General features: G+C 50.2%; 3 protein-coding genes across 9 annotated transcripts in view; 2 read left to right on the top strand and 1 right to left on the bottom strand.

Annotated features, from left to right (window-relative positions):
* PLS1 (plastin 1) overlaps positions 1–11,939 on the top strand; it is an 82,302-nt gene extending 70,363 nt beyond the window's left edge. For 5 of the 6 annotated variants that reach the window (XM_055127379.1, XM_055127376.1, XM_055127380.1 and 2 more), the window contains 4 exons: positions 4,427–4,560; positions 5,056–5,179; positions 11,104–11,228; positions 11,466–11,939. In XM_055127379.1, coding sequence (XP_054983354.1) covers positions 4,427–4,560; positions 5,056–5,179; positions 11,104–11,228; positions 11,466–11,601 — 519 coding nt within the window. In that variant the 3' untranslated portion in view covers positions 11,602–11,939. Of the gene's footprint in view, positions 1–4,426; positions 4,561–5,055; positions 5,180–5,499; positions 5,604–11,103; positions 11,229–11,465 lie in introns of those variants that run through there. The other variant, XM_055127381.1, reaches the window with a different exon arrangement.
* A 7,630-nt stretch (positions 11,940–19,569) lies between these two features.
* Positions 19,570–70,038, top strand: TRPC1 (transient receptor potential cation channel subfamily C member 1). Of its 2 annotated transcripts, XM_055126371.1 has the most exons (13): positions 19,570–19,867; positions 28,958–29,112; positions 35,264–35,365; positions 39,816–40,018; positions 45,135–45,266; positions 48,177–48,372; positions 51,098–51,434; positions 57,157–57,296; positions 59,949–60,092; positions 63,110–63,285; positions 65,081–65,282; positions 66,712–66,906; positions 68,238–70,038. In XM_055126371.1, the coding sequence occupies exons 1-13, from the start codon at positions 19,693–19,695 to the stop codon at positions 68,463–68,465; spliced, it is 2,385 nt and encodes a 794-aa protein (XP_054982346.1). In that variant the 5' UTR covers positions 19,570–19,692; the 3' UTR covers positions 68,466–70,038. The 2 variants fall into 2 exon arrangements, with proteins under 2 accessions (XP_054982346.1, XP_054982347.1); XM_055126372.1 differs by lacking the exons at positions 19,570–19,867; positions 28,958–29,112; positions 35,264–35,365; ... (2 more) ...; positions 48,177–48,372; positions 57,157–57,296 and having other exon boundaries at positions 51,314–51,434.
* An 882-nt stretch (positions 70,039–70,920) lies between these two features.
* PCOLCE2 (procollagen C-endopeptidase enhancer 2) lies at positions 70,921–110,169 on the bottom strand. Its single transcript, XM_055127823.1, has 9 exons — positions 110,010–110,169; positions 108,172–108,280; positions 87,338–87,593; positions 81,510–81,634; positions 78,437–78,573; positions 77,532–77,686; positions 74,118–74,201; positions 72,106–72,273; positions 70,921–71,362 (listed from the first exon to the last, which is right to left on the bottom strand). Exons 1-9 carry the CDS (start codon positions 110,078–110,080, stop codon positions 71,226–71,228), a joined length of 1,242 nt encoding a protein of 413 aa, XP_054983798.1. The 5' UTR covers positions 110,081–110,169; the 3' UTR covers positions 70,921–71,225.
* Between the last annotated feature and the right edge of the window lie 26,179 nt (positions 110,170–136,348).

The raw sequence follows: 136,348 nt of genomic DNA on the forward strand, positions 1-136,348 counted from the left end.
TGGGAATCGAACCTGGGCCGGCCGAGTGCAAGGCAAACGCCCTCCCCGCTGTGCTATCGCTCCAGCCCCTGAATCTCTGTTTTAATATTCCATCACTGTTTGGTTCGGTTTTCCTTTATCGTTTTTCTCCTCAAAATCATCAGCTTTGGGGGCTAGAGGGATACAATGAGGAGGGTTAGGCATTTGTCTTGTATGTGACTGACCTGGGTTTGATCCCTGGCATCTCCCATGGTCCCCCGAGCCTGCCAGCCCTGAGCACCTGTGTGTGACTGCCCCCCCAACCCGCACACACATACCAAAAATAATGATTTGTTTTCTGGAGCAAAAGTATGTAGAACTTGTGAACATTTTTTAAAAAATTTAACTGTATCTTTTGATTTTAAATGATGGAAGTATTTTAAGTTCAATATGAATTAATGGTGGGGGGTTGGAGAGGTAGGATAGGGTTAAGGTTCTTGCCTTGCGTGCGGACAACCCAGTTCAGTTCCTGGAACCACAGATGGTCCCCGGAGCACTGCCAGGATAGTTCCTGATAAAACAGCTAGAAATAGCCTAGGGAGCACTGCTGGCTGTCCCCAAACAACAAATCTCTCCCTCTCTCTCTCTCTTTTTTTTTTTTTTTTGCTTTTTGGGTCATTACTGGTGATGCTCAGGGATTACTCCTGGCTCTGCACTCAGGAATTACTCCTGGCAGTGGTTGGGGGACCCTATGGGATGCTGGGGATTAAACCCAGGTTGGCCGAGTGCAAGGCAAATGCCCTCCCCACTGTGCTATTGCTCCAGCCCCCATATATTTATACATATATAGATACACGCATATATAAATTAATGGACTGTGCCATGGGGCTAGCTCAAGGTCGAGAGCTGAGCGCATGCTTCGCCAGATTCCGTCCCTGGCACCTCCCCAAGAGTGATCCCCTGAGCACAGAGTAGAAGTAACCCATGGTCACTTGCAGGTATGGCCCATCCCACCCTCCTGGTATAGAGTATTAGATGTCTCACTGCCACAAATGCGGCCGCGGGCTCCAGGAATTCTAGAATATTAAATACAGTTATACAGCTGAGGTTAATTTAATTGTTTTCAACTGGATGGTGACTTTGGCATATCACTGTGTTGCTCTCTTCCAAGAGATTTCTTTGTGGTGGATGCCAGTGTTGTCCACAGCATTTGGTGTCCATGATGAGCCTTCTCTCTCCTCGGGGATGCATTCTGAGCGTGTGTGCTCTTTCAGCCCCTTGAGTCTGAGAATTTCCCAGACTCAGTTCTTCACCCCAGTACTGTTAACTTTCTGTTATTCCCAGCTCCTCCCATTTCCAGAATTTCATTTATTTGTTTTTTGGGCCACAGCTGGTGGTGCTCAGGGCTTGCTCCCGGCTCTGCACTCAGGGATCACTCCTGATAGGGTTTGGGGAACCACGTGGGGTGCCGAGCTTTTTCAGTCAGCCACAGACAGAGCAACTGTCCTACTTGCTGTGCTCTAACTCTGCCCCCAAATTCCAGAATTTTAAGTACAACTCTAGACAGGGCTCACCTCCAGGAAGCCAAATTCATATTCTTTCTCTAGGACTTCTCCAGCTCTTAGAGGCGTCAAATGTGCTATTACGTGTCGCCAGACAAGAGGACCTATCTTTGCCCTTCCCTTTGCTCTTTTATTGCTGGCTGTGTCACCCCAGGCCTCTACACTTAGACACCCCGAATTTCTTTCTTACCATCAATCCCCGCAGGACTTTTGGCCAAACTGTAAGACAGATAGAAAATGTAGCGATGTTTGCAATTTCTAAGAAAATCCTCCCATTGCAGTGCATGTGGGAAGCACCTGGCGTTTCTCTCTCCTGTGCACACTCGCTTCATCAGAGCTCCAGGCTCTCCCCATTGGTGGGGAATTGGCTCCATTGTTTCAATTCTGCATTCTTCTGTTAACATTGTTTCTTACAATATTATTCATACCACACCTGTAACATAATATCACTACTAGGAAAAAGAATTTGAGAATAGCAGGTTTCTGCATTTTAAAAGGGGGAGAATCTATAGGGGCTGGAGCAATAGTATAGCGGGCACGGTGCTTTCTGGCACAGGGCAGACCCAGGTTCTATTCCAGAACCCCACGTGGTCCCCCAGATCCAGCAAGAGTGATCCCTGAAAGCAGAAGCAGGAGGGAGCCCTGAGCACTGCCAGATAATGGCCTCAAAACGAAACAAAACCAAAAAATCAAGGGGAAAAAAGGAGTATCTGTCAATGATTTTCTTTAACCTAAAAGAGCCAGGCAAGTTTGAAGAATCTTTTTTGTCATTGTTATTTGACCAATGTTTGAGAATGCGGATTCTCTTTTTTTAAAGAATAATCTGAGTGCACAAATTTTGTTTCTGTGTGGTTTCTTTCTTACCTTTCTTGGAAGTAATTTCTTGTTCTTGGAGGGAAAGTGTATCTGTGCCCTTCGAGCTGATTTGTTGTGTATTAATGAGGTCTTAACTAAGCAGCGGGAGGGGCACAAGAGGGAAATTATCTTTTTTTTTTAATGAATGTTTATTCCCTAAGAACTTTTTCTTAACTATCCCCTAAAACATTTAGTAAGACTTTTTACTACAGATGATAGTATAAGATAATGAGAACTTCCATTTCATTGGAGTAAAAGGCCCAGTTGTCTAAGAATACATGTATACACCAATCTTTGATTAAAAAATATAAGGGCTGGAGAGATAATGTAGGATTCCGAACACCATGTAGGGTCCCCGGAGCCTCACCAGGAGTGATCCCTGAGTTAGTTTGAGCAGAAGTAAGCTCTGAGCACTGCCCACTGTGTCCCCAAAAAAACCCAAAAAGGCAGGGAGACAAGGAGGCAGGGAGGGAAGAAGGGAGGGAGGGAAGGAGGGAGGGAGGGATGGGAGAAAGGAAGGAAGGAAGGAAGGGAGGAAGGAAGGGAGGGAGGGAGGGAGGGAGGGAGGGAGGGAGGAAGGGAGGGAGGAAGGGAGGGAGGAAGGAAGGAAGGAAGGAAGGAAGGAAGGAAGGAAGGAAGGAAGGAAGGAAGGAAGGAAGGAAGGAAGGAAGGAGGGAGGAAGGGAGGGAGGGAGGAAGGAAGGAAGGAAGGAAGGAAGGAAGGAAGGAAGGAAGGAAGGAAGGAAGGAAGGAAGGAAGGAAGGAAGGAGGGAGAAGGAAGGAAGGAAGGAAGGAAGGAAGGAAGGAAGGAAGGAAGGAGGGAGGGAGGGAGGGAGGGAGGGAGGGAGGGAGGGGAGGGAGGGAGGGAGGGAGGGAGGGAGGGAGGGAGGGAGGGAGGAAGGAAGGGAGGAAGGGAGGGAGGGAGGAAGGAAGGGAGGGAGGGTGGAAGGAAGGAAGGAAGGAAGGAAGGGTGGAAGGAAGGAAGGAAGGAAGGAAGGAAGGAAGGAAGGAAGGAAGGAAGGAAGGAAGGAAGGAAGGAAGGAAGGAAGGAAGGAAGGAAGGAAGGAAGGAAGGAAATAGTACTGGGTGGTTGGAGATAATAAGTCTCTGCAGAGACCAGGACCGATATAAACTCTGACCAGAGAAAGAGCAGGAGGGACTGAGGTGGCTGGGAAGAAGGCATTCGTTAGCAGGCAAGCGATTTCCGTGGATTCTTATGAACACCAGGCACTTGGCTGAGGTGCGGGGGGGGGGGGTCTGAGAGGGGGAGTATGATATTGACTTGTTTATGTCATGGTTCAGCTTCTTCCAAAAGAGCTTATTCTATCATTGGCGAAATAAATAGACAGAATGCTAAGGACACAGTCCACAAGCGCTACCGAGCCAGGCCATGCGCATGGTCCAGAGTGAAGCCGCGTTAAAGGAAGGGGCTAAAAGTTCAATTTCAGGGGATGAGTAGGAGCTAGAGGGAAAAACTGGGACGGAAGTTAAATCCTTGGTGAGACAATTTCATAGCACCATTATCTCATGATGGGATGAAGGGAATAGGTTTTCCGTCACCAGTTTCCACTAGTCACATGGCACCTTGGACGGGCAGCAGGACTTTCCTAGTCAGAAGAGACCAGACACTGCCCAGCTGGGCGCTGCTGAGGGGACCTGTCTGCTCGGCCGTCTGCAGCTAGGACAACAGGCAGAGTCGTCCCCTTCATCTTCCTGGGGCCATGGGATGACCTGGAAATGGGGAGGGGTCATCGTCACCATTTTTCACTGTCACCATTCGGTCATTTTTCAGGTGACCGAATGAGATGCAGTCAAGAGACACTTCTTTTAAAAAATCTTTTTCGGGGCTGGAGTAATAGCACAGCGGGTAGGGCATTTGCCTTGCATGTGGCCGACCCGGGTTCGATTCCCAGCATCCCTTATGGTCCCTCGAGCACCACCAGGAATAATTCCTGAGTGCAGAGCCAGGGGTAACCCCTGAGCATCGCAAAAACAAAAACAAAACAAAAAAACCCACCTTTTTCTACCCAAACTCTGACTTTCTGTTTGTAGATTGAAAACTGCAACTATGCTGTGGAGCTCGGGAAGAACAAGGCCAAATTCTCGCTGGTCGGCATCGCGGGGCAGGACCTGAATGAAGGGAACGCGACCCTGACTCTGGCGCTGGTGTGGCAGCTGATGAGGAGGTGACCAGGGCTCGTGGGCTAGCACAGCACTGAGGTGCATCCCTAGGCGCTCGGAAGATTCTAGCAACTCTGAGAGGGTGGGACTTTGTCGCTTCCCGTGAGTCACGGGGAAGGAGCAGAAACATGCCAAGCAAAACTTGAACTTTTAGATACTCTGAATATCTATTTTGCATCCTGTGCTTTCTTGGACCAGTGGGCTGATTCGAGCAAGATGGTGACTGTCATTAATTCATGCCTTTGGAAGGCTGCTTTTGGAAGTTGTTTTAATTTTGAAAAATTTAATTTTTGAAAAACTACACAGCTGTTTTTGTTTCTGATTACTAAGCCTAATGACTTTGGAATGTAACCAGGTGTAAAGATCAGAGTGAAATTAGCAATATCGGAAGGAAATATTTCAGTATTTAATCTAAATACTTGATATAAATAATGGGAACGCAGACTTCCTCCACCCCTGCCTGCACCCCCCAGTCTCAAATATAATCTTTTCCATTACAGGTACACATTGAATGTGTTATCAGATCTTGGAGAAGGTGAAAAAGTAAATGATGAAATTATCATTAAATGGGTCAATCAGACTCTTAAAGATGCAAACAAAAAGTCTTTCATTACCAGCTTCAAGGTAATTAAATTATACTTAATCTATTTTTGGTAAAAAATAAAAAGAAGGAACTTGTACTGGGAAATAGCACAAGTGTTTAAAATGACAAGAGGTTCTATGTGAGAAATGTGACTTATGAGCTTAGGCATACTAATTATTTGGCATGTATAAACCAGAACACAATTGAGTTTGATTTGGTTACTTTCCATCGGTTGTGTTACTGAATATAAACACAGGTTTGGATGACCAGCCTTCAGTTACCGAAGCTTAAATGAAAAAATTAGATAGAGCCAAAAATTCCAATTGTCAAGTGAAAAAGACCAAAAGCTGTTGTTTTCTAGGACTATACTGTTTTGTGCCCCCAGCAGCAGTCTGAGCCTAGTGGCACCATTTCCAAGCCTAACAGAGGCAGCCAACCCAATTCGAGTCGGAATTGAGAAAACTGGTAGGAAAAAAAAAAAAAACACTTGTCATCTCTCTTCATCCTGGCACTAACACTCACTTCTCCGAGCATCGGTGGGTGGTCCATAGAGTTCTCAACCCATAATCCGCACACACATCCCCATTAATTGCCGTGCATCGCCAGCCATCGTGTGTCGTTTCTGCATGCAAGTTGATGGCAGCTCAGAGCATGTCTGTTTGTCCACATCCATCCGGTGAACTCTGTGCTCATGGCTTGCTGACATGTTTGAGATCCGCCCGGGCCTGTGTGTTGTAGGAAGGTAGAGGGCAGGCAAATGGCGGATGCCCGCCTTGCCCCGCCCTGAGCTTGCCGACCCATCTTCATTCTCTCGCCTTTGCTCTTTACATTTTACAGCATTGGAGAGCGGGGGTGGGTGGGGGGAAGGTTTTGTTTTTTTTAAAGGAAAAATGTGATCTCTTCGTCTTCACCAAAAAACAGGCCCCAAAGTAGTTTTCATAAGAAGGTGTTCATTCAGGTGTGTCTTCTCCTGTTTCATTTGGGGCAGGGGGAGGGGGACAATTGATGAGCCTGGGTTTTATTGTTGCTCATTTATTTAAAATAGAAGTGATTTCAGCCCGTGATTTGTGTATGTATTTTAGGCAGAAAACGTCACATAAGCATGGAAAACAGGAAAGGGGACACACAAAATGATTTGACAATGACTTTTAAAAAATGTTTGACAGAGGTGCTGGGGACATATTACGAGTGCTAGGTAGGGCACATGCAAGGCTGCTGAGGACCCCAGTCCCATCCCTGGCACCATGTGGTTCCCTGGGCAGTGCCAGAAATGCCACTGCTGGGGGTGATGGTCCCAAACCGAGACCTGGTTGACCAAGTATCACTTTGAGCAGCTCCTGGGACCCCCAGGTGCCACTTGAGGGGACCCCAAAAATGCCATATTGAGATTGTAGGCATATGTATGCTTCTTAATGCACAGCCACCAGCAAGTGTAGAGTCTAAATCAAATGGAATGACAGTATCCAGCGCCGGATGGGTATTTACTGAGTGAAGTCCTGGGTAAGATTCCTAGGGGTAGAAAGAACATAAGAAACTAGGCGGCCCTCAGAACACTCATCTTTTTATTTGAAAGACAAAATGTGTGTATAGCCGAGAAGGCGTCACTGCTACTCAAAAAAAAAAAAAAGATGATAAAATTCAAATGTATAATCACCTCGGCATATGAATGAGAAGGCTGAAGAAGGACTTCCACCCAAATAGTCAGTGAAGAGCAGACGGAGAGAGTGGGGCGCGTGGAGCTACACAGGAGGAAGAAAGCTTTGAGTTCTGAAGGACAAGACGGAGAGAACAAGGTAGAATCCAGGCCCCTCCGAGGGCTGGAGAGAGTTGGCTAGAGAGGTGGATGCCGAGAGCTGGTCAGCCCCAGGGGGACAGGGATGGAGTGAGGGTGCTGTGGAGGGTTGAGGAAAAAGGAAGAGGAAAAGAAGTGTGGGGTCAGGAGGCTGACAGCTGGGGGCTGACACAATAGTTCCACACGTGTAACATTTATTGCTTAGAACCAGCAGTCTCCAGAACACTCTCTGGCCACCTGACTGCCTCTCGCATCTCTCCGGCTAAGCTATCACGCGTGTGTCAGGATGAGGATCTTTACAACGAGCTTGTCCCAAGGGCTGGTTCCTCTGGGAAGAGGAGCTGGAGCCGTCACAGGGCACTGGGGTTCCTGTTCCCTGACATAGCGCCTTTCTGCTCATACTGTCCTAACCTGGTGCCCACGGCCTCAGAGACGCCACGGTCCAGGCCAGCTGCAGAGTTCGGGATGCAGGTGGCACAGGGACGCCAGTTAGACAAAGGCTTTGTTCGGACAAAGCTCTCGGAGCCTGATGAGGAAGAAGGATCATACAAGGCACAGTTTGGAGGCTGAGCCCGGGAGGGGACGGGCGCCCGTGGTGAAGCTCCTGCCTTGAGCGTGCCCAGCCCCGAGTGCCGCTACTGGCACTGAGCCCCCATGCCAGCACCACCACAACATGTGTCTCTGGAGTGCCACAGTGTGGCCCCCACGACAACTGGGACCAAACGGAGGATGTGAGGAAGACCTGTAGGGTTGGGATGTACTGGAGAGAGAGAGAAGAAGAGAGAGAGGGGAAGAGAGAGAAGAGAGAGAGAGGGAGGAGAGAGAGAACACACACACACACACACACACACACACACACACACACACACACACGGAGATGCGGTGAGAGTGTAGGATTGGCCCCGGGGGGGCGGGGCGGGGAAGTCCCAGAGAGGAGGGAAGGAGGCTGTGCTCCCAGGGGTCTGAGTCCGGCCTTTGGAAACCTGGAGCTGCGAAAGGGCTGCAGCCTCCGGGAAGCAGCGATGCGTTTCCTGCATCTGCGGTGACTCGGGCATCGAGGAGCTGGGTGGGAAGAGAGCGAAGATGAGTCCTGGGGACATCAGTGGAGGGTCGTGGGCACCAGTGAGGCAAAGGGTGTTGGAACAGTGGACGCCTCAAGCCCAATCATAAATATCTTTGTAACTCTGTACTTCATGGTGATTCAAAAAAAAAAAAAAAAGATTTCTAGAAACTTCGAGCCAGCTGGTCTGGAGCTTGGCTCGAGTTCTAAGAGGAAGCCTGGCCCCGTCTCTTCCTAAATTGATACGTATCACAGCTGGGATTGCACCGCAGCCCTTTATTCTCTTGGTCAATGCTTTAAAATAAAAGGAAGCGGTGCCGGGACTGCCAGAGCCCCCCACAGCCAACTGAACCTCGCCTCGGAGGTGCCCTTGAGCCCAGGGTTGGCACCGGAGCCGGGCAGACAGGGCCTCGCCGGTGCCAGGTGACACGTTTATCGATTCATTTTAGTTTGCCAGTAAACGCACTGGGCAGAAATGAATAGCCCCGTTTGAAGATGTAAAGCAGAGAAATGAATCACTCGCCCCTGGCCACGTGGATGCCAGAGGGGGAAGGCGAAGTCCCGCTTGATTCATCCAGAGACACCGCCCAGCTGTCCGCCTGGCCCTCCCTGGGTTCTAGACAACCTGGACCCTTCCGTGTCACCCAGACGTGATCCCCCTCCTGCGGGGGTCCTTCCACATAACCCCCCTTCCTCCCCACTGCTGAGGTCCAGCAGTGCTCACCCCCGGGCCACGACTCCTTCCTCCTCTCAGCTGAGCACTTTGCAGGGGCAGCTGTGGCTCTTTCTGGAATGAATGAGCAGCTGGTCACCGAGCTGCAGAGAAGCCAAAGGGCCGGGCCACTCCACCCCTGGGCTGTCACAGCACTTGGAGTCCTCTGGAAGGGGCCGCAGCTGCTCTGCCGAGCGGGGGCACGGCTCGGGCAAGCGCTTTCACTCCTCAGCCCTCACCGCTTTGTATGAAACGACTTGCCAAGTGCTTGGCGCGGCGCAAGGCAGGACTTGGGGGTGGGGGTGGGGAAGTGACTCGGGTTATTATTGGGTCTTTTGGATGATTTTTTCTCCTAACACTTTTGTTAACCTACATTTGGTTAATAGCAGTATCAGATGCTTTCGCTTCTTTTTCTCCTGAGCCCCGTGCAGGTCAGTGACCAGAAAGGGGAGCTGAGGCTTCCGTATCAGTTCAGCCTTGAACTGCAGGGAAAGGCACAGAACTAGGTCAGAAATGCAGAGTTCAGGGTTGGCAGCGCCCACAGTGGAGTTGGTCACAGCACAGGCTTTTGCCCGGCTCTGCTTTGTTACATCAGCTGCCACCTTCAGCCTTGAACTGGTTCTCATCATGGTGACAGGACCCCGGCGGGCTGGGACAGAGAATTTATCCCCTCCCTCACTCCCAGGAGGACAGAGCCCCCCATCCCCCATCTCTTCTGCCCTAGGAAGCACCCCACAGGCCCAGCACAGTAGCACGCACGGGGGGGTGGGGGGGAAGCACTTTCCTGGCCTGCTGCAGACCCGGGTTCAACCCGACCACTACATACGGTTCCTGGAGGGCCACCAGGAATGATCCCTGAGCACAGGGCTGGGAGTAGCCCCACCTAATCCCCATCCCCCCAAATGAAGGTATTTCTGGGACTATTCACTGAGTTTAGGCTACTATTTTCCAACGTCTTTTTCATTTTTGTTTCCTGAAGGAGTCTTTTTTTGACCTTGTCCCCCCAAAAAAACTCCTCCCTGGCATATCTTAGTGCCATCGCCAGTCTTGGGGGTCTGAGCCCCGCATCGGGATTATAAAAAAGACTGTGTTTATCGCCTCATGCCCGGGAAGAACCGATGGTGCTTTGGGATCACCCTTGGAGTTGAGAACAGTGTGCGCTCCTTAAAGATGTGTGCAGGCGAAGGAGGTGGAGAGATGGAGCGAGAACGTGGGTTCTGCTCGGCCGAGGGAAGCAGTAAAGAATGAATTCTTGTCAGCGAGCAAGCACTAGTGACCAGTGCTCATGCTGAGAGACAGAATAATTTGTCCATGGCCTTGGAAATGGACAAGCATTAGGTCAGGATTCCTGACTTCAACCGCAGTGCTGTCGACTCAAATGTAGTTGTTTGTTTTTAGTTTGCTTTGTAGGTAGTTTGGAAGATGGTGATAGTCTGGGGAATTGGCGTCAGTTGTGGGCTCAGATACCCATTCTGTACTTACTGGGCACGCGAACGAGTCATTTGAGCTCTAGGAACTGCATGTGTTTCATCTTTAAGAGAAAGGTTTATATATATATATGTGTGTGTGTGTGTGTGTGTGTGTATGTTTTATACACACACACACACACACACACACACACACACATATATATATATCAGGTTGTTAATAGGGTTTTAAACAACTAAGGTATGTAAGACAAGAATGTTTTGGAGGGGCTGGAGCAATAGCACAGTGGGTAGGGCGTTTGCCTTGCATGCAGCCGACCTGGGTTCGATTCCCAGCATCCCATATGGTCCCCTGAGCACCGCCAGGGGTAATTCCTGAGTGCAGAGCCAGGAGTAACCCCTGTGCATCGCCGGGTGTGATCAAAAAAGCAAAAAAAAAAAAAGAATGTTTTGGAAATGTTAGTTCCTTCCCACTATTATTTTAATTTTCCTTTCAAGAATTCTTGAGGGCTAGAGGGAGAACCAGTGGCTGAGCACAGGGCCCTACACTAAGGGCTGGCTCAGTTCTCAGGCCAGGCCAGCCCCTCAGCATGCCAGCTATGGCCCCCAAATCAAAAATAGGACTAAGTGAAGGCATAGGTCTAAGAAATAGTCATATTATAATTTTTTAATTATTTGTCTAAAATTTATCTCCTATTCCCTTTCAAAAAGTGTTTACTTTTTTCCAGCCTGTCTATTCTTACATACTTTAGGGATTGTCACATCTACACACCTTATTCAGATACGATGACAGCTCCGCACTGCGGTCTCTCGACTAAAGGAAAGGTGTATTTTCAGCGGTTTATGATGTGTACTCATTGCAGATGAAAGAGACGAAAGAAAACATTTTCGTTTTATGGTTATGCTCAGGAGAGTCTGACACTTACAAAAAACTAAAACATGCTCAAGGATGCTCATTATTCTTTATTCTCTAGGACAAATCTATTAGCACGAGTTTACCCGTCCTGGATTTAATAGATGCCATTGCACCAAATGCGATTCGTCCAGAGATGGTCACACGAGAAAACTTTTCCGACAAGGACAAACTGAACAATGCTAAGTAAGCCTCTACAGGAGAGCACAGTGTCTCACTCATTCTTTTAAATTCTCACAAGATTATTGTGTCCTTAAGGGTCATCATTTAAAGATCAACTTATACGGAGAATATGATTTAAAGACTCTGAAATTTAACCTTGTAAAGTTAACCTATCAAAGTACTTTATCCTTCTGCTAAAATATAAGAAGTGAAGACTCAGTAAGTATCAAACCACCAAGATGTTTTTCTTCTCTTTTCAAGGTATGCCATTTCAGTTGCTCGAAAGATCGGTGCCCGGATTTATGCTTTACCTGATGACCTTGTGGAAGTGAATCCAAAGATGGTTATGACGGTGTTTGCGTGCTTGATGGGAAAAGGACTGAACAGACTAAAATAAGGAAACAGTGAACATGATTTTTCTGCCACATTAAACACACTGAATGCCTCAGTTTACAAAAATTCTGAAATGTAGTCAGTGTAAAAACCAGAGATGATTTGTATGCCTAAAATCGTCTCATAATTGATGAATGAATTCAACATCCTGTTCATATTAGTTAGGATTTCTCAACCCTGCTGGATATTACGATTCGATCCTGGTACAATCAACTACATTAGAATTTCTTCACTGTCAAACTGATATTTCATCATTAAATTATTTTCATTTTCTTATCTTCAGTAGGACAAGATCATTCCTTTTTTCATCATTCAAAAAAATCAATACAAGATTTTTTTTCACTTCCTGCTGTGAAATGTGTTTTGATTTTGTGTGTCTGTTAATTTCAGCCACAGTCATCATCAATTCATAATTCAGGTTTATCCTTTTATTCCTCCGATGATGTGAAGTGTTCTAAAGCTTTAACTTTTCTGTAAATTTCTATATTGTCTATGCTTTGTAAGTGACAAATATTGTTCATTAAGATGAAACTTTTTACATGAAGACTAACTTTTAAATAAACCCCAAACTTATTCTCTTATATAAGTTGCAGTTCTTTCACTTAACACTGACCATTTAATAATGCTCTTTTACATATATGCTAGTTTGGTAACACCTCTTTAACTATGCAACATATATATGTATGTATATGTTGGTAGGATAATATCAGAAAAATGTGTGTGTATTTTTGCACCTGGTTTACTCAAGTTTTCTTAAATGGTACATATAACAGGCAGACATCCATTAAGTATTTGTTGTAATTTATTGTATCCCAGTATGCTGTAACATTTTTCAGTTTGTAGATATCTCGCACATCAAGATTTTGTTTTTGTTTTTCAGAAAAAATCATTTTGAGGGTAGAGAGATAGTACAGCTACGAGGTGCTTGACTTGCACATGACCACACTGGGTTTGATGCCTGGAATCCCATGTGGTCCCCCTTGCCCACCAGGAGTAATCCCTAAACACAGAACTAGCAGTAAACCCTGAGCACAGCTGGGTGTGACCCAGAAAAACATCAACATTCATTTTGGATATCATTTAGATACTATCCACCAGCCTTTCCAGGTACTCCTAGTCACACGTCAGCTGCAGCCTTGGAGGGCCGGCTGGTACAACGCTATTGACTTTCTGTCACACACGGGCATTTTGATCTGTACTGAAGCTTTAAAGAATTTAAACTAGGCCCACTAAATATCTTTAGCAGCAAGCTGCACGAAGCTACTGTTCAACAGAAACTGTTTTCACGTGTCACTTTCCACGGCAGCCTACAAATGAGTAATGTTTGGTTAATGCTTATGTTACTTGGTAATAGCAAAAGCTTCAGACCTATTTTTGTCTGCACATTTAGCCACAGACCAATTCTGCTGCAAACACTTGGATTCAGAAATGTTTCCTGTCTCCCACTGTAAATGCCGCTACTCTGCAACAAAAATACTTGTCACCTCAACTCAGTGTGAGTAAGTGGCCTAAAAGCCCTTCCTACCACTTATGACACATATGTGTTGGCAGGAGTGAGACTGCCCATGTGTTTATCAAGAGCCCTGGGTCCTTCCCAGCAGTTCTCAGACGCCATGCCAGGGGTCACCTGGGTCACCACCACCATTCCTCTGGGGCCTCCAGAGCTGCGGTGGCAAAGCTGAGGGGATCCCCTGGTACCGGGTTGAATGGGGGTCGGCTGCACACACAGCGCACACCTTAGCCCCCCTCTCCCCCCGCCCCCCCCCCCGTTGTCTCTCCAGTTCCTGTGTTTAAGTTTTTGAAATGAAATCAGCAAGTGAACTTTGTTGATTCATTTAAGCCAAGTTCACTTTGGTTTGAAAGTGAGCTTTGTTGAGATGCTGGATTCCCTTTCCTCTCCTATCTTGCCAGCAGGTTTCTTTTCCCTTTGGAGGAGGGCCCTCCCCAGCGGTGTACAGAGACTAGGGGCCCCTCCTGGCAACGTCAACCAGTGGTGCCGGTGGGTTACCCAGGCCGGCCCACAGCAAGGTGCCCAGGGGCTCTGCAGAGCCACACCTGACAGTGCTCTCGAGCCCATGTGATGCCAGGGATGGCCCTGAAGTCAGCCGCAGGCACAGCATGTGCCTTGGCCCCACACTATTTTAGGCACCACGCCCACATATTATTTTTACTTTATTCAAACACCCTGGTTCACCACGTTGCCCATAATCCACTTGCTATGGGCTTTCCATGTTCCAACATCACCTTCCAGATCTTCCCACCACCACTGTCCCCTCTTTCCTAACCACCCAGGCCTGCTCCCTGAGCAGACACACAATAATTTGTTTTTATATTGCTTGTTACAACTAAATGGCGAAAGGAATTATCACAAATATTTTAGTGAAAGAAAATCTGTAAAAGTGATTGTGTCTCACCATGGGGTCACCAAGTCTTTGAGGATTTATGCCACTGCTCCTTGCCAATCGAGTCTCTGGGTTATTGTTTTGTTTTTTGAGTTTAGTTGGCTGTGATGTTACCTTCTCATCTGTTTTGGTTGACTTCTACTGGAGTATCAGTACTGTAGAATTCAGAGGTGTAGTGCAGCTACATATGTGGCTATGTGACCCAGGACCTTTTTTTTTTTTTATGTCAGAATCAAGACAGTCCCTCTTCTTGGGGAGATTATTTAAATCATTTTCCTCCCTTTCTTTTCTCCATTTTATTGACTCAGTTATCTGTTATATATGAAATTTGATATATATGAGATTTAGGACCTTAGAGTGTTTCTTTTTCTCACAGAGTATAATTTAAAAATCTGTAAGTGCAAATGTGCCATTATTTATTTCATTTAAAAATAGACATCCTGGTACACATCTTTATTATTCTTGGGTGTAAATCTCGCATTCTGTTACTTTATATTCCACAGATGAGTGCAGTATTTCTATGTCCGTCCCTCTCTTTCTTTTTTTTTAAATAATTTTATTTTATTGAATCACCCTGTGGAAAATTACAATGCTTTCAGGCTTAAGTCTCAGTTATACAATGCTGAAACAACCATCCCTTCACCAGTGCCCATATCCCCACAAAAAAAAAAAAACCAAAACACAGTACACCTCCCATCCCGGCCCCCCCCGCACCCCCCCCACCTTGTAACTGATAAATTTCACTTTACTTTTTATTTACTTTGGTTACATTCAGTATTTCAACACAAACCTCACTATTATTGTTAGGAGTTCCCCACTAGAGTCAGACCTGTTGTGAAGAGATATGAGGTCTCTCTAACGCGGCCACGCGGTTTGGATTTCTGTACTTTAGCAACTAAGTCCAGGGAGATTTCTTCCAGATATTGGATCATTGTAAGCGTGTGAACCCCATCTGTGGTCATAATATGGCGGTCACCACGCCCTTCACCCCCGACAAGGAAGAGGCGAGAGAGAGAAATACCTTTCCTCTCCTAGGCGGGCATGGGGCCGAGGCTTAGTTCTCAGTCTGGAGACATTCTGCGAGGAGCTGCCCATGCCAAAAAAATTTAGCTGGTGTCTGGAGTCACGCTTGTGCAGCTGCAGAGAGGCTGCACACACGTGCGGCCCCCAGGATCACATCTTGGCGGCCCGTCCCTCTCTTTCTGACTCATTTCACTTGACATGATACTCAGCATATAAGTTGATCCACTTATATGTGGGGGGGAAAAGGCAGCTCAGATAGAGAAGAGACCACCAAGTAAAGGGTGCTTGGAGCGCCCACTCGGGATGGGAGATGCAAGCTAAAAGTAGACTATAGACCGAACATGATGGCCACTCAATACCTATATTGCAAGCCACAACACCCAAAAGGAGAGAGAGAGCAAAAGAGAATGCGCTGCCACAGAGGCAGGGTAGGGTTGAGGAAGGGGTGGGGGTGGTGGGAGGGATACTGGGATCATTGGTGGTGGAGAGTGGGCACTGGTGGAGGGATGGGTACTCGATCATTGTATGACTGAAATGTAAGCATGAAAGTTTCTAAGTCTGTAACTATCTCATGGTGATTCATGTAAAAATTTTTAAAAAATTGAAAAGGAATGACAAAAAAAAAATATATATATATACATCATTGAAAGTTAATCTACTGTAAACTTATTTTCCAGAAAAGGGTATACTGTTTACGTATTTATTTGTATGGTGCTAGGGTATGGACAAGAGAATAATTCTTTTAAAACAATTTTTAGACTAATCTGGGGAATGAAGGTGGCTCTTTCATTCTTTCATAGAAAGAATTTTAATAAGAACCAACCACTTGGTTACTACATATTTAGTACTAAATTGATTCAAGTGAATCAATTGATTCACTTGAATCAATCACTTCATAAATTTGTCTATCAGTTATGATGTTAAATACTGAGAATTCCACTGGGAAATATACAGACAAACTTTCCTGGCCTCATGAACTTCATATCCTCATAGATAGAGGCTATAAATCAATAGGAACTTGAAATAGTGATCAATGCAGCAGAGGAAATCAGAAGGGTAAAGTGAGAGAGATGGAGTGTTTGGTCAGGGATGCTTTAAGATGTGATATTTGCACTGAGGATGAATGACGAGAAGCTGGGTGATAAGTGTACACAGAGGGGACAGGTGGAAAGACTAAGGCATGAAGCATTTTCTAAGCATCTCAGAAGGGGAGAAAGGCAAAGGTCGAGCGATGCTGAGTTTGGGGATGTTGGTAGGATCTAGTCTGCTCCAGGAGTTCAATCTGCGTTTATCTTCTCCAACCTGCGCTGTGACGTTGTGATCGCTCTTCTCGTGTCTGAGAGCTGCTTTGAGTCACACGCTGCTTCCGAATCTTGCTTGCCAGCATTCATCATTATCTTACCCTGCGCCTCCTTTCACGGCTGCAAAAGAAACAGACACATCCCAAATGTATGTGGGATTGAGAATGCGCCATAGGGGAAAGAGACGGCTCTGCAGCTGAGGTGAGTGGAAATGCCTTCTGAAGAGAGGAGGAGACAGCTGTGCATGGCCTTCCTCAGAAGGAGGGGAAGGAAAATTCCTCTAATACTTCCAGGTACCTCCTCGGGCAAATGTCAGCTGGAATTCTTGTGAATGGAAGCAGTTAACTGAGATCCTGCGAAAGTTTTGTGGGTGAGTAAATACCCAGACCCAGAAGGTCTATGGATTAATGTGGCTGTGGGCTTTCCCGCCCATCTGAGAGTCCATGCCCTCAAACAGGAGGATTTGTGGATTGGTCAAGGGTCAGATTCATTCTGCTATTAGCACCATTCATTCTGCTGGAGCACAAAGAATAAGCATGTAGAAAAGCACCCCACAAATATCTTTCCCGCAGCTGCTGCCATGTAGACTCACCCACCTGCTCTACCGATTCCCGACTAAATCTCCCAGGAGATGCACACCAAGCAGCTCAAATTTATGGAAATATCTGTCCCCACGGCTGAAAACTCCAGGCTTCCCTAGGAGGCTGGCAGACTGAATACCCCCCAACTGAAGCCCAAGGAGCCACAACCCACACCCTACTACTGCAGCCACACCAAAACACTCGATTCCACCGCTTCACGGACATTCTCTGCAGAGATGCCAAACTGCGGATGACTTCAGGTACCCCGATGCCCAGGCTGAGAACTCTAGTGTCTTCTTGGAGTTGGGGTGGGCAGGTTCCCCCCACCCCCATATTTCCTCAAACCCTGGCAGCCACGCCCACCTCCCCTAGCCATGGCATCTCAGTGGCCCAGACCATAGATCCTGAAGTCTCTGGACAGCTCCTGATTCCTCAATACTGAAATTCCAGTAGGAGCACAGCAAACTAGATGGGAAAGTTATGTAGAAGCCAACTAAACTCAACAAGAACAATAACAGATGACTCAACTAGCAACAAACAACTTAGTAAATTCTTAGACAAGGATTTAACCCCATGATCAGACATAACAACTTTCATATAAAATTGACTTTTTAATTCTTATTGTTTTAATATTGGAGCTTTGTTATCTAATCATTTTTCCACTCTAGAACTGTATCAATATTTGTGGCTTTTGTCTACGTTGAAGCAAACTTTTTAAAAACGCACAAATATGGGTCATTGTGTCCGATGGCCACAGATGCACAATTGTCCTGAAGTCACAAACTTAGAATTATATCAAACTTTATAAAATGCAGGTGATGTTGGATCTGCTACAGAGAAGAACTAAAATGTTTTAGAAATATATGAAAATGTTCTGAAAGCTCTATTAGAGAACTAAAAAGGACTCGTATGAGAAAAGACAGATTTAGAAAACGTGGGAATCTAAAGGCAAGGATTGGAGCGCCAGAGTAGGAAGCAACAGATACTACAGGAGGTATCAGTGTATCACTGTCATCCCCTTGATCATCAATTTACTCAAACGGGTGCCAGTAACGTCTCCATTCATCCCAGCCCTGAGATTTTAGCAACTTCTCTTTGCTCATCCTTCCCAACAATTGGAGGCTTCTTTCAGGGTCAGGGGAAGGAGACCTGCTATTGTTACTGCACTTGGCATATCAAATACGCCACAGGGAGCTTGCCAGGCTCTTCCGTGATGTAGATCTTTAATGGGAACATATGTCTGGATGTACAAACACACACTGGAACCCTGTCTCCTATGACTTTAATAAGATGAAAGTTAGGGCCAGGGAGCTAAGTTGCTTAATTTGGAGGTACCATTCCTAATTTCTGTCACCTCGCTTTCAGAAGTATGGGAATTTCTATTTAAATTAAACTTTGATTGAACAACGACAGAAAGGATCCAAGGAAGAGTGCAGTGAATTTCTGCAGAATAAATGCCCCAAATTGGGTCGTGACAGATTTACATCACAAACGGGCTGCAAGTAGTCCAGGCTTTGGAATGGAGGATATGGGCATCTGGGGGTGCTGCAAGGTCCCCTTTGGCCAGTTGCATGGGAAAATAGACAATTCCACGGGCGGGGCGGGGCGGGGGGAGGAAATTAGACAATTCCCCCGCTGAGGCAGGGGGCGGGGATGTTCGAGTAGATGCTAAGGTTCCGATGTTCATTTGCCACCCTGCTCTTTACACATTTCAGGAGGGGCCAGAGCAATAGTCCAGCGGGGAGGTTGCTTGCTAGGCACAGGTCAGACCGGGTTCCATCTCGAGCACCCCATACTCTGAGCCTGGGCAGAAGAATCCCTGAGCCCCGCCAGCTGTGTTCCCCCAAACAGTAACAGAATGAAGTGCTACGGGAGGCTATGAGGATAACGCGCGCCCGCCAGCATCTGGGAGCAGAGAAGGCCAGATTGGGACATCAGCCTCCTGTGCACAGCGAGGACCAGGAGGCGGGGCCCCTACAGACCCCGCCCTACAGCGGCAGGCCCCGCCCCGCCTGCGGCAGACCCTGCCCCACCCACGTCAGGCTCCGCCCTTTCTCCGCCCCGCCAGCGGCCGACCCCCGTCCTGCCCGTCACAGGCCCCGCCCTTTCCCCCGCCCCTCCCACTGCAGGCCCCGCCTAGACGCAGGCCCCACCCTGAATACCACAGGCCCCGCCCCTGCCCGCCCCGGTTGCAGTAGACTTCGCTCTTCTGGCCACAGGCTCCACCCCCGCCCCGCCCCACACGCCGCAGGCCCCGCCCCGCCGCAGGCCCCGCCCCGCCGCAGGCCCCGCCCCGCCGCAGGCCCCGCCCCGGCGGCGTCGCGCCCGCCGAGCGGAAGATGACGTGAGGGGACTCGGGCGCTTTCGGGGAGCCGCGCCGCCAGCGGGTCCCGCAGCCGCCCCGAGCCCGACGTGCGCGCCGCGTCCCCCGGGGCCCGCCGCCCGCCGGCCGCGCTCCCTCCCGGCCGGGCCGCCCCCCGCGCGGCCCCCGCGGCTCCCTGGCACGGCCCCGCGCTCGGCCGCCGCCCTGGCGCGCTCCAGCCTGGCGTCCCCGGACGGCCGCGGCCCGGGCCGGCCCGGGCGCCGGCGGCTGGGCAGGGGGCGCTGGCCGCGGGGCCGCGCCTGCAGCGCCGCCCCCCGCGCGCCGGCCGCCGAGGGCGAGTGCTGGCTGCGCCCCGGCGCCAACGGGCCGCGCGCCGACGCGGCCGGGCCCACCACGCACCCCTTCGCCGGGCCCGCGGCCGCCGCGCCGCCCCCGTCCCCCGGCCTGCCCCCCGCCTGGGCCGCGATGATGGCCGCGCTGTACCCCAGCACCGACCTCTCGGGCGCCTCCTCCTCCTCCCCGCCGTCCTCGCCCTGCTCCTCGCCGTCGCCCCACGAGGTGATGGCGCTCAAGGATGTGCGGGAGGTGAAGGAGGAGAACAGCCTCAATGAGAAGCTTTTCTTGCTGGCGTGCGACAAGGGTGAGAGCGACGCCCCTGCCCCGGCACCCCGCGTGTCCACTCCTACACCCCGGCACCCCGCGTGCCCACCCTTGCGCCCTGGCATCCCGCGTGTCCACCTCTACACCCCGGCACCCCGCGTGCCCACCCCTGCGCCCCGGCACCCCGCGTGTCCACTCCTGCACCCCGCGTGCCCACCCCTGCGCCCCGGCACCCCGCGTGCCCACCTCTACACCCCGGCACCCCGCGTGCCCACCCTTGCGCCCTGGCACCCCGCGTGTCCACCTCTGCACCCCGGCATCCTGCGTGTCCACCCCCCCATCCCTCGGCATCCCGCGTGTCCACTCCTACAGCCCCCCGCATCTGTGTGTCCACTCCTACACCCCAGCATTCCGCGTGTCCGCCCCCCAGATCCCCTGGCATCCCGCGTGTCCACTCCTACAGCCCCCGGCATCCCGTGTGTCCACTCCTACAGCCCCCCGCATCCTGCGTGTCCACCCCTACACCCTGGCATCCCGCGTGCCCACCCCTACACCCCGGCATCCCGCGTGTCCACCTCCACACACTCCCCGGCATCCCGCGTGTCCACCCACACCCCACTCGGGGGTCCAGCGCGCTCCGCCCCGCCGGCGGCTCCGGTCGCGGGGGTCGGGGGTGGGTCCGGTGCTGGGAGCAGCGGGGACCCTGCGCGCTGGAATTCTGCTTCCCGGCCACGTGGATGGCCTGTCCCCAGCGCTGGGGCAACCCGGCGGGGCTTTGCACCCCCGAAGACTGCACGACCCGCGTCCTTTCCTGCGCCCTCGAAAGCCGGGCAGGTGGTCAGCAGGGCTCGAGCGCCGCTGCTGGGGTGAGGGGCCGCCGGCTGGCCCGCTCCCGGGTGGACAGGCGGCGGCACTTGCCCCGGGCGTGCGGCGTGACTTGGGGCCTGGGGGCTTCGGGTCCGCCCAGAGGCCTGATGCTCCGAGCGCGCGGGGCGCGGAGGGGAGGGCGCAGGTGCGCGCCCTGCGGCCCCCGGAGAATCCCGCGGGGGCCTAGGTCCGGGCTCGGCGTCAGCGCGGTGTTTCCCTGGGACGGTTTTCCCCCACGTTACAAAGAACGTGCTGCGGAACCTACCCCGCGCGCGCACGCCGCGGACTGGCCAGAGGATGCCCGTTTGTTGGTGTGCATCTTTAATTAAGGGGGGGCCGCCTCTTATCTCTGCCTGGAAGCCGCTTTTCTTTGCCCCGACTCGCACCAGGGGAAATAAGTTAGACTTTTTCTTTTTTCTTTTCTTTTTTTTTTTTTTTGCCTTTGATGCCTGCAGGCCAAATGCCCTAGGGCTGAGCTCATTTAGGACCCCCTACAAACTTTCTGTAAACACATTAACTTAGAGACAAAGACCCACGCCCTACCTTCCTGGCCCTACCTTCCTGCTCTCCTGTACCGTTACTTTCTGGTGTAATTGCATTTTAAGTCCACCTTGGACAGACCTTTGACTAAAAATTGTAGAGAAACCCTGGGGCGATTATGTAACCTCACAAAAATCAGCCGCGGATTATGCAAAAGTGTGAGTGTGACTGCTGTGGGTTGTTTGATTTCTTTCTTAAAAAAGTTTCCGATGGAAAGGAATTTGTGTTCTACCAGAGTAAGAGTCTCCTTCGCCCCACCTCCCTAAGCGCTGCTTATTTTAAAACCAAGTTTGTCAAGAAAGGATACTCGGTACTGTCAGACTGAGAGCAGAGGAATGCCAGGATGAAATATAGCTAGTGAGCTTCTGTGTGGCTGTGTATTTTAGGTTTATTGCAGGAGACATAATCAAAAGAGAGTTCGAATATAGGACAGTTCCATTCAGTAGTATCCGTTGAATTAGTTTAAGATTTTCTGCCATTTCCCATTAAGATTCTTGGAGAGATTTGGTTTATAAGGATGGAATGTTTATACCTCCCCTCAAAGCTTGGATATGAGTGACATTAATAGGTATTTCAGGTTTTAGGGATGTTGAGTTCTTGGGCTACATTAGGAAAAGCGAATAGGAGTTTTGCTGCTACCGGTTCTCCACCTAAAAATAGAAAGCTCTTTTTGGTATGATCTGATAAGTTACTCTCTGGGTCTGAGAATCTATTACCATTAATTCACAAGGATTTTTTTTTCTTAAGTGTTTCTAGGCCTCAAAATAACCTACCAAATTATACCAAACAGGGAAGTCTATTTTTGGATAATAGTGGAAACTTGTATTCCACTGGAACTTTATCAAGCTAAAGGGCAGCCCTTGACGAAAACAGTTACTAGGAAGGGCACATACTTTTCATCCTAATAACCCAGTAAGCCACATTTGTTCCCATTTTACAAACAAGGGAACTGAGGGTATTTTAAAAGGGGGAGGAAGACCAACCAGACTAGAGAAAAAAACTTTGCCCCGGCACTGAGCCTGCTCTTAACCACTATTGTATCCATCTCGCTGTAGATGAATGGGTAAACGTTATTTGTGTTAATAAAGACATTCACTTGTGGGCTTTTTGAGGATTGAACTTGCTCTCTATGAAGATTCAATAAACCCCGATTTCTGTGAGTTTTATCTACTTAATAAAAGCAAACAGCAAGTATGATATTTTAATGTCACCAAGTCATACCTACTCTAGAACTTCTGTGTATCTCGTGCTGATTTTCATTTATTTTGCCCTACATGGCCAAGATGTTCATAATCCATGCACCTAGCAGGAACTCCTGAAGGACAGTCGGGGGTGGGCAGATGATAGTGCAGGTGAAGGCTCTGTTCTTGCTCTCCACTTGTCCGTCCCCTGGACCCTCGGCACTGCATATGGTTTAGCGCTGAGGGCATGGCCCAGCTGCCCACCCCGTGAAAAAGCTTTGATAGTCTGTAAAGAACTGAGTTTTGTCTTTTTGTTTATTTTTGTAAATGAGTTCTATACCTCCTGGCAAGTGCTGATTTAGAAAATGGGCACTAAATAATAGTCATTACTAATCTTGAAAGTGGGTCAGAAGCATCCCAGAGGAACACTCTTCTTTGTATAAAATGTAGAAGAAAAAGTGAATGGGCTGGAGCAATAGCACAGCGGGGAGGGTGTTTGCCTTGTACGCGGCTGACCCGGGTTCGATTCCCAGCATCCCATATGGTCCCCTGAGCACCACCAGGAGTAATTCCTGAATGTACAGCCAGGAGTAACTCTGTGCATCGCCGAGTGTGACCCAAAAAGCAAAAAAAAGAAGAAAAAAGTGAATTGTTCCTATGCCAGTATAGAAAGTTAAGTGTGAGAGCCTCTTGTAAAATCTTCAGCAAGTTTACTTAAAAGAGGCAACAAAGTGATCCAGAATGAAAGCTGGCCATGACATGTTGAACAGTAATTCTTGCCACCTGTGTCTTTTTCCTCATTGTGAGTTATGGTGGAAATAACCCACTTTCATCTGTGGGATCCTGTGGTTTGCCTAATGCTTGCTGGCTGGTGAAAGGTGAAATAAGCTAAATATACTTCTTGTAAATATATTTTATTACCAATATCATAGACTGATTAGTTGGCAAATTAGCACAGACACTTTAATTTGCTGATGATCCGAATTATTTCTTGTGCAGAAGGAAATATTATAAGAATTATGTCAAAATCGCCCTTGCCAGCTTTACTGAGAGCGTTTTCAGGATATTCCGTTTGCAACTAAGGCCTTAGAAAGTCCTTAAAGCTTCAGCATGGGGTGGGGTGGGGTAGGGTGGGAGAAAGTGATATTACACCCTTATCCGGTGCTCAGTCTCCATTTACAGGCTTGTGTTACTTTTATTGTAACATCAGCTACATTGTATGACTGGATGCTTTGCTGCTGGCATTGCTACATAAAGCAGGAGCAGTGGACTAAGATGCTTTCAAAATAGGCAACATTCCTGGGAGAAGTAACATTTAGTTGCTACTCTTTTTCCGGTTCCCTTTTAGGGGAGAAGATGGTCAGGGATGAACAGGTGGTGCTCAGGGCTTCCCCTGGGCTCCCAACCATTGTGTGTGGATTCCGCCCAGGTCGGCCCTACTGTCTCTCCAGCTCTTAAATTGCTATTTTTAGCAGCGCCATAACATTTTTCAGTAGCACTTCTTAAAAACCAAAACCAAACCCTATTTGAGAACAGGTTGTAAATGTGTGGCTGTGAGAATGGCGGCGGGGAGAAAAGCACAGGGAACGTTGCTGAACGTTTGTTGACAAGGGGCGGCTAATGTCACAGGATGTGAGGGAAAACTTGCAGAAAGGAGATGAGGCACTAAAGACGGTGTCAAGGGGCATCGCAGTGTCCCTGGGCATAGTGTTTTTAGCGTTTGGGTGGACACTGATTTGGACCACACCTCCCAGTGCTCACGGGCTCCTCTGGGCTCTGTGGCCAAAAGTAACCCCGTAGTGGTGCTCAGGGACCACATTGGCACTGGGCAGGGAGCAGCAGCCTGGGCGGGCAGGTGCCTTCTTACCCCCCTTCATGTCTGCCGGCCCCTCCCCACCTGGGAGCATTTTCCAGCCAGCAGTGCTGCTGTGCGTTATGCGGCCTCCCTGTGGGTTTGATCTCGTGTGCTAGGGTCTACCCCTAAACAGACATGGCTCCCTCTTGCCCTAAGATCAGGAACCTGCCGCTTAGAATTGTGCCCAGAATTGTGCCCGTAGTATCTTCTCGTTTAGGTAAAAGAGCCGGCTTGACCTTGCTGGTCTTTTCTTGATCCCCTGGCTGAGGAGGCACGTGATTCCCTCCAGTTGGCCCTGAGGGCCAGGTACCGCCTGGGCTGGCCAGGTGGTCCTACCACTGTTGGACCCGCTCACCTGGTTGGCTGAGAATTGCTGGTCCACGAACCTCCTGAGCACTGCTTTGGAGTCCCGTATCCCATCCTGCCCCCTGCAGAGAAATAGAGTGGCATGGATGGTTCTGTCTAGCCTGTTTCTGAGCATTTCATTCACAGCAATAGACAAGTAGACAGCTCTGCGGGCCAGGGCTGCGGCAGTCTTGCCCTTGGGAACTTGCCTTTGAAGCCACCTTCCCTGCCCACACCCTGCATGTGCTCATTCATTGTCTTTACACCTTCCTGCACACCAGTGGGAAGTGCCCTGGAGACTTAACGGCCTGTTTATGGGCCAGATTTATATGTTCAAGGGCAATTGAATTTGATCATGATTTTGGGTTTTTTTTGACTTATTCTCTTTAAATAATAAAGATTGTTTTAAGTGTCTTTGGCAATCAGAATATTGCAATTGCCACCCTCAAAAGTCTACTGTCGAAACTATGATGTGAAAAGTCTCAGGTTTCCCCCCCACCCCCTACCCTCAGACTTCAGAACTCACTGAAAATTTGTTAGTTTGAAAGATGGAATCAGATATCAGACGTTCTTATTCTTATTTTTCTCCAAACTCTCATGGGCAGAGCACCACGACCCAGAGAGAATTTGATGCCAAGGACCCACGCTTTTTAAAAACTGTTAGTTAGGACATACTATTTTGTGGGTCTTTTTCTTTGCAGTGGAGGGGGTGTGTGTTTTGGTTTAGCTTTGGGGCCACAACAACAGTGCTCGGGGCTTAATCCTGGCTCTGTGTTTAGGAGTCACTTGGTGGCCCTTGCGAGACCCTGTGTGGTGCCAGGATGGGACCCAGATTGGCCCCATGCAGGACACCCAGCCCTGCCCACTGTACTCTCTCCAGTCCCGAGACATACCCTTTGCCTTCCTGACCGTTGGCGGGTTGCGGTCCAGCATGGAAGGACCCTGCTGCACGGGAAGGTCCCAGGGGTGCTGGAGGACTGTCCCAGTCAGTTCCGAGTGGCGGCGGGGCCCAGGCCCCAGGGTGCAGTCACAGTTTTGCTGCTGTTTTAAGTGCGGAAGAGAATCCGGAGGAGTCCAAGCTTGGCGTGAGTTGCCTTTAAGAAGATCACTCAGCCGACAGGGTAGGGAGCACTAGTGGGCAGGGCTGGACCCGGGAGGACAGACTGGGGCCACGTGTCCCAGTGAGTCCCCTCTGCTAAGGATGGTGTGAGCACTGAGCCTTCCCAGTGCCTGGGGAGAAGTCAGGAAAACACGGCACAGCGTGGAAATGATGCCCGGTTCAGACTTCTGAGTCGATGAGGTTTGATCGAAACCCACTTTTATTGGAACCATTTGGGCCTCCTCTGCCGGCTTGTTGCCCGCAGCTGTGCTGCGAGGGCGTGGACGGCTTGTGACCGGGCTGGGTGGGGCTGCAGGCTCTGAGACGGAGATTCTCTGTCTAGCGCTTGGGGGAGCAGCTTGCTGGCCCCTGCAGCGGGGGGCGGGCGGCCCTGTCAGCAAGAGCTGACCGCAGGGGCCGGGAGAGAGAGACGGTTGCGGGCGGGCGGGGGTAGCAACGAGCCTGCAAACGAGTGGGGAGCTTGGAAGTTTGCCCGGCAAGGCCAGCTCCTGAATTGGCGCACTGGTGAGGTGGAAATGTGCCTTCCCCTCTCAGAGAAAATAAAACTCTAGCCCCAAATTTAAGATCATGGTGCTCTTCCGTTTATGGGTTTCTTGTTGGTTTGACTGGGTTCGGGTGCTCAGGGTTTGCTCCTGGCTCAGGGATCACTCTGGAAGGTGCTTGGGGTTCAGACCAGGGGTGGCTGGGTGCAGAGCAGTGACTTGGCCCCCTCTGCTGTCTCTCGGGCCTCTAGCTATGTGTTTTATTTATTTATTTATATTTTGGAGTGGCTCTTTGGGTCCCATCCGGTGATGCTCAGGAGTTACTCCTGGCTCTGCACTCAGGAATGACTCCTGCAGTGCTCAGGGGAACATATGGGATGCTGAGGATCAAACCCAGGTTGGCTGCATACAAGGCAAACGCCCTCCCCGCTGTGCTATCGCTCCAGCCCTTATTTTTAAAAAAATGTACCTAACTCTTGAAAGCAAGTTCATTCCGACATGAAAAAGCATTTCTTTATTTGGCATAAGAAGCTGCTTTGAATTGTAATTCTTGCTCTGCCACTAGCTTCTTGCAATGTATTTCAAGTGTCTCTTTCTATATGTAAATTCATCCTAAGCGTTGAGAGCATTCTGAACCTGTCTGCTTCCAAGAACACACCAAGGCGGAATCCTTAGGACCCTGTGCAGGTTTCAGATACTTTCTGTGACTAAAATTTTTCATTTGCATAAGTCAGTTAGGTGGAACAAAGGGTGAGACCTTTTAGTATTTTTAGGACTAAAACTGAATTAAATATTTTGAAGTAAAATAGTTGTATTTAGAAATAGGAGAGGGAGGGAGGGAGGGAGAGAGTAAAGGAGAGAATAAGAAGAGAGAAGAGAAGGAGGGAGAGAAGAGAGAAGGAGGGAGGGAGGGAGAGGGAGAGTAAAGGAGAGAATAAGGGAGAGAGGAGAGAAGGAGAGAGGGAGGGAGAGGGAGAGTAAAGGAGAGAATAAGGGAGAGAGAGGAGAGAGGGAGAGAGAGGAGGAAGGGAGAGAGAGGAAGACAGTAAGGGAGAGAGCAAAAGAGAGGAGAGAGGGAGGGGGAGGAGGGAGGGGGAGGGGAGTAGAGAGAAAGTATGCACCCCACACTGGGCTGTCATGACTGGGGCAGAGGGTCATTTGAGGACTGAACTGGATGGTCCAAAAGCCAACAAAACAATAATAGGATTAAAAATCTCTTACGTTAGACAAAAAGAGATCTTGCATTTGTTTTTGTTCTATTTGGGGGCAGTTTCAGGGCCACTCCCAGATGGCTGCAGGACCACAGTGCCCAGACTGACCCGGGGCCTCCACGCAGGGCCCGGGCTGCAGGCCTTCGGGTCACCTGGCCTCACCTGGCCCTGGGAGACCCCCGGGACGCACCTGTAGGAATGTTTTATGTTTCAGTCCATGGAACTTCAGATGGACTTCATATGGAGACTACGGCACCGTCATCTTTAAAATGACTCAAAGCTGTGACATATGGAAATGAAATTATAAGAAAGTAAATGAAAATATTATAAGGAAAATAATTCTTTTTTTGACAAGTTTTGTTGAGTTATTTTAGGAATTTATTATCCTGAAAACCAACATTCAGCTTTTTCCATATACTGCACAGGGGCTTTAATTAGTTAAAAAATAATGGCGAAGTTTGTACAAGGTTTTTTTTCAAAGTCTGTTACCTTTTACATTCACTCATTTAGACTAGTGTTATTAGTGTTTTACCCTTCTGTATCATGAAATCAAGTTTCTTTTCCCTCCCACTCTGTTGTTCTCCTGTTTCTTACTCATAGACTTCTAAGGAATATTTGCAAGTCACTTAAAATATTCATTTACATTTCCTTCACTGCACAAACTGGTTAGCAGACAAATATGGTAGGCGCTCGTACAAATGATTAACTCCAATATTATTCTCCTTTTCTTCGCATGGGTCATTAGTTTTGATGTGAGCAAAAGTTAGGCATGAAGTCAAGTATAAAAAAGATCCTGACAGCTCAAATTTCACTTGGAAGTATTCAGACTTTCAGCGCTAATCCTAGGGCTTAACGTTTTTATGAGCTTTATGTTCCCTGGTTCTTTAATTAAATAGCTTCATTAGTAACATAAGGGTATGTGAGTGTGTGTGTGTGTGTGTGTGTGTGTGTGTGTGTTGGGAGAATAAATGGGAAAGAGAAGGAATTTTTAGCTATACCCACCAATTTTACACATATATCATACTGTTTTTTCCAAAGTATGGTTCCCTCTGTCAAAATTTTATAATACCTTTTACTTGTTCCTAAGTCTCATTTTCAATGTTATAATATGTAAGTAAATGTGTGTAGGTAGTTCAAATATAAACTTAAGTCCTTTAAATGTCTACTGCCCTTATTTCTAGCTGTTTTTAATAGAATAATACTTCCGTATTTTTCTATACTTTTTGAACATTTAATGCTTTAAATATCTCTCTGAAGTTTCCTTATAGTTACGATTATTAAGCTAACGACTTTTATTTCAAACTGCACGTTTTAAACTTAGCTTCTTCTTGTGTTTGCATATGGTATACATTTTACTTTCATCAGGATATAAGTCCTCAGGAAGGAAGTGTTCATGTTTTCTTTGCATGGCTTCATATAGAGATAAGAGTTTAGGGCTTTGAATCTTTTAAGTCAATGCACTTTTTATTTAAGTCATTCTTATTTAATATGTCATGGATATTAAATTATGTTTGTATATTATTATTTAGGTGACTATTATATGGTTAAAAAGATTTTGGAGGAAAACAGTTCAGGTGACTTGAACATAAATTGCGTAGATGTGCTGGGGAGAAATGCTGTTACCATAACTATTGAGAACGAAAACTTGGATATCCTGCAGCTTCTTTTGGACCACGGTTGTCAGGTACAAGGCTGGCTGATTTTATCCGGTAGCTTCTAAGAACTGTTAGATATTCCGTGTTTCTTCCCTGTTTCCGTTCCCTTTGTCTCTCCCTCCTCCCCTCCCTCTCTCTCTTTCCTTCTCTCTTTCACTTTTTAACTGTGAGCAACTAACAGTTTAACAGAGAAACAACACCAAGAAAGCCTTTTGATTAGCCTTTTTGATTCAGTTTTTTCCATCCCAACATCCCCCTTTGTATCTTTTACATCTGACAAAAGAAAATGCTTCTGGCTTTAAAAGATGACTTTGTCATGTCCACGTTATTAGTATTTATATGTGCAAAAGACGCAGTCCCAGCGCCCAGGGGGTGTGGGGACAGGTTTTCCTGCAACCTCTGTTACTTCTGGGCACAAGAGCCACAGGCTCCTCACTCACATACCACTTTTTCGATTTGCAATTTGAAAATTTGAAAATTTGGATCTAGAATTTCTCCTGTTTTACTAAATTCTCTTTCATAGTCGGAGAGGTAACGGGTGCTTGTAATTAAACGTAGATGATTTTCTTTTACACTGGAAGGCACTGGGGTGGGGGACTGTGCAGTGGGTTAAGTCCCCAGCACCACATATGGTCCCCTGAACCCGCCAGGGGTGATTCCAGAAGGCAGAGCCCGGAGTGAGCCCTGAGTGCCGCCTGGCAGAAAAAGCCAAAACAGAAAAGAAAAAAAAAATTAAAATCAGAAGCGTTCACCGCTGTTTGTCCTCAACTCAGGTAGAGAAACGGGGATGTGTCTGAGTTCTGAGAATTCAGTCTAGAGATTCTGAAAGAATTCAATAATTTGCTTCTTTTTTAGTTTGCTTATAATGGGACTTAATGTATGAAGAAACTGTTCTTACTTTTCTCCTTTCAAATATATGATTGTGTGCATAGTTGTGGCTTTTGATTCATGAGGTTTTTATTTTGAATGGCGACAGGAAACCCTCACAGAGGTTTAGAAAATATAAGTAGGTTAATTCTTTGTGTGTGTATATGTAAATATATGTATATATGTATATATGTAAAATACACATGTAAATATATGTGTAAATAATAAATATAAATATATATGTAAATATATATGTATACACATTACAAATTGTGGTACTCTCTGTACATATTTTAAAGAAATTGCTTGTCAGTAATCTGAGCTATCTGGAACCCCAAGAATCACAAAGTAAGTTCAAAAGTTTTTTGATGCCTGAAACCCCATCATTAGGAGTACTGTAAATCACGGTATCACAAATAAAAATTTATAAATTACATCTTTTGAGCAGTTTCTTCACTTCAGCCACAGGGGTACTTCTGGAGCTGCAGTCTGCCTTTTCTCTTAGAATGCACTTTAGCAAACTTAATTAGTTATCCAATCCTTAGAGAACTGGGGTAACAGAAGGGGCCTGAGGACTGTCGTGAATGTAGAAGGGCAGTTCCCATGACTAACGAAGGCTTGAGAGTTTCACATATCCCATCACCCCTGGGAACGTGTCATAGCTCATCGTCACTGCCTTGTGGAAAGGCAGGTAAGGGTTCTTTCAACAGTGACCCAAGTCAGTAGGGGAAAGTTAAATTATATTCAGTTCTTACTATTTTAAAGAAAAGAATAAACATGTAGTATTTCTCAAAGCAGAAAACTTGCAAACAGTTGAAATGTCAGCATTAACCACTTAAAGGTATAAGCTTCAGTTCCCTGGAAAACAAAGTTATAAAGAAACTCACTCCCTGATAATCCTGGAGAAAAGAGTTCTAATGGTGTGATCATCACTTTTTGTCATTCTCTATATCCCATCTGTAATAATTCCACAATATACATGTTTCTGTTGCATAACCAAGCACATTTGAACATCACAGCCAGCCAATATAGATGTTGCATTCTATGGGATTGAAAAACTGGGGCTCATAAACTTGAATGAACTGCCGTAAGTTCTCAATTACTTGAGGCAGAGCTAACATTGGAACCTGATCTTTTGCCTGCAAGTCCCATGCTCTTTCCAGGTCTCCGGGTTCCGACTCAGGTTACCTGTGTCTTACCATCAGCGAACAAATGTTCAAGGTCTTTGGTTGAATGTGATTGTAGAAATGAATAAGTAAAACTTCAAGTTCTGCACTAGAACACGAAGACTAACTGGACAATGAAGCTACATTAGCTTAAAAATCAAACATCACACACACACAAAAAATAATGTATTTGCTAATGTTCCGTGGTGATACTTGGCCCTGGTGTCATGCTTTGAGGTTTCAAAGTGCTTCCGTGTGTTTTGTCTGAGGCCAGCGGCTTCTGCTGCCAGCTCTGCCCCACTAGACCGATTTCCGGAGACCTTTTCAGTTTCCCAGCTGAGGGGAGGTTCCAGCTGCTGTGTGACTGGGTGCAGCTCGCTTGGAACTCACGGGCCACTCCTGCTCACACAAAGCAACGCCTGGGGTGTGTGCATAGTCCCCGAGGTCTCTGTTGAGAAGCCGTGTCTTAGGGTGACTTACAGTGCGGCATCTCCTGGGTTTGCGCTGCCCAAGGTTTCCGAGCTCCGTCCTGGATGCTAACTGTGGCGTGTATGTAGTGCCTCCATGTGTGAGGAATTAAACAGTAAATGCACCTGTCCGTCCTCAGAGCAGCCTGTGAGACGAGGGCTTTCTTTATCGCCACTTCCTAGAGGAAGCCAAGGCACGGAGCCATTTTGTAACTTCTCCACACATGAGACTGGAATTTGAAGCCAGCTTCTGGGAACAGGATTCATTCTCTGGCCCAGGACTAATTCCACTCTCAAAAATGCACAGAAAGGTAAACGGAGGGCAGCAAAGGCTCGGGCCCTGTGTATCCTTAGAAGCTCTCAATTGAAAGTTTTTTTGACCAAAATGTTCAGGCTGGAGAGGCATGGAAAAAAGTTGGAGAAACAAGTAAAAACTGATTAAAAAGGGGGGAAGGGTTCTAAATAGGTTAAGAAATAATGAGTTTTATTTGATAGATAGCAGGGTTCGCTGCATGACTGGTGAGAAAGGTGTGTGCAGTGGTGTTGGGGGCAGGCTGGGCCCAGTGGCTGCCTGGGATAGGACGGGACGTGGGCGGCAGAGTCAGCAGGCGCCAGAGCCGTGGGTCCGGAGGAGGACGCCTGCATTGGGACCCCTCAGCCCTGTATCCCGGGCTCAGAGCGGTGCTTCGAGAGCTGCTGCTCTGGGAACGTGGCCTGGCCGTAGCCACCAGGGTGACTGTGCACACAGAGCTTCTGTCGTATTAGGGAGGAGTAGGGAGAGGCGACTTAAAGCCTGGGGGATGGGCAGAGGTTACAGAGAGGGCCCTGCCACTCCTATAAATACTGGAGCATCTTGTAAATCAGAGTTTCTGGGAGGACTCTGGGACCACGCAGGACCCCTCGGGCTGATCAGTGACCTTTGAGAATAGGTGGGCGCGCGGCAGGTCTAAGGGATGTTCTAGGAGAATCGACGAAACTTGCCGAGTATCCAGTGGAATCCAGGATGATTTGGGATGTTAGAAATGGGAGACTGGGAGAAAGAAGGGTGGAAGGACAGAAGGCTGAGGTGGGAAGCTTAGGACTTGGGCAGTCTCAAGGGGACAGTGAGAAGTGAAGGTTCCGCCTCGGGCAGCGGAGGGAGGGCGGCTGCGCCAACGCTCTCTGAGAAGCAGGTTCCACTTCTTCCTGAGCATCAGTGCAGGACGCTAGACGCCAGGGGTTGTCTCATTACACCAGGGGGCTGCTGCGATGCTGTGAAAATAAGTTTTTAATGTATTAATCAAACACCAAGGAAAATACAGAGGGAGGAAAGATATTTTTTGGAATAGCATTTAAAACTCTTCTATCAGTAGAATCCGAGAAAATTATCCACATTGATTTGAGAAACTTGAGAGTGAGAAAAAGAAATTTTGAATGGCAAGTGAAAGATAGGATCAATTCAAGGTTGCAGAGAGAGTGGAGGGGTTATTTTCTGAGGGGACCTGGGGCCTCAGGCTGATATTTTTCAGAGGGAAGAACCCAGGTCCATTCATAGGGGAACTTTAACTGGAATATCAAGGTGGGAATTTTACCTTTAGAAAAGAAACGACTTCATATTTCAAACTTAGAGGAAAGAGTATGGGAATTGTTCAAAAGACAAATTCTGGAATGTAGTGGAAGCTACAAACTTCATAAATATACAATAAGTACATTTACTGAACAGATTTCAATAAGGAATGGCAAATATCTGTGAGAAATCCTGATACAAAATTAATGAGGGTATTTTGTTTGCCTGTGGGTATTAAAAATATAATTCAGAATGTATTCTCTCCCAAAACTGCCTTTGGTTTATCAAGTAGCATTTATAAATTTGTATAGAAAATGTCAACGCTATCTCCTTATTTACATGGTCTTTTTTCTGTCAGTAATACTTTCTATACCTGAAGCTTATCCTTTAAGCACTGAAAGATTTGACATAAATCTCACTTTATTCTTTACTAAATAGTGTATCTGAATATAATTTAACTTTTGCCATCGTGAATGGGACTCACTGAAGACAGAATCATTTTTGCTTGGCTTCCTGTCCTGGGAAACAGCTTATTCTGCTGTGGAGTGCTCTTGCTCCCCCGACCTCTTACCTTTTCATCGGTGAGCTTTGGGTGATGTTTGCTCTCTTTCTCCGGAGTGCCTTTTGGTGCAGCCAGCCCTTCTGCACCCCTGATCCAGGGCGCCGGGAAGTGCATCTCTGCCCAGCTTGCAGGTGACCCAGGTGACAGGGCCAGTTCCTTGGCCACTTCCTGCCGGGACGCCCCTGTGGCTGGCTGGTGGGGGTCCAGAAGGGAGTGTTCAGACATGAGCAGCCTGTCAGGTGGCTGAAACTGCCTGCCGGCAGCATCGAGTTAGAGGTTAAAATTAAAATTCATCAATGAAGTGTTTCAGGGTAATGGGCATATTCTTCTTTTTTGCTTGTTTCACCTGATCAAATATCATTAAAACAAAACGAAACCGGAGACCATTTTGCAATGCATGCTGAGAAAGAATAACGCTGGACTCAATAATAAGCTCACAGCACAATGAAGGCTAAAGTTTTAAGGAAAAAAATGATCAAGATTTCCCGCAGTTTTTTTTTAATCTATGTGGGAATACACAAGCTCTTTTTGATTGTTGAGTGTGACCGTCTGTCTGTTGGTGTGACACAGCCCCTTTTTCAAACACCAGGATGAAGTTTTCCGTTTGTTGGTTAGTTTTTGAGTTCAGATAAAATGGAGGAGAGCATTATTCTTCTCCATTCAAAGAATATTAAAGCTCGATAGTTTTGTTTTTTGAAGTGTGAGCAATAAATATTAAATATCTGATAGTTTCATTTTTCAGAAGTATGAGTAATAAACAATATTAGATATCAAATAGTTTTATTTTTAGGAATATGAGCATTCTGGATTATAACAGTTTGAAAATGCAAAGATAGAAAATCGGGCATTTTACTAGATTAAATCATTATCCCAGTGTTTCCCAAGTACCTTCATGGTTTTCTTTTTATAAAGAAAAGAAAGACGCTCAGGAAATGATGCTGAGGTTGCCAGATGTGGTCCCCGGGCTGTGGGCTTTGTTAGAGACCTGCCGAGTGCCTGGCAGAGTTGGTGCCTCAGAATGAGCAAGTCGTTCTCCCTCCTGTCCCAGAAGGTACTGGCGCTTCGCACCTGTCAGACTGTCGGTGTCAGTGGCGAGTGTGTCCTGTCTCAGTGAGGGTGTCTGCTTTGGAGACCTACACCCACGCGTCCTTTCTGCGTCCTTCCTGTTTACATTTTTCTCATTGTTGCCAGCCCCATGGTTGCTCTGAGCATTTAACCAGATGACACTCACCCCTAACCTGTAGGGATCCGTCTGGGTCATGTCTTTAGAAGTTTGGGATGTCCCAAAGTGCAGTTCTGGGGGGGAGGAGGAATCAGGGGGTGCTCCGTGGGCCCACCCGCAGCCCCGCTGCCACCCCTCATCACTGGCCAGCCCCTGGCTTGGCTCCAGGCTGGCAGGTGTGGGGCCTGGCCCGGGACCGCTAATGCAAGGGAGGTGCTAGCTGGAGCATCTTCTGATAAAATACAGGATCGCTGTGCACAGTACAGTTCAGTTCTGGTTGCAATTTGGGACACATAGTTAACTTTTTTTCTCCTCCATTTTAATTTTTAACTTGTTTTTTTTTTTTAAAGTCTGCAGATGCACTTTTGGTGGCAATCGACTCCGAAGTAGTGGGAGCTGTTGATATCCTACTCAACCACCGGCCAAAGCGGGCGTCCAGACCGACCATAGTAGTCAGTACTCTTAAATACTTGTTAATTTGGATTTTTTAACCAAAATAGACCACCTTCCCCATTGTCAGCTTTTTTTTTTCTTCCCCTCAAATTATTTTGTTTTTTGAAATAAATTTCCTTCTGTAAAACACTGCTGGAAGTAAGTAGACATTTGCAAGAATAATTAGTATTGCTTTCAGAACATTTTTTTTAAATATTAGTGATAATTCCATACTTCCAGTATGAACCAGTGTATTTAGTTTGGGAGATTCTATAGGTTGTTGAAATTATGGGTTAGTTTCCAGATGGATTTTAAGAATTAAATATAATTATTTCAAAACTGATAGTAGATGAATATCTGACTTGGAGTGGAAGGACTCGCTAGTGTAAAAGCGGTGGACAAAAATAGCACGTGCCTACCCCTTTCACTTGCAGAGTTAAATTTCTGAAATTCAGGCAGGCAAAATTTGAAAAGCAGATGAAAAACTGATAAAAAAACATTTTTTTTAGCATGCTCAAGTCTGTAATCTTAGTGTTAGATGAACTGATGAAAAATACAAATTAGACAAGGACATAAAAATATCAGAAAAGAAAACACCAGGTATTAAATAAAAATATCAGATAAAAATATCAGAAAAGAAAACACCTTATTTACTGTCAAATACAGTACTAAGTTTTGCTTATTAAGCAAAATTTAAAAAGTGATAATTGTGTAGCTGTAATAGTCTCCTGCCACAGTGATTGGGGAGGGCATTTGGGAAAGCAGAAAAATGTCATAAATAAGAACGATGTTCAGGTTCTTTGGCTTAGGATATCATCACGCTTCTCAGGAAAGTGACCAGAAATGTGACAAAATGTTAGTTGCAAACTTATTTGTGGCAATGAGAAAGCCATGTGTCACATCTACGTATCCCAAAATAAAAGCTTGGAAATAGTATTTGAAAGAAATAGTTAAGACCGAAGTAAAGTAGGAGAGTAGTAAATTGTATATATAATGTGACCAAAGGTCAAACCTGAGTAAATGGAAACTGCATGGAAATATAGCAAAATGTTATTTAACAGCAATTATCTCTTAATACCAAGTTAAGGAGATAAACATTTTTCTTTATTGCTTTTATAATTGGTAAGATAGCTGCTAATAATATTCTAACTTAAAAATATCACTATCACTGTCATCCTGTTGTTCATCGATTTGCTTGAGCGGGCACCAGTAACATCTCCATTGTGAGACTTGTTGTTACTGTGTTTGGTATATCTAATACGCCACAGGTAGCTTGCCAAGCTTTGCCGTGCGGGCAGGATACTCTCGGTAGCTTGCTGGGCTCTCTGAGAGGGGCAGAGGAATTGAACCTGGGTCGGCTGTGTGCAAGGCAAACGCCCTACCTGCTATGCTATTGCTCTAGCCCAACTTTAAAATATATTTACTATATATCAAAATTCAATAATTATGACATTCATTATTGGTGATGATATAGTGGAATAAGCAACTTAAATAACACCTGGAAAAAATAATTTGATTATATTCAGAATGAAACTATTATCCCCAAGGATTAGAAGTTAGTTTTATATTACTGCCATTATCGGAGAAGTGTGAGACACTAAGTTGTACACTCTACCCTATTTGAACTGCAATACTCTCATTCAGATTATTTAAAAAACTGTGTGTGACTATTCTCAGAGGAGGTATCACCTAGTTTATGAGAGTAACTAGAATAGAGAAAAACAGGCCAAGGATACAGTTTCTGTCCGAAGGATCAGACATACCTAGAATTTGACACAGTTTTCTGGAATCTCTTCTGCAGTTGTAACTTTGGTGTGCATATTCCGCCTTCGAGCGGATTCCACCTTGAGCCTTTAGACGGGTTACTTTCTTTCGGGAGCTCAGAGAGATCATACTGTACGGGAGGATTGGAGTCAATCATTTCAATGCCGTGGGCATTGCCAGTTAGCTCTTCAAAGTTATGTCTTCCCTGCTGAGTGCAGGAGTTTTCTGCTCGTCTCTGGTGAAAAAAGATTCTGCGTCTGTCACAGAGATACGTCCAGCGATATCAGCACCTCATTTAAGTGACCTTGTTATTTTGAAGCAAGCAGTGCCGTGTATTTTTATATGCTTGCTTTTACCATTTCAGTGAATCCATTCGATATTTTTGGATGATCAACTGTCTTTGATAAGTTTTGACTTTCAAGTATAAGTTGTCTTTTGATATTATCTAGGTTATATTATGAATATTAAAATTATAGTCTTAGGCATAATCTTATGAGAGAATAATTTTTTCTTTATAATCAGTAATAAAGGAGAAGGCTTAAATTTTTTTTTTTTTCCGCGCCACCAAGTTCGTACCTTCTCAACGGACCCACAAAATGTCGGACACCACGCCTTCTCCCGGAGGGGAGAGAGACCAAGAAGGAAGGTTCTTTCCTCCGTTAGCCGGCGTGGGACAAAGGCTTAATTCACAGTCTCCATACATGGGTGCAGGCACTTGCTGGAACCCCAATTCCTAAAGCTGTCTCTGGTTCCCGCTTGTTCCACATCCACCGGCTCTGCAGGGGCATGGGCGCCCGGGCCGAAAACCCGGCAGGCCGGAGCCGAGCACGGGCCCGACTCAGAAGGCTTAAATTTTAAGATTTTTCTGTAAACTTTAAATAAATGAAACAATTTAAAGCATTCAGTACATGGGAAATATATTAATTTGTAAAAGGGAAATAAGTATGTTGAAATTCTAAAATTGATTGATAGAAGAAAAACAAACTATTAAAAGGATTTTATATGAATACAAATTTCACCTCTTTGGCATTTATATACATATATGTATATACAAATATATAGGAGAGTGAGTGAGAGAGAGAACTCTGTAAAACTGCTCATGGCAAGCGAGAGAGTCCAGTGAGCAGGACGCCGGCCTTGCACACAGCCCACCTGATTCACTCCCTGACACCCATATGGTCTTCCAGCATCCTTGGGGTGGGCCCTGAGCACAGAGCCAGGAGTAAGGCCCGAGCACAGCTGGGTGTAACCCAAAAACCAAAGAGAAAAAGGAAAGAGACTCCTTAGAGTCTTTGGACCTATAATTTCACTCAAGTGTTTCTATGTTTTTGAGGCAGGGTTAAAGTTTTTAGAATTCAATTCATAAAGACATCTGTGGTCATGTTACTTAATTCAGTAAAATAAAATATCTTGAATATAGAGTGAGCTTCTTTAAATGGAATGCAAACTTTTATACATAAAGTTTCCCCCTGATGGCTCTGGGCTATAGTCAGCCTAGTGAGATTTTTTTTTTAGAAAGGAATCTGGGTCTTCAGAATACCAAGGACCCCTTTTCCCGTCCCCTAAGTAATTAGTGCAAAATCACTCATGCCAAAGATGTCCCCAAAAAGGGGTATGGTAGAGAGAGGACTAGAGGGACATTATGGAAGATACTCTTTGAGTAGTGTCAGCACAGGCATTTTCATTTTTTCTGCTTTTCTATGCGTTCAGATCTTTTAGAGTGTGAGCACATTACTTTTAAAACGTCACTAAGCTTAACCAGTAGAACATGAGCTTGGTGAGCTGATGCAGTGGAGTCGAGCAGCTTTCAGGAGCAGCTCTAAATGAGAGAAGTACGGGAAAGAATGTGTCAGTCATAAAGGGCTGAAGCTTTTCCACTTCACCCTGACCTTTAGCTCCTGCTGTTCCCGTCCCCCACCGAGCCCTGGGCATGCAGGGAGTGTGGCTCAGGCTCCCTGGAACGCACACCTGCTTCTCCACACACTTTGCCTTCTGCCTGTGTATCTCGGGGCTTTATTTCCTCTGAGCCTCAGTTTTTTCATGGGATTGCAATGCTCAGATTTTCAGGAATTTGGGGGTATTTAAGATGATTTAAGTGGGAGGGGCCCTGTAGACCCCACATTTACTCAGCAGCAGCAGGGATGTCATTGTTTTTGTCATCTGCAATAGGTAGGAGTCTAGATAATTGTTAGAAATACAGAATGGAGAGTACTTCCTATTTAATTACCTCTTTTAAGTTGGGTGAATGTTACTGATTTGACAAAATTTGCCAAAGAGGTGAAATTTAAAAATATTATTCTCATACATTTGTCACATTCCCTAATTCTAGAATTTCTGGTTTACTATTATTTTCTTTTCTTAAATTCTTGTTCTTATTTCTGTCATGCTTTTTTCTATAATCCTGTGAAAATTAATCCCTAAAGCGTTTCTCTAGATATTCTCACTTTGTTAGTAAAATGGAATTCTAGTCTTATAAATGTTTCCTAATAAAGGTTCTGTCTTTCATAATGATACTGAGTTTATTAATTAAAAAGAGTTGAGGTTTTAAAAAAATTCAGTCCTGGTAAAATATTTATTGTAGTCTTTAAAATAATTCTTACATTCTTTGTGACATCTTTTTTTTTTCCATTTTACTCTTCGATAAATGGGGTTATTTTTGAAATCAGAAGTAATTAACTTTAGGACATTTATATAAATATTTTTCAGAAGCTAATGGAGAGAATTCAAAATCCCGAATACTCAACAACTATGGACGTGGCTCCAGTCATTTTAGCTGCTCATCGGAACAACTACGAGATCCTGACGATGCTCTTGAAGCAGGATGTGTCTCTGCCCAAACCCCATGCCGTGGGCTGCGAGTGCACATTGTGCTCTGCAAAAAACAAAAAGGACAGCCTTCGACACTCCAGGTGAGAACATGAGGATCTTGATCACTAACGTGTGATGCAGTGGAGGGTCTCTGCAGCCGTGGCATCTGCCCGTTCTCTCTGGGTAACTGCAGAAGTGCTGATGCTTCCAGCTCAGGAGAGACACACTCTGGCTCTTCGGCCTGTGAGTTCTTCTCTCTCAGTTATTCCTCTCTTGCTTATTCTTGTGGGCCTTCCCTGGGGGAGTTGTGCACTCTCTCAGCAAACTGCATCCCTAATTCGGCCTTGTTTGTTTCGTTGGTTAGTTTTGGGCCACACAGGGGACCATATGGTGCCGGGACCCATCGGGTTCTCTCTATGGACCCAATTTTATATTTTAAAAGAGGTATTTACTAAATTATGAGTACCCAGGAAAAGCCTTCAAATTATGAATAAGGCCTATGCCCTATTCCCACTGGTAGGGAATGTGGAGTACTGTTTGCTTTTTTAGAAGAAATTTATTAACCTATGGAATTTCCTAAGAATTTTCTAAGAGGCAGAGATACCATTTCCTATCTTATTTTGAATAAAAATTAGAAACATAGCAATAGTAAAGCAGGTGGGGCACTTGCCTTGCAAGCGGCAGAACCAAGTTTGGTCCCTGTCACACATATGGTACTCCACATATGGTACCCCCAACATTCCAGGAATAAGCTCTGAGTAGCGCCAGGTACTCAGGGACGCTGTCTCGTTTGCCAAGACATCAAAAATCAGATGGGCCGGAAATGTAATGCGATTCAGAGACGACCGCTGGACTAGAGCAGTTACTGACTGGATTCCACAAGATGTCAAAAGACCACATCGCCGCCCACCTACAAGTTGGTCAGACTTATTCGTCAAAACCCTGAATGAACGGTTTGAGGCTCTTCCTGTTCCTGGAGCAAGCAGATATCATTAGGCTACACTAGCACGCAACAGGGACAGATGGAGACATTACTGGCGCCCACTCGAGCAAATTGAAGATCAATGGGAAGACAAGTGATACCACCGGGTTGGTCCAAAAACCAAAGGAATAGTAATAAAAATTTTTTTCAACCTATCTAAATAGTCGACTGGATACACTTCTTCTTTCACACAGTATCAAAAGTTTATATTGATATAATAATTGGTTTTTAAATTTTAAAGATAGTGCCAGGTCCAGATGATAAGGTCTGTCACTGCCACTGTCATCTCGTTGCTCATCGGTTTGCCCAAGCGGGCACCAGTAACGTCTCCATTGTGAGACTTGTTGTTACTGTTCTTGGCATGTCCAGTATGCCACAGGGAGCTTGCCAGGCTTTGCAGTGTGAACAAGATACTCTCGGTAGCTTGCCAGGCTCTCTTAGAGGGGCGGAGGAATCGAACCTGGGTCGGCCACGTGAAAGGCGAACTCCATACCCGATGTGCTATCGCTCCAGCCCCTATGATAAGGTCTAGAAAATACTTTTTAGTGGTGTAGAAAGAATAGTGAACCATTGAGGCTTAGGAAAACCCTTACATTAAATGTTACTGTTGAATTGAAAGAAGGAAAGATGCCATCTCTTTTGTGTAGATTCTGGATGTTTCTGTGGTTAGTCTTTGTTTCTTCAGCTTTTTGTACAAGACCATTTAGTGCATCTTGCAGTATTGCTTTAATGACCAAAAACTTTGTTAGCTGGGTTTGACAGCGAGGTCTTTGCACTGCACCATCAAATGTGAATGATGACCCAGCTGGAAGAGCGTTTCTCTTGGCTGTCTGTCCCGCTGAGTGTTGGCTGCAGCCTACTGTCCCGTTCTAGCCCAGAGGCTCGCACTGGAAGGGCCTGCTGTGGCAATACTCGGCTCCCTTGTGGGCTGTTTCTGGATTTGCTCTTACTGGCCTTCGTGTTTTCCTCTTTGAGTTTATTCGAATTGGGACTGGTTGCATTTCATGGATCTGGGAGACCAAGTTGATCTTCCCTTTGGGCGAGTTTTCAGCTCTTGATTTTTCTTAGCATGATGTCTTCCCAGTCTTTCCTGTGCTCCTGGCCCCCTGTGGCTCGTGCTATTTCTCTCGGTGGTTTCATAGCCCATTTGATGTATTGTTTTTCTTTTTGGGTGTCTTTATGCTAACATGCTTATTTGTTTCTCTGCTTTCGTTGTTCCGTTGCTTTTCCCCGTGTGATGCCTTGCTGTTCTTCTGGGGTCTTCAGCAGTTTCTGGTTGCAGTTTCCTCAGACTTTCTCTCTCCTGTTGGAATTCTCCTTTATTGTTTCTGCCTATTGGTGTCCTTGTTGTACCGAATCCCTCGTTGTTCCGTCCTTTGCCTTGTTGTACTGAATCCCGCATCCTGGACACAGGAAAGGTCCCTGTTTCCTGTGCTGGGGCCACCCAGGCTTTTGTCACTGCCTGTCGTGCGTGAGAACCTGCCCTCATGCCTGGCTCTCCCTGCAGCTGCCCGGACTCCCTGAGAGTCTCGCCTCAGAGTTTTATTTTGTATTTTTTGATCGAGACCTAGGTGCACAATGGCTGCGTCATTCTCCTATGGTATTCCTATTTCTGAAAAATGATCATTTATTTTTAAATTTTATGAGAACACTCTACGTTGTTTTCCGTAGAGACCAAATCAGTTTGTTTCTGCCAAAGTGAACGAACACTTGTATTTTTGAGAGTTACTGGTTTAAATCAATTTGGGAGAATTGCAGTTTTAAGACTATGACTTTTGTAAGCCAAGAACATGGGTTATCTGTTTATTTTCTTAATATCAAAAATAGTTTGTAATATTTTTTTTCTTTTTTGGTGGAGGTAGCGGCTATACCCAGCAGTACTCCTGGCTGACTCCTGGCTCTGTGCTCAGGGAGCACTCCTGGCAGGCTTGGGGACCCTCTGGGGTACTGGGCATCAAACCCAGGTCAGCTGCAACCCAGGCAAGCACTTACCTGTTGTAATTATCTCTCTGGCGCTGTTTTGCAGTCTGTAGTGAAAGGCCTTTTACTTCGTTTTTATGATTAATTCCCAAGTAATTTGTTCTTTTAAAAAAAACAAAACACTTTCCCGTCCTTTGTTGGTTGTTACAAGGACTGAGGGTTGCAGTACTCAGGCGTGGGGGCTGCAGAGAGCTCGCACACGTGCTTGTGGGGGGCCGTCCTTTAGTTGCTCACACAGCTGGCTGAGCCCTGGAGGTTGCACAGAGCCTGGGGGCGACATTGCAGCCAGCAAGGAGACCCCCCACCCCGGGGGCTCTCCTGAGTACCACTTGGAAGAGGCGAACAGTCTGCTCTGTGGAACAAGCTTGCATATTTATTTTTATTATTATTATTTTTTGCACATTTATTTTTGAAATAAACGAAGATGTGGGGGGAAATGAGCTCTCTTGTTGCTGCTGCTTTAGAAGCATCTCTCCGAGGCTGGAGCGATAGCACAGTGGGCAGGACACGTGCCTTGCAAGCACCCACCCTGGGCTCCAGCCCTAGCGTCCATATGGTCCCCCGGCCCGCCAGGAGTGATCCCTGAGTGCAGAAACATTGACCAGAATGTAAAACACATGTGTCGTGTTATCTGGCTCTTTTAACTCTGCAGCACTTACGTGAACTCAAGAATATTCACCACTGCATTATTTGTGCAAGGAAGAAATCAGAAGCACCGCGCTGCTGGAGAAGACACTAGTTCTAGGAAATAATGAAGTAGCCAAGTGTGCAGTGACAGAGAAAGCAGACTGGCTACTTGACACGTTCTCTGTGTGTGTGTGTGTGTGTGTGTGTGTGTGTGATGTATAGGAAGTACTGGGAGCAGTGACAGAGAAAGCAGACTGGCTACTTGACACGTTCTGTGTGTGTGTGTGTGTGTGTGTGTGTGTGTGTGTGTGTGTGTGATGAATAGGAAGTACTGGGAGCAGAGTCACAGACCTGGGATGAGATTCGCCTCGCAGAGGCCTTTGGCACGTGGCGCTGGTGGGGGACCCTGGGGGAACGCCTTGCTTCTCAGCTGCTGTTCTTGGAGTCTGACCCCTGGCCCCCCTGGGAAGCACAGCGCAGGGATCACCAGCCCACCCGGCAGCGCCATGTTGGTGCTGCTCCAGGCCCAGGAGGTGCTGGGACTCAAACCCAGGTCCCCAGCCTTCAGGGACCATGCCCTAATCCCGGGCTGTCTGTCTCCTCAGCTCTGAGCTGTGATATTGAAAAAATAATAGGCAGGGCTGGAGCGATAGCACAGCAGGTAGGGCGTTTGCCTTGCACTCGGCCGACCTGGATTCGATTCCCAGTATCCCATATGGTCCCCTGAGTACTGCCAGGAGTAATTCATGAGTGCAGAGCCAGGAGTAACCCCTGAGCATCGCCGGGTGTGACCCAAAAAGAAAAAAAAATAGGTGTGTAATAAGTTCAGGTTTTAAAATACCCATTATGTAATAGCTGCTGAATAAGTGAAGAATTATACATTTGAAAGTGGAATAAATGTAACCAAAATGCTTTGGTTTGGGACCAGAGCAATGGCAGCACAGCGGGTGGGGCTTCTGCCACGCACGGGACAGCTGGGTGTGACCCCAGCCAGAGCCTGAGTAAGCCCCGAGCACTGCCGGGTGGCCCCAAAACAACCAAAGCTTGGGCTTAGATTATGAAATACAAACATTAATTCTAAGGGTTTTTTTATTTGCAGAAGATTATGCATAAACAAATTATTTCTCTCTTAAAACTTGAAACATATGTCACAAATAACCTGGCTGAAAGAGAGTCATGTGCTGTATCTATATGTGTGATTACCCATGTCTTTGCCTATTTCAGCATCTGTATCTATACAGATCCACCCTCATTTTAGAGTGCTCTTATATTGTGAAGAAAAAGGTAATTTTTCATATACCTCTCAAATATATTCAATTATACTTTATTAAAAATAATATTGAGTTTGTAATATAGTTTTTAAAATTGATTGGACCACGCGATAAAGAGTTTTGAATATGTGAAAGAAATACTAAACAATCTTCTTTTTAGGACCATAACATTTTTTTCAATACTTGTAGAAAAATACTTAGTTTTTATACAAGTTATCTTCTAATAAGTTCTACATTATACTCCTGCCTTCTTGAAATTTTTTGTTTCTGTTCAAATTTATGAGAACTGTAGGTTAAAATACTAGCTATAAATGTATAAATTTTTTTTTTACATTACGGAATCAAATTCTATCACAGGTTTCGTCTTGATATTTATCGCTGCTTGGCCAGTCCCGCCCTGATAATGCTGACGGAGGAGGACCCAATTCTCAGAGCGTTTGAACTCAGTGCTGATTTAAAAGAACTAAGCCTTGTGGAGGTGGAATTCAGGTGGGAGTGAACGGAAATTGTGAATCATATTTTCTTCCAGTTTGTTTGGTGTGAGTGTTTTTCATAGGCGAAACAACACTCTATATTCATCTCCATGTGTTTTTGTTCTTGTTTGACGCCACACCTTGCAGCCGCCAGCTTGGGATTTCCCATCTCCCCAGATACAATAGCCACTTAGATCCCTCCGTGCCGTCTGCTCCCCTTGGTCCACCTGGGCTCCCGCCCTGGGCCAGCGTTCTCAGAGGCCTTGCCGGGCAGTGTGAGGGGGCCGGAGTGCTGGCCTTCAGCGAGGGAGCCAACGGGGGCCGCCTCCCTCCTCCCTGAGACCATCCCTGCAGCCCTGTCCTAGCAGGCAAAACGCTCCTGCGTGTCACGGCCTTGCCACGCCTCAGACACGACCCTTCCTCTGCTGGCTGAGGTGCGTGTTAGAAACGCACCAGTGCCTTCCGAGTTTCTGCCATGGAGAGCGAAGTCTAGTTCTGGAACTTTGTACCCCCAGAAAGTCCCTGTTATTGTTTAATCTTCGAGTCTTAGAGATTAAAGTTACGGGGAAGAGCTTCCAACAAAACCCACTGAACTACTGCCTCAAACGGATTTTAAAAATCCCGAGAACACGACATTGAGTAGGCGAGGTAAAGCTGTCTGTCACATCTGAGGGTCCCCAGTGCCCTCTGCAGCAAGACTTGGCCCTGCAGGGTTTTCCAGGGGAGACACCCCCCACCCCCAGCCCGCCTGTCCTGCCCCGCCAGCAGCTGTTGGAACCCAGCCTCTTGTCTGACTCTCCTGCATTCACAGCACAAGGGGGGAAGTTTGACTCCATCTCACTAGCAGGACCGTAAGAACTTTGCAGTTTCCTTCAGCCCTCGTGCGTACAGGGTGTTCTTGGTGGCTCTGAGTTCTAGAAACTCCAAATAACAGCAACACGTACTGCTGCTCCTAAGGGTTCCAGTTTGAAACTGCTGTGTTCTAATTTGTCTAAACTAAAACTTCCTTAAACTCAGTAAGATGTAAAGTAGGAAGGATGCGTAGATGGTCTAGATACAGTTTCTTGCTGCTTTTAACTTTATTAACACAGGAGTCAGATCATAAATTACTCTAAATATAAAGAATTTTCTATTATAGTCTCCATGAAAAGTTCTGGTTACCATAAAAAATCCATTCAACTTCTCCTAAAAAGAATTTGAAATAGGCTATTTTCCCCCTCTCTCGAGAAGTCTGTTCTCTCTTGAACGTGTACCCCTCTCCCTTTCTCTCTTCTCACATTTTTCTGAGTAAATTTCTATAAATAAAACTACTTCATACTAGGAAAAAAGAAAGAACTGGAAACAATGGCTGTAGTGTAACAAATAATAATACGATAATAAAGTTAGATACTTTAAGTGATCATCGTAGAATAGTTTACTTCAATTCCCCTGTTTTCCATAGACAGGGGTAAATGATTTAAGTAGATTGGTGATTCACTGTCATCAGCATCTACTTAGGAACAGAGTTGACCTGGAAACAGGAGCAGAAGCATCGTGTGAGCAGACCCTGAGCTCCGGGCCAGTTTGGGAGCCAAGGCCCCAGGCTAATGAGGCACCCTGGCCAGGAGGCTCTTGCAACTGTTGCCGCTCGACAGCTACTTTTTAATCTCCCAGCAATCTTTTAAAAAAACATTAGATTATGAAACGAGTTAAATTTACCTCTGAATCTAATATTCTGTCAGTGTTTTTCTATAAATTAATATATCTGTGTATTAATGCACATTTGATGAATGTTCATATCTGCAGTCAGGTGCCTTGAAGAAGCCGCAGGTGATGACTTGTGAAGAGACCCAAAGTTTATCCTTTAGGTCGTTTTAATATTAAAGCTAAAGAATGGATAAGGGAAATGTTAGTTTCTAAATAAAAGAAGTTTATAATTCTTTACCTTATGGTTTTATGCAAGCCAGTTCCTGGATATAGATTCCCAGTATATAAATAGTTCATTGTTACCATTTTCCCTTCGTCTAGGAAAAAGAAAGGTGGCTTCTGAAGCCCAACCCCAAATCCCTCGTATTTTTTCCTAGCGTTACTAAACTCAGATGTGACTTGATGTCGTTGATATTTTGCCGCCCCCTGGTTCCTTTTCCTTAGTTCGTCCTTAGTCCATGCTTCGTTGGTCCTTTTTCCTGTTTGCATGAGAAGGTTTCTTAATAAATAGCTGGAAGAAGAATCTCCGGGTTGCGTGTTCTCTTACAGCTGGTGCTCAATGATGCTTACAGTGCTCAATGATGCTTCTGGCTTGGAGCAGCCCCATGGGTGCTCGGGGGCCCAGTGCTCTCAGGGCTCAGACCTGGCTCACCACTCGAACACAGTTTCAGCCTGGAGCCATCTCCCCAGCCCTGCCTTTGATGTTTTTTTCAAATTATCTATGAAAATATCTTAGTTTCTTGCCAACTTGTTTAGGTCTCCCTTTACCGTTCAGTTTCAAGCAACGCGGGTTCGGAAAGCATTGTTCACTAAGCACCAGAGGTAGCACAGGCAGAGACGCTGAGTCTCCAGTTAGAGTTATTTAGTGATATTAATGGGGAAGCATCGCTATTGCTTCTTTAAATTAGTTATACAGTGAAATAACATGCAGTGAAGTTTCCTGCCAAACTCAGACTATGAAGTAATGAGTTCACTGGAAAACTGGCTGACACAGTGTCGAAGACTTTGGAGCTAGTGCCTCTAAGGGACACTGGGTTCCGCCAGGCTGTCAGCCAGCACAGGGACAGACCGGTGACACTGTCCCCTGATGGAGGGAACTGAAGCACTGGACGGTTCCTCAGAACCCCAGCACAGGCCGACGTCCATTCGTAGGCAGCCCCCTGGGGACCTTTCCTGGGGACACTGCAGACCCTCTGGGAGGGAGGAGTGACCCTCTCACAGCGGCCGGTGTGTCTTGCAGGAGCGACTATGAGGAGCTAGCCCGGCAGTGCAAGATGTTTGCCAAAGACCTGCTTGCCCAAGCCCGGAACTCCCGCGAGCTGGAAGTGATCCTGAACCACACGTCGAGCGACGAGCCCCTGGACAAGCGGGGCCTGCTGGAGGAGAGGATGAACTTGAGTCGGCTGAAGCTCGCCATCAAGTACAACCAGAAGGAGGTAAGTGACAGGCTGACGTGCCTCCCGCCACAGAGGCCCGGGGTTCTGAGAACAGCGTTCGGAGCAATGAGTAGGGTAAGAGCCTGACCCTACTCAGAAAACCCTCTGTCTTTGGGCAGGGGTGGCCCCTCCGCCACACCTGGGCCACACCTTGCCGGGCTCGGGGATTACTCCTAGCTCTGTGCTCATGGATCACTCCCGGCGGTGTTCAAGGGACTCACATTGGCCACAGAGAATGCTGCTCCTTGTGCCAGCTCTCTGACCAATCGCTGCTGTTTGTAATAATTAATGCTAATGATACAATGACATGAACGCTCATTAATGTTTAGCTAAATAGTAGTTAGACAGGCACGGTCTTACGTAGTAAATGCCGTGCTAATGACATTCTTGATTTTTGCCTGTCAAAAATTGGATTTATTGATCTGGTTCTAAATAGCTTTTCCTACCGTAAGAGTGCTAGTGCCTTTCTGGTTTTGCCTTTCCTGGCAGTGCTCAGGGGTTCTTCCTGGCTCTGTGCTCAGGGGCCACTCCCGGTGGGGTTTCAGGGATCATGTTGGTGCTGGAGCCAGAGGCCAGGTCAGCGGCGAGCAAGGTGAGCACCTTACCTGCTCCCTGAACTCTCCAAACCCAGCGACTTTCTGCTGGACCAGAAAGCATTAGAAACAGTGGTCTCTGATTTTCCTTCCTTCCATGAGACCCAAAGGTGGGGCAGCAGAGCTGAGCCCAATCTGGTTCTTCTGACTGGGCTCATTCCTCATGAGGGAAAGAAGGACCTGTTTCCACTTCCATACAGGGACGGACCCTTGGTTCAGGAACCTGAGTATCTGTGCATGTCAGGTTTCATTCTTAAGATGATCTACTAAGCACGAGTACTCACACACTGATCTAACCGCTTGGAGACTCGCCTCCCCCTTCCTCTTGAGGGCACCCCAGAGCTTTCAGCCAGGACGCCCGTGTGTCCATGCATTGCAGCTGCGTGGCTTGCCTCTCTTCGAATATTTAGTTCATGTATTTGTAAACATAGAATATTTATGGACTTGAGCGATAGCACAATAGGTAGGGTCTTTGCCATGCACACAGCCAACCCGGGTTCGATTCCTCCATCCCTCTCAGAGAGCCCGGCAAGCTACCAAGAGTATCCCACCCGCACGGCAAAGCCTGGCAAGCTACCTGTGGCATATTCGATATGCTAAGAACAGTAACAACAAGTCTCACAATGGAGACGTTACTGGTGCCCACTCGAGCAAATCGATGAACAATGGCATGACTGTGCTGCAGTGCAGTGCAGAATATTTTTAGGGAAAAATTTAAGTGCAAGAATTTGGATCACTGTAGCTCTAGAATCTTTCATTCCTGTGTTATCTGAAATGGAAATAGAATGCCAGTGAGGAGAAGGAGAGAGCAGAGGAGCCCTAAGAGGACAGAGAGAGTGGTCATCTCTCTCTCTCGTTACCATGGACATTTTGACTAGATTGTATTTACAGCTGTATTCCACCATCTGAAATGCACCTGAAATGCTAGTAAATGACGAAGAGATAGCAGGATATAAAACTGACTTCGTTGATTAGAAAAAGAACTTCAAAGAGGGGTTGAAAGAACCATAGGAAGCAAATTATCCTGATTAGTATGGGAAAGTAGTTTTCTAATTATCCTATATCTTTATTCATTTATACTTATTTGTTCATCTACATGGTATCACAGGATAACTAGGTGTTTCTTCTTAAAGAAGATGAGAGAAAAGAAAAAGCAAAGTAATAATAGTATTTTAGTTTAAATAGGCAATCTGTAATTTTGAGGATGAAAGAGTATGAAATCATTTTTCACTGGATTTCTAAATGCAGTGGAAGGGTCATTGAGAGTTCCCAGGTAGTCGGTGGGCTTTATTCAGTGTATCCATCCTGAATGACAAGCTGCCACAAAGCTTAATGACCATAAACAACATTTCATGGTCATTTTATGATAATTTCATAATGATCATATTACACTCTTGGATTTGGATCCTGTAGTTCTGAGTCAGACAGCATCAACATTAGATTGCCAAGCATTTGCTTCTAAAATAGCTAAGAAATGCTGTAAACTCTGATAAAGTAATTTCTGCACTTGAACTAGAATTTTCCTCTTCCTGATATTTTTCCTTTTTTCAAACAGTTCAGTTTTGAGCAGATTAATTTCTGTCTATTCTAATGTATTTTAAGAACTTCCCAGTGTCTTCCTAGAGCATAAATGTGTGCCTGCTGTTTAGATTTTGACTGTTTTGTTCCTTTGATGTCTTGGTTTATTACAGTTGAAATTAATGGTTTTCTAAATTAAAGTCTAAATTGAATTCTTCAGATGCTGCAAAATGGCTTAAGTAGGCTAGCAGGAATGATTAACATTTCTGTGACCCGGTGCAGAGGGAATGAAGCCCTTTGAAATGCTTGGGCGTGTTTTACTCAGACAGCGTTGGCTCTGAAAGAGCTTACATCCAGGCCTCACGACAAGTCGGTGTGTGAGTACCTGTTACTCCTGCTTTCCGTGGCGGTGGAGGTTGCTGGAGCTCAGAGACTTGGCTCAGGTCGCTTAGAGTGTGGAGAGCATCGTGACCCTCCCGCCTCCCTCACCCGCGGCTGTTGACCAGAGAGATGTGGTGGTTGCTGCTGTTGAGTTTCGTGGACCGTAGCCACTGGCACGGCCAGTCCCGTTTACGGCACTGACGACTTTCCTTTCTGCCCCGCGTCCCTTTCAGTTTGTCTCGCAGTCCAACTGCCAGCAGTTCCTGAACACGGTCTGGTTCGGACAGATGTCGGGGTACCGACGCAAGCCCACCTGTAAGAAGATCGTGACCGTCCTGGCGGTGGGCATCTTTTGGCCGGTTTTGTCACTCTGTTACTTGATCGCCCCCAAGTCCCAGTTTGGCAGGATCATCCACACGCCCTTCATGAAGTTCATCATCCACGGGGCATCCTACTTCACCTTCCTGCTGCTGCTCAACCTCTACTCCCTGGTCTACAACGAGGACAAGAAGAACACGATGGGGCCGGCCCTGGAAAGGATCGACTACCTGCTCATCCTGTGGATTATCGGTGAGTGGCAGGAGAGCGCCAAGGGGCCTGCCCTGCTCTTACCTGTTAATTTTCCCTGGCTTTGTGGCATCTTAGACATTTATATTCATTTTGTTGTATTTACACTGCTTACACCAGACAAATTTGAACATTTCCAGGACCCCTGAAGAACCAACTGAAATATTTCCGGAAGGTTTCTGAGGGGCTGAGGTGATAGTACAGCAGGGAGGTTGCTGGTCTTGCCCAGGGCCTGCCTGGGCATGGGCCCAGGCTCCTGGTATTTTTGAGCCCAGCAGGAGTGACCCCTGAGCATGGCTGGGAGTGACCTGTAAAACAAAACAAAGTGAATAAACGTTTCTGAACTTGATAAGGACACAGGTATCTGTTATTTACTATTACTTTATTATATGGAAGCTTAAAATTCTTTATTCTGGCCAGAGAGATGGTGCAGTGGGCAAGATGTTGGCCTTGCACGCCGCTGACCGTCAGGTCCTGGGCACTGCTCTGACCCCTGGCCACCCCAGGGGTCACTGTGGAGCCCGGAGTAGCCCCTGAGCACTGGGGTGAGCCTTGCCCCGCCCTCCCACACACACCCAAGTTCTTTGTTCTCGGGCTCCAAATTTTCATGATTGTTAAAGTAGAGGGGAAAATTAATCGATATTTTTTGCATAAGAATATAAACCTTTTCTTAGCTGTTTGGAAATGTAATACATTCACGTGGCTGCATTTTAAAAGTTAATGATATTTTTTGTTTTTTTTACCCTAAGTCTTCCTTTAAAAAACCTGTGAAGTTCTGTAGCTATATCCCACTTTCTATTCCAGATAATTTATTTCAATTTAGATGTTAAGGGTCCCTGGAAACTTCCTGTATAAAGCAGCCCTTCAGGTAGCTGGAGCCTTTAGGAATGGCTCCTTTGGGTGTTGGGCCCGACATGCCTCGGCTTCGAGCACTGATCTTTCACGCGTGAGGCTCTGGCTTCAGTCCTTCACACTACAAAGAAATAAAGGGAAAGAAGAAAACGGTTTTTTAGAGTCACTTAAGGCCTCTTGAACCTTTTTTATTTTCTTTTTGGGTCACACCTGGTGATGCATAGAGGTTACTTCTGCTTGCACTCAGGAATTACTCCTGGCGGTGCTCAGGGGCCATATGGGATGCTGGGAACCGAACCCGGTTGGCCATGTGCAAGGCAAACGCCCTCCCCGCTGTGCTATCGTTCCAGCCCAAAACCTCTTGAGCTTTATAAATTCTCTGGCGCTCGAGTCGTCGGGCTGTGCAGAAGCCGGTGCGGGGTTGTTGCGGTTCCTTCTCTCTCAGAAGCGTGACCCCGCCCTCCGATGGCCCTCAAGGGCCACATGCAGACCACAAACCTCCTTGTTTTGGCCACACGCGACCTGGCTCTGCACTCACAGGTCACTTCTGGTGGGCCTGGAGGACCCGGTGTGGTGTCAGGGATCAACCCCGAGTGGGCCACTGGACTGTCACCCTGGCCCCCACGGCGGCCTCCGTGGCCCCCGTCTGCCCCCGCAGAAGAGAGCATCAGCGTGAATTAAAACCCCTGAAGCGTCACGCTTCCATCAACACCACTTCTGCTGCGAAACAGTCAGGCCCGAGTACGCCCCGGCTGGCTCGTTTCTGCAGGTCCCCGCCCCCCCCCCCGCCTGCATCAGAGTCCGGGAAGGGCTGTCCCGTCGCCCTCCAGGCCCGCTGGACACCGGGAACAGCTGGGCAAACCCAGACCCATGAGTGGGTCTCACTGCAGAGACGGCTCTGGTGTCACTCTGGGGACTGGCCCGTAGCAGGTCCTTAGGCAGTTGGCATGTTTAAGCTCCCCAGGTGCCTCAAGTGACAGGGAAACGAGGAGGCTGCCTGGGGTGGAGTCCTGCTTCAGTTGGGGCAGCGAGCACGTGGCTACTTCCTGCTCCCCAGGCCGCGAGTTTCTTCCCGTTTCTTGCCTTGGTCCTCCAGGGAGGGAGGGGGGAGAGATGTGCTGACGGCCACACAGACCCTTCCACTTAAAGGAGCATCTTACTTTACTTTTTTGCTCTTAGAAGCTGTTACAAAGATGTAGGTGAGGGCTGGAGCGATAGCACAGTGGGTAGGGCATTTGCCTTGCATGCGGCCAATTCGGGTTCGATCCCTGGCATCTCGTATGGTCCCCCCAAGCACCACCAGGAGTAATTCCTGAGCCAGGAGTAACCCCTGTGCATTGCTGGGTGTGACACAAAAAGCAGTAAGTAAATAAATAATAAATAAAATAAATAAATAAATAGATAAATATGTGACTGTTGGGGCTGGAGCAATAGGGAGGGCATTTGTCTTGCACCAACCCAGGTTCCCCCAGCACTGCCAGGAGTAATTCCTGAGTGCAGAGCCAGGAGTAACCCCTGTGGATCACCAGGTGTAACCCCCCCTCAAATGTGGGTGTTTTTTTGGTTATGGGTTTTTTTTTTTTTAATATTAGGTCTCTACTCTGTCCAGGGATAGACTGAAACAAATGTGGCCCCACGTTCATGGAGCTTGCAGTCCAATGAAGGCAGAAAATCCCCATTAGTTTGAAAATTATTCAGATAAGTGAAAAATCAGAGACTTATATGCAGCTAGTAGGGGTCATGGAAGTAGAAGAGCAAGATTGTTTTGACGGCTTTTCACCCAGTGTGGAGGCTGGCAAGGGTGTCCGGAGGGAGTGATAGGGGATGTTAGTCAACAGAGCACTCGGGCGGAAGAGTCTTGTAGGCTCCTGTAAAGACCACCTGCAGGAGGCCCTGAGGCAGGGGGGAGCCTGGCGACGGGGGAAGCGGGTGCTGAAGGCTGGGCGCGCGGCGGAGGAGCGGAGCTTGTGGAGCTGTTCAGACCCAGGTCATCAGTGGTGCTGAAAACCTGGTGACTCACGCGCCAGGGTCACCAGTCTCACACCAGGCACACGGCGGTCATTCAGAAGGATTAAGGGTTCTGCTGCTTGGCATCTGGGCTCCAGACCCAAGTCTGCAGAGCCTGTTGGTGCCAGCAGCACAGCTGGCTTCAGGGGTTCAGCCCCACTGGGAAAAAACAAAAACCAAAGAACCAAGAGCAAAATTAACTGGCACTTCCTCAGAGGTGTGTCTGCTCTGAGGGAAACTATGGCTGAATAAAAAGACACCTCATGGGGCTGGAGCAATAGCACAGCAGGGCGTTTGCCTTGCACTCGGCCGACCTGGGTTTGAATCCCAGCATCCCATATGGTCCCCTGAGCATCGCCAGGGGTGATTCCTGAGTGCATGAGCCAGGAGTGACCCCTGTGCATCGCCGGGTGTGACCCAAAAAGCAAAAAAAAAAAAAAAAGACACCTCACTACCGAAGGAAAGAAAATTTTGAAAGTCCATACATCTGACAAAAGTGCTCATCTCCAAGCTAGATAGAGCCCTCAAGACTCAGTAGCCCAACGCTGGCTGTGGCACTGAACATGGGGAGGAGCACTCTGCCCGAGAAGGAACACAGCGCACACACAAAAATAGCATCACGGGCCATCGGGAAACAGCAGATCAGAGTAAGAGAACCCCTCACGAGGGAGAATGGCTGTCAGTGAGAAGCAGAGTGGGTGAGGAGGACAGGAATAGGATCTTCATTACTGCTGGTGGGCACACATCTGCCCCCCTCCGGAAACAGCGTGACGAGTCTCACAACAATGGAAAGTAGAACTGCCGTATGGGTCCAGTCATTCCTGTGTGCTTCCCTTCTGGAAGGGTCAATACTGTCATATTAGCACAGTCATGCCACTGTCCGTTCTTGTGTTGGACGGATTAATATTATCAACATGACAGTTCTTTCCCCAGCAGTACAAAGATTCAGAAGATGCCATTCCTATATAAAAACTAAAAGCACCCATGACTATTAGTTAATGCTGCCTAATTTACATAGGGTAGTTTAAAAAAAGAATAAGCTCAGGGCTGGAGTGATAGTACAGCGGGTAGGGCTTCGATTCCCAGCATCCCATATGGTCCCCCGAGTACCGCCAGGAGAAATTCCTGAGTGCTTGAGCCAGGAGTAATCCCTGTGCATCGCCGGGTGTGACCCAAAAAGAAAAAAAAATATATGATTAAAAAAAAATAAAAACAACAAGTTCAAATAGCCAAAGCGATGCTAGGAAATCATGACATGCCAATTATGTTGGTTTGTTTCCAGTGGAAGTGAAGCCAATTGGACTTTTTTAGTGTTTCGCTGTCAGATCTGAATTTTTATTTTTTTCTTTTTGGGTCACACCCGGCGATGCTTACTCCTGGCTCTGCACTCAGGAATGACCCCTGGCAGTGCTCAGGGGACCCTATGGGATGCTGGGAATCGAACCCAGGTTGGCCACGTGCAAGGCAAATGCCCTCCCTGCTGTGCTGTCGCTCCAGCCCCTGAGATCTGAAATATTTTTATTTATTTATTTATTTATTTTGCTTTTTGGGTCACACCTGGCAATGCACAGGGGTTACTCCTGGCTCTTCACTCAGAAATTACCCCTGGCGGTGCTCAGGGGACCATATGGGATGCTGGGATTAGAACCCGGGTCGGCCGCATGCAAGGCAAACGCCCTACCCGCTGTGCTATCGCTCCAGCCCCCTGAAATATTTTTTTTAAATACTTTCTGCGTTAAAGATGGGCATGGGATGGTTAAGCTGTCACGGAGAAGCTGAGCCCGAGTTTCTCAGCCCACAGAGCCCCGCCCTGGGCCCCCCCCGCCCCCACCCCTGACCTGGTGCAGTTTCCCAGGCTGCTTCTGGAGCCTCTGTGCAGGGCCCGGCTGACCCCCGAGGTTTTCTTACTGCCCTGTGTTTCCAAGGAAACCAACCCCTTTAATGGACTCGAACAAGCGGTTTTGTTCCCGCGGGCAGAGTTCTGACCTGCACTTAATCCTTGCTCCTTTGGGGACAATGACGGGGTTTTGAGAGGGGAAGTATCACTTACATTTTGGCAAGACGGAGTCACTCTGCTGAAAGCAGGGTTTCGGGGGCGCGGGAAGGAGGGGCTGATGGCGGCGGGAGGCGATGGGGGCTGGAAGAGGTAGTGAGGAGTCAATGCTGGCTCTGGTTGGGAAGTGCTCACCCCGAGTCCCTCTGCTCTTGACTGGACACTTTAGAGGAGATGGGAGTCAAGGACAGTCCAAGGATGTTTGCTCTGGACAGATCTCAGGGTGGAGGGGCCGCCACCGAGTGCAGAGAGAGAGGACAGGCCGGAGTTAGGGATGGCCGAGTAGCCAGTGGGGTGGCCCAGCACCGCCCGGGCAGGGGAGCCGCTGGGAGAGGAAGGGCCCGGGGGCAGGTAGGGGCAGTGGGCTGGACTCAGGAGTCCACTCACGGAGGGATGCAGAGGGGAGATGGGGAGAGAGAAAGCCTAGCAGCTACTCTTTGACACTTATTTAACACCACTTACCAAAACACCTGTCTGGCGAAGGTACACGAGGGCTCACGGCTCCTTTCTTTTGCATTTTGAGAGCTTCTTGGGTTCTTCTGACTGAGACTATATTGGCCCACGTGTTCCTCACTTGATACTTAACTGTGGGTATTTTTTAGTTTATTATATTAATGGGGTGTTCCCTGATGCTCTCTCTCTCCCTCTCTCCCTCCCTCTCCTCTCTCTCTCTTCCTCTCTCTCTTCCTCTCTGTCTCTCTTCCTCTCTCTCTTCCTCTCTCTCCTCTCTCTCTCTCTCTCTCTCTCTCTCTCTCTCTCTCTCTCTCTCTCTCTCTCTCTCTCTCTCTCTCTCTCTCTCTCTTTGTGACCTAGGGATGATTTGGTCAGACATTAAGAGACTCTGGTATGAAGGATTGGAAGACTTTCTAGAAGAATCTCGTAACCAACTCAGTTTTGTCATGAATTCACTGTACCTGGCAACTTTCGCCCTCAAAGTGGTGGCCCACAACAAGGTGACTGTTGGCTTCAGGTGGGGCACAAGTGGTGTGACCTGGGGGGACGGAGCTGTTTTTGCTGCTTAGCTCAGGCCGCGGTGCCTGGCAATCCTCCTTCCTGCTAGGCTGTGCAGGGCCCTCTGCCCTCTGAAGGGTGCGGGCGTTTCGTGTAGGCCTGGCACGGGCTTGGCCCATGTCCTGTATGTCTCATTTTATCCTCACAGGACTCTGAGACGGAGTTCCTTATCCCCTGTGGAATAAGGGGGAATGAAGCTCAGAGAGGCCAAGTAACTTGTCTAAGGCTGCACAGTGTAAAATCAAGGCTGGATTTAAATCCAGGTCTGTGCAGGCATTTTCCTTTCTACCCAGTGAGCTTCTTATATCTGAACTACATTCATTAGCCTCATATATATTCATATATATATATAAATACACATGTATTTAAACTGGGACTTGATTAGATATCTTCATATATGAAGAATAGTGATGTGAATGGAATTCATTGTATAGTGTCTTATATAATCCAGATCCTTGTCATTCTCTTTTGCAGCTTACGAAGTAATATAAATGTAATTCTTATCAAATGCCTATATATATGTAGAATTTTAATCTAGCAGCTTATAAATGTACTTTTGTCAGGATTTAACCCCCTCTGCCCCCGCCATGCAAGCTCAGGATAAGGTTTTAATTATTTTTGCTTGAATCCTGAGTTTAGAATTTTTCAGGAACTGCACTGTAGCACTGTTGTTACATTGTTCGATTTGCTCGAGCAGGCACCAGTAACGTCTCCATCATGAGACTTGTTACTGTTTTTTGGCATATCGATTATGCCATGGGCAGCTTGAGGGCTCTGCCATGCGGGCGGGACACTCTCGGTAGCTTGCTGGGCTCTCTGAGAGGGACAGAGGAATCAAACCCAGGTTGGCCGCGTGCAAGGCAAACACCCTCCCCGCTGTGCTTCCAGGAACTAAGAAACAAAATACTTTCTGTTTCTCACAGTTTTATAGATCATAGGAAAAGGAAGCTGCTGATTTTATGTCATTTTATTTTAAAAACTAAATAAACAAAAACTAACTCTATTTCTTCATTGATCAGTGGTATGGAATGTGTTTGTTAAATATGTTCACTGACCAGAATTGTGAAATTCCTAGGAAAATTCAAATTGATCATATTCAGATAAATGGTTGGGAGCGCTCCAAGACAGTATAGTACAGGGGTGGACCAGGGCGATAGTCCAGCCGGGAGGGCGTTTGCCTGGCACTCAGCTGACCCAGGTTCAGTCCCCGGCATCCCATGTGGTCCCCTGAGCACCGCCAGGAATCGTTCCTGAGTGCAGAGCCAGGAGTAGCCCCTGAGCATCACTTGGTGGGACCCAACAAGCAGGGGAAAAAAAGCATAGGGGTGAGGCGCCCGGTCCTGGCCGCCTCCCATGGTCCCCTGGGCCTGCACTCAACAGAAATGGGTTGATAAGTGCCTGTGGAACGTGGCTTGTTTGGGTGGTGGTTGTTTCAGGAAGGGCGTTGGCACCACACCCGGTACTGCTCAGGGCTTGCTCCGGGCTCTGTGCTCAGGGGACCATACGGGGCTGGGCTGGACCCTGGTGGGCTGTGCACAAGCGCCCTGTCCATGCCATCAGGGCTCCCGTCCCGACACTGGCTGTATAAACTAGTCCCTCCAGTCCTAGAAGGGAGATACCCACAAAATTACCATTTGTTACAAAAACAAGGGCACATTCTGAGAGTGAAAGGGGGCGCTATTGACCATCACACCAGGCAGCAGGGCTGGAGTGGGGAGGGCGTTTGCCTTGCACACAGCCGACCCGAGCTCGATTCCCGGCATCCCATAGGGTCCCTCCAGCACCGCCAGGAGTAATTCCTGAGCACAGAGCCAAGAGTAACTCCTGAGCATCGCTGGGTGTGACCCAAAAAGCAAAAATCATCATCATCATCATCATCATCATCATCATCATGCCAGAACAACTGGTATATAATCTGGGACTGTTCCAAGCATTTAGGACATGTTTAAGTACAAGACTGTATGTCCGGGTAGACTCATGTGTCCTGTTTTCCCTGTAAGAGAAAGAACGTCTATGGTTCATTACGGAGTCTTGAGATACAGGGCTGAGCTTATTGGAGACAGACGCTAATTGACGAAGAGCACACATTTGCAGTGGGAGAAAAACTTGTCAGTATTTCATGAATGAACAGTGTCATGTCAATTAAAAATATTTTTGACGTTTTAAAACCTTAGGATTCTCAGGGCCGGAACGATAGCACAGCGGGTAGGGCGTTAGCCTTGCACGCGGCCGACCCGGGTTTGATCCCCAGCATCACATAGGGTCCCCCAAGCACCGCCAGGAGTAATTCCTGAGTGCAGAACCAGGAGGAACCCCTGAGCATCGCTGGGTGTGACCCAAAAAGCAAAAACAAAACAAAAAAACCCTTAGGATTCTCGAGAAAACCTCTGACTAGAAGGCGAGAGTGGCTCGTGAGCCGCTTCCTCAGCCAGCACTGTTGTCCTAGAAGCCAGTTCTCGGCCACGCAGCCGTAGTCTTCCCCTGCACGTGACACCACGAAATAGATCTCTGTCCCTGACCACCGGAACATTTGTTTCTGTTTCCCTGCGTCGTGCCAGCTCTCTGTGACCTCTCGCTTTCTCTTCCCACCCTAGTTTCATGACTCTGCTGACCGGAAGGACTGGGATGCGTTCCACCCCACCCTGGTGGCCGAAGGGCTGTTCGCCTTCGCCAACGTCCTGAGCTACCTCCGGCTCTTCTTCATGTACACGACAAGTTCTATCTTGGGTCCGTTACAGGTAAATGATGAAAGTTCCCTGAAGATTGTTAGACTACCAGAGCGCCGTTGGTCCCCCAGACCCTCGTCCTGCCGTGATGCCAGAGCTTGGCTTTGCTGCTGAGAACGTCCGGGTTAAAGGAACATCACCTGCTATCGTCTGCTTTGCTTCTCACCTAGTGGGAACCCTTTGCCGTGGGGTAATCTGCTGTGGCTTATCGCCTGCCCTTCCTCCAAACTCACAATATATAGATGCACGCACATGTTCCCTGCGTGGACACAGCTGTGTTTAAAGTACAGGATGCGGGGCTGGAGTGATAGCACAGTGGGTAGGGTGTTTGCCTTGCATGTGGCCGACCCGGGTTCGATTCCCAGCATCCCATATGGTCCCCTGAGCACGGTCAGGGGTAATTCCAGAGTGCAGAGCCAAGAGTGACCCCTGAGCATCGCTGGGTGTGACCCAAAAAGCAAAAAAAATAATAAAAATAAAAATAAAAAAATAAAATAAAATACAGGATGCCTCCTCTGGTAACACAGGAATATAAAACCCTGCTTTTTTCACCAAGGTGAGTCTCTCATTTAAAGTCAGTGTAGAAGGGAAGTCTTGTCCAAGCAGGAATAATATTTTACAACAATTTTGAACCTATCTAAGCCATATTTAATTTTTCGGCTTCATAAGTATTACTTTTAATAAGTGGTAGAATGGAATATTTAGATAATCATATCTATCAGTTGTTGATGATCTCATGTCGTTTGTGTTTATGCTTTGTAGCACTTCGTACTTGAAGAAATCAAACATTGCAGATAGTTTGTGATTTGTCCACAGATTTGTCTGTGACCTTTACGCTTAAGAATCCGGTTGAAATCCTAAGTCTTCACACAAGAGAAAGGGCTCACGTTCAGTCGGATTTATCCCGTAGAGTTTGGTCATATTCTAGTTTTAGGAAGTGAGATTAGGTGAGTAGCTGTACATAATATTCCAACTTATTTGTAGGTCTGAAAATCTGAGCAATATTTGTTTTCCCTCAATAAACCAAAAATCATCAACAACTTAGGTGCTCTTTTGTATTTCTTGAGGATACATTTTTAATTAAAGGACATAGCCTTGACTCCAGACAGGGATAAGAGAATGAAGTTTGTTAGGAAATGCTGATTTGATTCGTCGTGTGTGTTCACCCCAGCCCCACGTTCCCTGCATCGTGACCACCCCCGACCCCGAGTCCTGTGAGGCACTTGGGCAGAACTGCATCCAGGGAGCACTGTGCACCAAGTCTTCCTCAGTGCATGTTATCACAGTAATGCCTCCAAGGAAGAAGCAAAGGATCTTTTTCTAAATTATTTACAGACATGCTCATTTTTGTGAAATATTCTTTGGTCTGTTTTCTTTAAAGCATAGAATAGGGAACTTATTTCTACTAAAACATTACATCAGTACCTTCTATCAGTATTTTATATGCTCTTTTGTTATTTTATGTGGGGTTTGTTTATTTTTCTATTAAACTGCTGTCACTAGGTTTTTATACTAGTAATTTATAAATTTCTACAGAGTTAAAAAGGAGAATGCAGAATACTGTTCTGGAATGAAGCTTATTTCTAATCCCCATTTCTACCCAACATGAAGTTACAGGGTCTGGATTTACCTCTCCTGCCTGAAACAGCCAACAGTGGGGGCGGGGGGGAGAGTCTAGTTTCTAAGAAACTCAGTACTGGGCGGTAAGGAACAGAGATTGCTGAGAAATGACGATTGCCGCAGCTTCCTGCTTTGTGACGCGTTTTAGACTTGTGTAGTGAGAGTCGAGTGTGTCTCAGAGCCCTGGCATTCTGCTGGGTCCCTAGAGTCCCACGGGACGAGACGGTGCTCTCAAGTTGCAGAAAGGTCGCAGGCAGAGCTGCATTTCCCAGCCGGGCCTGCTAGTCCGGGGGTGAAGGCCGTGCAAGAGAGTGCACACGCAGAAGACAGGGCCAGCGCGTGGGACGGGGCCACGGGCAGGAGGCACTGGAAAATCCACCCCCTTACCCCCACCCTCACGACAAATGAATGTCTCCAATCAAAGGACTTTATTCTTGTGGACTCCTTTAAGGAGCATTTTCTATTTTTTTCCCCCTTTTTATTGATTCACCGTGAGGTACAGTGACAAAGCTTTCATGTTTGCAGACTTACCATTGGTCTGCAGTGCTGTAAAACGCCAGGAGTCCCACCCCACACGTCAGCACCCCCGCCAGCGACCCTCCTGTCCGGCTGACAGCCGACGTTCCTCCTCTGCCCTTCCCGCCTCCTTTCCTCGCTGCCCGCCGTGTGCACAGAGCCTAGGGCGGCCCCTGTAATTCTGTTTTACTCTCCCCTTTCATCCGCGTAATTAGCACTGTCGTCCCCCGTTGCTCATCGATTTGCTCAGTATCGTCTCCATTGTGAGACTTGTTGTTACTGTTTTTGGCATATCGAATATGCCACGGGGAGCTTGCCGGGCTCTCTGAGAGGGACCGAGGAATCGAACCCGGGTCGGCCACGTGCAAGGCAGATAGATGCCCTACCCACTGTGCTATCGGTCCAGTCCATACGCGTAATTACCGCCTGGTAATTGTATCTCCTTCCTGCCTGATGTCACTTAGCACGATCACCTCCCGCAGCCCCCCCATCCTCTTCGGGTCAGACAGTGTCCCGTTGACCCCACACCTGTCACCTGTGACCAGGCGTGTGGGCTGACCTGCTCTGAGGCAGATGCTGCTGCTTGAAGTCAGGCTACAGGCCGCCCAGCGGGTGTCTCGGAGCCCCTGGCGGCACCTGGAGGGCCACCAGCGAGGGGTTCCGTGTGCTTCTAGGCTTCCCCCGGAGGCTTCGTGTCTTGGCTTCCCCGTGACGCCAGAGCCACAGCCTCCGCACACCGGCCGGGCGCAGGGAAGCCAACACGTGTGACTGTGATGACGGTGGCCGGCGGCCGCACACCTTACTCTGAGGGGCGCTGGCCCGTCCCCGCCAGCTGGACCTGTGTCGTCTCTCATGTTTGTGCGCCCACTGCTTTTGTGTCCTCTCGCCCGCAGATCTCGATGGGACAGATGTTGCAGGACTTCGGGAAGTTTCTCGGCATGTTCCTCCTGGTTCTGTTCTCCTTCACCATCGGCCTGACGCAGCTGTACGACAAGGGCTACACCCCCAAGGAGCAGAAGGACTGCGTGGGCATCTTCTGCGAGCAGCAGAGCAACGACACCTTCCACTCGTGAGTGTCCCTGTGTCCGCCGCCCTCGCCCTCGCCCCCCCCCGCCACGCGTCCACCTGGGTCCGTGTGCGCACACGGGGATTCCGACCTGAAGCGTTTCTTTTCTTCATGTCCACAAGCGCAAAATATTCTTTCTGGTGCATCATAAGTCACTTTACGTGAGGAATCACGAATGAGTGGCCGCGTCCCCATGTCCACTGTCGGCGCTGTCCGGAGTTCAGTCAGGATGTGTCGGCCCAGTACGCCGCCCTCGTATATTTAGTGTCAGCAGCAACTCGGTGTTGCTGTCACGACCAGGCTCTCGCACGTTCAGCATTTCTTAGGGGTCACCAGCACTGGGACCCACTAGGGCTCACGGGAAAAAGTTGGGTTTTTTTCTAGTTTACTATAGCTTAAGTAATTGACTCGAGCCATAAGGAACAGCCAGTTTTCAGACAGACAAAATCTCCCCTTATTCTTGAGACAACGGAGAGGAGATATGGGGTGGATCGTTTGTTGTATTATTAATACTCCGTGCCAGTTTCCCTTTGGTGAGGTACGTGCCATCTTAATTCAGGAATCAGGTTTGGTAGAAGTAAATACTCGCACGCCCACGGGCCACGGTTCTCAGTGCTGAGTGAAGGAAATCCTCAGATCCTGTGGCAGGAGCGCCCCCCGCCCCGGTGGCGCAGCCTGTAGGCAGTGAACAGAGAACTAAAGCCCGCCGTCTATTCAAGAGTGACTGGGGGTGACAGCTTGGCCAGGGGGCGCGTGTGAGAGGTGGGCGGCAAAGGAAGGCCCCACACTAGGTGGGAGGAAATAGATGCAAGGGGCACAGCCATGCAGGAGGGTCCAGAGGAAAAGCTCTGCAGGGAGGGGAAGGGCAGAGCAGAGAGCAGAGGGCATGAACCCGGTGATGCGATCGGAACCTAGGGAAGAACTTTGGGTCACCAGACTGATCCATTTGGAGTTTCCGGCAATGGGAGTGGTTGTTAGCAGTGTCCTGAGGCAGGAGGGGCTGTGGGTGTTGGCAGTGTCCTGAGGCAGGCAGGGCTGTGGGCGTCAGTGTCCTGAGGCAGGAGGGGCTGTGGGTGTCAGTGTCCTGAGGCAGGTGGGGCTGTGGGTGTCAGTGTCCTGAGGCAGGAGGGGCTGTGGGTGTCAGTGTCCTGAGGCAGGTGGGGCTGTGGGTGTCAGTGTCCTGAGGCAGGAGGGGCTGTGGGTGTCAGTGTCCTGAGGCAGGCAGGGCTGTGGGTGTTAGTGTCCTGAGGCAGGCAGGGCTGTGGGTGTCAGTGTCCTGAGGCAGGCAAGGCTGTGGGTGTTAGTGTCCTGAGGCAGGAGGGGCTGTGGGTGTCAGTGTCCTGAGGCAGGCAGGGCTGTGGGTGTTTGCAGTTTCCTGAGGCAGGCAGGGCTGTGGGTGTTAGTGTCCTGAGGCAGGAGGGGCTGTGGGTGTTTGCAGTGTCCTGAGGCAGGCAGGGCTGTGGGTGTCAGTGTCCTGAGGCAGGAGGGGCTGTGGGTGTCAGTGTCCTGAGGCAGGAGGGGCTGTGGGTGTTTGCAGTGTCCTGAGGCAGGAGGGGCTGTGGGTGTTTGCAGTGTCCTGAGGCAGGCGGGGCTGTGGGCGTCAGTGTCCTGAGGCAGCGAGGGCTTCCACACTTGAGGAATGACCTTCCTTCCTCTCGGGTGCTGTTTCCCGAAAGGCCTCTTCGTTTCTGAAACATTACTCTGGACGGTCCGTGCCCCTCGGCCCGCATGGTGGACGCGGTGTGGGGGCGCCCGTGCTTGCCGTGACTCTGCCCCACGCGGGGCGGCTGCCTTGCAGGTTCATCGGGACGTGCTTCGCCCTGTTCTGGTACATCTTCTCCCTGGCGCACGTGGCCATCTTCGTGACGCGCTTCAGCTACGGGGAGGAGCTGCAGTCCTTCGTGGGCGCCGTCATCGTGGGCACGTACAACGTGGTGGTGGTCATCGTGCTCACCAAGCTGCTGGTGGCCATGCTGCACAAGAGCTTCCAGCTCATCGCGGTGAGCCCCGTGCCTGCTCGGACAGGCCGTGCAGCGGGAAGGCGTCCCGGGGAGAGGTCAGACAGGGAACGTGGGGTCTGGGGGCTGGCCCGGGTGTCGCCCCCGGCGACTCGTATAGTCCCACAAACCCGCCAGTGAGCCCCCGAGCGCTGCTAGGTATAGCGCAAACACCTAAAAAAATTAAATTTAAATAAAAACTGAATATAGATTTTCTAAAAATGCAAGCAGCATATATACTACAGATCTGGAATCAGAGTTCTACCCCAAGAGAGGGAAATATTTGTTTGTTTTTGTGCGGGGTTGTAATGAAGAAAACTTACTTTAATAATTTTTGAAGTGAGGCAACGTGGTTCCGGTAGGGCTTTCATTGTCTTGATGTGCAGATTACACGTTGCTACCACCAGTTTCCTCTCTTCCCTGTCCTCTCCCCTCCCCCGACCCGTTTTGGTTTTGGGGCCACGCCCGATAGAGCTGAGGGGCCAGCCCCGGCCAGCTTGGGGGTCTGTATGGCTGCTGGGGACTGACCTGGCTGGGCCTGTCTGCCTGACACGCCCGATTCTCTCTCCTGAGTGTCTCTTCAGCTTCCCTCCCCATGTTCCGAGGGATTACTGGGGATTTTTTGTTGTTATTCTTGTTGAGCTTTTCATGCTTTCTCTGCCTCTGTCTTCTGCATTGGCCCTTTGTCTGATAGGTGACATGCAAATATTTTCTCCCATTCAGTGGAGTGGCTTTTCATTTGCCGTGAGAAATTTTAGTGTGAGGGGTCCAAGAGGGTAAAGTGCTTTTGCACGGGGCTGACCCAGGTTTGATCCTTGGCATCGCATGTGGTCCCCTGAAGGCCAGGAGTGACTCCTGAGCACAGCTGGATGCGATTCCCCACAAGGAAATACAACTTTTTAATGCGAGGTGGCCCCGCTTTGTTTGTTTGTATTGCCTTTGCCAGTGGAGTCGGATCACTGAAGACGCCCCTAAGCTCTGTCTGTGTCCTACAGCTTTCTGCCCACGTTTTACGTTTCCCTCAGATTTTATAAATTTTGGTCTGATCTCAAGAGCTATATTTATGTTTTAGTGAAATAAGGTTGTTTTCATTAAACCAAACTTGCTTAGAAAGTTGTGAGGGCAAAGAGGAGAAATAGGTGTTTGTGAGCGACCACAGGCGTCTCCAGGGTGGAGACAGCCAACGGAGAGGCAGGCGAGCTAGTGCACAAGGGGGAGTGGGCTTGAGGCAAGCCTGAGGAGGTTTTCGTCCATTCTGAGGTAACGTTTGTGCGTTTGTGAATGGTGTGAGGCAGGGATCGGTCTCCGTTCTCTTGTATTGGTCTGGGAATTGTCTGGAAACATTTGGACAGATGAAAAAGCAGTGCTTTCCCCACACACACACACACACACACACACACACACACAACCGCTTGTCCTTTGCCTCTCACAGAATCATGAAGACAAGGAGTGGAAGTTTGCTCGAGCCAAGCTGTGGCTCAGCTACTTCGACGACAAGTGCACGCTGCCCCCGCCCTTCAACATCGTCCCCTCCCCGAAGACCATCTGCTACATGATCAGCAGCCTCAGCAAGTGGGTCTGCTCGCACACGTCCAAAGGCAAGGTGAAGCGACAGAACAGCCTCAAGGTAAGCGCAGCCTGGGGAACAGCACCCCGAGCGAGCAGCTGATTCCCGGAGCCCAGGGTGCAGCTCCCTCCCTCCCTCCCTGCCGCCATTGCTGAGGAGAGATTCCTCCGCAGTGCAGGAGTGTCGGCTCCAGCTGGAGGACACACACCGGCTCGTCAGCGTAAGGGAGGGCCAGTAGCTCTCGGCCTCCTGGCCCGGCTTGGAAGCCCACACATAAATAGTTCAGTCTGTGCTCTTAGACACCAGAGGTTGGCAAACAGCATAATTGTTTTTTTTTTTATGCACAGATAGTCAAGATTTTGGATTTATATTAAATCAGAATTAAAGATACCGTGTGAATATGCTGTAGCAGGGAGCAAACTCATCCCCGCGAGAGTTGTGCGGATGAGATGAAACATGTAGCAGAGAATCAGGAATCACTTTTGTAAGACAGCCTAGTTAGTAATGCATGGAATTCAATTTCATTTACAAGAAAGGAGATAATATTTTCTTTAATTGGATTCAAAATGGGTGTTCCTTTGTGGACAGAGTCGAGCTTCCCAGAGCAGGGAGCGGAGGGCTTAGGCCCAGGACGCTGAGACAGCGGTGAGACGTGGGTTCTTAGATGATGGGCACGATGGGGCCAGAGTGATAGTACAGGGGGTAGTTGGCCTTGCACGCAGCCAACCTGGGTTCCATCCCCGGCATCCCATGTGGTCCCCCAGCACTACCAGGAGTGAGTCCTGAGTGCAGTCAGAAGCCCAGAGCATTGCCAGGTGTGACCCCAAAAAATCCACATGTGTGTATATGTATATACACATTTATACACATATACATGTATGTGTATATATATAGTCCACACACACACACGCATATATATGTATATATAGTCCACATGAAACCCTGTCATTAGCAGTACTGCAAGATCACGGGGGTCTCATAACAGTTTTAAATCTTTTTTAAAATGTTAAGAATACTTTTTAAAAAGAATATTTTAAAAAACAGGATATAATTTTTTTTTTCAGTACAAAATTCGTGTTCCTTTTCATCAAACTTACGACAAACACTCATTTGCAGAAGCTTTTCCCAGCCCCTAAGTCATTCACAATTCAGTCCTGTGTCGGGTCGGGGGGACCCCCCAGGCCCAGCCCCAAACAGGCTTCGTGAGACCCTCTCGGAGCCCCACCCAGAGCCTGGGGCTGTGCTGGCCCTGACCAGGTGTCGGCCGTCACTCCGACTCGGTCTCGCGACCACACGCGGTGCCTCTGCGCCTTTGCCCCCGTGAATGCCCGTCCTGAGCCCTCCCGCGGGGGGCCGAGTGTGCCCACCCCGTGCCCGTGTCTGCCCGGCAGGAGTGGAGGAACCTGAAGCAGAAGCGAGACGAGAACTACCAGAAGGTGATGTGCTGCCTGGTGCACCGCTACCTGACCTCCATGAGGCAGAAGATGCAGAGCACCGACCAGGCCACCGTGGAGAACCTCAACGAGCTGCGCCAGGACCTCTCCAAGTTCCGCAACGAGATCCGAGACCTGCTGGGCTTTCGGACTTCCAAGTACGCCATGTTTTACCCCAGAAACTAACCGTTTTCTACGTCGCCGGGAGGACAGTCCCCGGCACAAATCCGAAGGACTGCCCCTCCATACCCTGCAACCCAGCTAGAAGATGTATATCAGAGTTACTATACAAAAGCCATTCTTGAACATATTTATAGCCTCGTATATACGGTATGTAAAATATGTATATACAATTAATTTTTTTAAATCCTCTCCTAGCAACTTTTTGCAGACGCGAAGCAGATCGAGGACCTCCATTTTGTTAGCATGCTCCGTGGCTTGCTTCCCTGAGCAGTCCCTCCCGGGTCACCCGGCGTTTCTGGAAGGTCGTGGCCGTGGTGGTTATGCGTTGCCGGGAGGTTTTGTGAAACGAAGAGCAACGAACGTGGACCCAGAGGGCACCCTTGAAATATAGGGGTCGTCGTTTTTTTAAAAGTCTCTGTTTTAGGAGTTTACGTATTTATTGTTTTATCTAAAATCATAGTCTGTTTTTTATTTTGTTGTATAAAGCAACTGACAAAAAAATACTATAGAATATTTAAGTCTATTGCCATAAATTTACATTCACTTAAGTTTTTGTTACTGTCATATATTTACTTCTACATGATTGTAATCACTTTATATTTTTAATTTTGCATTTTTTTCACTGAATAGTATTTTATATATGCATTTCCATGTATTGATATTGTCCACGTATTTAAATTTTTATAGGATTATATTGTTTTGGAGAAACAGAGCTAGTTTTAGCTGTAGTATATTTAATTAGGCCCATGAGTTTGCACAGCTGATTCTAAGATTAGGCCTTGGTGAATTTTTTTCTTTTTATAATAATGCTTTAACTTTTGTTCAAGATAGAGTTAATATTCAGTTTATAAACTACTTTAAAATAAGGATTAACTTACGTGGTCACAGCCTCTTTGTTTTTATAGACACTTTAAGTCCCTTTAATGCAAGGATTTGCTTCACATCTGGACTAAGGTTCTCTAAGTTTTCTCCCAAAATTTTTTGGGCAGAATTTAACATAGCTCCTACAAACTGATGTCATGCTTATTTGTGGATCATTTTTGCTGCTTAAGATGAAAAACGTCGATTTTTTTCATTGGAAAACGTGTATTTAATTTTTCCACAGTGTTCATGGAGGGGTTGTGATTAAAGCTTTCTGATAGGCTGTTGCATCTGTGTTCTTGCAGCATTCCAGTGAAGGGGCTACTCGGTCGTTGCCTTCTTGGCTCGGCAGCGGGGGGTGCAGGTAGCCCTGGGCTGCGACCACCGCCAAGCCAGGCCACTGCCTCCAGTGTCAGCGTACGTGTCATTTTGCTTTTCAATTTTATTTTTTAATTTTAAAATGGTAACTGTTCCTTTTTGGGATAAATTCTTATAAAAATGTTCAAAGTTATATATTTTGTCTACGGTGGGATTGCGTATTTCCCAATTGAGATTTTACATCAGGATTTTTAGCGATTCTAAAAAATATCGAATTATAAAGATTAAAATATTTATAGAGAGCCTATTGTATGCATGAGGTGCAAGGTCTGTGTTGAATGACAGCATATTGTAAGGAAAAAGTGAATAAAACTTGATACTAGATTATAAAGTGATAGTCTGTCCATTATAGCTCATATTTTATGCAGTTTTAAATTGAGATCGCAAGGGCTGGGCGGCGGCAGGTAGGGTGCTTGCCTGCCGCGCGCGTGGCAGCCTCTGTCTGGTCCCCGGCACTCCATGTGGTCCTCCTAGGCCTGCCGGGAGTGATCCCTGAGCACTGAGCCAGGAGTACACCCAAGTACCAACAAGTGTGGCCAAAAAAAAAAGTTTAAAAAACTCTTAACTAAGACGAACAAACCCCTGAGCCCCAGACCACGGGTGGAACTGACTGGCCCTTGGCGGCAGCACTTTCGGCTGCGTCCCGCGGTGACAGCTCTCGTCACTCCCGCTTCTGCACAGCCAGCGTCCACCAGGCCCCGAGGACTGATCTTCCTCCGGGTGGGAGGGGCATGGCCTGGCCGGGGTGTGGGTGCGAGCAGGCGGGCGGGCAGGGCGGCAGGACGGGCGGCGCGGGTGCAGTTCCCACCTGCCCCGGGATTTCTGGGGAATCCCGCCAGCCGGGAAGCAGAATCCCAGCGTCCGCTGACCCGGGGCAGGCGGGCCCCGAGCTGAGTCCTCCTCAGGGGGGCCGGGGGCCCGTGCGGGGGAGTCACTGAGCCCGATGGCTCTGTGTGGTGGGGACTACGGGGGACGGCTCAGAGGGGCCCCACCCGCCCTGGAGCTGCCCCCTCCGCCACCTCAGCCTGCAGGACACGGGCGCAGGCAGAGCTCACAGCGGCCAGGCCAGGCCACTGGACAGCCGGGCCCCCATGGGACCCCACGCCCCACCCCCCACCCCGCCCCCCAGAACCAAGGCGCTGAGTCAGCCTGGCGGGGACCCCACCCCACAGCAGTGCCGCAGGGAACACTCTCCCATCCCTCGCTGGGCCTAGGGGACGACACGGGGTCACGCTCTCCGCCACACGGGCCCCACGGCACGCGGACATCAGGGCTGGCAGTGCCACTCGCTCAGAGATGGTTTTACTAGGGCTGGGCTTTCAAGACAGGCAGGAACGGGTGACCGAGCGCAGCGTGAAAGGGACCAGCGTCACTATAAATATCGCACTCTCGAAACCTCTTTCTTGCCGTCTCCTCCGGCTCCTGAGCCCCCTCTCCGGAGCGTGCGCCCGGCTGAGCCAGCCCGCGGAGACACTTCGCAGTCAGCCGCGAGGTCCCGCCTCTCCCGGGAGCAGCCGGCACGGGTCAGTGCGGACAGCGCTTGCTCTTCAGGGTGTTCAGGAGCTTCTGGTTCTTGGCCTTGAACATCATCACGAAGCTGCTGGGCAGAACTCGGCCGCGCCCGTCCTCGCCCACCTGGCCCATGATGATGTAATTCAGGCCTGAGGAACAGACACGGGGCTGTCGGACTCTGCCCGCAGGGACGCCGGGCTGTGGCGTCTCCTCTCCCCGCAGAGCAGAACGCAGCATCTTTCCTCGGGAGTGGGGCGGGCAGACGCCTCCTCCAGGCAGCCTTCCTGGTGGGCTCTCAGCTGAGGGTGTGTCTTTATGGAGCCTTAGAGGGTCCCCTGGGCACCAAACCTCCAGACCCCAGAGAGGGAGAGGGACGAGAGGGAGGGAGGGGAAGGAGAGAGAGGAGAAAGGAGAGGGGGAGAAAGGAGAGAGGGGAGAAAGGGAGAGAGAAAGAGGAGAGAGAAGAGAGAGAAGGGGAGAGAGAGAAAAAGGAGAGGAGAAAGAAGGGGGAGAGGAAAGGGAAAGAAGAGAAGAGAGAGAAGAGAGAATAGAGAAGAGAGAGAGACAGAAGAGAGGACGGAGAGGCGAGAGGAGAGAGATTCTCGAGTGCCACTCTGCATTTCCCCGTGGCCACGGCTTGTCTCTTGCTGGTGGGAGAGGCATCGCGCAGGACAGAGCAGCCCCGGTGCCCGAGCGGGAGCCACCAAAGCCACGTGCCACCGTCACCCAAGGGATGGTCTGTGCCCTCCCCGGAGCCTGCGCTCTCCCCGCTGCTGCCGTTAGCTGCAGGCACACGGCCCCCCTCCCCCCGCCCCCCGGGCCCACCTCCACCACCCGACTCCCAGCCTCCCCTCAGGCCTGCCCGCAGCCCGGGGGGCTCCCCCCGCCTCACCTCTGCGGAGCGCGGGGCACTGCCTGCAGACCACCAGGAGCTTGGCGCTCATGTTCTTGCCGGCCTGCTGGATGGCCAGGCCGCCCTCCTTGGAGATGCTGATGATGGCCACCGTGGCCAGCAGGCTGCCCCCTCGTGCCGCCGTGCTGATGACCGTCCCGGCCAGCACTGCACAGGGACAACGGGGAGAGAGCCGCGCGTGAGGACAAGACGGGGACAGGGGTGGGGAGTGACCGTGTGCGGGCTGAGAGGTGGCTCGAAGGCGACCAGGGAGCACCCAAAGGGCCCGCACCCCTCACAGGTCCCCGGCCCTGGGTCCCGCCTCTCACCCTCGCGCAGGGCCAGGCCGACCGTTGAGTCCCTCCCCCCTGCCCGCCGGCCGCCAGCTCCACGCGGGACTGAACTGGACCCACGACGCAGGCTGGCAGAGACCCGGGAGGGGACCTGGCTGAGGCCAGAGCTGTCCCTCTGCGGGTGACCCTGCAAGCGACCCAGCTGCGTCAGGGGGGGCGAGGGGGGACTCCCGCCGTGCTCTGCTCCGCCCTGGGGTGCCCTGGGCCTGGGGCTCCTGCTGACGGTGGCTGTGAGTGGAGCACTGGGCAGGGGGGATCTGGCGGCCACAGAGGACAGGGAGTCTCGTCCCACAGATGACCGGGCGTGGCTACCGGTGGACATGCGGCTGGGGGGCAGGCTCGGGCCTCACCTCTGCAGATAAGTGTCAGCCCCCGAAGCACACGCCAACCCCCCTGCCCCTAGTCACATGCCCTGGCCCCGAGCAGGGCCCGGGGGAGGCCAGCAGCCCTCTCGGGACGGGGGGAGGCGGGGGCCCCCTTAGACGGCAGCCACTGTCATTTCCTGCTTCAGGGCCCCTTTGGAAAGTCACCAGTGTCATTCAAGCTGGCGTCTTTGCCCCCTTAAGTGGATCCCACCGAAAACTGCTCCCGCTCACTGCCACCTCCACCCCCGCCCCTTTGGAGAAAGCTCTTAGAAATTCTGAGTCTTTAAGGACTGGCAAGTGTAATGCGGTCAGAGGCCATGGGGGAAGGGTGATGCGGGCTGAATGTGGGCTAGAGACTGAACACAGTGGCCACTCAACACCTCTATTGCGAGCCACAACACCTACATAGAGAGAGAGAACAAAGGGAAATACCCTGCCACAGTGGCAGGGGTGGCAGGGTGGGGTGGGGGGAGATGGGATTGGGGAGGGTAGGAGGGATGCTGGGTTTACCGGTGGTGGAAAATGGGCACTGGTGAAGGGATGGGTCCTCAAACTTTGTATGAGGGAAACATGAGCACAAAAATGAGTAAATCTGTAACTGTACCCTCACGGTGATTCACTAATTAAAAATAAATAAAAATTTTTAAAAATTAAAAAAAAAAAAGAACTGGCTTTCAGGGGCCGGAGCGATAGCACAGCGGGGAGGGCGTTTGCCTTGCACGCAGCCGACCCGGGTTCGATCCCCGGCACCCTATATGGTCCCCTGAGCACCGCCAGGGGTGATTCCTGAGTGCATGAGCCAGGAGTGACCCCTGAGCATCGCCGGGTGAGACCCAAAAAGAAAAGAAAAAAAAAAAGAACTGGCTTTCACTTTTGAAAGGTTTCTGACTGGATCTCAGACTTCTAAGTTTTCCTTTCGTCCCTCAGAAGGCGCCCCCGGGAGGAGCACTTGGCTTTCTCCTGAGCGGGCGAGCCTGAACTGAGCCGTGACGACTGAGGCCGAAAGACACGTGTGAGAAGATGCAGAGAAATCTAAAAAGGGAAAAGGACACAGGTCGCGTGGAACAGAATGTGCGCCCGCCAGAATCTGCAAGAATCGGGGCTCGGAGTATTATTAAGTGCTTGGGGCGTGGGGGGGCGTCTATTTTCACCTCCTTTTCCCAGGTGAAGAAGCCGACATCGGGGGGCAGTGTCACCCCACACTCTGGGAAGGAGGAAATACTTCCTGGGGCCCAGGAAGGGGCCTCGAACCCCGTGGCACGGCTGAGCTGGGGTTCCCGACGCTCTTCCTTACCGAAGTTACTTGAGCAGTAATTGCTCTCCAGGGAGCCGGGGCGCCTGCACTTCTGCTGACACTGGGCCACGGTGGGCTTCAGACCTTCGTTCAGGGGGGGAAGACAAGCACTCAGGACGCGGGCGCGGGCAAACAGCGGCTGGCTCTGCCTAGCGCGCGAAAATCTCTATAGTTCCCCGAACCCGAGCTGGCCCTGACGGAATCCCTGAAAAGGCGGTGAAAGAGAGGCCTGGGGCGCCCACCGACGGCTCGGGGGTCCGCACGGCAGCCCAACACCCCTGCTGCGGCTCAAACCGGGAGATCTAAGATAATCCAAATTTAGCTTCTCTTCTTTATATAGAACGGCCCCAACGCCCCAAAATAGTCTCCGGGTGCCCTGCTGAGGAAGCCCTCGTCTAGCCCCACAAATCTGAAGCGGGGGCGGGGCCCCCCCGGAGAGGGCACCCACGCGCCCACCTCAGACGGCCAGTGCCAGGCCTGCGGGCAGCTGCCAGGGGCGCAGCTGAAACCTGATTAGGTGCCACCACCGCTGAGTGTTTCTTTTCAGCCCACCACGGTCTCTACGGACTAATGTAAGAGGAAAAACGAACGAGAGCAACGGTGCTTGTCAGGGTGCCAGCTGCAAACACTTGGGGCTGTGGCACCCACGGGTGCTGCAAGGAGGGGCGGTTGCTACCCCCCCTTCAAGTCACATGGCCCACCTCCACACCTCGCAGAATTTTCTGGGCTAAAATGGGAGAAGTACCAAGGCTGAGAAACCCTGAGCTAACACGAAGCCAAGGTTTCATCCCTTTCCTCGTGAAAAGTATTTTTATCCTTTCTAAAAACATCCACTAGTTGTTCAGTTCTCTCTGTGGCCACACACTCTCCGTGACACACTCCAGAGCCACACATGCCCGTGGCTGTGGATGCTTTTCAAACTCTCCCTCAGCACGCCCCCCCCCCCCATGCCAGGCGCGTCCTCATCTTCGCAGGCGCCAGGCCTAGTTCCCTCGAGCCACAGGCTGGCAAAGCCGCCCCCCGCTCCCTCGGTCTCCATCTGCCCGTCTCTCCCACTCGCCCTCCTCAGCCCCAGGCCGGGGGCAGCGTCTAGAGGTAGGTCCCCCAAGCACGCCCCTGCATCCCCGCAGCGTCCCCCTGTGCCACGCCGTGGCCCCCGCCCGGCTCAGGACATCCCCTCCCTCGGAGGGGGGCCCAGCAGAGCGCCCTAACTCCCCCCTCCCCAGCCGCCCTGCCAAGCCCCCGTGCTCCCGGGCTGTCCTCTTCCGAAAGGCGACCCAGCCCCGCCCGTCTGTCCCCTGGCCTTCCCCGCGAGCCCTCTGGGTCACGCGTCACACTGACGCCTCTCGCTGGGGTGGCCGTGCTCTCCTCTGCGCCACAGGACCCTTGCAGACACTGCAGCCCCGGCTGGCCACAGCGTCACTCCTGAGTGCACCCACCCGGTCTCCACGCGCTGCAAAGCCTGGCCCACCCCGCCCTATGCGAGAGCCCCTGGGTGACCATCACTCGGGCCCGTCACAGCCGCACCCCTGCAGCTGGCCCCGCACAGCAGCCTGAGGGCGCCTCCTGGAATGTGGACCGAGCCGCACTTTGCCTCAGTCCGTCACAGCTTCCCTGGGCCGGGGTTAAAGCCCCAGTTGCTGAGAGCCCAGGCGGGGGGCGGGGGGCCTGAGGGTCCAGTCCAGCTGCCACCCTGGCCAGCCGGGTAGCCGCTTGCTCCAAGGAGCTTTTACATCTTAGGTTGTTTTTTTTTTTTTTTTTTGAGGAGGGGGAGGGAATTCGGGCCACTCAACAGTGCTCAGGCTGTTGCTGGCTCTGCCCAGCAGTGACCCCTGGCAGTGCTCCTAGGGCCGGGTGTGGCGCTGGAGATGGAACCAGGGCTGTCCACGTACGGCACGCGTCTGGCCCCAAAGACCTTTTCGAACTTGAATTAAATGTCTGCTTCCCAGTACGACTGGCTACGGTCCCAGTGGCTTCGGACGGCTGACGTGCTGGCGCCCGTGGTCTGCCCCGTGCGGGGATGCGAGGGATGCGGTGTGGGCAGCAAGAGCACAAATTCAGGAGCACCTGAAGGAGGGGGCAGCTGGGGGCAGCGGCCAGGGGTGGGCAAACGGGTGCAGGAGCAGGTTTGAGGCAGGGAGCTGGGCGACACTAGACCTGCGTGGTGGGTTTTCTTTTAAATGTGGAGGTTCCTGAGTAGCTAGAGAAGGTGGAAGATCCACGCGCATCTGTCCCAGAAAGTTCATTAATACACACACACACACACACACACACACACACACACACACACACACACACACACACACACACACAGCTAGAGGGAGGCGGCAGCGGCCCCTGGCAGTTCACACCCCGACCACAAGGTGGCACACTTGTGAAGCGCCCAGAGGCCCTTCTAGAAGGGCCTATTCAGGAGGAGAAACAGGAAACCCTGCTGGGGCCGGGGGAAGCAGAGCTGGGACACCAGGCTGGGCGTTTGCCTGAATGTGTTCGATCCAGTATTTTATATGGTCCCTTGAACCCTGAGCAGAGCCTGAACATCTGTGTTCTGGGTGTGACCCCAAAACCAGAACAACAAAAAAAAAATGTTAAAAGTCTGTGAAGGAAGGAATGAATGATGCTCCAACCTGTTTCGCTGTGACCAGAGCAACTTCCTTCCCGGGAGTAGATTTGGGGGGTAGGCCCGACTCAGCCGTGAGCTACCTTCCCGGTGCCCGGAACCCTCAGCCCAGCACTTCCCAGATGCCTTCTGTTATAAGTCAACCAATTTTGTTTGATTTACTCCAACTTAAAAACTAATGTATTTTGTATACCGTTTTAAAAAATTTTTTTTGCTTTTTGGGTCACACCCGGCAATGCACAGGGGTTACTCCTGGCTCTGCACTCAGGAATTACTCCTGGTGGTGCTCGGGGGACCATATGGGATGCTGGGAATCAAACCCAGGTCGACCGTGTGCAAGGCAAATGCCCTCCCCTCTATGCTATCACTCCAGCCCCCAGTGTATACCATATTTTAAGTCTCAGTTAGCTTAGATGGGAAATAGAATCGAGGCCTGGAACATTACCTGAAATGCTACAATGTTGTGTAATGAAAAATAAAACTAATATATTATACACCAGGGCGGAACATTTGAGGATTATAATGACATGTGCTATAACAGAAGTTGCTAATGTGTAAATCCCCATAATTCTCTTAGGCGACATTTAAAGGTTATGAGGGTCTAAGGGTCCGTAGACCTTCTACCTTTCTTTCATCAATGGGCTCATGCTACTTGCCTACCTCCACTTTCATCTTCTTGAGTTTATTTTAGTTCCGAGGGCCTTCCTCCTATTCGATTTGCTTGTCTCTTTCCTCTCACTTCTTCCCTGCCCCTGTTGGTTACCAACTGTGACACAAAAGCCATCAACGCGCACCTGTGGTCACGGGGACGGGGGTGGTGATGGGGGGAGCCGTCGTTGTAGGTGATTTTTTGGGCCTGAATTTGTAGTGACCGATGAAGCCATCTGCGGTTAAACTCAAGTCTGATAAAAACTGAATGAGAAGTTCGTTTTTCTCAGATACAATGGGCCTAAAAAGGAAAAAAAAAAAAAGGATGTCAACATCTAACGAGATACATAAAATACAAACTTCTGAAACAGTTTCTAAGGTGACTGACACCCCGCTATCGCTCCTGCAAGCATCGGGGCTCATCTGTTTAACAGAGGTGAGTGTCCACGCCCAGGTGAAGTGGCAGCCCCTTCCAGGGCAGATGGCCCGCTTCTGGTCACTCTCCGACAGTCAGATGCTGCGTCTGAACCCCAAAGCTAAAACTCCTGCGAGCGACGCAGCTGCTGCTCCACTCGACGCTGACGGGGCTGAGTGCAGCTGCCAAACAGCCCTGAGATGCAGCGGGCACCATTACCCGCTTTGATTGTCGCTTGGGGGGTGACTCCACCATCTGTGTGCGGGGGCTACTCCTGGCGGCTACTCGTGGCTCGGAGCTTGAGGCAGCACCAGTCAGACCCAGGACCTCACGAATGCAAGGCCAGTGTCATCAGCAGTATTCTTTGTTTAATTCTTTGGGTCACACCCAGCGATGCTCAGGGGTCACTCCTGGCTCTGGTGGTGCTCGGGGGACCGTGTGGGATGCCAGGGATGGAACAAGGCAAACGTCCTCCCCGCTGGGCCATCGCTCCTGCCCCTCGCCAGCAGGAATCTACGCCGTGGAATCTACGACCGTGAGCCACACTTGCATCACTGACACTCGGTGAGCTTCGGGCTCCTCACGCGGGCTGGGGCGGGCGTCCCCGGGTGGGAGGGGTCCCTGGGGGCTACTCACGCGGGTGGGCTGTCCCCGCAGAACTTGCCAATCCTCCTGGCGTCGTCGACCTCGCCGCCGTTGTACACGGCCACGTAATCGTAGCGGCAGTAGTTATCTCGCTCCACGTCAAACTTCTCGAACTTTAACTCGATCAGCTTGAGGGGAAGCGAAGCGTGAGGCGGGCGGCCGCAGGTGGAGCTCTTCCTCCCCCCACCCCACCCCGGGCCCCGGAGATCCCGGGGTCCCTTTGCAGCAGCGACGCTGGGTTCCCCTCGGCTGGCTGTTTCTCGCTGAGCTAACGAAGTGGCGGGGTCCCTGCTTTCAGCTTCCGACCAACCCCCCCGGAGGCTGCCTTCGACTCAGAAGCTGTCGTCCCTACAGCCAGAGTGACACTCTCTGTGCCCCAGGGGACCCCAGGGGACGGCACTTGGGGAGGGGACCTGAGCTCTGTGCCGAAAAATGGACAGAAATCCAGGGGCCATGGACGACATCCCCACGGCAGGGGCTGCCCACCTCTGGGGAAAGGGCGGCTCTGAGCTGCCCCTTTGGAGGGAGGAGGGGACATTCCCGCCACCTGTGCAGACTCAGCGGGAGCACTGGCTGACTCCTATGGGCGTTTGAGCCAGCGGTGACGCGCACCCCTTCCACAGTGTTGCAGCCAACCGGGGGAGAGGCTGCCAGGCCCCTGACCACTGAGCCGCCCGGCCAGCACACTGTCTGCATGGGCCTGCCAAAAGTGCTCTACATGACTCCAGGAAGTGGGATGCTTCAGTTTCACAGGTAGCCACTCCTCTGGCCACCGGGCCTTTGCACGACACCGCCAGTGTGTGCCAGAGCACATCTGCTGGGGTTGACAAATGCCCACAGCACCCGGCAGCTGAGTCTCCTCCTGCGGGGAGACAGGCAGGTGTCCCGGCCACCGAGGGGACGGGATGGGCACTGACTGTTCCTACGGGAGCACGCTGATTGGCAAGAGAAGACATCTAGATGCGGTAATGTGGACGGAAGTGGCCAGCAGTGGCCAGCAGCAGCGCCTTCCTGCTACACTGACGCCCAGCTGAGCAGAAGTGAGCCCAGCGGGGGCCACAGGGGCCCCGCCAGGCCAGGCACACGTGCAGCCAAACCCGTCTCCTTGGGGCCAGGGCTTTTCACTCGTGACACAACGCTCTCTGTGTTACTAAACAACTGAGCTTCCGCAAGAAACTCCCCACTTAGCTCCGAGAGAAGGAGAAGAGGCAGGGAAAGTGGCGACAGGAAACAGGCCAGCCTTCGACGGAAGAAAGCGCCTTTATTTACGCAAACGCTGTTAGAACCTCTCGTTATTAAATAACCATAGTTTCTCTTAAAAATAAAGAGGAGTGGGGCCGGAGCGATAGCACAGCGGGTAGGGCGTTTGCCTTGCATGCGGCCGACCCGGGTTCGATCCCCGGCATCCCATATGGTCCCCCAAGCACCACCAGGAGTAATTCCTGAGTGCAGAGCCAGGAGTATACCCCTGAGCATCGCTGGGTGTGACCCAAAAAGCAAAAAATAAATAAATAAATAAATAAATAAATAATAAAATAAAGAGGAGTGTTGGGCTACGATCTAAGAAAGTCGGTGTGTTCGAATCAATAACTTGCACAGTTTATGGTTTGACTGAATGATTTTCTCTTAGAAGTGAGCATTGGATGGGGCTGGAGTGATAGCACAGTAGGTAGGGCGTTTGCCTTGCACGCGGCCAACCCGGGTTCAATTCCCAGCATCCCATATGGTCCCCTGAGCACCGCCAGGAGTGATTCCTGAGTGATGAGCCAGGAGTGACCCCTGTGCATTGCCGGGTGTGACCCAAAAAAAAAAAAAAGAAGTGAACATTGGGGCCAGAGTCATAGTACAGTGGGTAAGGCTTTTGCCTTGCATGTAGCCAGGTTCAGTCCTCCTAGGTTCAATCCCTGGCATCCCATATGGCCCCCCGAGCACCACCCGGGGAAATTCCTGAGTGCAGAGCCAGGAGTGAGCCCTGAGCATCACTGGGTGTGACCCATAAAAGCAAAAAAAAAAAAAAAAAAGTAAGTGTCATGGCAAATAATTGTATCAGTGATACATAAAAAAAAAAACAATTTAGCCCCAAATGAGAGAGAGAGTATTGGGAAAATTGCCTGCCACAGAGGCAAGGTGAGGACTGGGATGAGGAGGGGTGAAGCCTGGGGACATTGGTGGTGAAAAATGTGCAGTAACGGAGGAGTGGATGTTTGATCATTGTATGGCTGAATCTCAAACACTGTATCTCACAGTGATTCAATAAATAAATAAATAAACAATTTAGAATAATTGTTTTAATACAATATCATATCGTTTACTTTGTAGTAACGTATGAAAGTCTCGTTAATCGTTTTGTAGGGACAGCCTAAAGTCTGCGCCGACTCGATAATGTCTACCAAATCCCCAAGTGTTTGCCGTCATAATAATTATCACAAAGCTATTTTTAAATGTCTGCGAAGTGTGGTCAATTCCCAAGTTAAGTTCTGTCCTACAATTAATTTCGGAAAGTGGCTCCTCGAAGGGGAAAACCCTACAGAACCACAGACGATGAACGCCAGCCCTTCCTTGCGGACTGACCCGGTCGGGACAGGATTCGACTGTGGGCCCCCGCACAAATGATCTTTGAAACGACCAACACCCCCAGATCAGGCCGGCTGGCTGTCAGAGACCCCTGTTCTTGCAGCCATGGGGGGTGGACTCGCCTCGGCCTTGTGGAGAGAAGGTGCCAGGTGCCTGGAACCCGGGCCCCTTTGCAGTGGAACCCGGGCCCGGCAGCTGTGCAGGGCTGCCGCAGGGTCCCTGTCCTTGGAGACGGGCGTCCCCCCCGAGAAAGTCACTCCCAGCCGCCCTGGGTCAAACGATCTCTCCTAGGATTTGCTTACCGTCTGCCCCACAAAACCTGCTTGGGATCTGTCCGGTGAAACAGGACGTTAAGGCCACACCTTTGCAAGTCAAATAACGTCCGGGGACACAGGTGCCTGGGGAAGCTCGAGGCCTTCCCTCGCACCTGTCCTGCCTCCTGAGCAGCGGGGCAGGCCCTGGGACACAGCGCCCTGGGCTGGGGACTCACCTGGTTCTTGGGGGCCACAATGTGCCACACACACGTGACGCCTGCCGGATAGTCCCGCTCAGGCCAGTTGGGCGTTTTCAAGGAGCCGGAAGGTCTCTCGAGGCGTCCCCCACAGTACTGATCCCCTGCAGCAGCAAATATTTAAAAATCCCAGTTAACATCCCACATCCACAGCCATGCAAACATGCAGCTGGCAGCTGTGGGCCATCGGTGATGGGCAGGAATCAGAGCCAATGGCAGACGTTCCTAGAAGGTTGCTACCTAGAGGGCTAGGGCCCTCTCTACCCAGAGCTCTTTGCTCTAATTAATCTTTTTTTTTCTGCTTTTTTGGGTCACACCTGGCGATGCACAGGGGTTACTCCTGACTCTGCACTCAGGAATTACTCCTGGTGGGATGCAGGGAATCTAACCCGGGTCGGCCGCATGCAAGGCAAACGTCCTCTCCATTGTGCTATTGCTCCAGCCTCTTATTTATCTCTTTGGTTTGCATGTATTTGCTTTGTAGGGGCAGTACCCAGTGGTGCTCAGTGAGCACTTTGCAGTGCAGGGGAACCAACTCAAGGTCTTGCAATACCTTAGGACCATCTCCCCAGCCCCCTTTCCTCTCTGTAGACAAAGCAAGACAAAGCCTTTCCACTTAGAGATCTTGCAGAACTCAGCAAAGAACCTCATGGAAGCTCGGTGCCATCTTGCCACAAACAGCAGTGAAGATTTCGGGCCGCTCTGACGGACACTGCCAGCTGGAGTTTGCTCCGGACCCCAGACCGGGCCAACAACACCGGGGTGCCAGACAGAGAAGGTACAGCCAGCACGCCTTCTCCAGATGGAGCCCCAGCGACACTGAGCTTCTACTAGCATGGCTCCCGTATGCGGGACTGGGACACCTCCAAACCGAGCGGCTGCTTATGCGGCTGCACAACTTTTCCTGATAGACAAAATATATGCTCAGGAATGGCTCCGCCACCCCTGAGGGTCCATTATCCCAGAGGCACAGAAACCAATTTCAGAACACAGCGGCTGCTGGCAGGCATACTCCTTTTGGTACCGGCAGCTCCTTGCAGAATGTCTCCAGACTGAGAACTAAGCCTCGGCCCCATGCCTGCCCTGGAGGGGAAAGGTTTTCCTCTCTCGCCTTTTCCTTGCCGGTGTGGGGGGAAGGGCATGGCGACCGCCATACTATGAGGACCACTAATGAGAGATACAAGCTTGCAGTGATCCAATTTCTGGAAGAAATTTCCCTGGACTTAGTTGCTAAAATACAGAAATCCAAAACCGCGCGGCCGCGATAGCGCGACCTCATACCTCTGCACAGCAGGTCTGTCTCTAGTGGGGAACTAGGATCCTAATAATAACAGTGAGTTTTTTGTTGAAATATTGAATGTAACCAAAGTAAAGAGAAAGTAAAGTGAAATTTATCAGTTACACAGGTGGGGGGGAGGGATGGGAGGTGTACTGGGGTTTTTTTGGTGGTGGAATATGTACACTGGTGAAGGGATGGTTGTTTCAGCATTGTATAACTGAGACCTAAACCTGAAAGCATTGTAAAAAAATAAAATAATTAATTTAAAAAAAATAAGTGGAAAAAAAAAAGAACCTCACGGCAAGGCCTAAGATGGTGGAGGGGAAGGCACTGGCTTTGCAGGCCAATGGCCCAGTCCCAGCACCACGCAGGGTCCCCTGAGCACCCTCAGGAGTCATCCCTGTGCAGGGAACCAATGCAGAAAGTCCTGAGCACTGCCAAGTGAGGCCCCTCCCCCAAAACAAGAAAAAAAGAATCCTCAAGGCAGAGGTATAAATATGAATTAATAAGTTTAAATCCAGACAATATTTGAATTAGCATTAGTACAGCTTATTCTTAGGAAACTATTTTAGGGCTGGAGCGAGAGTACAGTGGGGAGGACATTTTTGCCTTCTGCACGGCCAACCCGGATTCGGTCCCCAGCATCCCATATGGTCCCCCCAGCACTGCCAGGAGTGATTCCTGAATGCAGAGCCAGGAGTAAGCCCTGAGCATCGCCGGGTGTGACCCCAAAAGAAAATAAAAAGAAAACTATTCTAACCACGGGGGGGGGGGGGGGGCGGGCAAGCAGCGCTGGGGGCCTGGAGGCCAGTCCTGAGAATCTCAGCTCACTGGGCGTGGGCTTTGATGTAGCTCTGTGAGGTCCTGCCGGCGGGACCACCAGCTCCGCCCGAGTTTCCAGCGATGTGTGTGATGGAGCTTAGTACCATGAAGTACCAAAAAACTGAACCAGGGTCAGGATTTTCTCTCTTTAATAATTTTATGAATTAAATGAGAGTGGGAAAGAGAAAGAGAGAGAGAGAGAAGAGAGGTGCCTGCCATAGAGGCAGGCTGGGTGGGGGGTAGTTTGGGGACTGGAGGGAACCGGGGGACACGGGTGCTGGGAAATTACACTGGCGGGGGGACGGGTGCTGGAACAGGGTATGACTGAAACCCAATCATGAACAGCCGTGACATGCTCTAGCTCATAGTGATTCAATAAAAATAATTTTTGTAAAAAAATAATAATTTTAGGAATTATTTTTGTTTGCAAAAACACTGTTTACAAATTTTTAGTGACATGGAAAAATCACCCCAAATTCTACCCTCTAAAATTAACCGTGATTGGGGCTGGAGAGATAGCACAGCGGTAGGGCGTTTGCCTTGCACGCGGCCGACCCGGGTTCTAATCCCGGCATCCCATATGGTCCCCTGAGCACCGCCAGGGATAATTCCTGAGTGCAGAGCCAGGAGTAACCCCTGTGCATCGCCGGGTGTGACCCAAAAACAAAACAAAACAAAACAAAACAAACAAACAAATAAAATTAACTGTGATTATCAACACCAAGCAGGTCCATGTAGATAGCTCTGAATGTACCAGTAAGCTGAGAGATAATGATAGGAAGATATTTACTTTATTTATTATTTGCAGTGTTGGGCATTTAACCCAGGACCTCACACAAGCAAGCATTCGACTGCTGGGATATATTCCTGGCAGAAAGATATTTTAACGCAAAGTTCTAAATTTAATTTTGACTGGTAAAGAGAGGCTTCTAAAATCTCAGGGCTAGGACGAATGGAGATGTTACTGAGACGGCTTGAGAAAATCGACGATCAACGGGGATGATGATGATGATGGATATAAGTAACAACAAAAACCTAAGTTGAAACTAAAGGGATGAATATCACTGTATCACTGTCATCCCATTGCTCATCGATTTGCTCGAGCGGGCACCAGTAATGTCTCCATTGTGAGACTTGTTACTGTTTTTGGCATATCCAATATGCCACAGGTAGCTTGCCAGGCTCTGCCATGCGGGCAAGATACTCTTGGTAGCTTGCCGGGCTCTCCGAGAGGGGCGGAGGAATCGAACCCGGATCGGCCACATACAAGGTAAATGCCCTACCTGCTGGGCTATCGCTCCAGCCTGAAGGGATAAATATACTTTTTTTTTTATAATGTATGAGTACTGCTATTTATTCAGCCATTGATTAAACTGATTGAATTGGGAGTGAACTCTACATTACTTTTTTTTATTCTATTCTGAATGTTAATTTTATTATTATTCCCCCCCCTTTTTTTTTTATTCACAGTGAGATACAGTTACAAAGCTTTTATGTTTGAGCTTCGGTCATACAATCATCAAACACCCATCCCTTCACCAGTGCACATTTTCCACCTCCAAAATCCCCAGTATCCCCCCCACCCCCGTGCCAACCCTTCCCCGTACTCTCTCTCTACATTGGTTACATTTGATATTTTGACACGGGTCTCACCACCACTCGAACCTGCCGAAAAGGCAATGCTAAGGATGAATATAGCTTAGCATAGCATTTCTTTGACAAGAAGATAATCATGCTTTTTTTTTAAATATAATCATTCTTAAAAGAAACCTCTGAATTTAAGGAAATGTATTATAGAACTGTAGTTGGGGGGGGGCTGGAGCGATAGCACAGTGGGGAGGGCGTTTGCCTTGCACGCGGCCAACCTGGGTTCGACTCCCAGCATCCCATTTGGTCCCCTGAGCACCGCCAGGGGTAATTCCTGAGTGCAGAGCCAGGAGTGACCCCTGTGCATCGTCGGGTGTGGCCAAAAAAATAAAAAAAAAAAAAACTGTAGTTGGAAAAATCTCTAAATTTCTCCACTCTGGGAAAATGTCAAGCAGATACTAAGAATATAAAATGGTATTTCAAGCTCCCATATACCCACTGCCCACTCGGTTATGGCCATTCGTATCTTTGTGTAGTACTGGAGCAGGTATTTGCTCACTTTTTACATTTCTGAGACCTTTATCCACTTGGGGGGGTACCAAGGTGTGTTCGGAGGGCCCGGGGCCACGCCTGGAGGTACATGACCCACGGGGCCGGCGGTTCATTCCCAGAGTGCAGAGCCGCTCCAAGTCTGCATTTCCCAGGGACTCCCAGGGACCCGTCAACAGTGCTCGAGGCCCCAGAGCTGCACTCCAGAATGACCCGGGGCTCGTGTGGTGCCAAGAACTGAGCCCGGTTGGGCACGTGCCTGGTGTATGACATCACTGCTGCACTACATCCTTCGGCTCTGTTCTGTGTGAGTTGTGTGTGGACACCGGTCCTAACTGTGTGAACGTTCTCTCCCATTCTGCAAGTTGTGTTCATCCCTGTAGCAATGTCTCTTTACGAGCAAGTCACTGAAAGACATTGTCTTGTTATTGCTTTGGGGCTGTCCCCGGAGACACTTGGGGCTGACTCCTGGCTCTGTGCTCAGAGGTCACTTCAGGAAGGCTCAAGGGACCTCATGGGGTGCTGTGGCTCGAACCCTGGGCTGGCTGCATGCAAGGCCAGCAGCCTCCCTGCTTCCTATGCCCCAGCCCCGTGTTTTGACGGTACGTATTTCGCTTTAACCTATCTTTGGCTTGCGAACACTTTTATACTGACAACACACAGGTGGGCTCTGCTTTGTTTAGTTTTGGGGCCACTTTCAGCAGTGCTCAGGACTTACTCCTGGCTCTGTGCTCAGGGGTCACTCTTGGCGGGGCTCAGGGAACCCAACGGGGTGCTGAGGATCAAACTTTAGTCAGCCTCACACAAAGCGAAGTTAGCAGACCTTCCCCATCGCCCAAAGACCAACCCCCCTCCACTCCCCTTCACGAGCCCACTCAGGTCTGCGGTTAGAATCCTAGTGTCTGCTCCAACTTGGCTCTGTCTGTCCCCTCACTCTGTGTGTGCAGGGTCTGGGGGTGGTAGGTTACTGGAGCACAGAGTCCCCCACACAGAAGGCATAGTCGGGGGCTGGAGCAATAGCACAGCGGGTAGGGCGTTTGCCTTGCACCCGGCCGACCCGGGTTCGATTCCCAGCATCCCATATGGTCCCCTGAGCACCACCAGGGGTGATTCCTGAGTGTAGAGCCAGGAGTAACCCCTGAGAATTGCCGGGTGTGACCCAAAAACCGGAAAAAAAAAAAAGAAGGCATTGTAGGGGCTGGAGCAATAGCACAGCAGGGAGGTTGTTTGCCTTGCACACAGCCAAGTTGGATTCGATCCCCAACATCCCATATGATCCCCCGAGCAACGCCAGGAGTAATTCCAGAGTGCAGAGCCAGGAGCAACCCCTGAGCATTGCTGGGTGTGACCCCCCAAAAGCAAATAAATAAATAAAACATTAAAAAAATAGAAGGCGAAGAAGGCATACGTGGTCACTGAGTCCTCCGCTGGCCCCTAGCGATGCCCTCCCCGTGTCCTGGTGGCATGGACGCGCTCTGTTTGGGTTGGAGGGACCCTGGGCAGGGGGTCGGGGCAGCGTCTGGGCACTGGCCTCCCTAGCCCGGCCCCGCCACCCCGGAACCATCCGTACCTCTCTCGTTGGGCTCAGAGGCGGCGAACATGGCCATGAAGCCGTTCCCGGCCGTGTTGGCGTCGGAGATCATCTGCACCATCATCTTGTTGCCGCTGGACACCAGGGCGCCCGGCCGGAAGGTGCCGCAGAAGCGGCCGAGCCGCTGGCCGCCCGCGTGGCCGTTGTACACATCCACGAAGTCATAGCGACACAGGTTGTCGCTCTCCAGGTCTATGAACCGGAAGGTGAGGACCACCACTTTCCCCTGCGGAACCTGCCGGGCAGAGGGCGGCGGCACGGGGTCAGGGGGGGCACGGGGCTGCCCGCCCGCCCGGGGGAGAAGCCAAGTGTGCGGTGTTGGTTCCACTTCCCCAGGATGCTCTCGAGCCAAACACACGCACCTGTGCACTCCCTCCCGACACAGCCCAGACTCCTCTCGGGGACAGAGACCGAACCCGGGAGTTTGCCTCCACCCCGCCGCAGAGAGCGATGCACCGGCCCCACTCTCTCACGGTCACAGCACGCGAGGAAACTAGTCCCGACGGGCTCGGCACCCAAAGAAACGTGCTTGGCAAAGAAACGTCCAAAATTCCCCCCACGGATACAACAGAACAGCCACGAGAAGCAGGAAGTTCCTCTGAAGAAACAATTTGACAAACGTGTTATTGATTCTTCTAGATATCACCTCCCGCTCTGGGTCCTGAAAAACCGTCCAGATCTCACTAGATGGTCTCTCCTTTCCTTGAGAAATTTTTATATACCAGGCAGGGATAAAGAGAGAAGACTTCTTGGAGCTGGAGCAATAGCACAGCGGGGAGGGCGTTTGCCTTGCACGTAGCTGACCCAGGTTCGATTCCCAGCATCCTATAAGGTCTCCTGAGCACTGCCAGGGGTAATTCCTGAGTGCAGAGCCAGGAGTAACCCCTGAGCATTGCTGGGTGAGACCCAAAAAGAAAAAAAAAAAGAGAGAAGACATCTCTTTCTCAAAAGACTCTTTTCTTTTTTTTTTTTAATGAATCACCGTGAGGTACAGTTACAGACTGACAAACTTTCGCGATTATGCTTTAGTCATATAACAATCGAGCACCCATCCCTCCACCAGTGCCCATTCTCCACCCCCAATGTTCCCAGTATCCCTCCCGCCACCCCCCCATCCCCCCCGACCTCTGTGGCAGGTACATTCGCTCTTACTCTTTCTCCTTTCGGGTGCTGTGGTTTGCAGTCCGGGCAGTAATCGGCCACCATGTCTGGCCCACAGTCTCCTCTCAGCATACACCGTCCAGGCATCATTCACTTAGTGGGCCCTTCTCTGTCCCAGCTGCCCTTCCCCCAGCACGTGAGAGCGGGTTTCCAGGCCGTGGAGTGCTCCCCCGGCCCTTGTCTCCACCATCCTTGGGAGTCAGTCTCCCGTTGCTTCATACTCCACAGCCTCAGAACATTCTTTTGCACCATCCTTCCTCCACTTGATTCTCCTGTGTTGTTGTTTCGTTTTGGGGAATGCATTTGGCAATGCTCCTGGCTCTGTGCTCAGGGCTCACTCCTGGCAGTGCTGGGGGACATATGGGACGCCAGTTTGGCTCCGAGGCTACCCTTCTGCCAGGGCCTGCACGAGGCAGCAAGCGGGGCGTGTTGGCGCCCGCCCAGCCCCTCCCCTGTGCGTGGCGCCCGCTCCCTCCACTCTCTTTACCCCAAGAAGATGCGTATCTTCCGGGAGAAACTTGATCGTCCCAAGCCTTTGTCTGCGCAAACAGAGCAGAAACTCGATTAAGACGCTTTCTTTGGTGGCCATTAGCCAAAGCCGCTGCCCGGTGTGGCTGCACTGACCAGGCGGTGCATTATCTGGCCTGCAGGGAGGGCAAAAGCACAAAGCGCTTCTAGGCTCCTGAGTTTTTCCTGTCAACAGCCGAGTCCGGTGCGGGCCAGAGCCCAGAGCCAGGAGGCAGCGTGACCTCAGCTCACCCCAGGCCCCCGAGGGGCCTTACTGTCACCGAGAACACGCCCAGCCAACACGCCAAGCCTCCCGGAGGCTGTCCAGGCTGCCACCAGGGAAGATAGGGGTGGGGGGATAGGATGGGGGGAGGGGTGGCGGGATGGGGGCGGGAGGGAGGCTGTGTTGGAAGCTGCTGTTCTGCATTTCCAAAATCCCCCAGCAACATGCAAACGGGAAGAAGCCCCGGCTGAAGGAGGAGCGCCTCGCCTGGCCGCCCATTTCTCCAAAAGCCTCGTTGCCCCCTCGGGAGATGGCTCTCTCCCGCAAACGGGCTCCGGGAAGGGTCTGCTCCAGTGCAGAGTCAGAAGGAAGGCGGGGGAGAGGGGAGGGTTGGGTCTCTGTTCATCGCAGGTGAGAGATGCTGTAGGGGTCACCCACAGACCATCCCCTGTGGCCGAAATGTCCCCTCGGATCTCTGGTTTGCTTGGGTTTGATTTGGTTCAGGCTTCGGGGTCACATCCAGCAGTGCTCGGGGTTGACTCCTGGTTCTGCACTCAGGGATGAGCCCCGGCAGGGCCTGGGGCCCGTCTGGGTGCTGGGGAGGGACCCGGCTCGGCTGAGGGTAAGACAAGCACCCGACGTGCATCTCTGCGGACACCGCTGGTCTGCGATCCGCCCTCAAGTTCTCCCACATACAAAAAGGAAGACACAGCCGCATTTACCTGAACGCTGAGTCACACCCGGGACGGAGTCTGCACTCCAGCTTATGCCAAGAGGGGAGGGCTCCCAAAGGGGCATGCCGGGCGCAATGACACACTGTCCACGGGGCTGAGGACAGCGCCTCTGAGAGGATGCACTGGCCCACAACCCGTGTTTCTCACTTCAGATCTCTCACCCAGCCCCCGCTGGAGAGAGACAGAAACAACTCCCCTGGAGGCAGGAAGGCTGGGCTTTGTTTACCCAGGAAAGGATCAAAGGGAAACCTAGCGAACACCTGGGGAGAGGGTTTAGCCGGGCTACAAACACGGGCTGCTGCGAGCTGCCACCTTCACCCGGGGTGAGAACCCTCGGTCTGGAGCCCTGAGAAGGATTAGCGCAAAACCCAACACTAAAGAAACGCGGTTGTGTCAAGATCTTTCATGGAGAACTTACTTCCCCTTTAAAAAATAAAATGTGATTGAGTCAGGGCATGGCCCCCAAACAAAAACAAGAATTAAAAGTCTGGTCCCTGAGGCTGGAGAGGTAGTACAGGGGGTCAAGTGTCCGCTGACCTCGGGCTGACTCAAAGACCCCTGAGCACTGCCAGGAATGGCCCCTACACACAGAGCTAGGAGTCAAGAATGAGGAGCACATGGAGACTTTGAGGACAGACACAAGACCCTGAGCATCACAGGGAAGGGGACGGCGGTGGGGGCGGGGGGTTGTGGAGGAGGGTGAAGAGAGATAGTGCAGCGTGGGGCATTTGCCTGGCACGCAGCCAAGCTGGGTTCGATTCCCCAGCATCCCATATGGTCCCCGAGCACTGCCAGGAGTAATCCCTAAGTGCAGAGCCAGGAGGAACCCCTAACATCCCTGGATGTGACCCAAAAAAGAAAAAGAAAAAAACACCTGAGCATCACAAAACCCCAAACCAAAAAAATTAACATCTGCTCATTAACCTGTTAACAGCTGCACAATGTGGAGAAGAAGGTGCCTGCCTCGAATCCACCCAGCCTGGTGTGAGTCTCCAGCGCTACAGCATCAGGGAGCACTGAGCAAGGAACAGCCCCTGAGCTCGGCAGGGTCTGACCCCCACCCACAGAGACACTGGCAGGGCAGATGTGTGCAGCCAACTTCCGGTGAGGAGGAAAGAGCTGCAGTGCGTCTATCTTGCGTAAGAGCTTATACGCAGAGACAGTCAAGAGCAATCTTAAATTAATGATTACAGACAAACAGTCCAATAAAATCCAGGGGGTGAAGACCCGAGCAGATACCTCCCGGAGAAAGAGCAGGAGCAGACGGGAAACAGACCTCATTAGTCACCGGGGAGATGCAGCCTGAAGGGCTACTGGCGCATGCCAGCGAGCCTCCACAGCCGCTAAAATTAGACCCACTGATAACACCCCATGTCAGAACCCGGCCAACAGGAGCTGCGGCCCTCGCTGCTGGCAGTGGAAAGATAGCGAACAAGCTGGACGCTGACCCGGCGGGTTCTTAGAAAGTCAGACCCGGTCCCGGGACAAGGCACAGCCACCCACGCCCAGGTCTACACCCGAGAAAGGAAAAGACGCACAAGAAACGTTTGTGCATCACGAGCCTGACGCAGGGGCTCACAGGGACCCAGAGCCCCGACTCCAAAACGCCAGGGTCTGCACCAACCAAGGAACCGAGGAAGAACTGTGGTGCGTGCACACACAGGGTACAAACTACGGAGACACACAACGCTGAAACCCAAGCCTGCGCTGAGCGAGGATGAAGGGAAATTCACGTCTATAAAGTTCCACAACAGAGGGCGGAGCGATAGTCTAGCGGGGAGGGCGTTTGCCCTGCACGCGGTCGACCCGGGTTTGATTCCCAGAATCCCAAATGGTCCCTCCAGCACAGCCAGGAGCAATTCCTGAGTGCAGAGCCAGGAGTAACTCCTGAGCATTGCCAGTGTGACAACCCCCCACCCCGGGAAAGGCAAAAAATAAGTAAATAAAGTTTCACAACAGAGAAAAAGCATCTGTGGGTATTTGAATGCTTGGAGGTTTGGGGAAGGAAGAGAAGGGGAAGGTTCTGGAGACTGAACATGGGTATCTTGATGGCGGAGTGAGCAACTGTCAAATCCAATGAATCATAAAGTTAAGACCTGGGCATTTCGTGCCGACTGGTTCAGCCCTTTTGGAAAACAATATGGACGATTCTCAAAAAATTAGAAATTGAGCTTCCATTTGACCCAGCAATACCACTCCTGGGAATATATCCCAGAGAGGCAAAACGGTATAGTAGAGATGGCATATGTATTTCTATGTTCATTGCAGCACTGTTTACAATAGCCAGAATCTGGAAAAAACCAGAGTGCCCCAAAACAGATGACTGGTTAAAGAAACTCTGGTACATCTACACAATGGAATACTATGTAGCTGTCAGAAAACATGAAGTCATGAAATTTGCATATAAATGGATCAACATGGAAAGTATCATGTTGAGTGAAATGAGTCAGAAAGAAAGAGACAGACATAGAAAGATTGCACTCATATGTGGAATATAATGTAACTGAGAAGTACAAGTTGGCAACGATGCAACTTCTGGCAGATATCTCTCTGGACTTAGTTACTAAAATACTAAAATACAGAAACCCAAAACTGAGAGGCCGCTAAGTGTGTTCACTCGACCTCATACCTCTTCATCCTCAGCAATGGAAAACAAATTATCTAATGCTTCCTTTTCAGCAGGTCTGACTTTAGGGGAGAGACTCTCCAAACAATAATAGTGAGTTTTGTTGAAATATTGTATGCAATCAAAGTGAAAGTAAAGTGAAATTTATTAGTTACACAGGCGGGGGGGGGCTAGTGTGGGGGGGCTAGGGGCGTGGGGGGGTTAGGGGTGTGGGGGGGCGGGGTGGAGCTATACTGGGACTCTTGGTGGTAGAATATGAGCACTGGTGAAGGGATGGGTATTCGAGCATTGTATAACTGAGATTTAAACCTGAAAACTTTGTAACTTTCCACATGGTGACTCAATAAAAAATTAAAAAAAAAAAAAGACCTGGGCATTTCGCCATATATAAAACATACCTAAAAAAACAAATAAGCGGGGCTGGAACGATAGCACAGTGGGTAGGGCGTTTGCCTTGCATGCAGCCGACCCGGGTTCGAATCCCAGCATTCCATATGGTCCCCTGAGCACCGCCAGGGGTAATTCCTGAGTGCAGAGCCAGGAGTAACCCCTGTGCATCACCGGGTGTGACCCAAAAAGCAAAAAAAAAAAAAAAAAACCCAAGCAAACTACTTTTGAAGTGAAAAAACTGAATGCATGAAACTCTGTTATCAACCTTGTAATCAATACTTAATCTTTTCGATATGCCAAAAACAGTAACAATAACAAAAGCAATAACAATAACAGTAACGTCTCACAATGGAGACGTTACTGGTGCCCACTGAAGCAAATCGATGAACAACGGGAAGACAGTGCTACAGTGCTCCCTAATCTTTCAAAGCCTTTTTCGGGGATGGGTGGGGTGTGGCTAGCTGGTGAGGGCCACATGTGGCAGTGCTCAGGGCTGGCTCTCCTCAGCAGTCACTGCTGCTGGGCTTGGGGACCATCAGTGGGGTCAGCGAGGAAGCGGGCGAGGCCAGTGCAGGTAAGTCCCTGCCTCCTGCTGCCTTATCTCGCTGGCTTAATTTCCTTAAACTTTATTGGTTTGTTTTGTTTGGGGGCCACACCCAGTGGTGCTCAGGGCTTACTCCAGGCTCTGCACTCAGGGATCACTCCTGGTGGTGCTTGACGGGTTCCATAGGGTAGAACCTGGGTCGACTGCATGCAAGGCAAGTGCCCTACCTGCTATACTACCTCACTGGCCCCCAATTTCTGTAAATTTTGCGGGGATTGGTTTGGGGACCAAGCCTGGTGGTACTCAGGGCTTACTCCTGGCTTTGTGCTCAGGGATCACTCCTGGTGGGGCTCAGAGAACCATACGAGGTACAGGGCATCTGAACAGGGGTCAGACGTGCATGAGGCAAGCACCTACCCCGCTGGACTATCTCTTCATCATGGACTTAGGGTATGACTCTTGTATGTTATACATGTAGGTTGAACAGTCAATTCCAGCAATATTAAAAAAAAAAAAAAGATAATCTCATCTCTAACATTCAGCCTTCTATCACTTACATTTTTTTTTTTTTGGTTTTTGGGTCACACCTGGCGATGCACAGGGGTTACTCCTGGCTCATGCACTCAGGAATTACTCCTGGCGGTGCTCGGGGGACCATATAGGATGCTGGGAATCTAACCCGGGTCGGCCGCGTGCAAGGCAAACACCCTACCCACTGTGCTATCACTCCAGCCCCTATCACTTACATTTTTTAAAATAAGCATGCATTGGCTCAGAAAGAAACTATTTTCTGAAAATTAACTCATGCAACAGACTCAATTCATCTGAACCGCTCCCCTCTCTAACCGCTAGACCTTGAAGTCCCAACCTAAAATCATTTCATACATAGAATGAACAGCTTTCAAAGTCAACCCTGCAGGGTAGAATTGTCCATGCTCTTGGGGCGGGTGGGGGGCAGGGGGAATTCATGCACGTTTATATTTCAGTCGGGCAGAAGAACGCCAACAGAGCAGGTATGTGGGAAGAGTTCCACAGGGTGAAGCATTGGAATGCTCTCCTGGACTGGAAAGTAAGTGCTCAGAGACCAGCACTACACCCAGAGAGCAGACAGCATGCCGCTTTCCTCAAACTCTGGAGCTGTCATGCTGACTCAAATTAGAGGTGACCTAGTATGGTCCTTCATTGACAGAAAACAGACAACCTTGGGGGCAGGCAAAGAGCACTGCAGAGATATAGATAGATATATGTGTATTGCAGATACATATATGTGTGTGTTGCATATATATAAATTATCACTATCACTGTCATCCCGTTGCTCATCGGTTTGCTCGAGCAGGTGCCAGTAACATCTCCATTTGTCCCTGTCACATTCAGGGTCAGGGGAATGAGGCCCATTACTGCTACTGTTTTTGGCATACCGAATATGCCACGGGGAGCTTGCCAGGCTCTGTCATGCAAGATTCTGTACCACACTCTTCCGGGAACTTTCTTTTATAGTCTCTGGATCTTAGCTGTTGATGAGATTACATGGCACCAGGGGCAGTTTGTGGGTGTGACTGCCTAGCTACTGGAAAATGGGGGATCTGGGTGGAGGAGGCCCAGTCCCAATCTGAGCAAGCTTGGAGATCTCAACCACAGGTCCCACACACCTGGGTTCCTCTGTCGGTTCCTTCATGTGTGAGGCTCATCCAAATGTGTGAAGAGTGGCCTTGAGCATGGCTGTGGCTGAGTTCTGGAGGTTTTCGGCTGCCGGGGCTCTGCTTGGGGCGGGGAGGGAAACTCAACCCACCCCCCTCTGAGGGGGGCCCAGTGAAGGCAGCCTGGTGCGAAGGCAGGAGATTCTGCCATATAAATGATATATGTGATATATATGTGTATATATATGTATATATAATGTATATAAGCACACAAGGCTCAGCCCTTAACAACATGTCAGTAATCTCTTACAGAAGGGCCTAATGGCCCCTGGGTGATATACAACAATCTTCATATACTCTCCTCTAAGGAAAGTTTTTTGGAGCATTTTCAGCAATTTATTCATAACAACAATACAAAATAAATTATTTCGGTTCTGCTTTGGGGCAGGGGTTGGGGTTTGGAATGGAAACACCCAAAATATGGTGGTGGGAAGGTGTCAAGGTGGTGGGATTGGTGTTCGAATACTAAATGAAATCCAATACTGTGAACTACTTTATAAAAATTAAAATAAATTAAAAAAAAAAAACGAGCACCGCAGAGAAGATAATTGGAGACAGGAGCAAGGCGGACTCAAGAAGAAAATTCTCTTTCAACCTTCACATTCCGCTAATTATGAAGCTGTCCGAACCAAGTCTCTGTCCCCAGAAATCCCTGACAATAAATGAAAACTTTTCTATGAAAATCAACCTATGCAGCCTCTGCCTCATCCAGGCAAGTGAAGTGAGGCGTAAAGCCCTTCACTCCTTCACCCTCACTCCTCCACTGGCAGCTTCTAGGAGAACAGACAAACGTAAGAGGGCCCTGGCCTTACAAAATTAGCACTTGAGACAGCTCAGCAGCAAAGAGACCAGGCAACCGATAAAACTCTTCCTAGATGCTGAATGTGGGTGGCAGGAAAAAAAAAAAAAAAAACAGGTGTAGAGAAGACGCAGGAAGGGCAAGGGGTAGCCAGGAAGAACATCTGGGAACTTCTTTCTGCTGGAGAAAGTCTAGGAATTTTTGGTTTTGGAGCCTGCCCAGCAGTGCTCGGGGCTTACACCTGACTCTGTGTCCAGAAATTACTCCTGATGGGGCTCGGGCGACCAGATGGGATGTCAGGGATCAAACCTGGGACAGCCGCGTACAGGGCAAACAGCCTACCTATTCTATTACGTTCCAGCTCTTCGATTTATTTTTCCTTTAAGAAACAAAGCTTCTGGGGGCTGGAGTAATAGCACAGCGGGGAGAACGTTTGCCTTGCACGAGGCCGACCCGGGTTCAATTCCCAGCATCCCATATGGTCCCCTGAGCACCACCAGGAGTAATTCCTGAGTGCATGAGTCAGGAGTAACCCCTGTGCATCACCGGGTGTGACCCCCCCCAAAAAAAAAGAAAAAAGAAAAAGAACAAAGCGTCATAATTTTGAGATCCGCATTTCTGTACCTAACGAAGATTTATAGAGGGCAGTGGAACGACAGGCACAGCACAGACTTACAGGAATAAAAATACATAATTTATGGAGAAAAACAAGTCCATTAAAATGAAAACTCACAATCAGAGTATAATAATAGAAACAAGATGCTGGGCTTCCCTCGGAGTCATTGCCCAGCTCCCCGGCAGAGGCAGAAGGAAAACAAAAGAAAAAAATGAGTCACAAAATAGCTTCTTTTCCATTGGCATCAGAGCCTCATCTCGCTGCCTTGCTGATACTTTTCTACGAAGTTTATCAAGCAGTTTGGAAATATTATCAATATGGCTGGGGGACATCTCAGATTAAACCCCCCGCCCCCAGAGGTCCCTAACGTCTGGCATTCATAGCCTATAGAAATCCTCCCCTCGAGCTAAAGCAGCTTTTCTCCCTCGGGTACCGAGCCCAGGTCTCACGCATGCAAGATACGCGCTTTACACCGACCCTTGGTCTGTTCACAGCCCAGGCCGGAGCCAACGCGTGGGGCTGCTAGCAGGTGGCCTCACTACAAGATGCCCAGTGGGGTGTCACGCAGGAAGCAGGCTTTTGGACCCAGGAGGCAACTCCCCTTAAGCACCATCCTGGGCACCCCAGGAAGAAATGAAGAGCTCACCCCCCCCCCCCGCCCCCGCACCGCTAGAGGAGCTCCGACCAGTGGGAGGCCCGGTGAACTGTAGACACCAAGCCAGGGCCGTGGACACAGCGCGGCCGGCCAAGCACTCGGCAGGCAGGCGGCTGAATGGAGGCTCAGTCTGTGCAGCCCACAGGGTCCCCCGAGCCCCGCGAGGAATGATTCCTGAGCACACAGGCGGGAGGAAGCCCTGGGCCACCCCCGGAAGTGGTCCCCAAACCAAACGATGGCTCAAGACCCAAAGCTGTCTACACCCCTGACCTTCCTCCCCCGTGCTCAGGCTCGCCCCGAGTTCAGGGTTCTCTGGCGTCAGCACAGGGCGGGGCAAGGCAGAGGCCGGGCAGGGCTTGGAGCCGCCTCTGAGGTCGCAGCGCAATGAAAGCTCGTATGTTCGCCGGATAAAGGACACAGTGAGCTGGAACGGGCCTTCCCGAGAGGCGCTCGCCATGCCCAGGGGGGTCACCCCACGCGGCCTGAGACGCACTGGCCTGTACACAAAATTCACACAAACATACATTTTGTCTGATGACAGCCTGGAGGTGAGGTGAAAAAATAATCACTGCCCCCATTATTTATGGAGCGCCCGCTCAGAGCACCGGACTGCCAGGAGCCTTCCTCTCCCCTGCCTCTCGTCCTCACATCACCCCTACGAAGCCCGTCTGGCCAGGACTCCAACTCTAGAAAGTTCTGGAAACTAGAAAATGGCCACCAAACAGGCACTGGACCCAACATCAGTGATACTCTCCTACACCCAGAGTCACCACACACACACACACACACACACACACACACACACACAGACACACACGCACGAATACATACACACACACATACACGCACATTGACACGCACACACAGCCGCACACGCACGCACGCGCGCGCACACACACACACACACACACACACAAGCACACCCTGCCACCATAGGCCAGTGGTACTCACCCTGGCACTTCTCCTGACCATAGGACCCTTCCCTCCGCCAGGACCCTTCACCAAAGAGGTTTGTCCATCACTGCGGACTCTGACCCCTGCCGCTACATTGGTCACCAACCACTAACCAATGGTCCCTCCCGAGAAGGTCACTGTGCCGAATTTCTGCCACCAGCTGAGCATCAGATAACCACCCAGCGGCCACTGGCTACCCTGTACCCTCGCCTTGCTGGCCAGGTCCACCAGGCAGTCCCGCTCAGGCCCAGCTGGCCCCCGGGCCTCCCCTGCACACTGGGGAACCGGAACCCTCGCTCATTACAGGTAGCTTGCGGTATCTGTGGGGGAGGGTGGGAAAGTGAGGTCACACAACTGCCGTACTCTGAGCAGTTTAAAAACCAGTCCCAGGGGCCGAAGCAGCAGTACAGCAGCTATGGCGTTGGCCTTGCACCCCACCCACCCAGGCTCAATCTCTGGCATCCTTTATGGTCGCCTGAGCACCGCCAGGAGTAATTCCTGAGTGCAGAGCCAGGAGGAACCCCTGAGCATCACCAGGTGTGACCCAAAACCAAACCAACAAAAAAGAATTCTTAATTCCAAACCCCCCTTCTATGGATGTTCTATTTTAATTCTAGATATTTATAATAGTTCTCTAGAGATGTGTCTCCTGGACCCTCAGCAGCTAACAAAAATTCCCTCTGCAGAAAACACTCTATTCTCCCAAGTTCAAGAGTATCTGAAACTTCTGTTGCCCGGTGAGAAGCTGCGATGGTGTAAGGTAGAGCTGGATTCAGGAAAGAAGTCGTCCTTCACAGCAAGGAACAGCACTACGCAGACAGGAAGGTTCCCTGTGCCAGGAGCAGGGGGAAGCAACCACCCCAGGACTCCTCCCTGACTGAGCAGAACACAAGAACACAACAACTTTAGAATCAAAATGCTGCTCTGGTCTCCAGCAAAGAGCAACCATCAATGTGGCAGTTCTCCTTGTGAGAGTCAGGACCTAGCTAATTTTTTCTGGCCATCTGCATGTGTACAGGAAATTTTAATTTGTTCAGAGTCCCACATCCTACAATGAACCCTAGAGGTTATTTCATCACTCTTTTGAATAATTCATTCTTAAGAACCTTCGCTGCTGTTAAATGTCTTCTCGGTGTATTCTGCTTTTTAACAAGCTCTTAGAACCCCATTTTCCAGCATCGTTTTAGGAAAGAGTGGCTTATGTGGTCATGAATACATTATTAAAGGCTCTCAGAAAAAAAGAAATGCCCCACAAAGACCTCGTCTCCACAGCTTCTCATTTTCTTATCTACTCACTGAGCTCCTTTGAGGGCATCTGTTGAGAACAGCACAAAAAAATACCCACTACAAATCAGTCCGCTTCTAAAGCTTCTAAAACATTAACTTTCCGATCATCAAAAAAAATTTGATTTCCCTGTGAGAGAGCAAAGAAAAGCAACGCAAAACAAGCAACAGGGACCCTTGGAAGCAAACATAAAACAAAGGCTCTCTGGGAAAATGCCGCCTGCAGGCTCGTCTAGGCAGGGCTTGGGGGTCTCTTAGCTTTCCAGAAAAATCCAAGGGAGTGAGGAACATGTCTTCATTCTTCCAGGATCTTAGTCAAATTGGATTTTGGGTTTTGTTTTGCAGTCATACCCAGCGATGCTCAGGGATTATTCCTGGCTCTGCACTCAGAGATTATTCCTGGCGGTACTCAGGCACCATATGGGATGCCAGGGATCAAACCCGGCTGGCTGCACGCAAGGCAAGCATCTTTCTTACCAGCTATACTCACTTGGGCCATGATATTAGCCAAATTGGGACCGTTTAAGAGTCCTGCAAATTACAAGCTCTGAATTAAACTCTTTGGATTGAAAATAAAATGAAGACAGAAGGTGTGGCTCTGGGGCTGAGCATTTGCTTTGCAAGTATGAGGCCTGGTTCGAATCCCAACACTGAAAATAAATGCACACGCACATAAAGAAATCACCAAGCAGGGGCTGGAGTGATAGCACAGCGGGTAGGGCGTTTGCCTTGCACACAGCTGGCCTGGGTTCGATTCCCAACATCCCATATGGTCCCCCGAGCACCGCCAGGATTGATTCCTGAGTGCATGAGCCAGGAGTAACCCCTGAGCATCGCTGGATGTGACCCAAAAAGAAAAAAAAAATCACCAAGCAAGCAAAACAAAGCAAAAAATAATAATAATAAATTATACGTTTCATTCACAGAGTCCCTCAAGCATCATATATATTCCCTGTTAATTATGCTTGTCTTTCTTAAGGAATATGATGTAAACAATATTAGAGCATTGGGTTAAATTACTCTTCTGGCAGCTGAAATTACCAGGCCGAGTCCAACAAATGCACATGTTCATTTCTCTTTAAACCTATAGTTAAGATTAAAATTTAAGGTTGTATATAATTCTCAGTCCTGCATCCAGTTTAAAGCCAGGAAATGTGTATTTAAGGCCAAAATTCCATTCCCTTCTCTGTCCTGCTGTGAGTAAACCAGGCAAATAATAGTTAGAGCCACTTCATAGCCCGGTGATACCCTCCGGTATAATTAGGTGACTTCGGTTTTGAGTTCCTGTCTAAATTTATGATTTGCTTTCTCAAATTATGTACCTCGCCTTGATCTTACAACAACATACCTATGTTCCATTTTTCACAGAACCCCGTGCCCCACCACCTGCCACCTCCACCTGGAGCCCTGTGTGAGTCGTTGAGAAGACAGGGACCCCCAGATATACTTAATTCCATCTTAATGGTGAAAGTAGGGCGCCCCGGAGCTGCAAACACATACACTGCCCGGCCGTCGGAGGCTGTTCCAGGGAACGAGAGATCATCTGTGTTTTGTTCCCCTCGTGCATGAATCAGCTAATAAGGAAATGTCACCTACGTTTTAGCTGACCTGGGCCGGATTCCTTTCTAGCCCCATTTCCCCTCCCACCCACGTTATGGACTCCAGCAAGTTGGCCGCCAGTTTTTAAGTCTTCGGATAGTTGCTGATGTTACTGCAAAGCCAGATTTACGGCAGAACGTATGCTCTTGCAAGGTGCCTCTTGGCGAGGGCTGCCTATCTTTCTCTAAGATAATTAAGTCCCAAAGTGCTCATCTGAAGGTTTTCTTTTACTGCAGACGACGACGCCCTCATTTTCCGGGTAGAAAGACGAAGCCACAGAAGGAAGACGGGTGACAGGCAAAGGTCCCGGAAGCAGACTGGAAGCACGCATGGTCCCGCTTCCCACGTGGGGTCTGGGACACATCGCAGACAGCCCCCTCCCCCCAAGGTGGCGGTGGCCCCAGCATCTCAGCCAGGGCCTGGGGGGCTCTCCCAGTGGCAGGGATGCAGCACAGCGCCCGCTGTGGTCCTGCTGGCCGTGCCAAGACCCCTGTGGTCAGCGACACAGCAGCTCCGCTGACTCCTACCCCCACCAGGCCTCACGTCCTCCCGAGCTCACATGGCACACGGGCACCCTAAGCCTCAGCTCTCAGACCCTCTGGACCTCCTGCCCAGCCTGCGGAGATGAAAACACGTTCTCAGATGCCCCTTGGGGGAGAGTGCGCACACCCGAGCTGCCAGGGGACCGAGAAAGCTGTCATCCCGTCCCACATTCCAGAACGCTCCACCGTTTCAAAACTTGCCGCGTGCATTCTCAAGCTGAGCTCCCAGCCGCTGGCCGGTGAACACGCCCTCAGCAAATGGGCCTGTCAGAGCTCTTCGGGGGGGCTGCCAAGATCTGGGGGCCGGGAAGAGAAGGTGAGTCAGGAGGCATGAGCTCCAGTACCAAGTACAAGTACCACCCAGCACACCCGGGCTGGCAGGAGGCGCTCAAGAACAGCGTCCTGAGAGGAACGCCCTGCGCTGACAGGAAGCCTCTCCCACCACCCCAGTGACCGCGGCTGGTGAGGCCATTCCTTCTTGTGAAGTCGCAGAGCAGGGACGGAGCCCAGGGCCTCACACCCTCATGTAATCCTACATATATGTAATCCTACACCCTCACACCGGTGAGACGAGTCACTGCCTATGAGCTTCGTCCGCCGTCCTTTGATTTTATTTATTTTGCTTTGGGGGTGACCCCAACGATGCTCAGGGCTTCCTGAGAACCACCACATGGGGTGCTGGGGGCTGAACCCAGCTAAGTCACACGTAAGATAACTGCCCCGCCCTCTGCATTATCTCTGTAGCACACTCCCCCTTTAACTTAATAGTCAACTCTGACGGTGCAGTTCTCCAAGAAATTGCCGTTAACTTTTTTAAGTGCTTTCATGTCCTGCTTCTGCTGTCTCCTTAGTGGCTGTGTTGACGGGGAGTTGCACACACACTTGGTTGTGATGTTTGCTGGGAAGGCTGCATGCTTCTGTGGGAACACCTACAAACACTCTGATTCCAGTGCTCTCCGGGGGGGGCTTTGGGGGGCCTGTAGTGCTCACACACACACACACACACACACACACACACACACACACACACACACACACACACACACACACACTTCCCAGAGCTCCTGGCTGTGGTACTCACACTTTTTAGTTGAGATACTCACGGACCACATACTTTTTAGGGTGGTGCTTGCACACACACACACACACATACACACACACACACACGCTCCTGGCTGGACACTGGAAGTCGCACATTCTGTTGCTGCACACAGGTACTTGCCTGCCACGTGACGGTGGCCCTGGGTATCCAACTCATGGCCTCACGTGTGCAAGCTAAGGCCCTTCTGCCACACCCATCCCCGGCCCATAAAGTCATGATCTAGGGACAATCCTAAGTTGCCAGCTGCACACGGCCCTTCCACACAACTCGTTAGGAAGCTTGGGCGGGGACAATTCGCCTTTGCCTTTCTCGGGGAACCAGAGGCTAAGCCCGGGCCTTCTGCTCAGCCAGTCTGCTGGGCGACAAGATTGGTCCCTTCAGCCACCGTCAAGGCGCGATTAGGGTATCCCACGCATGGACTCGGGGGTGAAGCCACCAGCTCCTCCCATCTCCAGAACCTTCTCACCTTCCCTCACTCAAACTCTGCCCCTGCTGAAGACGAGCTCTCCCTCCCGGCCGGCCCCTGCGGCCCGTCCCCCAGCCTGCCTCTGTGAATCCGCCTTCCACAGTGACTCACACACGGGGAACCTGAGGAATTCGTCCACCCGGAGGGTTTAATCCCCGAGCACATCCCCCAAGTCCCGGGGACAGCAAGAGTCAGCGAATCCTTGCTTTTCTTGAGGCTGAGTACGTGGCGTCTGTCCTTGCCTTGAGTCTATCCGTGTGAGAGCTATCACGGGACAGATCCCGCGTGGCCATAGCCATCACGCTGCAGCAGACACAGGCGTGAAACCAGGCTCTGCTTTCACTCCCTGGGGCGCCCCAGAGCTGGGGCTGAGTGGGGGGCTGGAGCTCCTGAATCCCTGAGACGTCACTGTGCCGCGTTCCACAGCAGCCGCCCTCTGCACAGTCCCGGCAGCAATGCCGGGGGCCCCCCACACCTGTCTCCCCTCTCTGCCAGCACCGGCTGCTTTCTCGGGGGATGACGCTCATGTAGGCGGCGGGAAGCTACTTATCTTCTGCCTCCAGTCTCACTTATCTTCTGCCTCCAGTCACACTTTCTTATTTCCGTTTCCGCTTGAACACGCTACCTACAGAGTCGGCTGCAGGAGTGGCCAAGTTCAAGGCGCCATCGCGGACATCAGCCTGAGCGTCTCTCCAACAGCCATGCGTGAAGGGTCCAGGGAACCACTGCTTGCCCTCGCCCCCGCGTCTCCTCTCCTCGAGGGTCTGCAGGAGCCCGGGCAGCCCCTCCAATGGCCCGAGGATCCGGGAAGACCTGGGAAGCGGGCTGCTGTCCTCACGAAACGCCAAGGAAAAAGAGGTTGTCCAAGGAAAGGAGGTTGTCCAGCTGAGATCCCGGACACGCCCAACGCCTCTCTGGGGCTTCTGCTCAGGCAGCCGGCATCACCACGAGAACATGCGCGTTCCCCGTGCCCAGTGACACACAGACACATGTCAAAGAGGCAGCTCCTGTGCAAAAAGCTCGACTCCAAGGGCAAAGGCGGAAACCAGTTCTAGCTCGAAAGGCAAACCCGGGCTGACCCTTGGCCCTGCCTGACCAAATTGCCTCTGCTTCCTGGAGATACGTGTCTTCTCAAACACGGCTGGCGTCCGTCCAACACTGGCTCGGGCAGCCCACACAAGCCACAGATAAATGCCCTAGAGACTGTCGTCATCTGCTTGCTATCCCTCCCTGCCATGGTAACAGGGGCTGACCAGAGCACACGGAAGCTGGGCAGGAGGTGACCGTTGTACATGTACAGCCTCCCTGTAGCCAGGAGTGACCACGCAATGAGAATCCACCAATGACAGCTGCCAGAAGCAAGCTGCACGTAACTCCGCACAATGTCCGTTATTATAATAGTAACAATAGACGATGCCCCCAGAGCCACACCTTGGGGCCTACAGTGATGGAACCCAAGCCCTAACACATGCCAGATGTGTGCTCTACCATCCCCCCTGCCCCCTGCACAATGTCCCTAGGGAAAGGTCCATGCCATGACCTTCTTCTCTTCCTTCTTGTTGGCTGAAACATTAAAATGATGGCTGGAGCTTGTGCAGCCCTCTTGGGCAATGGGGAAGTATGTGCAGGAGGGTTGAGGAGGGCGAGAGAAAGATCCCGGCTGCCTAGAGACTAGGGGACTCCCACGGCATGCATGGTTCACCTACCTCCAGTGTCCCTTCCAGAGGAGAGGACCGAACTGGTTCGTTTAGGTCTCTGGGACAGGGAGCCAACCTAGTCTTGCACTCACTTTGAATCCCTCCAGAAAGATCACAGAACCCACGCACAGAAATTCTTTCTACAGTTACAGAACACACAGTTCCAGAGTGTGTTGTTTTGAACTGAAAGCCAGACCGCATTGTGACTGGGTCAGGAGGAAGGGAAACAAGAATATGGTTGGCCCATGTACAATGGTACTATGAGGCCCATGTACAACGGTGCTACTTCAGGGACGGAGTCCATCGCTCGGTCTCTGCAGCGCCGCTGAGGTCTCAAGGCCAGTTCTAGGGCCCAGAGAGACGGTCAAGTCAGTAAGGCGGTTGCCTTGAGCGGAGTCCAGCAGAGTCCATTTCCAGCACTGCCAGGGCTCACCCCTGAGCACAGAGCTGGGGTCAGACCCTGAGCACCCCTGGGTGGTCCTTCATTCCCCAGTAAAGAAGACAAATTCTTATCACAGTCCTGGTGAGTGATGAAAGGAGCCTGGGACTGGGTCTGGCTGCTAAGTGCTGGGGTTTTACACGCACCCAAAAGGAGACCCCTGGGGCCCTTTCCTTGTGCCCGGGACAAGGAGCAATCAGAGGACTCCTTGAGACACTAAGCCCTTCACCAGGGAAACCTTCCGCGCGTTATTCCCATCACAGCCCAAATTCAAAGCCACCTGACAAGTCCGCTCAAGGGTCACCAATGTTTCTCGTTCAGTTCTTCAGATTTTCTGTTTCTGTTTTGGGGTAACACCCAGCTGTGCTCAGGGGTCACTCCTGGCAGTGCTCAGGCAGCCGCAGCAGAGTGCAAGGTCAAACCAGGGCCAGGCGCAGGCAAGGCAAGAGCCTTCACCTGGGACCACCTCGCTGATCCCTAAAATGTTTTAGTTTTTTTTTTTTTTTTTTAAAAAAAGGCGGAGGGGCTGGAGCGATAGCACAGCAGGTAGAGCGTTTGCCTTGCACGCAGCCGACCCGGGTTCAATTCCCAGCATCCCATATGGTCCCCCAGCACCGCCAGGAGTAATTCCTGAGTGCAGAGCCAGGAGTGACCCCAGTGCATCGCCGGGTGTGACCAAAAAAGAGAAAAAAAGAAGGGTGGAGGGAGATAGAATGGCAGTAATCAAGCCCTAATTTGTCAATAATCATCCAGATGTGGATGGTCTGAACTCATCAATGAAAAGATAAGAGTGGCCAAACATTTTTTTAAAAAGCAGAAACCAGAAACCAGATGTGGCCTTCTGGACAGCTTTTAACTCACAATGAACTGCGATGGAAATAGAGCATCAGTAGGAAAACCACGTGACACATCTGTCTCGGAACCTCGTCCCATATTTACATTCATGTCCAAACTACAAAGCTAGGGCCAGAGTGATAGCACAGCGGGTAGGGCGTTTGCCTTGCACTCGGCCGACCTGGGTTCAATCCCCGGCATCCCATATGGTCCCCCAAACACCGCCAGGAGTAATTCCTGAGTGCAGAGCCAGGAGTAACCCCTGAGCCATGCTGGGTGTGACCCAAAAAGCAAAAATAAAAACAAACCAAACTACAAAGCTATTTTCTATGACTCATGCACTCCTGATGCCACGGAACAACAAATGACAGTGAAATCTGTACCAGTTTATCAGATCAGGAGGGCACCGAGGCCAGCTTTGGATTACGTAGAAGGACCCTTCATTCTCATCCTGCAGACTCTTCTTCCTGGGGGGCTCACTGTGAACCAGGATTCACTGTAAATGGGACCAGCCAGTGCGTGCCACTGTTGCTCTGAATCTGTGTCCATAAAAGAGCTGTTGCTCTCAGGGTGATTTTTTTTTTTCTTTTTGGATCACACCCGGCGATGCACAGGGGTTACTCCTGGTTTTGCACTCAGGAATCACGCCTGGCGGTGCTCAGGGGACCATATGAGATGCTGGGATTCGAACCCGGGTTGGCCGCGTGTAAGGCAAACGCCCTACCGGATATGCTATCGCTCCAGCCCCTCTCAGGGTGATTTTGATGGTAAAGATCCGGCAGGATCAGGCCTATTAGCCCCTCGGCACAGGGGCACAGGGTCCGGCACCTAAAAGGGCGGAGGGGCTAGAGCGATAGCACAGCAGGTAGGGCGTTTACTTAGTAAGAGGCAGCCGAGGCTTTTAAAAACCATCATCTGCTGAACAGGCATCAGAGATTCAGTTATCGGTGAGAGAGTGAAGGTGCAGCCACAGCCCCAAAACACAGGCTCCACAGCACTGAAAGCTGGAACCACTGGAGCTGTGACGAGCTTGTCAAGTTGACAGGCCAAGATGGGGTGAGGTGGGGGGGGGGGGAATGTGGGGATGCTGGGAGGGGGGAAGCTGACACGGGTGCTGGGATTGGTGTTGAAATAGGATATGCCTAAAGCTCAACTATCATCACTTCCTACATCGTAGTCCTTTAATAAAAAAGAAATACATTCTAAAAACCAGAAGCCCACCCTCCAACCAACTGACGCTTGCAGTGAACCCCACGTGGCTATTACCCAACAATTTCCAACCATGGAAGATGGTAACTGGGAGCCGCTAGGAAGATAACTCAGTCTCGCCGGCTCAAAACCAGGTGTCTCTTCTCGAAGTCTGACTTCGAACCTCGCCTCAGCAGGATCTTCGCCATGACTAACGGCAAAGGGATTTCGGGAGCCCTCTTCTGCCGTCTACACCCCAGCCCCCAGCCCCCAGCTGCTATTCTTCCCCACTCTTAGATTGCCTCAGTGCCATTTCAAGGCAGGGACGTTAAGTGGGTTGTTTTTTTAAAACCCTAATGGCTGTGCGTGCTCAGGGGCAAACAGTACCTTTGATCATCTAATCCCCAGCAGGGCCCTTTCTGTAGAGGCTTTGAAGTCGTCCTCACTCTGGGCCTGGGACTGAGAAGAGCTTGAATTCCGAATCCTTGACCCCCTCAAACGGAGTCAGGCTGAGTGCTCAGAAACACATCTGCTTTAAGAATCTACTCAAGTATTAATCGGGTGCCCTTTCTAATCTCTAATGCAGGACACTGCCGGTTCTATTAATAAAAATCTACCAAATAGTTGAGGGAAATCCAACATTTCACTATTCCAGGCATTTGCCCCTGACACAGACACCAGAGGGGGGTCAGTAGCCATGGCACTCAAATTCCAACGCCCGCTTCCAGGAGATTCCCCACGTCCAGAAATGCTTACTGTGATTTTCCAAGTGCATTTGCTGTTTGGAGGGTACACTCCAGGAAAGCCTTCGCTGCCAATAAACCCAGACTCTCCAGTAAGAGTTCCGCCACATGTGAAAACAGGTCTGTGGAAAGAGAGGAGGAAGGAAAACAACCTGAGCACGGTTCCCAAGCCCACACTGACCGCAGAATCTCTTCCGAAGGATCCAGTCAATACTGATGAAAGAACACCCGAATTGTACAAAGGATTTTACAGCTTGAGAGCTGCCAGAATATTTCTACTCTAGTCTGATAAAATATTCAGTCCAGCTGTCATTCCTCTCCATTACAGTAACATAAGAGCTTCCCAGCTCTCCAACCATCTCCGTGTATGATCTGTCCGTTCATCATCCCATCCACCCTCCAGCCATCCACCCATCACTCATCCAACCTTCCACCATCAACCCATCCCACCTCCCTCCACCTACCCACCAGCCAGCCAGCCAGCCACTCATCCCCCACCCATCCATCCACCCACCATCCATCTACCCATCCATCTAGCCATCCACCCACCCACCCATCTAGCCATCCACCCACCCACCCATCTAGCCATCCACCCACCATCCACCCACCCACCCATCTAGCCATCCACCCACCATCCACCCACCCACCCATCTAGCCATCCACCCACCCACCATCCATCCACCCACCCACCATCCATCCACCCATCCACCCACCCATCCATCTATTCATCTGCCCACTCAGCCTCCCATCCACCTCCCTCCCATCTATCCATCCATCTATCCATCCACCCTCCCACCATCCATCCACCCACCTACCCACCATTCATCCCATCATCCAACGCCCATCACCCTTCCACCCACTCCTCCTCCATCTACCCATCCATCTATCATCCATCACCCCATCCACCATCCTTCTAGAGTCCACCATCCACCACTCCTCTTCCACCCATCCATCCACCCATCGGCCAACCATCCGCTGTCAGCAAACTCTTCTTTGGGCAGCAGTGAGACTTCAAGGGAAACGGAACTGCCGGGCCAGGGAGGAGGCCGGCGCCAGGCTGCGCGAGCGTCAGGGTTTTGCAGACAGCAGAGCAGTTGGCTGCAATAAGCAGCACTTCACTCTCAGCTCTGGAGACCTGCCGGGTGCCTCGCCCCTTTCCCGAAAAATCGTTGGCCTTAGGCAGAGCTTCCCAGTGAAAAGGAAGGTTGGTGGTGGTGAAAGTGGGGGCGACGCCCAGGCAGGGCGCGGGACTGGGGTCCCTGTGGGTCGCGGCCCAGCGCTGTCCAGGAGGAGATAACTCTGTGCGGAGGGTCCTCCCACAACCTGAGCTTTTTCTCCAGGCTCCGCTCAAACCTCTAGGGACGGGAGTCGGGGAGGAACCAAGCTACAGACAGGAGGTGCCCGTGCCCCCTCCGCCCCGACACTTTCCCGGGGTGGAGAGATGGAGCCCGCGCCACGTGGGGCCCCGTCCGCAGGGCAGGCGCGCAGGGGCCGGGCGGGCCTGGGGGAGCACGGGGAGCCCCGAGAAAGGCTGCGCGCGTCAGGGGGGTAGCGAGGGGCGCCCCGGGAAAGGCTGCGCGCGTCGGGGGAGCGGGGAGCCCCGGGAAAGGCTGCGCGCGTCGGGAATGGGAGCCCCGGGAAGGGCTCTGCGCGTCGCGGTGGGGGAGCGCGGGCACCCCGGAGAGGCTTTGCGCATGGGGTGGGGGGAGCGCGGGGCACCCCGGGAGAGGCTTAGCGCATGGGGGGAGCCCCGACAAAGGCTGCGCGCGTGGATGGGGGAGCGCGGGGCGCCCCGGGAGAGGCTGCGCGCGTCGGGGGAGGCGGGGAGCCGTGGGGGGGGGGCGGCGGTACCTCTCGGGGGGCTGCGTCCGCGACAGCTGGGCGAGCAGCAGCAGGCAGAGCGGGGTCCCGGCGCCCCTCATGGCCGGGCTGGGCCGCTGCTCCCGCCTCGACGCCCGCCGGCCCCGCCGAGTGGCCCCGCGCGCTCAATGTCCCGTTTGTTCTCGGCCGCGCTGGGGGCGGCTCCCGTCCGGGGCCGCCTCCTCGCCCCGCGCCCGGCGCCGCCCCGCGCCCCGGGACCCGCGCGCCCCTCCCGGGGGACCGCGGGGACTCGCCTGCTCCCCTCTGCCCTCCAGCGCCCGATCCCGAGCCGCGGGCGGGAAGGAGAGCCGGGCCCCGGGCCCCGGTTACTGTATGACAACAGGCTGACTTTGGTCTTGGGTGGGCTGTGATGGTTTCTGCTTTTTTGGTCAGGGGGCCACACCTCTCTGGTGTTTAGCGCCGACTCCTGCTTTCTGCGCTCAGGGGTCACTCCTGGCAGGACCCGGGGACCCTATGCGATGCTGGGAGTTGCACCCGGGCCGTCCACGTGCAGGGCTAGTGCCCTACCCGCTGTACCGTCCCTCCAGCCCTGTTGTTCTATTTCAGCGCATGGCATTTTATTTGCTTTGGAAGAGTTGCGTAATTTGACAAACGAGATGAAGATGTGCTCGCAGTCCTCCCTCCCCATCTTTTTTTTTTTTCCTGATGAAAAACTCATTAAACACAAGCCTGCTTGGGGACCAAAAGGACAGACCAGCGGTGGGGCACTCCCGGGTCGGATCCCTGGCATCGCAGATGGTCCCCTAAGCACCCTCAGGAGTGATTCCCAAACCCAAAGCAGGAGTAAGCCCTGAGCACTGCCGGGCATGGCCCCCAAACCAAACCAAACCCAAAACTGCTTTAGTTAAAGTCACTCTCGGGGCTTCGAGATACATTTGCAGCCAGGCTGGCTGTCATCTACTTCAGATGATGAAAACACAGCCCGTCATCTCACCAAAGGGTTTGAAAATGGTTACTCATGGGTATCTCTGTTTTTAGGGGACCGGTTTCTTATTAGTAATATTGACGAGTTAAAATTTGCCAAGCATTTGTTTCTCTGGAAAGAGGAATTCCAATCTGGAGGTATCGAGGGTTTCCTTTTTTAATTGCAGAAAAGTACTTTAAAACTTGATTTTGTTAAGTGCTTCTCAGTATCCAGGGACTAATTAAAAGAAAAACAATAGCAGAGTGAGTTCATTGAGATTTTCAACAACCACCCACCTTGAGCAAGGCTGTGGCACGCTTTTCCACAATATTCACCTGCCTAAGCAAAAATAATAATGGTACGTATCAAGACTTTGGTTCTAATAATGAACTTACCCAGTTAGGACCATAAACACTTTTGGCAAGAAAATAAGTAAAAATACACCAGCGAGATCATCTGACTTAGTACAAGGGGAGCCCTGGGGACTATAATAGGAACCAGAATTCCCTGTGGGGTTTAGATTATCTTACTAGTTTTCAAAAAGTGAAAGGAAAACAACACCCACTGAAGCTTAAAAAAGAAAAATTCTCTAAGGGCACCACGCCCTGTATGACATTTAAAAAAAAAAGTTACAGAATTTGGTAATATCCTGGAACCTACACCCTCAACCCATAAAAAATTGTCTTAAGACAGAGGAAAATACGGGGCTGTTTATTTTGCACACATTTCAAGACTATGACGTCCACCAGCATTCGTGTTTGAGATATTTTGTTATAAAGTCATCATCTTCCATAATAAAATATTGCTCAACTCCCTCCCCTCTTCTGATAATGTTTTGAAGTCTTCATTGCCAGAAAACACTTCATTTGTTTGTAGGAGGCTGCTGGGTTTGCAATGTCTTCAACCTTCCGAGTTGACAGAACCCAGGACGTAGGTGTTAGGTCGCTGTGTGTCCTCTTCTTCACTGGACCTGGAGCAGTGTTCCTGTCCCGCTGGGCCCCGAGTCCCAGCACTGCCCGCTCCGCTGTTGACCCTCGCAGACATTGAGGCTGCCATCGGAGTTTTTTCCAAAGTTTACCCAAACCCATATTATTTGCTCTGAGAAACACATATTTGACTTGGAGAGACAGTTCTGGCCAAAATTATAAACCTCCCATGTCCTGAGTCGCTTAAATGTTAGTATTGACACAGAACCAAGCGGACTGGGCAGCTTGACCCGTGAAGTCAACTGTGGGGACAGAGTGGGGACGAGACGCTTTGTGGAAGAACAGAACCCTGTCATAGGCTCTCAGGAAGGGAAAAAATGCGAGATGGGTAGGTGGCTTCAGAACCAGGCTGCCCGGAAATCAAAGAGCAGGGACGGTGACGGCATTCCCCAACCCTGCTGACCACTGGTCGAATTGGACCCCATCACACTGTCCTTGCTGTGTCATGTTGAACCACACACACAGCAGGGCCCACTGCGACAATAGCTTTGTTGGTTAGTTTCAGGTCAATTACGCCAACTCTGTAAGCAGAGCAAAGCCAAGCTGTAGAGAGCTGCGCATACAATCCTTAATTCAGTACTCATCTTGGGGTGGGTGGTCCAGAATTTTTAGAAAGTGACTGTGCGAATGTTGAAAGAGGCTGGGGCCAGGGAGAGAATGATGGTTTTGGACAAACGAAGACCTGGATAGGTTCCACCCGTGAAAGACTTGAAGAAAGGAAGTTGTTGGTCAAAAGTCTCTTCCAAAATGAATGAATTTCAGTGCTGAAATGTGAGAGAAAGTTATCTCTGCATGACAGTGCTGCAAAAGCCAAAGAGAGGAAGGACTTCGGATTTTGCTGGACCGCTTTTTGTCAGGAATGTGATACTGAAACGCACATTGGATTCTTTGTTCATTCCGAGAATTAGCACACAGTAACCAGTGTGACTGAATTTTTCTAAACACAAAATCAATTTAATTTTTTAAAATTCTGTTTCATCCCATCCTCCTCCTATTCCTCTTCCTCCTCTCTCCTTGAGTTGGGGATTCAACCCAGGGCCTCATAAGTGCAAGACACGCACTTTACCACTAAGCCACATTCCTAGCCACTCAGCTTGATTTTTTTGAAGAAAAAATAATTTTCAGAATCTGCTAAGAAACTTTGAAGCCTGTTTTGAAATCCAGATGACCTACTGGGCGGGGGTGGGGGAGGCACACACCTGTGCTCAGCCAACCATATGTGATGTGAGGGATGGGACCCGGGCCATTTGTGTGCAGGGCTAGTGTCTTAAGACTCTCTCCAGCCCCTAAATCCAGTTAAGATATGGATCATCTTCCGTGATCTCAGGATGCCTGAGCCAGTTACTTTGCAACAAATTGCACAACTTCACCTTTCTTACAGTTGACTAGTATTCCACTGCTGTGTGTATGTACCAGTTTCTTTATCCCGTCATCTGCTGTGGGCATTTGGGTTGTTTCCATGATTTGGCTATTATGAATAGTGCTTTAATTAACATTGGAGTGCTGGGGTCTTTTCTGCACTGTGCTTTCGAGCCCTTGGCCTCTGTTCCCAGGAGCGGAATGGCTGGGTCATATGGAAGCCCAGTTCTTAGTGTTTTGAGGATGGTGCCTATCTTCCCAAAAGGCTGGACCTGTTGACATTCCCATCAGCGGGAAACAAGGGTCCCTCTTTCCCACATCCTCGCCAATACCGGCTGTTGTTCTGTTTGATGTGTGCCAGTCTCTGTGGTGTGAAAAAATAACAATCTCCTTGTTGTTTTGGTGTGTACCGCCCTGATCATTAGCAATATGGAGCATTTTTTATATGTATTTTGGCCATTTATATAGTTCTTCTTTGAAGAAGTTTCTGTCCATGTCTTCTTGGTTTTTGTTTTTTGTTTTTTTTTTTTTCTGATAGGTTTGGGTTTTCTGGAGCGATAGCACAGCAGTAGGGCATTCACCTTTCATGCGGTCGACCCATGTTCGATTCCTCCACTCCTCTCCGAGAGCTGGGCAAGCTACTGAGAGTATCGCCCCGCACTGCAGAGTCTGGCAAGCTACCCGTGGCGTATTCAATATGCCAAAAACAGTAACAATAAGTCTCATAATGAGAGACGTTACTGGTGCCCACTCAAACAAATCGATGAGCAACGGGATGACAGTGACAGTGACAGTGAGTTCTACCAGTGCTTGATATATCTCAGATATTAACCCGTTGTCATAGTGGGCGCTAGTGAAGGGACTGGTGTTAGAACAATACATGCCTGAAACTCAGCCATAAATACCTTTGTAACTCATGATGATTCAATTAAAAACAAATGTTTTTAAAGGTGTCTGAGCACCGTCCAGAGAGAGGCAGAGCATTGTGGAGAAGACAAGCTGAGGATGCCGTTGCTCCTGGGGTCCCTCCTCTTGTTCCTAAAGAGACCTGAGCCACACTCCCAGCTCACGTGGAGATGTTGCTTCCCGGGACTGCGATGAGCCAGCACACCAGCACACAACGCCTCCAGACAGCAGTTAGCGGAGAAACTCTTTACGCAGTTCCCGTGACTCTCCGGGGTTCAACAAGTCCCATAATATCCGTAACTCCACAGACCTATGGAACCAGATTTCCCCTTGAGTTCTGTTACCTGGGAAGACAGAATGGTGTCACCATGATGACATCATGATGGTGTCATCACGTCAGCGGTGGCACTGCCCTTTCTGAATTCAGGCACTTAGAAAAGGCCAGCCTTTAGAGACTCCCATCATCTCTCACCCATTAGATACTCTCGCGAACAAGGACTTTCAGAACTAAAGTGTCAGTGTTTTTTCTATAAAGAAAATACATAGTCATTTTTACATATTTTGTGTAGAAGTTAAAACCTAGAAGATATAAAAAAATAAAAATGACCGTTTCCTTTTGCCACCCAAAGCCAGCACCAGCGTGGCCTGCGTTGCTCTTTCTTTCAATAAGCTTCTTCGACAGTAAAATAATTTCTAGAGCTTTAAAGAGTTTCACTCCCTGCTTTGGGAATATTTACCAATAAAGAAGACAGTTGAGGGGATTTTGTGGTGCCAAAAGACTTCGCTCATCCAAACTGCTCTGTAGAGGGACGGATTCTAATCAGGGCAGAGCTGGGAAAGATTTTTCAAGACAAATATCCCTCTTGCTATTGCTCTTGTTTCTCAAGGGAAAAATTTACATTCATTGCTCATTAAACATCTGGAATAAAAGCATTTGTACACTTCCTTGAGCTCTGTTGTTGTTGTTGTTGTTTTATGAGCTATAAGACTGCTAACCAGTCTTTGTTTTCAATATATATCTATAACAGCAACCTGAACAGGGCTGGAGAGATAGCACAGCGGGTAGGGCGTTTGCCTTGCACGCGGCCGACCCGGGTTCAAATCCCAGCATCCCATATGGTCCCCTGAGCATGGCCAGGGGTAATTCCTGAGTGCAGAGCCAGGAGTAACCCCTGTGCATCGCCAGGTGTGACCCAAAAAGAAAAAAAAAAAAACCAGCAACCTAAACAGTAGCAACCAAGTAAATATTAAATGCAAAAAAAAAGCTATTTGGGGATGATGGGGCCAGAGGGATAGTACAGCTGGTAAGGAGCTTGCCATGCATGCGGCTGACCTGGGTTCAACCCTTGACACAGCACAGGAATGATCCCAGAGCACAGAGCCAGGAGTAACCCCTAAACACCACTAGTTGTGGCCAAGGAAAGAAACTCTAAAAACACAGACTAAAAAAAAATAGAGAAATAGAATACCGAGGCATTCAGGGATTTTTCAGAGTACTAAGTATAATGAAGCTTTACATTTGGGTTTGGGGGTGGTGGGTGCTTGGGTCATACCTAACTGCTCTGGGCTTCCTCCTAGCTCTGAGCTCAGGGTCACTGCAGGAGAGCTCAGGGACCTTTTGTGGTCCTGGAGATCAGTCCAGGTTTGTCTGCATGCAAGGCAAATGACTTACCCCCTGGACTGTCTCTCTGGCTTTGCTTTTTTTTTTTTTAACATATTTTTGTGAAGAAGTTAAGATATTTTCATTTATTTTTTGCTTTTTGGGTCCCACCCGGCGATGCACAGGGGTTCCTCCTGGCTCTGCACTCAGGAATTACTCATGGTGGTGCTTGGAGGACCGTAGGGGATGCTGGGAATCAAACCCGGGTCGGCCGTGTGCAAGGCAAATGCCCTCCCCGCTGTGCTATTGCTCCAGCCCCAAAGAAGTTAGGGTCTTGGGAGTTGGAGAAATAACTCAGAGATCAGGACCACATGCCTTGTATGTTTAAGGCTGGAAGTTCGATCCCTGGCCCCCCATGGGCCCCTGAGTGCTGCCAGGGTGCGAGGTGACCCTTGCAGGCCCTCAGCACTGTTGGACTTGGGCATTGAACCAGGCAGCCAGGCTGGTCGAGCAGCTTCTGCATCCCCTGGACACAGCTCGAGAGCTGCCCACCCCCACGTCCCAGGAACCCCAAAAGGTAAACAATATCTGGTATAAAAGATTTACGAATATAAAAATCAGAATTAAAGAATTTAAGTTAAAATTTAAGAACTCTAAAAGGGTCAGAGAGATATGATGCGGTAGTTAGTGTGCATGGCTTGTACACAGCAAACCCAGGGTCAATGCCTGGCACCCCGTATGGTCCCCCAAACATGGCCAGGAGTAATTCCTGAGTGTAGAGCCAGAGTGACCTCTGGGCATCACCAGGTGTGGCCCAAAACACAAACAAAACAAATAGACAAAATTTCTCTAAAGAATTTAATGCGGAGCTGGAGCAATAGCACAGTGGATAGGGCATTTGCCTTGCATGTGGCCGACCCGGGTTCGATTCCCAGCATCCCATATGGTCCCCTGAGCACCGCCAGGAGTGATTCCTGAGTGTATGAGTCAGGAGTGACCCCTGTGCATTGCCAGATGTGACCCAAAAAGCAAAATAATAATAATAATAATAATAATAATGCATTTACATATACACATATTTTATGACTGGGCACATAGTTCAAAATCCACAATATTAATAAGACCAGCATAAAGCACGTGCCTGGGCTCCTTCCAAATTCTAAAAACATTTCACAGACTTGTAAATGCTTTGGAAATTATCCCAACAAAAACGTCACGATTCCTAAGAACCACAGAAAATTCTGAGCTCATAATTTTTCCACCAAGATAATTGCTGAAGAAGACCTTTGAGAAAAACATCCCTCTTTGGAAAACCTAAATAAATAACTTTGAGCCAAGTTAAATTGGTTATATTGGGGGTTTTTGTGTGGTTATCCGAATTTAAAATAAGCAGGAGGGGCTGGAGAAAGGGAACAGTGGGTCCGGACAGCCAGGTTCCATCCCAGCCACCCACAGGGTCCTGGGAGCACTGGTTGAACTCTACAAGAAAAAAACATCTAATCCCATCAGAAAATGGGGTGATGAGTGATCCTGAGGGCAAAGGCAGGAGGAAGCCCTGCACACAGCCGGGTGCACCCCCAAACCAAAAGTAAGTAAATAGAATTAAATAAAATCAGATAAGTAGAAATAGGGTGCACTCGAATGGGGTCCCTGCTCCCGAGGGAATCCAGAGCCTTTCCCCCAGGGACAGAACTTCCTAACTGTGAGGGTCCGAGACTTGGACACAAGGCACCTGTGAGGAGGTCAAAGATTTTATTAAAGAGAGTTGTTACAGGGAGGGAGAGAGGGAGGGAGGGAAGGAAGAAGGGAAAGAGAGTGAGAGAGAGAGGACAGGAGGGAGGGAGGGAGGGAAAGAGAGGGAGGAAGAATGTGTTACAGGCTGGTGAGCCAGGCCACACCCCATAGAGAAACAGTCAGGGTACGACCCCCACCAACTTCGGGGGGGAAGGGTCTAAGTACCTTAAAACCACATTGTTCAAATTCACCCATTATCCTTCTGATAAGGGGTTGATATCAAGGGTATATAAGGAACTAGTTGAACTCATCCAAGAAGAAAACATCCAATCCGATCAGAAAATGGGGCAATGAAATGAACAGAAATTTTCTCAAAGAAGAAACCCAAATGGCCAATGGCATATGAAAAAAATGCTAATCATCAGAGAGACGCAGATCAAAACAACAATGAGATATCATCTCACACCACAGAGACTGGCCCACATCCAAAAGAACAAAAGCAACCGGTGTTGCCCTGGATGTGGAGAGAAAGGGACTCTCCTTCACTGCTGGTGGGAATGCCGACTGGCCCAGCCTTTTTGGAAAACAATGTGGACATTTCTCAAAAAAATAGAAATTGAGCTCCCATTTGATCCAGCAATACCACTCCTGGGAATATATCCCAGAGATGAAAAAAAGTACAGTAGAAATGACATCTGCACTTGTATGTTTATTGCAGCACTATTTACAATAGCCAGAATCTGGAAAAAACCTGAATACATGAGAGCAGATGACTGGTTAAAGAAACTTTGGTATATCTACACAATGGGATACTATGCAGCTGCTAGAAAAGATCACTGTCACTGTCACTGTCATCCCATTGTTCATTGATTTGCTCAAGCGGGTACCAGTAATGTCTCCATTGTGAGACTTGTTACTGTTTTTGGCATATCAAATACGCCAAGGGTAGCTTGCCAGGCTCTGCCATGCGGGCGAAATACTTTTGGTAGCTTGCCAGGCTCTCCGAAAGGGACAGAGGAATCCAACCCGGGTTGGCCTCGTGCAAGGCAAATGCCCTACCCGCTGTGCTATTGCTCATACATCTGAAAAACAGTTCAAAACAATTCTTTATTAATAACATTGTATTTTAAGATTTACAGATTAGTATTTCACTGCAGCATAATAGCCCAAATCTGGAAATAGCCCAAGTATCCAAGAACAGATCACTGGATAAAGAAACTAGTATATTTACGTAATGGAATACTACTAAACTTTAAGAAAAAACAAAAATCATTCAATCTGCAGCTACATGGATGAATTTGGAGAGTATCACACTGAGTGAGGTTAGATGGAGAGGTACAGATAAAGAATGATTTCCTCGTGTGGTATGTGACAGTAAATTACGAAACAACAAATAGGGGAGGTAGATATTGCAGTGGGAGGGGCGCTTACCTTGCAGGGGCCCCTTGGGGTCAATCCCCGGCATCCCAGATGGTCCCCTGAGCACTGCCAGGAGTGATTCCTGAATGCAGAGCCAGGATGACCACTGAGCAAACCCTGTGACCCACAAACAAAAATAAAGACAACAATACTCAAAGGCAGCAGAAACTGAGAACTGGTCTCTAGTAGGAAGCACGTGACTGTGGGAGGGGCGGGGCGGGACGAGGGTGGCACACCGGGACATGGTGGAGGGAAGCTGACACTCCGGTGGAGGGCATGGTTTTGCAGTGCTTTTGCATGAAACTGGCCATTAATATTGTAAATCACGGAACCTAAAATTTTTTTAAAAAATTAAATTAAAAAAGAGAAAAGATGGGGCTGGAGCGATAGCACAGAGGGGAGAGGTTTGCCTTGCACGTGGCCAACCCAGGTTCGATCCCTGGCATCCCATATGGTCCCCCAAGCACTGCCAAGAGTAATTCCTGAGTGCAAAGCCAGGAGAAACCCCTGAGCATTGCTGGGTGTGACCCAAAAAGCAAAAAAAAAAAAAAAAAGAAAAAGAAAAAAAATAAAGAAAAGAATTTACAGGTTAGGTAAAAACACCCCCAAAGTGGAGTCCTGGAAGACACGACATTGGCGAGACGTTTCTGGGCCCCATACCGAGCCAACCTCACCAGGGCCCCTCAGAGGAAGCGGGTGTGCTCTCCCTGCCCGCTCCAGTGAGGTCCCGGCAACCGAGAGCTGCCAGAAGCAAGGCCCAGGTACGCAGGTTCCAGGAGCAAGAGTCCTGTCTGTCATGCCCAGTCTGCCTCTGGACGCCATGTCAGCGCACTAACGCCCCTGGTCCAGGGACTCCCAGTTGAACCCCAAAATGGATTAGCGCCCTGCGGAGATGTCTCTGAACCCCAAGCGTTTACAATCTTAGAAAAGATGAAATAATGAAATTTGCATAGGACTGGATGGACATGGAGAGTATCATGCTAAGCGAAACGAGTTAGGAAGAAAGGGACAGACATAGAAGGACAGCGCTCATTTGTGGAATATAAGCAGCATAATAGGAGACAAACACCCAAGGGTAGTAGAGATAAGGGCCGGGAGGAGCACTCCATGGCTTGGAAGCCGGCCTCACATGCTGGGGGAAGGCAGCTGGGACAGAGAAGGGAACACCAAGTGAAAGATGCTTGGAGGGCTCACTCGGGAAGGGAGATGCGTGCTGAGAGTAGACTGTGGACCAGACATGGTGGCTGCTTACTACGTGTCTTGTGCAAACCGTAACGCCCAAAGGGAGAGAGAAAGTAAAAGGGAATGTGCCTGCCACAGAGGCAGGGGTGGGAAAGGGTGGGGGTGGCGGGAGGGATACTGGGAACATTGGGGGTGGGGAATGGGCACTGGTGGAGGGGTGTGTATTTGATCATTGTATGACTGAAACGTAATCATGAAAGTTTGTAAGTCTGTAAAAATAATAAATATTAAGAATTAAAATTTTTTAAAAATAAAAATAAAACAAACAAACCTAAAGACCCCACGTTGTTCTTTCTCCCTAGCCCACCTGTAAGCTGACAGGTCAGTGCCACCCGTGGGCGCCCCTGTGTTCTGGTCTGTCCGTGCCTGGCTGACCGCTAGGTTCCTTCCTTTCACTGGCGGCTGGCACTCCCTGCAGGCACTGTGCCTTTTGTTCGTTCTGTTCCTTTCCCAAGATGCGGTCTCGGGCTCTCTCCGGGTCAGCCGTCAGTTACAGGATCAGACGGAATAGCGAAACAGCTACGAACAGCTGAAACGGCTGCGCTTTGGTCCAGCACTAAGGAGGGGCGTTTGCTGGCCGCTAGGTGGGCCGTGTCCCCGCACAGAGGGGAGAGCAGCTCCGGGCCCCAGGGGGGACAGCGGGGCTGAGTGCTCCGCCTGCCTTTGACTTCCGAGGTGCTGTGGGTGGGCCTCGGGGCCTGGAGGACGGTGGTGGGCACGGCTGCTTGCTGGACGGGACACCCTCCTGCCCGTATCCGTGGGGGCCCTGCTGCGGGGACAGAGGCCGACGCGCTAACACACTTCCCCGTTAGCAACCCTGAACCGGCCTTGCTCATCTCCTCTCTGAAGCTGCGGTTCTTCCTCTTTAATACATTTGCTGAAGCTCAATTCAGTATTTTTTTTTTGTTTTTTTGCTTTTTTGGGTCACACCCGGCGATGCACAGGGGTTACTCCTGGCTCTGCACTCAGGAATCACCCCTGGCGGTGCTCAGGGGACCATATGGGATGCTGGGAATCGAACCCTGGTTGGCCCTGTGCAAGGCAAACGCCCTACCGGCTGTGCTATCACTCCAGCCCCTCAATTCAGTATTTTATGGGCCCAGTTCCAGAGGTGCTCGGTGCTGGAGGGCCATGGGCTGCCCAGGGTCGGTCGCCGAGATGCTGCTCATCTGAGCTGTGAAAGCGACAGTTCTGAGTGCTCTGCCGGGCAGTGCTCACGGCCACGCCCTGTGCGGCTGTCCCCAGGCCTCTGGATTTAATCCCAGGCAACTGAAACATCGACCTTCCTCTTCCTCTCTTTCCTGCTTCATCTCCCTCCTCCCCTCCCCTCCCTGCCCCTGCCTCCCTCTTACCTCTTTTTTCTTTCTTCGTTCATCCCTCCCTCTTTCCCTCCTTCCTTTCCTATCTCCCTTTGTTCTTTCTTTCCTTCCTTCCTTCCATCATCCTCCCTCCCTCCCTCCCTCCCCCCGCCCTTCCTTCTTTTCTTTTCCTTCCTTTTCTCCTTTCCTTCCTTCCTTCCTTCCTGATAGGGGCTTCGCCAGGTATGACCTCAAGCAAGGTCTGTCTGAAATGATGCTTTTCTCAGGGCCCCTAAGCTTCCTCCCCCACCTCCCGCCACTCTGAGTCCCCAACGGGGCCCCCTAAGCAGTCAGGGACAGGAGCAGGGCTGCCGGCAGTGTCCGTGGAGGCTATTTACGTCACCATCCTTCCCCGGACATCTGTGGGTCGCACCAGGCCCTGCCCTGCACCACTGCCACCAGCGGAAGAGCAGAGAGGGAGTCGGAGGAGGTGCCAGGGCGAGGACGACAGAGGGAAGAGGGAAGGGATGAGGCTTATGACCTGGGACCGTCTGGGACACAGGCAAGCAGCTCCGGGTACCTGAGCCGGGGATGATCCGCTCGCAACATTGTTACCACCCAGGCAGTTTGGAAACTAACAAGGTTACAAAAAAGGAACTGAGCCTTTTCTGGCAAAAAAAAGAAAAAGTGTGACTTAGAAAGTGCCCAGGTGGGCGGGTAGGTGGGTGGGTAGTATTTCAGATGAAGATCTGGTGGTAACACCCCCCCCCCCACACACACACACACACATCTCCAGCACACACACCAGAGAAATAGGAGAAGCTTCTTGACTTCCAAAAGCAGAAATAGGAGAACACGAGATACAATGAGAAGTGGGAAGGTGACCCTGACTCTAGCCTACTGCTGGGTGTGTGCATGTGTGTGCATGTGTGCGTGCATGTGCGTGTACGTGTGTGTGTGTGTGTGTGCATGTGTGTGTGTCTGAATTTCCACTCGTCCAAAATGCCCGGTCCATTATCTCATTTCTTCCGAACATCACTCTGGTTCCTTAAGGGTTGTTCTGAGAAAACTTTACTTAGTCCGCTCAGGCTAATTTAGCTAATTACCTAGACCCGAGCTCTCCAATAGGAAGCCACTAGTCACATGTGCCTATTTAGATTCCAGCTAATTTATATGAATGAAAATTAGTGCGCACTGGAGAGGCAGCACCGATGCCTGCTTGGTGTCCGGCTGAGACTGGTCCGAGGCCCGGCTCTGCATGGTCCCTGCAGCAGATCACAGGACAGAGCTGGGAGCAGCCCTGGGACTTCCGGGCCTGGCCCTCTCCCCAAAAGAAAGAAATATATCGGGGCTGGAGCCCTTGTCCTGCCCAGGATATGGGACAGTGGCCAGGCCACCTGCTTTGTGTGATCTCTCTGGCCCTGAGTAGGGTGGTTTTGGTTTGGGGGATTTTTTTTTTTTCTTTTTGCTTTTGGAGTCACACCTGGTGATGCTCAGGGCTGACTCCTGACTCTGCACTCAGGATTTATTCTTGGCGGTGCTCAGAGGACCATATGGGATACCGGGGATCGAACCCGGGTCAGCCACCTGGATCGGCAAGGAAAACATCCTACCCGATCACTCGGGCCCCCACTGATTAGGTGTTTAAACTAAAACAGCTCTTAACGTGCAAGTGGTTAAATAAGTGCATGACTTGACTTCTTTGGGATTGCTTTCTTCCTATTTCTAATTTTTTTTTTTGTAATTGATTGAGGTCCTGTGATGTGCAAGCCTGTCGTATTGATTTCCCAGACACCGTTGTTGCTGCTTTTATTTTATTTTATTTTATTTTGCTGCTTTTAAATGCCTGTTCTGGCTTGAACTCAGCCCAGGAGTTCATCCATCAGGAGGCGCTCTGCACTTGAGTTGTGTCTCCACGCCCTGAGCAAATGCTCCCAAACTCCCTTCAGAGCGAGAGCCCCCTCCTGGCTTTCCTGCCCGCCTGGATATTCCTTCCTTTCCTTTGTGTGCCCTGCAGTCCGAGGAGAAGTCGCCTTACACTCTCCAACATTCCCTGCAGGTTGGACCTGTCCCTTTCGCCTCTGGGGTCAAGGGCCAGAGGAAAAGACAGGCCTTCGCTTAGTTGGAATTTCAAAACAGCCGGGGACCACCGCGGACCAGAGGGGAGGACCTTGGCTCTTGGAAATGAACTTCCTGGTAAAATGAAACTCAAATATTTTGGGTTTTATTCTGCGTTTTGGCTGCATCCAGCAGCGCTTTGGCTTACTCCGGGCTCTGCTCTCAGGGATCACTCCTGAGTGCTCAGGGCCCCCTATGCGGTGCTGGGATCCAGCCCAGCTGAGTCACCGCAAGGCAAGCGCCCTGCCTGCTGTGTTACCTTTCTAGCACCGGGAAATTCAAGTGGTTTTGTTGTTGTTGTTGTTGACAGAATCACTGTGAATTGCCAAAGATATTTGTGGCTGAGTTTCAGACGAACATTCCAACTCCAGCCGGTCCCCTGTGCCCATGACTCTCCACCAAGAAATTCAAGTCCGTTAAACTGAGCAAACTAACAGTACCTGATCATTCTGCTTTTCTGAGTAGAAGCCGCAGGTCCTGTTGCTGTACTGGAGCTGAAAGCTGACAGCCGACGAGGAGGAAAGCAGCTGCATGAGCCCTTGGTGGGGTGGGGACAGGGCGGAGCGTGACCGGACACGGGGTCTTTCCCCTGAGCATCACCACATGCAGGACTGAGACCCCCAAACTCCGCCCCTGGGACCCCGGAGGCCCAGCACCTCCAGGGCCTGAGCAGCGCCGTGTCCCGGGGGCTGTGTGTGGAGCCACTGGCCCGGTTGGTAAGGGGGACCTCTAGGCCTCCTGAGCACTGCTTGGGAGCACCCCCGGTAGGATAACATTTCAGGGGAACGGTAAAATCGTTTTCTATTCAGTTTGGTGAAATGCCATGTAGACAATTAGGGCCGCCGGTCCCATTGACTTAAATCACTTAAGTCACTTAAATCAGATCCCGCCCACCGAGTCAGAGGCTGACTTTTCTCCGTCGTGTAGGCGACCAGTAGCAGTAGTGGCCAAGCCCAGGCTTTGACGTCCACACACTCAGTGAACCCCAACAGCGCCAGACGCCCATGACCTCCCCACTGTCCCTGCGTCACCTTCGGTCTGATTTCATTCCCACTCCCTTTCCTACACTGTGTTCATCAGATCTTGTCATCCAAGGGTTTGTCATGGCTGGGCGGCCACGCCCTGGTGCCGTGTGTGTTGTGCAGATGAGTGAGATCATTCCGGATCTGTCCTCCTCCCAAGGACTCTCCCGAGGCCGTGCCCCCCTGCCCCGCCCAGGTGACAGAGATCTCAGAACGTCATGTCTCGTCACACGCGGATCTCAAGTAGAGGATTCCTCACGCGGGTCACAGTACTCATTCCCCTACGGCCTGTGCAGCACTCATCAATCTAGGGTGGTCTCCCCCTGAATCTCGCTGTGAGGGACCCCAGGGTGGGTCTCTCCCCACACCGCTGAGGTGAAGGCACCTCCCAAGAGACAGGAAGTTTCCCCTTACCTGTTAGCTCCAACTTTCATCAATTCAAGATTGTTCTCGGTTTACTCTGGGTGATTCTTTGGGCAGTTCCACGGGATCCCCTTCACTCATTCACCATTTAATGAGCCCCCGCTGGGCACCAGAAGCTAGGAAGGGGATTTCGTGCTAAGAAGACTGACTCCTGTTCGCACACACAGTGATGACTGCGGGGGAGAGACAGTAAGAGAGAAAATTAGAAAGCAAACAGCCCCGAAGCAAACAGCTGTGACCTGGGCCACCCCCACTTAGAAGCACGTTTTCTTATGAGCTTACAGTATCAACGAATCCAGCCAGGACCGTATGATTTTCTGAACAGTGCTCTTTTCTCAAGCCTGCTTCATTGTCAGGATATAGTGGACAGTTGACTAGCTCCCCGATATGTACTAACTCTAAGTGGTAGGTCTCTTAGTCAACGGGAGACTATTAGTGATTAAGTTTGGAGGAGCAAAAAAAATTCTACACAAGGGCGTTTGCCTTGCACGCGCCCGACCCGGGTTCGAGTCCCAGCATCCCATATGGTCCCCCGAGCACCGCAGGAGTAATTCCTGAGTGCATGAGCCAGGAGTAACCCTTGTGCATCACCGGGTGTGACCGAAAAGAAAAAAAAATTAAAAAAATTCTACACAGATGTTTCTCTTCACTGGTGCTGGGAGGTCCACACTCCTAGCCCCTGAGTCGTGCCAGGCTTGACTGCAAATGAAGCATGTGCAGTCGCTCCAGAGGGAATGAAGACGGGCTGTGTGTGAAGGGGCTTCCTGAGGTAGGACTTGATAGGCCAAGAATGAACTATGCAGAAAAATCAGCCTCAAGAGAAGAGAAGACACTTCCGCTGAGGAAACAGCAGCACCAGGCAAAAAGGAGCTTGACTCCCACCTCCAAAGGCATTGGCAGTTTCCAGGGGACCCCACATGTCCTCTCCAACTCCCCAGAGCAATTCTCAGGGCAGCCCCAGCAGAGAGCCGCCTTGGTCAGCTTGAGGAAAGAGAAATGTTAACGTTATCTCAGACATTTCTTTTGGCCCCCTGTGCAGGACTCAGGGCCGGATGCTCTGAACCTGCAGTTTGTAGGGAGCCATTTTACAAGCCTGGCTCTTATCTTCTAGTCAAGCGGAGGCTGCTTGGATTCCTGTAACAAGGACGCCACTGCTGATCTTATCATTTCGCCATTTCGCCATCGCCCATGCCTGATCTGCATTTTACTACTGTTCGTATGGGGGGTCCAAGCACTCATACTATACCACCTCCTCCCAGAAGAGAGGTGTAAGTATTGTAACTGCAGTAGAATAAACTCTCTCTCCTCCTCCTCCTCCTCCTTCTGGCTCTGTGTCTGTTCATTTGGCTGCGTCCCCTCCTTTGCCCCACAAAGGGTCCTCCCTGCTGGACAGGACGGGACCCCCACAGCAGTTCCGAGAGGTCCACAGTGGGGCAGGTTCCTGAGGTGCCAGGAATGACCCAGGCCGGCCCAGCAGTGCTCAGGGCCCTCCAGGGCTGCATCTGGAGGCGCCCATGTACCATCAGGACAGAACTGGGGTCTGCTGTGTGCCAGCCATGTGCCTTGACCCCTGCACTACACTCCAGGGCCCTTAGACTTTGACAAGACCAGAGTAGAACGTTCTCCATGTTTGGACAACACGTGTTTCTTTGAGTTTCTATGCCTTGCTTTTTATTTTATTTCTGTTTAGTAGAAAATAGACAAGGTTCTAGGGAAGTCTTGTGTTTATGGGTCTTATATATAAGAAAAGTCTAGGAAAGGAAGAAACTATAAAAATGAGACAATCATTTGGTTTGAGGGCAGCATGCGGTCGGCTGGCGGGAACAGCCGACTGTTATAAGTGACAGGGATTCATTAACACTGTGACGAATGAATGAGAGCAACAGAAATTATTTCTGAGCTAGAAACAGCAGCACCCGGGTGATGGGTGTGGTGTTAGAGTCACAGGCATGAGAAAGTATTATTAACAGTATTGTAAACCACAGAATCCAAATTTTTTTTAAAGGAAATAGCAGTGATTAAATTTTGTAATTCATTTATTCCGTCACTAAACTTGAGTGTGAATGCCAGGAAACATGGGTGGTCGATGCCTTAGCACTGTCAGCTCTTATCCTGTAAGTGCTGGACAACTGTGAATGAATATCAGCTTCATATTTGATTAAGGTGTTATCATCTGAGTTATAAGTTCTTTAACCTTTGTTATCCAACACAAAATTAAGGGTCTGCCATGTGCCGGGCATGGATTAAGAAATGGGTTAAAGGGGCCAGAGAGATAGAACAAGGACTAAGGCCCCTGACTTCCTTGCAGGTGACCCTGGCTCAATCCACAGTCCCACATATGGGCCACGGAGCACTGGCAAGAGTCATCCCTGAGCACAGAACCAGGAGGAAGCCCAGTGCACCGCTGGATGTCATCAGAAGCTAAGGAAGAAAAATGTGGCTTAGGGTTGGGAAAGTAAGGCACTAGCCTTGCCCGCCGCCAACCCAGTTCGAACCTCAGCACCGTATCTGGTACCCCCATGCCCACCCCTACATGCCCCCGACTCAAGCAGTGATCCCCCATGCTCTGAGGCGGGAGTAGTCTTGAGCACTGCTGGGTCTTGCCTTAAAACTAAAACTAAATAAGTAAATAAATTTAAAGGTTTTGGGGGGAAAATAAAAACACAGAGACCTGGAAACACACTTATAAATGCAATCCAGTCTAAGGCAAACCAGCCACCAGGCGAACCCAGAGGGCAAGACAGCGTGGACACCGGGACCGCGAGTCTATAAAATATGCAGGAGGCGCGCAGGGCAGTGGCTTTTAAGGTTTTCTATTTTTAGTGAGAGGTTCTTTGCGCAAATGAAATCTTACACGCCCCAAATGAAGCCGCAAACAGCGGAGATTTTCGGCCCGGAGGCAGGATGGGGAGGGGGGCCAGCGTGCCCGCCCCCTCTCGGTCCCCACCGCCTGCAAGCCCGCATGGAGGATTATTTGGAAAGCCCCAAAATAGACTCAGGGCTGGACACTGCAGTTCAAGACACGGTTTGTTTCTCCGTGAGCCCTTGCAAAATACCACCAAACCCACCAAGGCGTCGGAGAATCTGCAAGGAGCACAGGCCGGGTGGAGCCAAGTGCTGGGGAAAGAGATGGGGTGAGTTGAGCGGGGCGCCGAGGAGACGGGGCCCCAAATCTGCAGATGGGCGCAGGGCACCGCTCCCAGGAAGGCCCAGCAACTGGAGGCACAGAATTTGTGCCTCAGGTCGCCCAAGGCGGGGCTGCCTGGGAAAGGTGCCGCCGAGTCGGTGGGACCGTGTTCCAGCATCCGCTGCCAGCATCTTTCTTCCCGAGAGGGGCTCAGGTGAGCCCAGAGTGATGGACCAGCGAAAGGAGACGCCACTGATTGGGCGGCAGCAGGCACGTGACCCAAACCGGGCCTATGGGATCATTTCTTCCCATAGCATCTTTTCTCTCCCAAGGCAACAAGTATTTACAGGATCTTTAAAAAGCACATATTTCCCTTTGTGTCATGATTGTTGTTGTGACAACTGGGTCAGATACTTTGGTGCATGCGGGGGAGATCACACTTTAGTACCACGTGTGTGCTTGCGTGTGTGTGTGTGTGTGTGTGTGTGTGTGTGTGTGTGTGTCGTGGTCCACCCAATATTGCACACTTCATTGTGGTACCAGGAATCCCAACATCAGTGTTTCTGGTATCCCCCTTGGCCTGTGGGTGGTGCTGGGGCGAAACTTGCCCCACTACTATATGCCCAGGACTTACAATATCTTTCTAACATCTTTTTCAGTGTTTGGTCAGGGGCTACTCCAAGCCACTGGTGACCAATCTAACTATTTTAAGCAGTTGACACAATATCGACACAGCTGCAGCTACTTGCTTGTCTTTCTGAGTCTGTGACTTTCAAGACGGGGCCTGCAGTAGAGTCAGTGTAGCTGGCTTCTGGTCCCAGTTCCGCTGCAGCGAGGAACTCAGCCAACCGAGGACTCAGTGAGTTATCTTTAGAGTCTTCATCTCAGTAATACATTTCTTAGCTTCAAAAGAACATTGTCTACCTGCCACTCAGATCCTCACGAAGGTTTGTTCTTTCTCCTTGTCTACTTTGCATCACCTGGAGTCATTTTGACACAAGATAAGATCTATTCCTGGACATGAGTTACAGGGATGGGAAATCAAGTATTAAATTTTGGCAGTGATTATTATGTTATAGTATCTTCTAATAGCCTAAGCATTTTATTTTCTAATGTGTGACCCTTCTTCCAAAATGAATTAGTAAGAAAAGAATAAACATGAGGGTGTGTGTGTGTGTGTGTGTGTGTGTGTGTGTAGGGGCTACATCCAGTCACGCTCTAATCTATTCACAACTCATTGCTCAGGCACCATGAGGTGCTGGGATTAAAACTGGGGCTCCTACATGCAAATCATGTGCTCTAGTCCTTTGAGCTAATTCCTTGGCCTGTGATTTACTTTTGAGATTGCAGCTCTGCTAGAATGAACATAAGCCACTGAATCATCCCAGGTAGCTGGTCTCCAGGCTGAGAACTCTGGGGCTGGGCAGATTACCCTCCATGACAAAAAGTTAACCATCCCACACTCATGTCCAATATCCTCTGCCATAGAGATGGCCCAGCTCAACAACTGCCTCTCAGCAAGCTGTCAAGCCACCAAATTGTCTCAGCTCTACATCTCCTGGAGCCCACAGCTGCATATGTGGCCGCATGATACCTCCAGAATTCATAGTACTGACAGCCCAGTCATAGCACAGAAAATTCGGTAGGAAAGTTGCATAGAAGCTCACTAAGCTCGGTGAGTGAAAACAGTAATGCAGAAGGTTCAATCAGCACCAATCAACTCAGTAAATCCTCAAAGATTTTAGTGGCGTATTGTGAGGTATAGCATAATCATAAATTCTTTCTTGATTGATCCATCTTTTTTTTTTTTTTTTGCTTTTTGGCTCACAGCCAGCAATACACAGGGGTTACTCCTGGATGTACACTCAGGAATTACTCCTGGCAGTGCTCAGGGGACCATAAGGGATGCTGGGAATCAAACCTGGGTTGGCTGCATGCAAGGCAAATGCCCTACCCTATGCTATTGCTCCAGCCCCCATTGATTGATCCATCTTTTGATAATTCCATTTTCCATTTTTTTGGTAATAAGAAATATGAAGTAAGCTTGTTTGCTCCCACTAAGGGTGCAGGTTTCATGGGGTAGGGTGGGAGGTTGGGGACATTAGTGGAGGGTGGATCACAGTGGTGGTGGGTTTGGTGTTGGGACACTGAATGCCTGAACTGTATTATGAACAATAGTTTCGTGTTTTGTTTTTGTTTTCTTGTTTTGGGGCCACACTGGCAATCCTCAGGGCTTTCTCATAGTTCTGCACCCAGGAATTACTCCTGGTGGTGCTTGGGGATGGACCATCAGGGACGCCAGGGATCAAACCCGGGTTGACTGTGTGCAGGGTAAACTCCTTACCCATCGCACCATCCCCTTATGAACAACCTTTTTAATTTCTATGTTTAAAAATATTTTTTAATCCATAAATATAAATGAATAAATTGCAGCTCCTTGGTCACTCAGAATAGTGTTTGGAGTCCTGACCTTTTGCAGTCAACGAGCCAGCCTGTAGGGGGCAGTGTGCTCAGGTCCACAGCCGAGTTGGCCCCTTAACTCTCCCAGCCCTCTCATTGCTCCGCAGCGGGTGGGAGGTGACATTGACAGCCCACCACTATTCACAGACCCTCCTAGAACATTCTTTTCACAGTAATGATCAAATAAACCCAATAATAGCAGACAAAAGAAAGTGGCGCTTCTCTTGTTGAATGTACTAAATAGAATCATTGCCAGTCAAAACAAGTCGTGCAATTGTGTTAGAGTAACACAACTTTAATACAGGATGAAAGGTGTGGGAGACTGAGGGCTGGGGAATGGTGCAGAGGGCTGGAGCACGTTTTTAATGAGGGAGCCCCCGGTTTTATCCCTGGCACTGCATGGTCCCCTGGGCACTGCTGGGGGTGATCCCAAAAACATTTTCTAAGGAGCAAAACATAATGGATTGGTTCCTTTCAATTGCATTTCCTTTTTTTCAAATGAAAAGGCAAAACCGTACCGGCAGATTAGTCTGCCACTGAAATAGTACATTATAGGCTAATAGCAATTGGGTGACAATTAAATCAGGAAAGGAACAAAAAGAAATTCATTTCCATTTCCAAAGCTATTCTTCAATGGCAGTAAAATATTTTATGCATGAACTAAAACTTGCACTTAGCAAACAATGAGCTTGTTCTTTGCAGTGTGTGCCCTGGCTCTGTTTTAAATTTTAATCGCAAGCGAGAGCTCCAACTGGTCACACAGCACTCGAGGGTTCCACTGAGTCAGGCCGACTTGGAGGCAATTCAGTTCTGTTCCGGTTGTTGGCACCAGATCTGAGTTCAGTCTGGTGTTTAAATGTAGATGCAGAAAAGCCTCTGGGAAGGACCGGAGTGACCGTACAGTGGGGAGGGTGTTTGCCTTGTGTGTGGCCGACCCAGGTTCGATCCCCAGTAACCCATCTGTTCCTGAGTGCAGAGCCAGGAGTAACTCCTGGGAACTGCTGGGTGTGGCCCCCAAACAAAAAGACTCAGTGCGTTTCCTGAATAATCACAGAGCACTGGGAATTTAAATTCTCAGACGTGCGCCTGCACCCAAGTATCTGGGCGGACGACTGGAGAGATGGAAAGTCACTTGCCTTGTTTGCTGCCAGCTCTGGTCCAGCACCCCGGAGCACAGAGCCAGGAGTAGCCCCGATGCCTCACTGCATCTGGCCCCACTGCCCCCCACGCCTCCTTCCGGGGTGGGAACTGGCGCCCTGGACACCTGCAGAAGCCAGGTGTGCTCCTGCTGCTCTCTGCTGCTGGCACCGCCTCCTCTTGGCTGTTTCCTGGAGAAGACCGTGCTGGCCTTACGGAACAGCCCCTCCTCTGACCCTAACCACCCGACACGCCTGCGTCAACAGAGCGTGCAGGAAGGCCAGCACCCGACCAGCTGGTCCTCTGTGTTCAGGCCACGGTCGGCAGCTGCGTCTCAGGGTCATGTTCTGGTCCGTCTCCAGCCTTCCCTGGGCTGGTCAGCTCACAGACGTCATGTCTCCTGGAGTTGGAACGTGAGTTCGGAAGGATGAAGAGGTGGTCTTTGCTTGCCTTGCACGTTCGTGAGGCCCAGGGTTCCAAAAGAGAGATGGTACCGGGAGCAGGATGTTTGCTTCGTACAGGGGCCAACTCTGGCTCGGTCCCCAGCACCACATATGGTCCCAGGAGCACTGCTGGGAGTCACCCCTGAGCACAGTGTCAGGAGAAAGCTCTGAGCACCACTGGGTGTGGCCCCGAAACAAAAGAGGGGGGGAGAAAGATAGAGACAGTGAGAGCGAGGGAGAGAGAGAGAGAGAGGGAGAGAAGGAGAGAGGAGAGGGAGAGAGAGGGGGAGGGAGGAGGAGGGAGGGAGGGAGAGAGGGGGAGAGAGAGAAAGAGAGTGAGAGTGAGTGAGAACAAACTGGTTCCTTGGACAAACTGTTTCCACTTGCCTGGCAAGCTCCCTGTGACATACTTGATATGCCAAAAACAGTAACAAGTCTCACAGTGGTGCCCATTCCAGCAAATCGATGAGCAACAGGATGATAGTGATGACAGTGATGACAGTGATGATTTTACAATTATTTGATGTTTAAGGGCTGGAGCGATAGCACAGCGGTTGGGCGTTCGCCTTTCACACGGCCGACCCAAGTTCAATTCCTCCGCCCCTCTCAAAGAGCCGGGCAAGCTATTGAGAGTATTGAGCCTGCACGGCAGAGCCTGGCAAGCTACCCGTGCTTATTGGATATGCCAAAAACAGTAACAATAAGTCTCTCAATGAGAGACGTTACTGGTGCCCGCTCGAACAAATTGATGAGCAACGGGATGACAGTGACAGTGATGTTTAAAAGATGCTCCAAGAGCTGGTCCAGTGGCTAAAGCACTTGCCTTGCAGGCATCCCTCCGGGTTCAATCCCTGGCACCCCATATGGTCTTCAGAGCTCTGCCACGAGTGATCCCTGAGCACTTTGCGGCCCCCAAGTGAACACACACACACAATGCACCAAGGGATGATCTGATTAACTCCAGCCACGAGGAGGCTGCTCTGTCCTTTCTTCAGAGAGTTAAACGGTGGGTGTGGCTGCCAGAGATCAGCAGTAGATGGATTTGCTTTGGAAATAATCTTTTTTGAAGCAAAATAGGTTTGCTTGTTTGTTTTCATTGAGGGAAATTTACTTAAAGAAACATGGCATGGGGGGGAGGGGGGGTGCCATGCTCAAGAGAGGACAAGCCGGAATCACCCTTTCTTCCAGAGGGAAGCAGGCAGAGACTCGGGTTCAAGGGCTCCCGGGCCTAGCAGGCAGCCAGGCTGGCCTTAGCCTGCAGGCAGCAGCTGTGGCCAGTGCTGCGGTGAACTCGGCAGTGCCGGTGTCTCTGCTGAACAGTTTTGGCGCCCCCCGGGGTAGACGCCGAGACAGGGGTTAGCAGAGACCTACGGCGCATCGGGTGCAGGAAACCCCGTTGTGAGCAGTCCTGTCAATCACAGAGCCTAAAATTTAAAATAATTTTGTAATTGTCGGCGGCAAAGCTTTCTCCTCAGGACACGCTGCCCAGACTCTGCGGGACTCTGTTCCCTGGCTGGCCGCGTCCCGCTCTCCGGCTGAGGCCAGTCAGCGGCCGGGGTCAGGGCTCCCGGGCGGGCCGGGGTCAGGCTTCTGCTTCGCAAGGGGCCGCGAGGGGCCCTTCCTGTCCGCCGCTCTCCAGCCAGCTCAGTGCTGGCCCCGCAGGTAGGGGACCCCTGGGGCCCTGGAACACGGGGACAGTCAATGCCGGGGTGTCTTCAGGCCTCACCGGGAGGTGCTGGGGACACTGTGCTCTGAAGATTGGGCCCAGGTGGGCACACAAGTGCCCCAACCGCTGGGCTATCTCCGGCTCCAGGGCTGCCCCTGCTTATCTGCCCCCTTGCCCAGCTGAGCCCCGCCTGCAGGTGGCACCAGGCCAGGCGGGCTTGGGTGTGAACAGTGCCCGCCTCAGTGCCCGCCTCGGCCCACAGAGCCCGGCGTCTCCTCCACAGCACCACTGCGCCCCCGAGCACGTGGCCTGCAGCAGCCCCCGTTCCCTGCTGGGAGTCAGGACTCCCCTTGGGGGACCATCCTACACCCCATCTCCAGCCGCAGCCTGGACCACCCTGCTCTGGGTCTCTGCCCTGGGTGCCTGCAGTCTCAGCCCCGAGTGCCCCGAGCAGCGGCCACATGGGCAGCCGACAGCGACTGACCCCCATCAATACCGCACCAGTAGGGGCGGCCCCGGCCGCGCCAGAGCTTAGAGCCTTCGTTGGAAGAGTCTTGAGTATCTCAAAGATGTCAAGTTCATTCCCAAGGAAGTCCGAGCGGTTGGTCTAATGTTGGCAGTTGTATTGATCGGACACCGTGTGAGCAGTTGTCCCGCGGTCTCGAGGATGGGACGGTAAAATCTTAGAGTCGGTGAGAGCAGGGGCTCGGCCTCAAGCCTCAAACTGTCTCCCGTTTCCGGGCCGAGATTCCCGGGCCACAGGAAGGCACCTTTGGAAACACAAACACGTCGGATTCATTGATCTGTAATTTCCTTCCCTTCCCTTTGAGGGGTTGGGCGGGCACGTGCGCCCGGCTGTGCTCAGGACTGACTCCCGGCTCTGTGCTCAGGGATCACTCCCGGCAGGGGTCAAGATATGCGCGTGTGGTGCCAGGAACGGAGCCTGCATCTACCAGCACCCTCAGCTGTCCGGTCTGGCAGCCCCAATTTCCTATTTTTTTTCCTCATTATGGAGGCATCTGGTTGACAAGACTGTATGTTTTATTTTGTTTGGGGTTTTATTATCTTGGCTTTTTGAGTCACACCTGGTGGTGCTCAGGGGTGACCCCTGGCTCTGCACTCAGGAATTACCCCTGGCGGTGCTCGGGGGGCCCTATGGGATGCCGGGGATCGAACCCAGGTTGGCCACGTGCAAGGCCAACGCCCTCCCCGCTGTGCTGTCGCTCCAGCCCCAGACTATATATTTTGAGAATACATCTTCACACTTCAGATGAGATTCCTCCCTTCCGAACTCCTCAGGGTCTCTCCAACACAATCCTTCAGACCCCTCCACCTTTTCACCCCCTCAGCCCCTCCCTGAGCCCCCACCCTCGGAAACTCGGCTCTGAGCTCAGAACCAAAGGTTTGAGTTCCCCTGGTTTCGTCTGTTCCTTTGCTTTGTTTCTGTGTAAAAACACAAAAAAGAAAAGAGGGCGGGGGACACCTCGCTGCAGCGGGCACTGGGCACAGGGCAGCAGTGCTGTCTCTCCCACCGCCCGAGTTCGGTAGTCTCCAGCCCCTTCCCGAGGCAGGCAAAGGAAAGGAGCCAGGCTGCTTGGTCTCAGTTGCAGTTTATTCCATTCCCGTCTCCATTCTCCTCTGATTCTCCTCCTGCTTCTCCCTCCCCCATGCTACTTCATTCTCCTTCTCCTCTGGGTCTGGATCTCGATCTGGCTTCTCCAGATCTCGCACTGGGACTCGCACTGGGACTCGCCCTCCAGCCCACTCTTACAGCATAATTAAATCCCCCAGCATGAGGGGTTGGGGCTTACACACAGGTGTGGTCACAATCGATAGGGGTAAAGTTCTTTCCCTCAGGGGATGCTTCTTCTAGGACAGAATCTCTTTCAGCAGGACACCCACCCAAGGGCGGAATCCCATGAGTGTGTTTCTCCTCTCCTTGTCCAACTAACATATAAGCATTCATAATATTAATCATTTTGTATGCACATAGCAAGAGATGCATTAAGCTTATAGAATTGCTTTCCTGGGGTCGTCTCGATCTCAGACTACAGTGCTCTGGCCAGATTAGTCTTTCCTATCCCTAGCAGGGTCCTAGTCTCGTCATTACTTTTGGATCATGACATGACATGCCCATGACCAAGCTCTTAACATATAGTTAAGCATTAGGCGCTTTGGCCAGGCCCATCTCGATGCCAGGGTAGCACATAACTCACCGCTTGCCTTGGGTCCGTCCCGTCCCTCGTCGGGACCCTGCTTTTGGGGGTGCTAGGAAGTAAGGGCAGCTGAGGCTTAAGTCGAGAAAGCAGATGCCCGGGAGTGAATGATATTCAAAGCCAATTAAATCCCATGTTACCAAAGCATATTAACAACTGTCTTTCTTTGTCCATACAAAAAGGACATTGCTTTAAAGTAAACTATCCAAAAGACTAAGAGGAGAAAAGCAATATTAACTTATAATTTCA

This window comes from Sorex araneus, chromosome 2 (genome assembly GCF_027595985.1).
Source record: "Sorex araneus isolate mSorAra2 chromosome 2, mSorAra2.pri, whole genome shotgun sequence".
NCBI lineage: Eukaryota > Metazoa > Chordata > Mammalia > Eulipotyphla > Soricidae > Sorex > Sorex araneus.

What these genes read in the sequence shown, in the direction of transcription:
- TRPC1 (XM_055126371.1), top strand. Translation starts at nt 19,693, where the DNA reads ATGATGGCCGCGCTGTACCCCAGCACCGACCTCTCGGGCGCCTCCTCC. An exon ending in CGTCCAGACCGACCATAGTA is followed by an intron (nt 35,366 to 39,815) that starts GTCAGTACTCTT and finishes AATATTTTTCAG; the next exon opens with AAGCTAATGGAGAGAATTCA. An exon ending in AGCGACAGAACAGCCTCAAG is followed by an intron (nt 66,907 to 68,237) that starts GTAAGCGCAGCC and finishes TCTGCCCGGCAG; the next exon opens with GAGTGGAGGAACCTGAAGCA.
- PCOLCE2 (XM_055127823.1), bottom strand. Translation starts at nt 110,080, where the DNA reads ATGAGGGGCGCCGGGACCCCGCTCTGCCTGCTGCTGCTCGCCCAGCTG. An exon ending in CGGACGCAGCCCCCCGAGAG is followed by an intron (nt 108,281 to 110,009) that starts GTACCGCCGCCC and finishes CTCTTTCCACAG; the next exon opens with ACCTGTTTTCACATGTGGCG. An exon ending in TTACTGCTCAAGTAACTTCG is followed by an intron (nt 72,274 to 74,117) that starts GTAAGGAAGAGC and finishes GTCCCTGTGCAG; the next exon opens with TGCTGGCCGGGACGGTCATC.